The sequence below is a fragment of the Opisthocomus hoazin genome, chromosome 12 (assembly GCF_030867145.1).
Source record: "Opisthocomus hoazin isolate bOpiHoa1 chromosome 12, bOpiHoa1.hap1, whole genome shotgun sequence".
NCBI lineage: Eukaryota > Metazoa > Chordata > Aves > Opisthocomiformes > Opisthocomidae > Opisthocomus > Opisthocomus hoazin.
In genome coordinates this window covers 4,446,278-4,585,799 of record NC_134425.1, presented here as the reverse complement: position 1 = coordinate 4,585,799, position 139,522 = coordinate 4,446,278, and the positions used below count along the sequence as shown (strand labels likewise).

At 47.2% G+C, this 139,522-nt stretch overlaps 9 protein-coding genes and 1 pseudogene across 22 annotated transcripts; 3 read left to right on the top strand and 7 right to left on the bottom strand.

Moving 5' to 3' along the window:
* Nucleotides 1-28,814: 28,814 nt before the first annotated feature.
* On the bottom strand, nucleotides 28,815-33,931 carry PDP2 (pyruvate dehydrogenase phosphatase catalytic subunit 2). Of its 5 annotated transcripts, none has more exons than XM_075434048.1 (3): nucleotides 33,814-33,918; nucleotides 33,105-33,218; nucleotides 28,815-30,939 (listed from the first exon to the last, which is right to left on the bottom strand). In XM_075434048.1, exon 3 carries the CDS (start codon nucleotides 30,881-30,883, stop codon nucleotides 29,279-29,281), a length of 1,605 nt encoding a protein of 534 aa, XP_075290163.1. In that variant the 5' UTR covers nucleotides 30,884-30,939; nucleotides 33,105-33,218; nucleotides 33,814-33,918; the 3' UTR covers nucleotides 28,815-29,278. The 5 variants fall into 5 exon arrangements, with proteins under 5 accessions (XP_075290163.1, XP_075290164.1, XP_075290165.1 ...); XM_075434049.1 differs by lacking the exon at nucleotides 33,814-33,918 and adding an exon at nucleotides 33,729-33,746 and having other exon boundaries at nucleotides 33,105-33,222; XM_075434050.1 differs by lacking the exon at nucleotides 33,105-33,218 and having other exon boundaries at nucleotides 33,867-33,931.
* An 8,149-nt stretch (nucleotides 33,932-42,080) lies between these two features.
* On the bottom strand, nucleotides 42,081-53,462 carry LOC104339221 (carbohydrate sulfotransferase 6). 4 transcript variants are annotated; one of them, XM_075433740.1, is made up of 2 exons: nucleotides 53,339-53,462; nucleotides 42,081-44,548 (listed from the first exon to the last, which is right to left on the bottom strand). In XM_075433740.1, exon 2 carries the CDS (start codon nucleotides 44,518-44,520, stop codon nucleotides 43,339-43,341), a length of 1,182 nt encoding a protein of 393 aa, XP_075289855.1. In that variant the 5' UTR covers nucleotides 44,521-44,548; nucleotides 53,339-53,462; the 3' UTR covers nucleotides 42,081-43,338. The 4 variants fall into 4 exon arrangements, with proteins under 4 accessions (XP_075289855.1, XP_075289854.1, XP_075289852.1 ...); XM_075433739.1 differs by lacking the exon at nucleotides 53,339-53,462 and adding an exon at nucleotides 53,133-53,268; XM_075433737.1 differs by lacking the exon at nucleotides 53,339-53,462 and adding an exon at nucleotides 52,656-52,835.
* A 914-nt stretch (nucleotides 53,463-54,376) lies between these two features.
* Nucleotides 54,377-60,185, bottom strand: TMEM231 (transmembrane protein 231). Its single transcript, XM_075433741.1, has 7 exons — nucleotides 59,993-60,185; nucleotides 59,731-59,900; nucleotides 58,350-58,478; nucleotides 56,847-56,990; nucleotides 56,477-56,558; nucleotides 55,542-55,647; nucleotides 54,377-54,657 (listed from the first exon to the last, which is right to left on the bottom strand). Exons 1-7 carry the CDS (start codon nucleotides 60,132-60,134, stop codon nucleotides 54,468-54,470), a joined length of 963 nt encoding a protein of 320 aa, XP_075289856.1. The 5' UTR covers nucleotides 60,135-60,185; the 3' UTR covers nucleotides 54,377-54,467.
* A 215-nt stretch (nucleotides 60,186-60,400) lies between these two features.
* On the top strand, nucleotides 60,401-68,706 carry GABARAPL2 (GABA type A receptor associated protein like 2). Its single transcript, XM_075434249.1, has 4 exons — nucleotides 60,401-60,524; nucleotides 60,751-60,806; nucleotides 65,914-66,086; nucleotides 68,129-68,706. Exons 1-4 carry the CDS (start codon nucleotides 60,491-60,493, stop codon nucleotides 68,217-68,219), a joined length of 354 nt encoding a protein of 117 aa, XP_075290364.1. The 5' UTR covers nucleotides 60,401-60,490; the 3' UTR covers nucleotides 68,220-68,706.
* A 3,587-nt stretch (nucleotides 68,707-72,293) lies between these two features.
* Nucleotides 72,294-74,401, top strand: LOC142362802 (saccharopine dehydrogenase-like oxidoreductase pseudogene; annotated as a pseudogene).
* A 68-nt stretch (nucleotides 74,402-74,469) lies between these two features.
* On the bottom strand, nucleotides 74,470-97,667 carry ADAT1 (adenosine deaminase tRNA specific 1). Of its 4 annotated transcripts, none has more exons than XM_075434246.1 (10): nucleotides 97,583-97,667; nucleotides 96,564-96,755; nucleotides 95,711-95,779; nucleotides 93,942-93,996; nucleotides 92,392-92,522; nucleotides 90,290-90,908; nucleotides 88,910-89,055; nucleotides 86,436-86,535; nucleotides 83,675-83,761; nucleotides 74,470-76,028 (listed from the first exon to the last, which is right to left on the bottom strand). In XM_075434246.1, exons 2-10 carry the CDS (start codon nucleotides 96,730-96,732, stop codon nucleotides 75,896-75,898), a joined length of 1,509 nt encoding a protein of 502 aa, XP_075290361.1. In that variant the 5' UTR covers nucleotides 96,733-96,755; nucleotides 97,583-97,667; the 3' UTR covers nucleotides 74,470-75,895. The 4 variants fall into 4 exon arrangements, with proteins under 4 accessions (XP_075290361.1, XP_075290362.1, XP_075290363.1 ...); XM_075434247.1 differs by lacking the exon at nucleotides 97,583-97,667 and adding an exon at nucleotides 97,203-97,464; XM_075434248.1 differs by lacking the exon at nucleotides 97,583-97,667 and adding an exon at nucleotides 97,203-97,464 and having other exon boundaries at nucleotides 96,564-96,685.
* A 112-nt stretch (nucleotides 97,668-97,779) lies between these two features.
* KARS1 (lysyl-tRNA synthetase 1) lies at nucleotides 97,780-106,123 on the bottom strand. 2 transcript variants are annotated; one of them, XM_075433690.1, is made up of 14 exons: nucleotides 106,017-106,123; nucleotides 105,377-105,533; nucleotides 105,009-105,174; nucleotides 104,518-104,611; nucleotides 104,061-104,247; nucleotides 103,761-103,886; nucleotides 102,163-102,282; nucleotides 101,759-101,921; nucleotides 101,486-101,659; nucleotides 100,685-100,770; nucleotides 100,291-100,376; nucleotides 99,838-99,964; nucleotides 98,054-98,197; nucleotides 97,780-97,911 (listed from the first exon to the last, which is right to left on the bottom strand). In XM_075433690.1, the coding sequence occupies exons 1-14, from the start codon at nucleotides 106,082-106,084 to the stop codon at nucleotides 97,834-97,836; spliced, it is 1,776 nt and encodes a 591-aa protein (XP_075289805.1). In that variant the 5' UTR covers nucleotides 106,085-106,123; the 3' UTR covers nucleotides 97,780-97,833. The 2 variants fall into 2 exon arrangements, with proteins under 2 accessions (XP_075289805.1, XP_075289804.1); XM_075433689.1 differs by lacking the exon at nucleotides 106,017-106,123 and adding an exon at nucleotides 105,830-105,999.
* TERF2IP (TERF2 interacting protein) lies at nucleotides 106,118-108,480 on the top strand. Of its 2 annotated transcripts, XM_075433692.1 has the most exons (3): nucleotides 106,120-106,642; nucleotides 106,757-106,833; nucleotides 107,568-108,480. In XM_075433692.1, exons 1-3 carry the CDS (start codon nucleotides 106,144-106,146, stop codon nucleotides 108,003-108,005), a joined length of 1,014 nt encoding a protein of 337 aa, XP_075289807.1. In that variant the 5' UTR covers nucleotides 106,120-106,143; the 3' UTR covers nucleotides 108,006-108,480. The 2 variants fall into 2 exon arrangements, with proteins under 2 accessions (XP_075289806.1, XP_075289807.1); XM_075433691.1 differs by having other exon boundaries at nucleotides 106,118-106,833.
* Nucleotides 108,481-114,845: 6,365 nt separating this feature from the next.
* Nucleotides 114,846-116,051, bottom strand: CHST4 (carbohydrate sulfotransferase 4). Its single transcript, XM_009945366.2, has one exon. It carries the CDS (start codon nucleotides 116,043-116,045, stop codon nucleotides 114,909-114,911), a length of 1,137 nt encoding a protein of 378 aa, XP_009943668.1. The 5' UTR covers nucleotides 116,046-116,051; the 3' UTR covers nucleotides 114,846-114,908.
* A 12,067-nt stretch (nucleotides 116,052-128,118) lies between these two features.
* On the bottom strand, nucleotides 128,119-138,192 carry TAT (tyrosine aminotransferase). 2 transcript variants are annotated; one of them, XM_075433488.1, is made up of 12 exons: nucleotides 138,095-138,192; nucleotides 135,595-135,830; nucleotides 135,312-135,416; nucleotides 134,410-134,477; nucleotides 133,714-133,872; nucleotides 133,395-133,533; nucleotides 133,065-133,117; nucleotides 132,557-132,709; nucleotides 131,519-131,647; nucleotides 131,024-131,107; nucleotides 129,478-129,576; nucleotides 128,119-128,747 (listed from the first exon to the last, which is right to left on the bottom strand). In XM_075433488.1, exons 2-12 carry the CDS (start codon nucleotides 135,827-135,829, stop codon nucleotides 128,604-128,606), a joined length of 1,368 nt encoding a protein of 455 aa, XP_075289603.1. In that variant the 5' UTR covers nucleotide 135,830; nucleotides 138,095-138,192; the 3' UTR covers nucleotides 128,119-128,603. The 2 variants fall into 2 exon arrangements, with proteins under 2 accessions (XP_075289603.1, XP_075289602.1); XM_075433487.1 differs by having other exon boundaries at nucleotides 135,595-135,837; nucleotides 138,095-138,189.
* Nucleotides 138,193-139,522: the final 1,330 nt, after the last annotated feature.

Here is a 139,522-nt window from a genome sequence, read left to right as displayed (position 1 = left end):
TGTGGGCAGAGAGTGCAGGAAGAAGGCAAAGGGAGTAGTTCTCACCATTTTAGTTAGTTGGTTATTGGGTATTTGATTATGGAGATTATATTCTCAGTGGACCAAATTTGCTGTGATTATAGCTTCTCCGAGTTCAGTGGGGTTCTCCTAGGAGTTCATCTGATTCCTCCTTCTATCAGAAGGCAAATCTGAGAGAGGATCGATAGCCTCGCTTCTTTCCTAGCCTGAGAATATCCTGTGACTGAAGTCACTGCCCTCAAAAGACAGCATTTTTGCCATCTTGTCTAACAAATTCCAGAGACAGTGACCTCCAGAGTGGAAGGTGCTTCTGCTGTCTGTGGGTTTTCCAGAGGCACTGACAATAGACAGATGGAAGGGAAAATTTCAGTGTGTGACGTGGAAAGGCATGGTGAAGATTTTCTGGATCCAGGTCATGTTCTCTTTTTACTTTTTTACCTTCCCTGGATATTTGTGGAAAACAGATTAAAAGTCACCAGAAAATGTGTGGTTAGATATAAACACTGAATAGTGCCTGACACTAGCAAGTCTCAAACAAGCGCGTGCCTGTTGTCTGCTGGTTTTACTGGACTCCTCAGAAATGCTTCTTACACTTAGCATTTGTGTCCTACCTAGTAACTTACTTTTATAAATTGAGACAGACTTTGCTATTATCCCTCCTCAGAGTTTACCAGCTTTATGGCACGTTTTTACTAATCCCCTGAATGCCCCAAACTGCAGATGATAGTCACATTTCTTCCTCCTCAGCCTCACAGCAATTCATTTTCCCTGTGTGATTTAACGTGGCAGGCAGTATGCCAGGAGCTCTCTCAAGCCTTTCCAATCTTGTTTCAGATACATCTTGTAGGCAGAATGGAAGCCTGGGCAGCTGAGGTTTGCTGTTAGACACATTCAGCACACGACCAGTGCAGTTCCTTTCTCAGTACCTCGTCCTGCCCTTTCTGGGCTGTGGAAAATATTTTCCTCCCTCTCAAAGGGGCTGTGAGACTTCTGCAAGTGCATGAGCTCACCGGGGAAGATACGCTGCATGAAGCGCTGTGCCTGTATATGAGGTGTCCGAAATGCCAAGGGAACCGAAAATGTTAGAGCCCCTCAGCAATTTAGGTATTTCTCTTTTCAAAGTTGATCTGGATCCACAAATTCTGTTTTAATACACCTCACATTTTTCTTCCTTGTTACTTTGGATAAAAGTCCAAGCATTATACCAATGAATCATGAACAGGGTAGCCTTCCCACAAACTGGGGTAATGCGGCATTGCCAGGGTTTTCTGACCTGAACAGACTAGATCTAAAGAACAGGCTGACAGTTCAAACTGCAGGGCTCAGCACATTTGGCCAGTGCTAATAATGGCTCTACAAATGTTTCCTGGGGCCCCCAAGCCTTCGAAGTAGTGAAGCATTTCTTTGGTTTATTTTTAAAAATTGTAAATCCTACTCTCTTAAGAGGCAAACTTTTGCATCTCTTTTACTCTAATGACTCTTTTCTAGGAGCTTAGAATTGTGCTTCCCATACAAGCTCTCCTGCTAGAGGTGGGATTTTTACAGGACTCATTTGGAGTCGGTGGCTGATTCTCCTTGCATGTGATCAAAGCAACACTGAGCTGTGAAAAATACCAACGTTGCTCCCAGTTGCAACCATGTGTCTGGGAACTGTTTCCAAACGTGTCTTTGGAGTTTACAGGGATCTCATAACGCTCTTCCAGCGTGCACTGTAGTCTAGCTCACACCCCAGCAGTGTGGCAGGAGAGGTCTTCTGTTCCCTCTCAAGTTGGACATGCGCCCAACGGCACCCAAGAATAGGGTGCAGTAGCATAAGGTCTGCTTTCAGTAATACCAACTGCCAGTAAACTCAAGAGGCCTATCAAAAATAGAAATAGTTAAGACAAGTGGTGCAGCCACACAAAATTTTCCTGGCAGGAAAGAAAAGGGATGCACTGGAGCACACAGATTTCAGGCTCACCAGGATTCCCTCTGCTGTGGTGATCCCACCGTCACTTCTTCAGGCATCAAGAGGGGCTGCTTTGTAGTAAAGGTTTAGCTACAAACCTTTTACCTCAGGCAGTGGATATCAGAAACCCAAAATGACCACCTTCTGCTCTTTTCTTAGTTTCAAAATTCAGCCATTTGAGTGACACATTCCAAAAGTCAGGCTACGGGAACGAGTTTCTGTTTGTCTGTCTCCCTATCATCGTCCAGTTTGATTTATACGTCAGCAATATTTAAAATTAGCTCTTTTGATACATTGAAGTTTGGGAGAAATTAAATAAGAAAGACTGCTTTTTTCATTTCAGCTTATTGGGAACGAAGATGTTGCAACTATTTGATGTCCTGACTGAGGAGCATTCACAGAAGAGAATGAGAAGAAAGAATCAGCTTTCACAGACAGAGTGAGCAGAAAGACACATAATATATTTGTATTTCAGAGCTTTCCATGGTGACAGCAAAAGCAGGTTGTTTGCATGGATTCAGAAAAATTCAGAAGAACCAACCTAAGGAGGACACAGAACATGATGAGATCACAGATCCAAAGGAGCGAAAAGGAGCCACCTTCTTCCTCCAAAGGCCCTTCAAACATTGGCACATCACCAAAAAAGTAAACAAGTAAGCAATCAAACAGACAGAAACCTGGACTCGGACACTGGTTCTCACATTGCTGCTGCGTCCTCTCCCTGCTCCTGCCACCAGGTCTGGCAAGACAGGGATGAGAAGCCTGGAGAGGAACGGAGCTGCACCTCCCCTTGGGAGCTGGTGGCTAAGAGGGCTGCAGTGGCCTCCCCATGGCTCCTTCCCGTGGAGGACCGAACCACCCCTCCTGCCACATCGGCAGCTGTGAATGGCGCACAGAAGGAGGGTGAAGGTACGACTGTTCACATATGATGTCCTTGTTACTCTGTGTGCTGCAAAGGTCCAGCTCCTCTCAGTGCTATTGCTGCTGGTACCCACAGGGACCCAATGGACACTACGGCTCAGGACCTCACAGACCCACGCGGGCAGCCTGATCTCACTGCGGGAGAGTATCCCAAGCTGCAGACGCAAACTGCCGAGTAAATGGACTGAAACCGGTTACTCAGCAGAAGGGAAACCTCCTTCCTCCCCCACTCCCCTTAGTCTGAAAAGTCACCTTGCGCGTCCCAAGAGCTTTCTCTTTCTCTGCCTAACCGACAGCTTGGCAGCCCTGACAAGCGCGATTTGACTTTGGAAGGGAGCTGGATCTGTGGCAAGCATATAGTTACAAAATAAGTCACGCTTTCCTTCCATTGAGTGCACGTTCTATTTATAGCGCATTCCAGATTATGCAAGGATTCCCAGAACACTGCAGACTCCAGTTGAAAATTATATCTGCGTAGCATGGAGTGTGTCAAGCAATATTTTAAAAATCCCATTGCTAGCAGAACGAGCATCTTGCAGTTATATCTACAGAGAAGCTGAGGTAAATTTGGAAAGGTATTGTATGGTAATGAAGAGTAGTTACAGTTCATTTTAGTTTGTTTACCAAATCATTTTGATAAATTGTATCTTTTAAAAAAGCAAAACTGCACTAAAAAAACCCTGAAAAGCCAAGGTAAATAGTTCATTTGATTGAAAAATGAGATTTTTTGGATGTTTGAGAGACTATGTATTTTAGAAAATATGTGGCAGTTTTAGAATATGAATCATTTAGGATAAGAATATCTGAATTCTAACACTTTAATGTCACTTTCCTCTCAAAGTTGTGACAAAGCACAGTGTCTTGCTATCCATTCAGCTACGGGATAGGAACTTGCCATAAAAGCTTGTTTAGTGATGCAAACATTAGAAATTTCTTAAATTTTCATACTGAGAATACCAAATAATAAATCTGGGATGTAAAATTCTTCAGTGACATTAAGAGCTTCTAAATCCTCAAGTAAAGCAGCGTAGCTTGAGAGCCACGCAGATACAAAAGCAAAACAGATGTATCACTGAATATCCCTGTTTTCAGTGCAAATACACTGTAAACACCTGAATCCAGCTCTTTTCCTCCAACGCTTATGTCATGTAAACTCAGAGTACTTTTATGCTTTGAAATACACCAGCTGGCAAAGCTTATTCTGAATTTTCAAATGACTTCTCACCCCTAAAGTGTGAAGCAGGAATTTCCGAAAGTCAGACCCCATTTGAAAATTTGGCTGAGATTTGTCAAAACCCAAGACGAGTCCTAATTCTGTTACAAAGCCTATTATCATTGAGTCACCACAGGTGCTCACTGACACATCAAACACAGACACAGATTTGGGTCAAGACTCCTCAAAAACACAACCAACCACCATTGTCATGCCAGTGCATTTTGTCAGACTTCACACTATTGACAAATTTTTTAAAATGGATGCATTGATTGGATGTCCCAGTCTATTTTAGACAGCAGATTCACTCAAAACTCTGTTAACTGGTTTGCTGGCTAGCTAATCAATCCAAGAACAAATTGTACTCTTTCAATATATTTTTGTTTACTACACAACTGCCAAGCCCTGTTACAAAGTGAATTTTGCAGTCTAACAATGAACTACACCTACAGAGAAAGTCTGCGAAGTAATCTTCAGTAACAGGTTAAATTAGCAATATACCTGGTCTTAACTGTTTCATAAAGTGTCTTTAATGTGTCACAAAGCTGAGTTTACACAACTTGATTTAGAAACTGGGGGTCAAGGAAGTTTCTTAACAAACTAATAATGCTGTTGCCATCATTAACACAGTATTTGGGCCTCTGTACCAGATTCTGCAGTGTTTCAGTCCATTAAAAACATCAAATAAATGGGAAGGGAGGGGAGAAGAAAGGGGGGCATTTCTAGACCCCAACAATGTGGAAGGGCATTTTTGTGGTATTTTTATTTAGTGATATCTCCTACACTTTTTGAGTTACTTGACTTAATCTCTGAAGTGCTATTTTTCCATCAACAAACTGGAAAGAAGGTGATGTGAGCTCCTCAGTTGTCTATCCAATTATTCATCATTAATGGGCTGAGTGGCAATGTAAACCTCCATGCGTAACTTTAGAGTCAGAAAGGAGCCAGATTAAACAGCTTTAATTACCCAAGAGTCATCATTTGAGCTCCCTCTTCTTATCCCCCTTCATTTTTAAATCAAACCCCCGGTCTCGCACGTCAGTTTTCGCACATCATCCACTAGATACTGGAATAATTTCCACAAGGTGTGAAGTAGTCTGTTTTTAGCTATCTGTTACAAAGTTAGCAATGTTACTATTCTTACTGAGCACAGTGTGTAAGATGTATTCCCACACTAGAAGAGTATTTAGTAAGGTCACAAGGATGCCCAGTCCTTATCAAACACATTCTCTGGAAACTTGGCAGGGGTTTCGTTTTACAAGAATTCAGGGACAAATTAATGGTATTGGGTTTAGACTTGTTTAAATTTTTCAGTGTTTGTGCAGAAAGAGATTTGCGTTACCAACTTGTAACAGAAATTTTGCCGTCAGCAGTATTCAAAGTCTAATTTTGCTTTGAGTGAACTGATTTTTAATTCATCCAATTCACTGATTTCAGTAGAGTTGCTTCACATTTGCACTAGAAGCAGAATGTATTCACACTACTAAGATTTATTTAGTCTATTCAATCATTTCATAAGGAAAAAACCTGAGCTTTTTACATGCTAACATCAAGGCTGGAGGCAAACACAGAGTAATGTATGCAAGGACTGGATGCAAATATTTTCACTGTTTAAAGAGGATTTTATGTAACCCAGAGAACTAGAAGCAACAGCAGGGTGGCTCTGAATGGAAACAGAACTCTGCAGAAGGGATGTCCTTGCTCAGAGAGCGATGTCTCTACTTTAATAATCTGTGGGAGAGAGGGAAGTCCCCCCCACGCTTTGTTTCTTGTCATTTTTCTGACATTTTGCTTAGTCTCTATCCTGTGCAAAGTGCCTGTGTGTGGGAGGAACGTTGCCAGAAACGGCGAGGTGGAAACTGAGCAGAACCAACCCTGGAAGATCCTCGCAGAACTCCCTGGCTGTCCACGTAACAGCAGGAGGCCCTCCAAACCCTGCTGCTGAGCCAGACTGAGCTGTAGAACCTGAAAAGATGTATTAAATAACACACCACAATGCATCCAGTGGAAAAAGATGTGATCTGCTGCGCTTGGGAAGATCAGAAAAGAACAGTGAGCAGGGAAAGCCTTCTTTTAGGGAAGAGTTTTTTTTAAAAAAAACCTCATTAAGAAGAAAAAAAGAAGAGCAGAAACAGTTAGAGATTAGAATCTGCAAAAGCTGAACATAGCCTCAATAAATGAATGAGGGGACTCAGATTCCCACTGAGAATCCAAAAATGTGTATAAAACTAAGTTATGAAACTTAGCAAATATTCTGTTCCACTATGGATCCTGAAAGCAGAATATGTACAGACAATATGCAATACAAAATATTTGCTGTGACATTATCAGCTGGTTTTTGCCTGATTGCTGTGCACCGAGGCCTCCTCAACTTTTTTCGCCTCAGTAAGAAACAGGAATTTGAAGCTGGATAATTCATTAGCTCTGATTAATAGGAAAAGGACTAGGGCCTAGATCCTACCTTGTACTATGCCCGTGCAAATGAGAGGCGAGGGGTGAGCACGAGCCCTTTCCTGGCCAGGCATGCACCGCTCTCAGTGCTCTGTCGTCCTCCCCAGCACGCTGCGGTAGCATCTTGCCATCTGCAGCACGCTCTGGCCAGAAGACAGCATTTGGGAGCGACTGCACTCCAGAAGTCCAGCAAAATGAAGTGACTCAGTATCTATCTGCTGGAATTAAGTCTTCTACCAAAAGACAGCCTTTGTCAGAGGTCGCAGTCCTGCAGAGGACAGCCATGCTTAGGAAACTTCCTTTCACATCCTGCTCCATCACAGATTTCTTCTGCGACTTTGAACAAGTCATTGGCTCATTTACGCCTCCCTTTGCTGCCTGGAAATATTTGAAGGGGTTCCTGCAGGTAAGATTGCAAAGCCCTGAAATACAATGGTATTGAGCACCAGAAAAGTGGGCAGCTACAAAGTTTTTTTTGGAAACACAGTTTTCTACTTCAACTATCAAAAAACCCCAACTATACCAGGGTTCAAGTACAGGGGTCAAAAAATGCTGTGATAGCAGAGAGCCTTCAAACTCTGCTCTTGGGTAACAAACATATCTTCTGACACTTAAACAACCACTGCTGACTGATAAACAATGCAGCGTCTTGCCCTTCTGGCCTACACAAAGGGTCACCTCATGAACAGCCTTTGAGTTGTTCTGGGAAACGCAGATCTTGGAAGACTTCACCAAGAATGATATAGTTCTGCATTACATAATTATCACTGCTTCTCTAAGATACAAAGCTCTCGGACAGTAACGTTCCCCGGCGCTCCTCACGTGAGAGTCACAGTGCTCTTTGTGCAACATCGCTCCTGGAGCTCACGGCTCAGTAACTTTCTATCTGCCTTGATTGTAAGTGGCAGTGTCAACGCTCATGCCAAAAATAAATCCTCCTGACGAATGACATGGATACTCCACAGGCTTAGAGGTATCTTTTTATAGCAACCCTTTGATTTCAGATACCAAACATCTGCTATTTTTGGCACAGAGGCTTGGAGAAACTTTCACAATGGCCTACATGACCACTTTTGCGCACAGCTCAGGTGCTGGCAGAGTACTTGTGGCTTTTCTTAAAGACAGGGAAATACGCTTATTCTACTGGTGACTTGTACTCACCAGAGACCCAGCTGACCTAGAGAATGGAGAATGTGCTGTCACATGAGGTTTTCCAAACTGTTACTCGGGTATTCAGGACTCGTCACTTCAAGAAGTTCATAGAATCATAGGACGGTCTGGGTTGGAAGGGATCTTACAGACCATCCAGTTCCACCTCCTGTGCCATGGGCAGGGACCCCTTCCACCAGCCCAGGGTGCTCCCAGCCCCGTCCAACCTGGCCTTGAGCACTGCCAGGGAGGGGGCAGCCACAGCTTCTCTGGGCAGCCTGGGCCAGGGCCTCACCACCCTCAGAGTGAAGAATTCCTTCCTTATATCTCACCTAAATCTGCCCTCTTTTAGTTTAAAGCCATTACCCGTTGTCCTAAGTTCCAAGATGTCTGATGGCTTGATACTCAACGTAACTGAAAAGAATAATTTTGACCGACTTGAAGTGAAATGTAGCCATGGGATGACTTGGATGTATTTCCTTATTTAATGACCTGGAGAGAATATATATATTTCTGTTTCATAAGAGAATGAGGTACTAATGGCAGATGCCAAATTCACCCTCTGGCAGACAGAAGTTCACTATTTATTCATAGTGCAGATGGAAGATGTCCTTACCCAAATTTTAAGTCATAATTCACCTCTAATACAACTCCACCAGCCATAAACAGCACTGGAAGCTACTGTGTAGGCAGAGCTCTTGTTATTTCACCTCACATTGGTTCCGTAAAACTGGATAAAAGAATAGCAAAATTTTGGCAGCAGCACCACCTGCTTTAGTCATCGCTATCAACATTCCAGTGAATAATACTTCTGTTCTTTACTATCGTAGTCAGAGCCAAATCTCAAGAAAAGATGTTGTCTTCTGCTCCCTAAAGGTGGGGCTTATAGAGAGGACAGCAACAGACTGTTCTCAAAGGGACACCATAAAAGAACAGAGAGCAGTAACCACAAGTTGCAACAAGGGAAAGGCATAAGAAAAATATTCTTTGTAACAAGGGTGGTCATAAGAAAAGTAACAGATTACCAAAGAGGTCCAAAAATCTACATGGCCAGAGGCCATGAATTCAGCTGGCAAAGACCCCCACATCAGCCTCCACAGTTACAGCAGCTCCCGGATGACTGAAAGCTGCTGGTTGCCTAACTTCATGATTTCCAACAAATACTTCTTTAAATTGTGGCAGAAATTACTAGTTGGAGGAGGTTTCATTTCAGCGGGACTGGAGATTTGCTTTCAACTTGCCTTCAGACTCAGTAGCTGTAATGCTGTTTACTGGTATGGTTTACTATTCTTCAACGCCCACGGTTCAGAAAGTCTCCAGTCCTTGCACTTGGCTTCATACAGGCACGGGACAGAGCCAGCAGTCCCTACACGCTGCTCAGGACAGACAGACAGTGGGAAGGTAAAGAAGTACAGTAGCAACAGCTCCATGGCTCACCACCAGAAGAACTGGAACAGATCCCCAGCTCTCAGCTTAATGCTTTTTTCATTGAAGTGTCTTGCTCATGTTCCCTTTCTGAGCGGTGCAATTTAACAGCCAATATATGTAGTAACAGTACAGAGGGGAAAAACACAGTGTTATGGACACTTTACCAGTATTTGGAACAATTTTAAAACTTTCTTTCACAAGAAGTCTGTGAATAGGACCTTCTTTCTGCTATAAATAAATATGGGCCTAAATACCAGCGCTCTAAGACTGCTTAAGGCAGACAGCACAATGATTCCAGCTTGTCCTATTTTAGCAGGGTATGCTCAAGGTATACTTTGTAAGACTACTGAATGCAATTCATTTCAGAATTACTTTGAAAGGATAGCAAATCTGACCAGATTAGATTCAGAGCCAGTGCAGCAATTGCTGCAGCTGAATACAGAGCTTCATACCCCTGTTCCTTTGAGCTGTTCACAAACATTAATATCCACTGGTCATTAAGCAAAAATTCCATCCTTTAGACTTCCTCCCCCCTTCAGGCATGCTAACAAATTTATTCATGGATGTTAATCCAACTAGCAAATTGTTCCTCTCCCTCTGCACATAATCTCCCTCGCCTTTTAGCATCTGACCATTCCAAATGCTGAGAGAGAGACCACAGCCTCCTAGGGAAAGCTTTTCCTGTGAACAGTAAAATGAAAAGAAGAAACGAAAATAAAAGGATCAAAAAGTTAGCGTGCTTTTTGGATAAGGTAAGTGAGAACAGTGAGTTTTATTTCTAAAAGCTAGTAGGCAATGTATATGCGTACATCAGTGTACTCACATGCCTGTACTTTAGCAGATCTCTTTGCCTTTTTCAGGTCTCCACAGTCAGGTGTGACTCCAGGGAACAGCCCAAGGGAGATTATGTATCTTGTTATACTGTATCCACCAGAACTGATTTATTTGGGAAAACCACAGAAAACAGGTTCAACTACAATCAACAGAGTCGTAACATACACTGTCAACCAGAATATGGGCAACAAAAATAGACAGTAAAACAATGAGCTGGTTTGGGTAGGAGAAAGTTCCCATCCTTTATCTTAGAAATTCATCAGTAATTTTTAATTCTGACACTTGTCAGAAAAAAACCACTAAAACGCTGCTAAGTATCAAAGCTCGAGAGAGATGCATTAGAGAGGAGCTGCATTGTCATACCCTGGATTTCTCTCATTTTTACCAATTTTGTAAAATCTGAAAGCTAGAAAACTACAGTGGAAGAAACCTTTTTTGCTAAACTGTTCTGGGCAGACAATCATGGCTGAGGAGCAACTAAGAGGCTTGTCTACAGCGTGACCACTAAGCCAGGGTGAGGAAATACTGTTTATGATCTGTTTTGCACTATCTCCTGTGTGCAAACCGTGCAAAAAGAAAACTCAGTCCAGAAGCACGAAGCTGCTCCGAGCTGAGGGCGTGCCCACCCCTAGAACGAAAGGTTGTGCAGACCTCCACAGCACGCTGCGACCAGAACGGAAGCGAAGCAGCCACACCAGCACAGCACCGTGCAAAGGGTCCCACCATCAGTTTTTTTGATGCAGGAACAGCATTGCACCCCAGCAACCCTTTGCTGTCTTTGGAGTCAAAGCTGGTCGCTCTCCAGTGCCACGCAGTAGCTAGCTCTACGTACACATTGCTCAGCGGATGGCATTGCACTCCACCATGCACTGGTTTTTGTTAACAAACTGTCTTAAGAGGACACATAGAGCTACCGCAGAACAGCTAGCAGACTAAATTCATACCACTGATGTGTAGTAACTCACTTGGTAAACAACCTCTGATCCAGACTACTACTCATCCTACAATTGATTTACCAGCTTACACACCCACTTTGAAGGATGATGGTCATAACCTGCTGCGGAGAACTTTCCGATACATCAGAAATACCCAGGCTAAGTCTCTGAGTACATTACACTCGTGTGCATTCAGTGACTCCAATGGGGAAAGCATTTCTCCCAACTGACCCCCAAACAACAGTGCAAAACCTTGGTTCTTTTCTTCTTCTACTGGCTTCATTGTCTGTTTTTTAACTGGAAACACTATTTATATATCTTAAACACATAAGGTTTCTGATTACTCAGACTGAGTCAGACAAGCAATAAGAATACTTGGAACAATGCACACAACCTGCAGCCGACAGCAGACTGCCAGGTAGAGGGGAGTAATTCCGAACTGTCTTCATTTCAGCCTGAAATAAAACCACAAAAGGTGAACGCCATTATGCAAGCTACAGACAACTCATAATTAATGTCTGAAATCCCCTTGTAATTCAGCCTTTAAAGAGGAAGAATCAAAACAACTATCAGTTAAAGACCATAGCGCAATATTAGACTGTTGTTTTCACACATGAATGTTAACAGTTTATTTCCAAGATTTTTTTAAAACCTTGGTGTCAAAAGCGAGCAGCATTGTTTGAGTACAGCCCATGCAAATCGTCAAGCACGTAATCTTTCGGGAGGCTTTTCTCATCCCCAGTTTGATGTGCTAGGTGGAAATGAGGAGTCTGCTGACAGCAGGCCAGACGACTGATAAAGCACACATCTAGCACCGAGTCCAAGGCTCCGCAGTCCCAGCGCGCACACTTGACGGAGACAGACATTTGTGTAATTAACATTTGGCACGCAAGAGGCAGATAAGGAGTCAGTGGGCGGTTTACCGAGAACGGAATAGTTCTAGTCATCCGGGTGATCTGTGCTCCGGCTGTCTGTCAGAGCTGGAGGGGTCTCTCCAGACTAGCAGTCAGGAGCATTCCCTTTTCCTTCGCTGACAGAGGAAGAACCCTCCTGTGCCAGAAACAGACACAAATCGACTTCTCAGCAGACGTGAATGCAGTGTAGATTAGCAAATTTCTAAACTCCCAGGGTAAGGGTTGGAATCACAGTAAACTCACCAAGTTTAAAGTATTTCCATAGTCAGAGCTACAAAAGTGTACAGAATCTGTACTAAAAAATGGATGTGCTGGAAGCATTTTTGGTAGAAGTTCTCATTAAGGTGCCTTCAGTGTTTTCCCTAGCTGGAAATGAAGTCCTGCAGGTGAAGCCCTATCCACTCACAGTAACAGGTGCAAAACCAGAACATTTTCACCTTTTCTTGAAGACAAGTATCTCCGAATACAGCACCTCTGCTCCTCTTACCCCCAGATTTCAACAGTTCCTTGCTGGAAGAGCTGTGATATTTTTACCGTAAAGCAGGCAATGCTCAGCATCAGATTTCAAACATGGTCCCTTGCCCACATGCTCCAAGCTGAAAGGCGTCACCAAAACAACCTGTTTGTTTCCCAGAGCAAAAATCTGGAAAGACGCCTGTGTTCCCAGACAGTGAGACTGTTTACACAACCGCCTCTTCCTCCCCTGGTTAACACACAGAGTCCAAAAATTCTACCCACAGTTGACATGGTTCCTTCATGTATTTAGTTCAACTCTTCTGCTTCCTACATGTACTTGGGGAAAAAAAAAGCATAAGGTGACCGATGAGGATCTTTTGCCGAAGTGGAACTGTAAAAAAGAATACATTCTTGCTGCTAAAACACATTTGTTGAAACCTGGGCTGTCAGCCTATGAAATGCAGAACAGGCACAAAAAGTTAGCCAAAGCAGATAAATAAACGATGATACTGCGTATCATTTAGATTGCGGTGAAATGAGCTACCCACTTTGCTTTCACACGCAGTCACATCACTAAAACAGAGTTGTTCTGTTTCTCTTTCGATCAGTTGCTTGAGCATTCTAGCCAAGTTTTAAAAGCCTAATTAAATTTGAACAGCTACTACTTCTACTCTTTTTCTATGCCCGTGTTTGGGTTATGGCTTGGCTCTGCTCTTGCAGAGGGCCACGGAGATGGCCCAAGGGGACACAGCTGAACACTGCTGCTGTGCCTTGTTCTTCACCACCGGAACAAACTGCTTGTGTGCTTTCATACCTCCGGTTCCAACACTGCGCTCTCTGTGGATCAGTCTCATTAATACCCCATTTCCATGCCTAGAAGTAATTGCAACGCTTGTTCTTTGCCAGACAAATTTTGGGTATGGTTAGCGATAAACGTGCCTCTGTATTACAACACCACAACACGGCGGTGTAACGCAAGACATAGCTCTGCTGCTACTGCAGAGACAGCGCAACTCGCTGGGCATAAACCAGCTCCGGAACCAGAATCCTGTTTGGACGCATCCCACAGCCCATGTATCAACCACCCCAACACCTGGTACAACCAGTGCCATTTCATGCGGTGCATACAACTTCATCTCTTTGAGACTTAAAAAACTCTTTGGGAAGCTTGGTTAATAGTTTCAGCAGGGCACTGAAGCACTACTATTTTTATACTCAGAGGGAGACAATTTTAGAATATCCATAGACAAAAAAAACCCCTTTAGTCTTTGAGACTGAATGCTGAAAAAGATCTGTTTTTCAAAAACACTGGAAACTTTTACTGCGAAAAGAGTTAAAAAAAGAATAGTCTACATTAGCCACAGAGTCTATTCAAGTCATCCTTGTTTTCAGTGGGCCAGGTGCCTTTCTACAAGATGGTTTATAGACCTGACCAGAATTTCAGGCATTGATGGTAGCAGAGAATTTGGTTCTTCTCTTCAAAAGGTGAAGTCAATGCAAATATGGGTAAGAGGAAATTCACGCTGAAATGAAAGCATGCGTGCTGCTCAGAGTCATTCTCGGTTTTATACTATCTCAGTGTTTTTCAGTTACAATTTTGAAAACATACACAAGAAAAGCTGTATGAAAATTATTCCGTGACAAGATTCTCTTTCCACTATTGCCTGAAGTGGATAGAACTTTAGCCTATGCTTTTCTGTGCAAAGAGTCCCCCCACTTCCAGAACGCAAATACGGAGACACAGCTACAGTAAAGACAAATTCCAGGTGACACGGCTGCGCAGTCATTAGCAATAGACACATCTGAAGCGTCAAAACACGTCATCATTGGTCTTTTCAGAAAGATGCACAAGTTAACTCAAAATAGCAGCCAGAGATAACATTGCCCCTTTCACCAGTAAAACCGAAGCAATCTCCAGTACCATACAGCAGCCCTCATTAGCAAGTAGGTCAAACGCTTTAATCTGTGTCCTTGGCTGAGACTGGATCCCTGTTCCCCGGGCAGACCCACAGCACCCAGTGTAACTGCTCAGGCAGAGCAACCAGGACCACGTAGTTATTTGACAACTCTGTATTAATATGAATTCCTATGCAGCCAGCTGTGTTTTTAACTGAAAATACGCCTTCTGAACTGTAAGCAAATTACGTTCTATTTGTTCCACATCCCTGTCTTTTTCTGGACAACTGTTGGCTTGAAACTGGTTTTAAGTACAATGAGAACAAAACAAAACCTGTCACAGAATTAAGGTTTAAAATCCTTTGTATATCAGGTTGAAGGCAGTATTAGTACATCTTAATTTCCAATGTCTTGTAAAAGATAAGATTATGTCATTAATCCTGTTGTGCTCCCTCTAAGGAGGTGAAACACTACAAAAAAGAACACAGAAATAAAGCAGTTGATAAGTGGTGTCCGATACTAGAGTATCAGAGCAAAGCTATGCATACTGCCAAAGCAGTAAAATAAAAAATTAAAAAATAATAATTAGATTGTTTATTTCCCTGCAATATTTTTTTTATTACCTCCAAACATTTCAATTTTTATCCTGTGGAAATCAGAGCATATCAGACTGCGAAATGTCCGACTATGAAACATTTCAATTGAGCTAAACCAACAGAAAATTATTGCACATTTCATTTTTAAATGAAAATCAGAGTTCTATATGCTACTGAAAAGGCTGTGAATGCTTTGAAACTCCTTTTTTTTTTTTAAAGAAAAACCTTTTCATAAATTAAAAATGACCACTTTAAATCACTTCCAGATATAGATTGCTCTAATGCTGTAGCTTGGCAGGTTATAGGTTTTACAGACAAGCTATAAATCCTCTAAATAGACATCAATAATAAAAATAATTGCAGTCTTTATAAAGCAGTATGAACAATTATAATGCAATATAAAATCTATTTCCAGTATAACCAGCGATGAATCAGATGCCCATTAATGAATAAAGGTTGCGAGTCATCTTTACAAGATTTAAGACTATGAAAAGTAACAGCTTCTTCAAACCAGCTCCCTAGCTTGCCTATGTTAGCAGTTGCATCACCAGGGATGGTTCAGAAATAGCTGGAGTTTTGGTCCGATGACCTAATCTTGCTATCTGTCTGATATGCACCAAAGTTGGATTTGTACGGCTTTGAAACCCAGACTTTTGAAATCAGCCAACTCCCACGGCCACGGTCCTTCTCGGTGTACGCTGGGGAAGTGCCGTGCTCTCACCTAGACTATACGATGTCATCCGCTTTGACACGGCATTGTCACAACACAAAAAGGCCCAGCTCAACACACCGACATTTGTAAGCAGTTTCTTAATTTATCTGGACCAATTCACCCATCCATCAGCACCCAACTAAACGCAGTACGAGTCAGGCGGCATCACACTATATTGGCTGCTGGTGGCTAATCAGGCAGGTCAACATCTATACATAGAACTGGTTAGTGAAGTAACAGTGACTGGCACCTGTGGTTAGAGACAGTGACCCTGAGCACAGTACGTATGTTTTAAGGATGTGTACTATTCTATTTAATCCTCTAACATAAGAAGGCAAGATACACCATGAAGACTTTCATAATGAATAACCCCAATTTAGTATGGCTGTATCACATACGTTCTTTCCTCACACAACGACAAGTTCCAGCAAAACAAGTATCTAGTGCGTACGCCTAAAAAAATTCAGGCAATACGTTGTTTTTAACCTCATGCTTTCATAAGCACTGTATACGATGTAAATCAACACATCCTTTGCAAAAAGGAACATAAAGCTTACAAATTTACAGAGACCAAAGAAAAAAGATGACCATGCAAGAAATACTTCAGTAATTTTTAAATGAGCAGAGTAAATTTATTTTTCAGGTCAGTGCATGACTTTCTGTTACTTCATTTTCGTTAATCAGTCCTGGCTTACACTACCCCTGGTGTAATAAACATCAGTAATTTAATCTAAAATTGAAATAAATTTTTAAAAGTCAGTTTATGCTTTCAGCTTGGATACTATGTAGGCAGCAAGTCAGATGAATGGAAGCATGGTGGGTTTGAACTGCGCTTGCAGGTTTTTGCTGCAGTCTCGGAGTCCCCTGAGCTTCACAAACACGAAAACATTTGCTTAGACTGCCCACTCACACTTGCTTGGTTTTAAGAGGATAGCGTACGCTCTCAGGGAGTTTAGGGTTTTTGAGTTTTTGGAGAAGGGACAGAAAATTGTAATAAGGTACAAGTAAGAGGAGGCTGCAGTGATCTTGAGTTTTAGTTTTCCTTCTTCTGACTTCTGAATGCACTAGCTATCTGTTTTAATAGCTCCGATTTTGCCACAAAACGCTTAGTCAAAGAAATATATCTACACAGCTGCATCAGAAATTTTCTGTTTGAGGGAAGTGAAGGAACGATTTTTAAAACAGAAGTGTCAAAAAACAAAGCGAGGTCTGTCTTTCCTCCTATGAAGTACATGTATTACAATAGAGCTGACAAGCACAGCAATAAGAAGATAGACAGGATTAATGCATTCATTCCTCTTGTCATTTAAATCAAGATTATACAGAACAACAACATGACTTCCCAATTATTTTTTTTTTCCTTATTGCCTATTCTTGTTTACTGGAAAATAAAAAGACTTCTTACAATTATCTGTCAGTTATTCAGAACCACATGTAGAGACTTTGAACAGCACCGGCTAAGCGTTAGCCTCGCCTTTACATCTCAGAAATGGCTTCCAGCTCGACCACGGCTCCACTTTATAGTCCCATCCCCGATAGCAGTGCTATGCTATAGAGAGTTACTCCAGGGAGCAACATGCAGCTACAGCTTCGCAAGTGGAGAACGGGATGCACATACAGACACCAGAGATGGTCCAGCCACAGTCGACTACCACTATCCAAGTCCTCTTTTAATGAGTAACATTAACCCCAGCCAAGAGCCAACTTACTACTGGCTAGCTCTGGAGTTAGCACAGGTGTCGCTGCATTGTACGACACGCTTTGCAGCATCACCAAGACTGGCCATGTGTGTAATTGTGAATTCCGAGACTGATGATACTTCAGGATTCTCTAAAAAAAATAATCTGCACCGTGTAAGAAAAGGCAGCTTGTCAAGTCACAGACACAAAACCCAACTGTAATTTCAGATACTTCGCATGTCCTTCCCACAGGGTTTGTATGAGTGAGTCTACAAAAACATTTGCAGTCCTTCCTGTAAGTCCAGGGATCACCCTGATCACCTGAAAGATGTGAAAAAAAACACAGCTGGGAAAATTAACCACCTGTCTTGCCATTACCTCTGCTTCTTTTCTAAATTCAGTATTGTAAACACAGCAGTCGTGTTCATCTTTCAGATAGAAGTGTTAGATGTTGGTTTATCTCAAAAGTAGATTTGTAGTCAACACAATTTTTTCAAAGTTAGAAGTATCACTTCAAACGGGCCTCTCAGAAGATCAAACGCTCAGTATAACTAGATTAATTTTGCAGTTCTGGGTACTAACAAGAAAATCGGAGATGTCAGAGGCATTTCATTATCCCGTACTCGGGAAGAGGAAGCGGAACTTCGTAGGGCCTGTCTCTGCCATGGGTCCGAACAAAGAGCTGTGAACCAGCACACTATCAGGATTCCCAGATTTTATCTGCTCCTGTTGATCTTATCTCAGCTAATTTTTACACTTCTTCATTTACAGTATATGTACTTTCTTGTTCGCTGAGTACAGGGAACAGCAGGACAAACGCTGCGAGGGTCTCCAAGCTGCACACTTCCCTAACAGCCACAAACGGTTCGTAACAGCTGGTTTTCCCTGACTTTTGAATTACCAAAGCTACACAGTCTGCTGCCACTCAAAGCCCCCATCCCACACTGCATGTGTTTTATCTCACTCGTTCACAGGCCCCTTATATATTTTAAATTATTGTGCTTTATATAAGCCATAAACACTAGCACATCATCAGTGTCTCCTGCAAACTCTCGGTTCTAGTGACAACAGATGGACTCACCTGGTTTCAGTACGCAGTAAAAGAGCTGAAGTTAAGATGTCCTAGGAGGACGGTAGAAAACAGTGAGATAATGTAACTCTTAAACAGCAAATAAACATGTCCTAGACAACTGGCCTGCAGCTCCTCCTTGGTTACTTACCGTGCCTCAAGACTCAACAGCATGCTTTCTTTCTCCACAAGGAAAGAGAAGCAGAGACATTAGTTAGGCTACTATTTTATGATAATAAAACTAACTGACTTCCCCTGGCATCCAGCCGTGTTTGAAGCCTGCTGGCAGGGGAAGAACGAGGACAAAGCCCTCACGCATGCCCCAGCACTGGAGCTTCAACTTCTGGAAGGCACTGTGTGCCAGGCGCTTCTTCAGAGCGATTCGCCATGTTCCCAGAGGACGTACGTCTGGGCTGAGGCAGGAAGCCTTTGCTCTTCCATAAGACTAGACAGTTTCGAGGATTTGTGCGTTTTCAGTTAGTAATTCTACTTGAGACACTGGAACAAAATCACATATCCATACATTTACTTCACCACTTCAGCACCAAGTATTGATAAAGGAGACATATCTGCCTCTTCCGTATAGGGTGGAGAGGCAGAGGTAATGAGATCTTGATTTTATGCAAGCCTCACCTGAAGGAGATAGCTCAGAATACCAGAAGTCATTTGTTTATTCCACTTCATACACTTCATATTTTTTTCCTTAACATTAACTTCCTTAGTTTTTTCTCCTTTCTGTCCTTCCAATATACACTGCCTTAAATCTCTTTTCCAGATGGTTTCTATCACCCTTAACAGCAATACAAAAATAGCCCATTCGTAATTTAAAGGTTTAGAACCAATTAGCAAAGTCTTTGCTTTCATTTCATCAGCTTAAAACTTCTGTATATCAGATCACATTGTTCCAGCTGAGATCCTAACGAGCTAGAATTTCTCATTTTGGTGGCCCCTAAATTCTATAAATAGACTCCTTTCCAACAATGAATTCATCTGTTCAGAAAACAAGGTCTGACTGTGCTCAAAAATAAGTTATAATGAGCCACGTCAGCAAATACCAGATAAAGGTAGTGCTGAAAGAGGGAAACAAATACTTCAAGCTCATTTATGATTTATGAGCTCAGGGTTGAAATAGAAGTGGCACATAATAATGAACAATGGAAATACCTCTTGTTTGGAGAGAGGGCAAACAGAACTTTGGGCTTGAATAGGTTATTGATCTAAACTATTTCTGCTACAAAAAAACAGCAAAGTTCAAAAACTGGTCAGCAATAAACAAAACTACACTCCGTCAGCCAATAGCCAAAATACTCCTGCACGGCCATAGGAACACAGTCTTGCACTCTTCTGAGCCATGGGCACTGCCTGTGCCAGCAGCATGTCTTCTGCAGGTAGAGCCTACGCACCCCGGAGCTGCACACTCCCACTCCTCCCACGTTCTCCAAGGGGAGGTCAACTGGCTCCCGACCGAGTCCCGGGATGTCACAGCAGTGAAATCTTCTGTGATCTCAAGGGAGAGCACAGCTGTGCATTTTCTACTCCAGGCCAGGGAATCACAGATCCCGTGGTTTTTCAGAGGCGGACATTTGCTGACTTCCTGCTCTACTGGTTTCACCCACTGCCACAGCTTGGAGGATGATGATCCCAGTGACCAGTGCCTCAGGAGATCTGACTTCAGAGGCAACGTCTGCATCATTGGCATGTTTTGTTTTAATTCAACACTATCCTGAAAATAGGAGCCAGACTTTGACATGTTCCTGAGCAACATATCGGAAATGGGCAGCCACGCCTCTAATGAAGTTCATGGGAAAGCTCTTGAAGCAGCTAAGATTTCATCTAGCCAAGTACAGAAAAACCTTTACATACAAACAAAAGTTCAAATGGATGCACATTCACACCTCTCCTTTCTTTTCACTGAGGATAAAAATCTGTTTCATATTATAAACATACATTTGAAGTCACAAGATCCTTGTACTTATGACTGTAAGATACCAGCTTGCCTACAGTTCTTGCTTCTCAGCTGTAGACCAAATGATGGTTTTTTAGATACATGCATAAATAATACATAAAGCTGCAGAAATCTGTTGGTCTGGTGAATACTACAGCCTGTTTCAAATGTATTTAGTTACATTTTTATCTAGATGTGTAGGCTCCTGCAACAATCCACAGTTTTTACAAAACATATTTGCAAAATACAGCTTGAGGAAAGCTGTTTGATTGCAGCCAAGTTATTTGCTAGCTTTTAATAAAGAGGTATCGGCAATTAAACTGAGATCACGCTATCAACAGCTTGCATGAATTAGCGATTTCCACTCAAGTAAGAAAAAAGCATTACCACTTCGCTGGATTTCATGCAGCGGTGTCTCCCCAGCCTCCTGCATAAGCACACTCTGCCCTAGGTGGGAAGAAGGGAGTCAGCTTTGTGGGCACTTCCTTTCTCCACCAATGCACATTGCCAAGTAATTTATCCCCAAGACACAAAACAAAACTTCACAAGCAGCCACTCTGCCGCAGGTTTGGTACCACCGCCGTAATGCAAGCGCACCAGAGTTTGAGCAAGGACTTGAGGTACAGCCACACCAGTCCACTCCTCTGGGCCTTCAAGGAAACGCAAGCACAGCCAGTTTTTATGGTGGTACAACACCGGCATTTGCAATGCGAACATAAACCAAGTGCAGGTTCCCCTGTTGCTGCCTTTACAGGATTACGTTCTTCCTGCTGCTCTAACTGGACATCAGGACTTTGCAATTCCTTTCTTCACAAACGTGTAACAAAGTAATAGAAAATTCTTACACTAAGCTGAAAAGGGATCCATTACATCCATAACTGGAAAGTTTTTGAACTCCTTCAGCAACAGAAGTTTCACAGGAGATTGTTTTCATCAGCAGGATGAATAAAAGATGAGTTGGCAGGTGAATAAGGTAGAAATATTTATTACTAGCATTCACTGAAAATGACACTACAATGCCCTTCAGACCCTAACTGATACAAGGAAAAAAAAACATTTAAAAAATTCACCAGCACTCCAGAAAAGGAAATGAAGATAACCGAGTACACCTGCTTTTATGTCAGGTGGTTGGATGACCATGCAGAAATTGAAGTCAAAATGAAATTGATACCCCTTTTTCTTTTTGTAACATAGCTGTAAAAGGGCAGCAACGTCGCACTGTTTTTACAGAGGGTTCTACACTCTCTTCTGCATAATGTCACCAGAGAAACTTTCCGACTATTGACTAATGCGATCTCTTCTACTGTAGCCAAAGACCTCAAAGACACAGGACTTACCATAAACAAAATCATAATAAAATAACTAGCTGACCTTTTCAGCAGTGTCAGGAGCTTTTTTTGAAAAAGGATCAGAGTTGTTGGGGAATTTATTCTTTACTGTTATTATAGTTTAAGAAATGCAACAATTCTCTCTTACTCACAAACACAGCTCTGCAAATGAGAGCAAGGTCCTGCGTACATGCCTCAGGAACTGACGGGATGTCGCGGTGAAGCAAGGCACGGGCAGTCAGTCCTTTCATGCACAGCAACATCAGAATTCGGGATGGATGCACAGCTTTTATTTGGCTTACACCTACTTGCAAACAGTAAGGGATAACGGCTCTGTTTTGTTTGAAATAAGATGATGCAACATGAGCCCCAACACTGGAAGATTTTAATCATCACCAAGTTTCTCTGAAAATCCAGCCAAATGACCAGATTTCACTTTTAATAGAGAGTGAGCACAGCAAAGATCTGATTAGCAAACCTATCAGACGGGGTTGAGATGAGAACGTGAGCCCAGTCCACGTGTGGAGCAGGTCTGTGGAGGATCAACTCCGTACCCTACACATGGCAGCTTTGCTCCCCCTCGCTGCCACCCACCATTTTAATCTTTCAGCGGAGCTGCCAGAATTGACTGGTTGTTTTACTTTCACGGTAAGCCACTGGAAACAGACACGCAAGTGTATCTCGGGCTGAAGTTCGGGGTTAAACAGCAGGCAAAGTTGGTCTGCGAGGAGGATGCATTACTTTTGTCTGCGAAAACAAAGGGGACAAAGCAATCACTGTTCGTCACCCAGCACTTCAGATCTTTGTTATTTGCTGTGCTACACGCATCGCTGTAACAGCAAATGGTTGAAAAAGTAGCTGTAACAGCAGCAAACGTTTCTAAAATGCATTTCTGTAAGATTATAGGATCATCCACTTATGCACCTGCCTGAAAGCCCGTCCTGTCACACTCTATAGTTCCCTCACCTGCTGTGTGTGGCAGAAAGTCACATCGCCCTTCCCATATTGCTCTAAAAAATGCAATGTTGCCCCATTTCCTAGAAGTATTTTCCCAGAACAATAAATAGAAAATGAAAAATCACGGAGTAATGGGAAGGGAAGAAAGAGAGAGGTGGGGGCTGAAAAAAGCAACAGCAAGAATACAGAAGAGATGCAAGTTATAATAAGCTGCATCCAGTGCAGGCAACTATGTCCAAAAGAAAGAACTGCAGATAAATGAAAAGAAAAAAAAAAGAGGGGATCAAAACCCCACTACCACTAAACAAACCAAACACTGATTTATTTCTTAAACCTTCATCTTACTCAGAAGTCCCAGCTGACAACGAGGTTGAACCAAGGTATCTCTGCAAACACCTGGACTGAACAGCAGATCTCCATCTCCTCCCTGCAGCCAGCTCCTCCGGCAGCATTTCTATGGAATTTCCAGGCTGGAAGTTGGTCCAAACAGGAACGGCTTCCCCAAAGCCAGAGCAGCCATAGCCACCTGTGGCTTCCTGAGCTGCACGGCAGCAGGAGCTGGGCACTCAGGTAACTGTTGAGCAAAGATTTCCTCGGAGTAGGAAGCATCTGTTCATCTTGTGCAACTGACAGTTCCCTTGGCCTTGTACCCAGCAGTGCCAGGACAAGGAGACTGCTGTCCAGCAAGCTTAACCGCTTAGTGTGCTTGGGCCATTAAAACTTGGTTCTGGCAAAGAATTAAATTTGATCAAGCTCTTGCTCAGAATACCCAGTTCATAATTTGGAAGTACTAATAAACCACATAGAACTTTTAAGCTGTGTGTAGGGTGGTGGTGGTGGTAATGGGGTTTCTGCATATTTCAACAGCATCTGAAATTCATGTTATGAACACGTACATACTAGTGAAGAGAGACTGGAGGCATAACGCAGCCCTCCTTTTGCAAAACTCAGGTGACATCTCCTGGCCAACCTCGGTTCTGCAGGTACCAAATGGAAGATCTATTCAGTGACGGACTGAAACTCGAACCCTTTCTGTTAAGCAAGACACCACAGAGCCGTGGAGCATGAGGCAGCGATGTAAGAGCCACCTCAGCGCAGCAAAGCCCACTGCAGAGAGCAGGAAGCAAAGCACACTGAGGAACACCAGAAACAAGGAGGCCAAAGGCTCCACTGTGGGAGCTCGGAACCCCCGGCGCTCAGGGCGAGCTGCTGGCCTCCAACACGCTACCGCCGCCCACAGCCAGGAAGCACTACGTCCAGAGCTGGCATCTTCCACCTGATTCAAGAGAAGGACGAAGTCAACCAACCCACTCTGGAACAAGTCGCTAGAGGATCGGCTCCGAAATTTCATCAGGGAGGCTTTACGATCCACGTCTCTGCCACCTAAGGTTCCAGCACCCCTTCAAGCATGGCTTGTTGACCACATTTTTCCCCTCTGCATTGTTTCCAATTCAAAAAAGCTCACCAGAATGCAAAAACCATGCTTTTTTTCTCTTTAAGCAAAGAGAAGTGTCCAGTTAAGTTTGCTTAACCCAAACAGAAATCATAATTATGCTTCCTTTCCACAGTGGCTTGGCACAGGGTCATCTTTTCCCTGCCAGCTGTTAAAAAGTCAAAGCACTCGGAGAGTCTCCAGCAGCACAGGCTTGACAAACCAAACTCAAGCAGCCACCCCATGGCTTGTCAGCACAGTGCTGCAGTAACTAACTCGTACCCGACTGACAGCCAGAGAGACCCGACAGCAGCACTTTGAACCGGTTCTTCAGGATAAAGACAGAGATTTAGTAAAACCTCCAGAGTTTCACGTGACAATAATACTTCTTCGGAGATTAACCTCTCTGCAACAGACATAAAGAAGGAAGAACTTCCCTCCCCCCATCTCACACCAAGCATTATAACCCCAAGTGAAACGCACATCTTGGAGTCTTACTTTTTGACTTTCTACTGAAGCATTAAGCCTGCAGGTGTAACGAGCACACCCCACCAGCATGACCAATCCACACCTGACTCAACCGCAAAGAGTGTGTGTGGTTCTACCTTCAGACCTCAAGACCACTACAGCTCTGAACAGAAAGCTCATCTAAAACACCTCCAAAAAACTCTTCCTCAAAGTTCAGGCAAATATCGTATTTTGGAAGGGAAAGAAGAAACCAGCAGAAAGAGAAAAAAAAATCCTTCCCAAATAATTTTCTTTTCTTTTTACCTCCTTTCCCCACCCCCCATAACCTGTAATCAACAGAAACAGTCAAGCCTCAGGACTAAGTACGTGAACACTTGCCTTGCTACTGGTCTGTGGTAATTCAAGGATTTAATCACTGTTTCTATAGATGTAGTATTTGTAGGGTTTTTTGCATTATTTTTAAGACTATTTCAACACACACTGGATGTGAATGTTGCAATGATATTTTAACTGCTGATGAACACGTACATACACGTGAGCCTTTCAAAGCTAAATATTTTTTGTGTAGGTTGTCAAATTACCTAAAGCACCACTTGGGTATTGTGGCCAGCGAACTCGTGGTCCCTCTGTTGACCTGTTAATTCCATGGAACATACATGGTACCAAGATGTCCTTATTTTTACATATAAACAAGTGTATCCACTGTGGGGAAAACCACACAGCTATAAACACTTGAGCAAACTCGCAGAGCCTACTCAAAATATTTACTTTTACACCAACTTGCACATTTATGCTCTCTGACCCGGAATCTGGCATTTTTGCATACGAGCATTCAGCAGAAAGAACGCCAGATTCCTGTATGGCAACCAAACCATTAAGTCTTCCATCCATTTAATAAAGATTAGGTTTGAGTGTGAAATGAATGTTTTCACTTATGAGAACCGTGATCTCCCTCACTATTTACACAGAAGTAACCAAAAAAAAAAAACCTCATAAATCCCCCCAAAACTCTAAATACATTATGGAGCCTGAATACTTAAATATAAATAAGATCATAATTTAGGAACATGGAATAAGAGTTCCAGAGAAAAAACAAAGTTACAAAGTTATATTTCAACCCCAGGTTTAAGCTTTAGGGCAGCCAATCATATTTTTTCTAGCACTTGCATCGGTGCTTAACCTCAGATGTTTTACTTCGGAGTCGTAGCGCCCATAGTACCGCGTTCTGAGACACAGAATTTGTGTGACTCTTTTTGACTACTGCTTCTCCAGAATGCTATGGAAATAAAGAGAACAAATGCCAAGCTGCACTAACCCGACCCAAACGGACTGCCTGTAAAGCTGTTTGTTCCAGCGTATGCTGTCTTGCAGGACCTGCAGCTAGATGTGCTATCAAATCGTCACATCAGTGTGCTCGCAGGAGAAGACTAATGCATTTAGCTCGCTCACTTAAACACCGTTGTCTCTCCAATTCACAAAATACTACTTCTAGTAATGCCCATTAGCTGTGTTTGCAGTTAGAGGTGAAAACGCCTATGATCCAGCTCAAATGGGTAGAATCATTATTTTCCTTACCATAAGTACAGAGAGGTTGCTTTCATCGGCCTGCAACAAGTTCTGGGGAGCACGCCGTTAAATCCGTCATTCGCATTTAAAAACAAACAAACCAACCTCTAACTAGTTTAATGTCATCCTTTTCCACTGTCAGATAATTATAGCTTTGCATGTTAAACTGAGCAAAACTAACACGAAATTAGACATAGTACCTTGCTTACTTTCAGACGCGTTCCCCAAAAAAATCATCATCAATTTGCAGTCGCAGTTACAACCACCTACACACAGTAACGCATCCAGGAGTAAGGCTTAGATGACACCATGCCGCAGGGACTCTTTCAAAAGACGGCCTAGATTTCACCACTGGGAGGTGAAAAAAACAAAATAGCTTATTTTTATTTTGTGACCACATAGCAGCTGGTTTGCCACACTACTTTCGCAGTTGCAGGTTTACTCTATGTGGAAAGTTTTCTAGATTATCTTCATCAAAAGTGTATCAGTTCATATCAGCTCCGAGACGGTTTAGCCCCTTCATTCCTCTAGCTACACTGTTAACTAATGTCTCTATAAAGACGTAGTCTAGAAACACAGCCTTCTGCTGCTTCGTGTCTAAGTGTCAAGCAGCAAAGTGATACCCGTAAACGTAAAATTTCCACTTACTAGATTGTAATTAAGCTAAAGTAGATCCTTGCTGTTTTGAGAAGACAGGAAAGCTCTAAGATAAAGAGGCTCCTCAATAACGCTACTTAGACAAACTTGACTTGCTGTTTTGGTGAGGGATAAGAAAGGTCTAAGATAGAGAGGCTCCTAAATAACGTTATTTGGACAGCTCAGCCTTGGGAGGGCAGATGCACCAAGCTACAGAGATAAAGAGGCACCAGGAGGGCAACAAGACCGGAGCAAAACAACCTGGAAGGACAGGGTAAACTGATCTTAGAACTGAGTTTGCGCAGAAACAAAGGTCAACCAGCGGACACTGTGATGAGGAGTATAAGCCTTCATCTTAAGACCCCCAAAGACCACCCGAGGACACTAATAGACATGTGTGAAAGACATTAACATATGCTAATTAGTCCTTGGAAAAGTAATTAATACGCTAAGTAGTTCTTAGAAATATAATGAATATTTAGATGTGTGATTGTATTTAACCTGAAGTGACAGGGTGTTTGGCACGCACGTTTGGAGGAGAGATCCCCCGTGTGCCCGGTGCCATAATAAAGAATACCTGCTTAACAGCCTGCCGACTATCTAGTCTTCAATTCCGGCTTTTCACAGCATCAGAAGCGTGCAACTTCTCACACAAAAGGAGCGAGGGAGCGAAGGGGAAGAGCCCACTCCAAGCCAAAAGGGTTCAGGGGTGCTGCTGCAGGGCTCTCCCCGCTCACAGTGCCTCGCAGGCAGACCGGACCCTGCGGACCTTCCCCTGCATCTGCCTGTGGCAGAGCAGGCCCGGGTCTCCACCGTACCGGCCGCGAGGACAAGGGCACACCCTGAAGTAAGCTGGACCCAAGCAACAAGGATTTCAGCAACCTCCATCGTATCTCGCACGTACCTAAAGTCTTCCTGCAGTCCCTGCCACCATGATCCATGGGTCAGACTTCTTGAGGCAATCCCAGTTTGTTGTTATCAGTGGGAGCAGACCTACTCGTTTTATCAGAAAAAAGGTCCAATTGTTGGATGCACACCAATAGATACTAGACAAAAAAAAACTTAAATTAGTTTTCCAGAACAGGGTTGGGTATTTTTAAAGACTCATTCAGTGATTGCGACTGTAGCACTGAATTACAGTTCAACCCTGAATGTCAAAAGCATGAATATTTTTTTAACCAGCTTTAGTTTCCTTCTGATCAATCTTCAAAACAGATCATTTAAATGCCTGAGAAAGCATTGAGAGTTTTAATCGGGAGGAAAAGTATACAAATCCACAATTGCTACCAGTTTACACCCCGAGATCTCACCTACTTCAGATCTCAAGAGAAGTTTAAGTACTTTTTCATCTTTTCCATCTTTTCACACTTTTTCATGTTTTCATCAAACTGCAGGATAACACTTCTATTTTAAGTGAAATTCAGGAAAAAAACAAGCAATATTTTTATCTGCTCTGCTGCACCCACAGTCCTTACTCAGTACCAACAGCAGTAAACAGCCCTGTATTCCCAGTACGCACATTCTTGCTGGCAACCGTTACCGCTGTGCGCAAACAATGAAGAGAGTCACTAGGGAACACCATATGTGAAATTTAAGAAAATACAGCTAATTTGCAAGCTTGGATTGGCACTCTAGAAAGCACAGTATAAAAGAAAACCATTGTAGAACACACAGAAGTATGCGTTCGGAGATCAGAACAAACATTCATTAGAGAAAATAACTCTGCAACTGTAAGGAAAAGCTGACGTCCAAAGGCAAGAATAAGAGTAAAATAAAGATTAAACGTATTCTGGTGAAATATCAACACTTACTTCTCTTTTCTACCTTAAATCTGAAGCGAAAGTTGCTCTCTCTTTTGTTGCATTTACATTTACATGAATTTTTGAACTTCTGGATGCGTCAAACTTCATTTCATTTACAGCTGGTGGATTTGATGCACAGCACTTCATAGATCAATACGTAATAAAAGGTTATATTCTTCAGTCAAGTTAAACACCTAAATGCTAAAGTCTAGTACTGTTAACCCCTAAACAGGGAATGGTGAAATCCCTCACGTGTGTTCTAGCTGTAAGCTGTCACACCAGTCCACACACAGAGTTAAGAGAATATGCATTCACAATTCAAAATAATTGTGGAAGAATTTATGATTGTTTCCTAGCTTCAAAGAAGAATTAGGAAAAAATGTCTGACTATTCCAGGGCGCTCTGAACAGCCTTCACATATAGAAGGCAATTTGTTACAGTATCTGACACTTTACATCAAATAAAGATTTGTTAGTTCATTTATTTAATTCAATTACAGTGCTTCAAGAGGATGCTACTCTTTTTCCACGAGAGCGGAGCCTTTCTGACACTCCATGCAGCTACAGGTATTGTCCATCTCTATTAAATTATACCAGTCTCAGTGAAATTTGTCTCATTTGTTCATCTGGAAAGTTTTACCAGTGGAAATTCACATGGAATCAGAACTGGGTCAGCAGTCTTTAGTTCAGGTACATTCCAGTCAACTTTTATCAAAACATTTTTCTTCAGTGTGTACAGACCTGGAAACCCAGGGAACTGTCACCAAACTCACTTCTAGAAAGTTATTTTCAAGACTAGTAAGTAACAAAAAGACTTAGGAACTTCCAGACCATAACACTGGTAACAGCTTGACTGTCAGAGAACACCAGTAATGCTTTCAGTATCGGCGTTGGCTAGTGGTACAGAACGGCAGCAGTGCAAGTCTCTAGTCATTGTTTCTGTAGTAATTTTCAATTATTTCTGAATTAAAATACACCACAGTAACCGTGATGTCATCCCTGTACATTCTCGCAAGGTCTTCAGGCAGTGTCAGCATTGCAGCAAGTTTCTCTTGGTCCACCTCCCCGTACTCGTTACTTCCAATTGCGTGCCTTATCAAATGAGTCGCTACGTTCCGGTCAAGCGAGGCAGTGCCTCTGTTTTTCCTCTGAAGTAACAAGCTGTGCATATAACCCAAATTAACTGGTTTCTCAAAAGCCAGTTGTGGTTTCTGCACATTAAGCTCTGTAAGGTGTCCAGCAACAAGTTTTACAACCTTCTCATTACTCAGCATCTCCCATAGTCCATCTGAAGCAATAACTAGAAATTTATCCTTGCTTCTCAATTTGTGGTACGTGACTTCAGGCTCTGCAGTTAAATAAGGGGGTGTATGGTAGTTTGGAGGAACATACTGATAAATATTTAAAGCCTCAACATCACAGCTGTTCTCAAGAATGCTGTGTTGCAATTCTTTACTCCATTTCAGCTGCACATCTCCAAAAGCTCTGGAGGGCATGAGAATCCCCAGTAATCTGTCATTCACAAACAGGGTTTTCTCCTCAGATCTAGGATGCTCTCTCTTCAGCCTTCTAATTTCAAACTCATCGCAGGCATTGTGGTCTCGGGTTAGAGGGAGGGTAGACCATGTTCCATCTTCTTCATGAACCCCTAAAACTGCTCTGCAGTCACCAGTATTTGCAACATGTAGGTGAACACCATCAACATGAGCTACACAGGCTGTTGCACCAGAAAAAGCTACTTGAAGGGCAATATTTCTCATCAACTCATTCTCCTGGGGAGCCTGAACTTCCAGCGATATGTCCGAGTCTAATCTTTTGAATGCACATGTCATGGCTTCTTCTAAACTAAATCCCAGCTCGGTGTCCAGGTCCAGTAAATGTTGCCAGTAAACCCGGAGGTTTTCAAAATATTGCGAAGTTATTTCTTGATACTCGACATCGTTTGGATGCTTGTGCCACTGCAGAATAGGCAGAATTGGTTTCATGCACTCCACAGCAAGCTCGATCTCCTCCAAGGTGTGCCGCGGCATGAGAGAAACTGCTATGTAATGAAGCAGTCTCTCACTCACCGCCTGGGCACACGCAGAGCCTGCGTGACCGTCAAAGACTCCGAACATCATCCCTTTGGTCTGCAAGCAACTGGCTGCACTTCTGCGGTCCTCGATAGGGGTGTTGGATGCCAGCTGGTTACTTTCAAACCTCAACACAGAACTTGCGTTCTTACCATTCAAATGCAGTGTTTTATGGGATAATTCACCCGCTCGGAGTATATCATTGATTTGTGATGGAGACAACTGGAAAGAGAAATGCTCTTCTTCAGTGGAAGTGTGTCGGAAAGCCTTTTTTAAGGAGAAAGTATTGTCTAAGCTGCAGCTCCCAGCAGGGCAGAGATGAGTTTTGGAGAAAACAAGCTTCCATTTTATCTTGTTCCTATTTGGGATACAGATGGAGTACCAACGTCCTTTTCCTTGTAAAACAACGCTGTTTCTTGCCAAGCTTAAGATCCAGGATGATGCAGTTCTTGACATCATAAATCACTCCGCAAATAGGATTGCCTTCCTTCAGCAACACAGAATGTCCTTACAGCCTGGAATATAAGAATAGGAGAGGTGTAAAATTTAGAAGGTTCACAAGAAACTTTCTATATAGCAATGCAAATGCAAGTCTAGAGCTCACAGAAATATTCAGAACTTTTTTCCAAAAAAGACCACTATAGATAGAGGCTTCTTAAAAGTGATAATTTCCATCACTTCATTATAGCCTTAGGATATGACTGCCCCTCTCCAGTTCACTCCTCAGAAAAAAATAGTTTTTATCTTCCAGGCACGTTTTCCTCATTGTGGCAAGGCTAAGAAGAAATTCCAACATTACAAGAAATGTAATCATAAACTGCCTAGGGAAAAGCCTCGTCTAACACAATACAGAACAAACAGATCCAATGAGTTAGAAAATAGGAACTTAAGTGACAATTAATGCACAACTTTAAAAAAAGCCTGCTAGAGTACAGCTCTATTAATACACCCTGAATATCAATACCAAGAGAAGATCAGTACTCAAACCCTATGGAAAAACTGAAAGATGTGCTAAATTCATGATTTATACGAATTGCCATAATCCTCACATGATCCTACCTTCCCAATTCTGTTCTAGCTCATGAGCACAACTGTTTTGGGTGGTTTTGTTTGTTTGTTTTTAACCTTCAAGGTCTTAACCAACCTTCACACAGGCAGGATTTTTTGCACAGCTGAAGGCAGATTCTACTGCTTGTTAATTAACACATTTATCACAGCACTGTGCACTTTGATGCAGTGATAGTTATAGCACAGTCACATTGACAACTTTTACAGGTTACAATTTGGCTTGTTCATTTGGAGTGCAATTAGCACAAGCAGCTGTGAAGAGCTCTGCTGCCAACAGCTCTAAAACCCAGGGCACCTGAACAGCTAAAGTTCTTCAGTTGCCACTGGGGAGGTGCATCATATTGTCTCCTACTCTAAATAAAGTCTTCACGCTGTGGGAAATTGCCAAGTACAACCAGATGTTTACTCCACAACAGAATTTTGCACCATGGATTTCAAAAGCTAACTGTATAGTAGCACTGCAAGTACAACTACTCCTGAAAGATCATGCTATCAGCTGATCAGAACAACACAGTTTTCTGTGAGCTCTGAACTGCTTTCAGGTGGCCTGTAGCACCATGTGCTCTAGGTCTCCGGCTAGAGCTGCCACATGCTACTGCAATTTTGTTGTTTTAGCGGGGCACTTCATGAGAAATAACAAGAAGCTAGCCTGGATAGTTGCATGAAAACATTCCTAAGAAATCAGCAGGAGATAAAACCAAATCTGAACTATTGTAAACAAAAGGCCACTGATACAACCCAAGAACTTCACTGAAATCCCATTCAGAAAACAAAAGCAACACATCACAAAACATTTCTGAAGCGTACCACCCATGCTTAGCAACAGAGCAGAGCAGACAAGCCATTCCAACAAGGTCCCCAGCACCATAATTCTGGGGACTCTACGAGGACAGGCAAAGACACAGCATCATTTTGCTGCTGCTGTCAGGAGAGCAGATGGAAAAGGCAATGCCAGTTCATTGCTCGAGCCTTGCCTGCAGTCTCCTCTGACACCAGCGTCTCCCCATACAAGCGAGAACACCACCAAGATAAAGCTAATAGGAAGACAGCTGCTGCTGCCAACTCCAGTATCAGCTAAACCCAAAAAGCACCAGCAGTGCAAGACAAGCCTTCTTGTTTGCCAATCCTTCCCAGGCCATTCCCCATCCTGTTTTCTCTTCTTTCTCTTCCTGCCCTTCTGAGCCACATGAGATAGAAACAATGATGACCTTCATGTTCTCAACTCAAAAAGCCGATAGAAATAGCATTTTGAACAAACTTTCCCTGTTCACATCAGCTGGCTGGCAGACGCAGCAAGGCAGGGGGTTTTTCTCCTAGCAGCAGAGCCGCCTAATACCGTTCATACATGTGTTTGCCTAAGGTCAGGTAGCACTGATCAGTCCTGAAGCACATTTCTGAACCACCCCTTGCTCACTCAATTTTCACATCCTCAGGTTCCTACCCAGCCGCAGCGTGCAGACTCCAGTGCCGAGGACACCCACCCGCATCCATCAGCCACTCCGGTACAAGCCACATTAAATCACGGTAGCAGTGCTAATAAAAGCAATGTGCTGAAGACCATTATGTAAGAGCCAATTACCGCAGGCTCACGCTCCCTGCGCGGCACACCTACCACTTCAGCTCCAGACACGGCACTTCCTCATCAGGTGAGTTACTGAATCATTGAAACCCAGACTGCCCCCACAACACGGCCCACTCACTGCTGGGAAGTCAGAGCCCACGCCCTCTTTCTCCAATAAAATAACAGATACCCATTACATTTAGTTTTACAGCCCCCACAAGACCCCCCACGTTCCCCTCACATATGCTCCTGATACTGCCCACACACCCCCTATGCACGCCACCCTCCGCCACCAATGCCCTACACTGCCACCTCCCCAGCCCCCACCCTGCATCACCCCTGAGGCCACACACACCCCCCACACACCCCATCTCACACACACAGAGAGCCCCTACCCCTCACACACAGCCCCTACTCCTCACACCCCCCCCCAGCCCCTACCCCTCACACACAGCCCCTACTCCTCACAACCCCCCCAGGCCCTACCCCTCACACACAGCCCCTACTCCTCACAACCCCCCCAGGCCCTACCCCTCACACACAGCCCCTACTCCTCACAACCCCCCCAGCCCCTACCCCTCACACACAGCCCCTACCCCTGCCGCAGCCCCCCACGCAGCCCCTACCCCTCACACCCAGCCCCCACCGCTGCCGCACCCCCCACACAGCCCCTACCCCTCCCGCACACGCCCGCGGGCCTTTCCCTCAGGCGGCCTCCGGCCCGGCCCCGCTCCCTCGGCCCCGCGCCATCGCCCCTCACCCGACAGGCGGCACCGCCTCCTTCCCGCCCTCGGCGCGCGCGCGCGCACCCACCGGCCGCAACAGCCGCCACGCGCCCCCCGCCGTCGCCTGCGGGTTCCGGGCGCGGTCGGCGCGGCGCTGGAGGTGGGCGATGACTGACAGCCCCGCCGCCCAACCCGCGCCTCCGACGCCGGAGCCGCCCCCTGGGCGCCCCGCCCCGAGCAGCTGCCGGGCGGCGGGGGCGGCGCGCGGGTTCCTGTCAGGACACGGCGGGACGGGCGAAGCGACCGCGGCCTCCCACCGCCATGTTCCCCTCAGCGCCTGCTCCGCCGCGCCACCGAGCACAGCTGCGGGGGGACCAGGCAGAGCTGAGCTCCCTCGGCCGGGCCCCGGGGGGAGGATAGCACGCCGGGGGCGCGGTCCCGGAGCCTCCCGTCACCTCAGCTGCCCCGCGCTCGGCCGGCGGAGCCGCGCCCTCGGCCACCTCGCAGCGCGGGCGAGGTGCGGGGGGGGGGGGGGCTAGCAGCCTCCGCCCTGCGCTCCCCGCTTTCCTGCCCACCTTTAGGCGGGGTAACAACGTGAGCGAGGAAAGCAAGCTGGTGCGATGCGTTAGAAAATGAAGCATCAGCAAGATTTCCCCCCCGCCCCCCCCCCCATTAGTAAAGTTCAAAAAACGTTACTTTCCTGAGGGAGGGTCATCAGGATTTTTGTTTGTTAGTTGTGGGGTTTTTAACTACAATTCCACGCCCTCCAGTGCTGAGGCCACCAGCTGATGAGGCTCAAAATCAACAAAGCCCTTTTGAGCAACTACAGGCCACGTAAATTACAGAGAACAAAACCCGAGGGCTCATTTGGCTGGCTCCCCATTTTTTTGGCTTCACGTGTCTGCTTGTCTTGGTTAAAATCTCTATGGTCTGGCTTTATACTATGTAACACGACAAGGAATGTGCTGGTTAATGAGTAGTCCTCGCTTTAATCTGTAATGGTGATTTTTCAAAAACAGAAGCTCACAAGAGGCTCTGATATTACCAGTGCATTTTTTTATTCTCCTTGCTTCTTGTATGGAAGCATTTTTCATTCAAATAATGTGTCACAGGTATCCTAGGTGAAATGTTTGTTCCCAGATTATCTCAAGTGGAAGGATGTGCGATTGTCTTTGTGAGTCTGAGCTTTCATTTATTTCTTGTTTTTATTAATACAATGAAAGATAGTTTCACATCAAATGGAAGTCCAAACCAAGAAAAAAAAAATAGGTCCCTGTAAAGAAAAATTTCAGGACACTATTTTCACACTCATGGAAACATTTATCTGAAGTTTAGCATAATTATGTGTCTGACAAATCTGCTGAACTGGAAGAATCACCGACAGCAGCCCTTACCTGCACCTCTGCTTTGCTCCACTGCTCAGGTACACCAACGGTAGTTTCTGAGTCTCTTCATTCTGACCTACCGATTTTTTTCAGCTTTTGTACCATTTACAATAATAAAACCTCATACAGCAGCCTGAAAACCAACTTGAGTGCTCGAGGTTTCCTGGGCTCCCGGCATGCTTAAATGCTTCTCTCCAGCTGAAAGCCATTGCTTATTTCTCACAGGTTCATGCAGTAATTTCATAAACTCATATGGTAAGCTGAAGTGACTTAGGAAATGTGTAAATAAAGGTAAAACAATTAACAGCCCTGCAGAAGAAGGTGTTGCTTTCCTTCCATATTTTCTAAGCACAAGAAGGAATATCATATTGAAGGTTTCCAAGAAATTTAATGGGTTTCAGTGTTAATATTGTACTTGACAGGACTGGGTATTAAGTTGAATTGAGATTTAGATTCTGCTTTGGAGTGTTTGGTTATGTTGATGAACCAGAGTGGTATATAACTAAATTTTAAAAAAAGTAGAAATGCTACTCTCAGATATGATTTGAGGAAAGAAACAGTATTGCTCAGGCTTACAGTATTTTTGCCTTCAGGAATATCTAATTAAAATGGTAAATTTCTGTGGCAACAATGAATTGGTTGCCATAGTGCTCTATCTTGTTACTTTGCATTTTAAAAATTATAACTCAAGTTTCTTTAAACAAAACTAAGATTTGGTTTTGACTTCCCTGTTTATAGGTGAGACACAGTTCAGCATCAAATACCCTGTGCCAGGTGAAAGTTCTTACCATAATTTATAAGCAAAGGGTGTAATTTCAGGAGCATTGTATTAAGGTGGAGTGGCAGGTTAAAATGTAGAAAATGCTATATTTGGATTTTTTTAAGGTATAATTTTATCTGTTGACTTGCACAGTCAGCAGCTCTGATTTTCTTTGCAAATGCATTTTTGTGCTCATTTCTCTGTTGCTTGTTTCAGCTTGTTGTTAGCTTCTGTTAAAGTCAATGACACTTTCAGCAGACTTCAACGAATTTCCAATAAAGTGAAACATTTATTTGAGCCTAAAAGGTCAGTTTGAGAAAGTCCATTGCAGAAAACAGGTTGCAATCAGGTTACTCAAGCACACGGTGTCTTTACTTCAGACCTTCGGGGATTACCAAAATATTAACAAATTGCTTTATTTCTCCTTATATTGTGTACCTCCCATTGCACACAGTGACTTGAAGTAAGCTTGGGTTTACTGTTTTGTGATCTTTTATGCCTTGATTTAATTTTAGATTCTGTCATGACCTTAAGGCAAAATGACTTACTATTCATTATCTTAGCTGTATCAGGTTTCTTAGCAAAGCATTAAGAACGATCTGAGGAGGATAACTAGCTCAATATAGTTATTATAGTTTTATTATATTTATATTATAGTTATAGCTCAATACTGAAGACACTGACACCATCACAGAAACAATTGCATTTGTTCTACTTCATTTCCCAAAATCCATTTACAACAGCAACAATAAATGACTTTGTGCAGCCTTTGCAAAGCAGACATATTTCAGCAGTCTGGTCTGAATCCTAAACATCTGTTCCAAAAAATCGATGAAGTAGAATAGAAGATGCACAATCCCATATACCTGGATTAATTCAAGCAAGTTAATACGGAAGTGCCTGAATTACTCAGTGGTAACAGAGAGTATCTGCACAATGAGGATTTTCCCACACAGAACTGGAGGTAGATGTCTGCAAAGCTGAGAAGAAAAAATTACTTCTTGGGAGGGAGCGCGGGAATGTGTCCACAGACCGCAAACTTCACTTGAGGGTTTTAGCACCTAGTACTCTGCTTTGAGAAGAGCAGCAGCCAGCTCAGCTCTGGGAGCATCAGAAGGAATTCAGGGAGGAAAACAGCTGATCTGAGGTATAAGAGAACATCTCAATTTTCAGGCTTCTCTCTGGTTTTTTTCCTGAAATGCTCCCTTTTTTTATCTCTCTGACCTTTGAACACCACCAAAAGCACCACCTGGTGTCAAGGTACCTTGCAACACTTTTCCCCTGATGCTTATATTGTGTTAATTGACACTCATCACGAAATTTATCATTACAAATCACTGCTAGATCCTATCACCCACATCACTGAAACTACCTAAAAATCCTTCTATTTGCAGGGGATGGGAAAAGAAAATCTGAGTTGAAGTTTAACTATAGCTAAACTTAAAAAGTTAAAATTCAACCTAGTGTGCAGTTTACCAGGCAGAGGGTATCTCCACTCTATCAGTGAAAAGAGGAACAAAAAACTGTAACTGATTTGTTTATTTTGTAAGATTGATTTTTATCTGATAAAGGACTTTCAAGGACTGCATACGTAGAGCCCGCACAGAGATTTCAGTTACACTCACCTATACCTTTAAACATAATTATTGTCACGTTCTCTCGCCTGTTGTATTTTGACGGAATTGACCTTAAAAATCGCTTTCAGCGCTGTCTAAGTGTTGCCTTGCTGCAGGCGCTGCGGTGAGGCACGGAAGGAGCCAGCCACCAGATGGCAATTGCAGCCCGGCCCTCCCTCACTCCCAAACGCCGGGCCGGGCCAGCCAGGGCACTGTCAGGAGTTCAGACACGCAAACCGGTGACGGTGCCTGGATTCCTATTGTCTCACAACGTGTAGCCCGTCTGTAAATTAACGGCCACGTCTGTATTCGCAAGCACCGAAACGTAGCGCAGATCAGAAGTGGAATTATTAAATAGTAGAGGTTTGTATTGTTGTATTTCGTACCTTCTGAGGGTCTCAAAGCATATTACAAATACAGCACACAGAACTCGGGTTTCCTGATCCTCACCTCATGGGTAACAAGATAAAACAATGTTGGTAAAAGAAATAAAGGAGTTCTCGCTGTAAGGCTTTCACACTAAGTATTTTACAACCAATATATTAACAAGTCAAGGAACACAAATGAATATGGTCCCTCGTACCCCAGAACATTATTACTAGGAGAACTTTGCTACACAAGAAAGAGTCATCAGTGAAGCTCTTCATGCTGCCCCTTCTGAAAAATAACTTAGGTTGATGATTTAAAGTCTTTTGGTGGAGAACGATCAGTTTTATTGTTACTACTTTTGCTGTGTTTTCCTGCTGCACTGTATTTTCAGTTACAGGGAGAAGACAGTACAGCAAGGCTTAACCTAACTGAATGCTGTACCCTTATCGTACTGATTGCATTATTCGATAAGTATACAGTAAAATTCACTATTTACCATAGAATCACAGAATGCTCGGAGCTGAAGGGACCTTTGGAGGCCGTCTAGCCCAACCCTCTGCAGCGAGCAGGGACAGCTTCAACCAGACCAGGTTGCTCAGAGCCCCATATATTTCGTATATTTGATATTTCTTCTTGCAGTTTGCAATATCAAAATAAATGAAGTGCATTAAATTGTAGAATGTAGTTATAGCTTTAAAACCACAGAAAAATTAAGTATTTGTGCTTTTTTTATTGGATGACCAGGGTTTCAGGAAACATCCAAGAGTAAAAACGGCTTGCTTTTATATTTTGCTTCACCATGTTAAAAATAGATCACGTTCTTTAACCCAACAACTAAAAAAAACCTCTAAATAAGGTAAACTTTATTTCTGAAGGAAGGTGTCATTCCGTTTCTCCCAGAAACTGAACACCTTGGGGCACTCAGCATGTAAAGCTCTTTACAATAGCTAAGCTTTTACGGTCACCTTGTGACCTAAACATTATCCATCTGTTATTCACGAGTAAACCACCCTTAAGATTACATAGTGCTTTCATGGTCACAGAATGGACATATTCTGTGGAAAATGAGATTTTAATTTTATTAGACCGAGTGGCTGTAGCTGGGGAAAAAAGAGGACAAAGTTTTGGTATATGAGCCTTTTTTACCTTTGTGAGAGACTGAGCAGAAACCTACTTACATGCCTAGAATGGGAGAAAACACTGAAAATAGGGACCAGTGACCTTCTCTGTGAAGGTGTGTGCCAACAGTAATGCAGCAGTGCTTCGGCAGCTTCACTAAGCTCTATATAGTAAGTAACATTGGTTAAATTTTAGTCAGGAAAGTGTTTCAATTTACTCCTAATAAAAATATATTTGGGCTATCAAATTTAAAAGGTTCATTGAAGACTTTTTACATTTTAAAATGAATCTCTTCGTGTAGGTTTTAATTTTAACAGGGACATAAGATTGATGACAACAATAATTTAACTCTGACTGGGCAAGACGTCATTCAAGATGCACAAAGTATGTCAGAATTTCTTGAGTGAAAGGATTAAGCAGAAGTAGAAACTGTTCATCCCAAAAGGTGGGAAGAATTATGGTATAGACTAAAAATCGCTTTTAATCACAGGCAGGCTTTCTAGAACTTTAAAAAAAAAAGAAAGCCCAGAAACTGCAGAGGGCTAACTCTTACCTGTATTTAGATTACCCTACTATAGCACAACCCAGGTTTCTCTGGAACTGAAAGTAAACAATCAAATCATCCCAGCACAAATCCAAAATCCCCAGTCCTGCTCACCTTCACTGCGGCCACAGCCCTGGTCCCAGCAGGCGACGCTTGGCAGTGGCCCCCTTGTCCCAGACAGACCCCGGCGCAGCCCCCCGCGCTGCGCAGCCCCTGCCCAACCGCAGCGCGTCGGATGTGGAGGGGCCGTTGCCAGTTCCGTCCCCGGCCTCCCAACCCATGGCTGCTCAGGCAGGAACCATCACCATCAGCCCCACCAGCGACTGCTGGGGCTCCCAGGGCACCCCGGTGTGGCCCTGCTCTCAAGAGCGGCTTGCTGAAGAAAAAGGGAGACGCTGTGGGGTGCACAAAAAGGAAAAGAAGATGAGTTTTAAGGGGAAAAGAACAAATTGAGAGCTATGGGGCGCGATGAAAAGAAGGACACCACCAGAGGATGACGGCAGACTGCTGACTCTGGGGGCACAGGCAGCTAAAAGCAGATGGCCCCTCTCCCAGCCCCCTGCCTCATACACTCCAGGGACATCTCAGGGTGCTGCAGGCAAAGTCAGCAGCAGTCTGGGGACCTCATGCAGCCCTGGCTGCCACCAGGATAACGGGAAATGCCACCAATGGCCCCGAGCGTCCACAGATCCCCATTTCTACTCCAAGCCAGCTAACTGCTCCGGCACCTGGCTGCCTTCAGCCCTTGGCAGATGGTCCTCCTCGGGGGAACTGCAGCGCAGACAGACTCTGCAACCTAAGGAGTGTTTGTTTGCCTTCCTCGGCACGAAGACATGTAACACCGAAAGGGGAGCAGGCGGCCCTCTCACCTGTCCATTTTCTCACTCAACATGGGCAAGAGAAGGAAAGCCGAGAGCTCTCTGCCTCCCAAGCAAGTGCTGTCTGCCATGCCCAAGAGCCCCGCAGAGCACAAGGGATCCAGCCCCTACCCCAGCCTGCTGCCTCCCACCCCCCCATGCCTCGTCCGCAGCCCTGCCCTAGCCCTTCTCCCACAGAAACACCAGGCACGCAACACCCGTTGTGCCCAGATTTTCTGGTCTCCTCCAGACCATTCAGAAAGAAGCCTCCACAACTCCAAGCCCTAGAGAGACTAAGCTCATAGGAGACAGATGGTAGCCGGGACAACGAGAGCAGCGAGGCTTTGCTCCACTCCCATCAGCTGCTCAAGTCAAGCAGCCGCTGCCACAAAGCCCTGCGACCCAGCAGAGTGCCTGAAGGCGGAGCCAAGTTTGCTTTGCTTGGCATGAAGAAACACGTAACACAGGCAGGGGGAACAGGCAGCCCTCTCTCCTGTCCACTTTCTCGTTCAACACGGAAAAGAGAAGCACCTCGCGGGTACCGCAGAGAGAGGGAAGAGGAGCAGCAAGAGGCTGACACGAGGAAGATACCTGTTTACACAACGATGGATCCAACAGGAGGTCAGGCTCCATGCCAGCACCATGTTTGTGTCACACCACGTTCGTGTCAAGCTGTGCCCCGTGACAGCCCCACCCGGGCACAGGCGAGCAAGAGGCAGCAACAGCCGGTAACTGGCAACTGCAGACCACCCTCCCGCGGGCGCCTGCCCCCACACCCCAGCACTCGGGGACTCTGGTCTCTGTCTTCCCGACGCCTTCCCCACACGCCACTCGGCTACCAGCCGTGCCCTCCTCACCGCATCTCGGCCCAGGGGTGCTCCCGCAGCGCACAGCCCCAGCCCCGTGCCCCGGCAACAGGAATCTCTGGAGAGGTGATGGACTCGGTCTGAATGAGGCAGATCAACAGCACCTTCCGCGTGCTGCCCATCAGCTCCGCTCAGCACCACCAGCCCTCAGCACCGCGGGGGCCTGACAAAACACAACGGAATGCCAGACCTCCAGCTCGACAGGGGAACAGGGATCCAGGAAGGGGATGGGAAGAAGAGAAGAGGGATGGGGAGATAGAGGAATGAAAAGATGGATTTAGGGGGTCTTTGAGGAGCGAGGGGGGGTCAGGAGGAGCTTTGAGGAAGGGTTTGGGAGAGTTTGGGGGCTGCTGGCAGCTTTGGGGCAGCATCTGGAGGGTCTGGGGCAGACTTTAGGGACATTTAGGATCTGTAAGGCCACTACAGATCCACTGCAAGCAGCAGGGAAAACAACAGCCCAGCACGAGGCCTGTGCTCATCATCATCATCAGCGTCCCGTGGTGCTGACGGCTGCAGGCCCTGCTGCAGGACAGCTTCGTCAGCCAGAGCCTTCTGGGGAGGCACAGCAAAGCCCAGCACCCCACGGCTCTCGCAATGCCAACAGCACCCACAGCAGCCAAGGCACCAGCACCCTCATGCACAGAGCACCCCAACGAGGGCAGTCGTCCCCCCCCCCCCCCCGCCAACTCCAACCCCCTCCATCCTGCCCCACTCCGCCCTGCAAGGGCATTTCAGACACCCTCCCCAACTGACCCTCCAAAGCCCGCCCCAACATGACCACTGAGCACTAAAAAACCAAAACACAGCTCCGCAGGCCCCACGATAGCTCTGCGAATGCAGGAAAATCCCCAGAAGCAACGGGTGCGGCCCCAGAGAAGCCCCCCGGGAGACAGAGCACCGAGGGGCCCACCGCCCAGCACCCGGAGCGACGGAAACACCCATCTCCCACAGCAGATCACAGCAGTGGCACGAAGGAGCCTTTGAGCTCATCCTAAACGCGCTGCAGAACAACATTCTTCAGTTAGCCCCAACAGGATTGTCCGGTATCGATCAAACAGGTACTGTCCATCCTGAGATGTGCTGTACTGAGAACAACAAAACCAAAGAAAAACCCCGTACACAAGTTTCTGCCTCTGATCACGTCCACGCAGCAGCACAAGCAACACGCGGGTCTCCACGGCACCTCAAACTTCTCAGTGATCTTCACCACCAAAACTTGCGGTTCCGAAGAGAGAGGATGATGGTGTGAATCGCGCTGCAGGAGCAAGCGTGTGCCCCCTCTGCCTCGCAGCGTTAGAACGCACGACTGAGGCAGCATTAACAAGCCATTTCCACAGCAATTCTGCTCAGTTTCTTCACCTCTTTGCTTTTTGCACTCCATGCCAACATCACCTTCAGGCAGCTGACTGCAAACTTCGCCACTCCAGGGAAAGCACTAACAAATCTGTCAATAAACAAAGTTCCTGCTTAAGCCTTTTACAACAGAACTGCTGCAGTTGCTCCAGCTCTTGGAGAACTTTTATGTTAAAACTGAAAACATCAAGAGAAGTCTAAAAAAAAAAATACACATCTGCACAACAACTTTAAAGCAAAATAAGAAAGTCAAGCGATTCTCGAATAAAGTGAAGGAATTTCGTTTCTATTTTCTTCCATTTACACAAATTAAGAACTGAGATTCTTAAATATTTAAAGCAAGGAAAGAGAAGTGAACTATTATCAATGAACAAAGACGTCTTTGACAATTCATCTTTTAATACAAAGTACTTAAATTATATCTTTAAAACACTGCTGAGAACAGCACAGCTCAGCTGTAAATTTGCAATCTGACCAGTACCTCGCGGAATTTCTCATGCTGGTTTTTGTTTTTGCTGTGTAACAAACTCAGAAAAGAACCTCCTTCCATTACGGAAAAACAGCAGACAGGAAGACAGCTAAACTCATCAGCCAAGGATTTTCAAATCACCTATATGCTGCACAGTGGGCAAATACTCAGCCACCTACACCACACCCCCCCACCACATCCCGACCTCCCAGAACTGATGTCTCAGTGCTTTGGATTAAACGACGACCAACTGAATTGATTTTGTCGTCTTGGCAACACTAAATCAAACGACAGATCTCTTTGTTCTTTTTCTGAATCCACCAGCTGATAGCCAAGCATGTTTATAGCACCTTTGCAAACCTCCTGTATTTTCTTAATTTTCTGGAAGGAAAGAACATTTCTCCAGGCCTGTGAAACATTAACTGCATCTCGAGATGTGATTTTGAAGGCTTCTTTTTTCTTTCCTGGTCCCTGTCCATGTGTGATATTATAGATCCAGTTTTTGAGCGTGGGGGTCAAAGTAAGATCTGCAAACTTATACATTTCTGAGATTTCTGACAATGGATCTCTGACCAGATCTTCAAAACGGATCATTAAATAGCGGTCTTTAAGGAAATTAGGTGGTTTTAGAGTAGCCGTTTCATAAATCTGAACATGACTTCTGCAAATCTCCTGCATGACTTTGTACTTGCTGTCTTCCACTTTCGTGCCATTGGTACTCAGAACAATTCCATTGTCACGGGCTAACGCTTTGACCGACTGTTCCCGTGACTTGACGACTGCCCTGGGGTCACGCACCAAGTGAATAATTTTGAGATTCAGGGATGGATCATTGAGAAGGGGGTAGAGGACCTTCAAGTCAAAGAACCGAACCTCCTTGATGACAACATGGCTATACGTCTTACAGGCTTCCTCCACCTTGCTGAATGGGTATCGTCCGCAAAGAGTCTTGCACGCCATCTCACTGGTGATGTCAGTACGCTGAAAGGAGTCACAAGCGGGAGCTGAACACAGAGCCCGACTCACTGCCCACTGGAAAAGATCAGACAAGTTTCTCTTCCAAGGCATGTAAGCATCAAACACAGACATGTCACACAGAAAGACCGACCTGACCAGGTCCCGCACTGCCATGTGCAAGACCTGGGCACTGTTCTGGTACATCGTAACCCACACGTGCCACGCGGGCTCCATCAGGTAGAAGACATTGGGGTGCTGGCTGAACAGCTGACCGACAAAAGAAGATCCTGATCGCCAGGAGGAGAGAATGAGGATGTGGACTTGCGATGGTTTCTCCTCAGACTGAGGCATGAAGCTACTGTAGCGGGCATACATGAAGAGTAAGAATCCAGTCTGAACCGTAACAAAAAGTATAACGATTGTGCTAGGAATCCGAATCCTTGCCATTCTCACCGAGGAAAAGCAATTTAAAAAGCTGAAAAAGAGAAGGAAAATGCTGGTGAACCATTGCTCCTGTGGCACAACAACGATAATAAAACTTACACAGCACAAACTCTCGCATTAGTAAAACCTTTCTGCAAATATGCATGTATGTATTTGGCACTATTTGCTTCCTTCACCAGTGGCACTGGGAGACGATCACCTGCAGGTGACAGGCACCAGACACTGAGAGCAAGCAATGTGTGACAGCAAGATCACAGCAGAACTAAGTCTGGAGCAGACGTCGTATGCTGAAGGAAACCTTGGGTTGCTGCAGGTCAACTGCTGCAGAAAAAAAATCTACAAAATACACAAAGTCCTCAACTTGTATTCTGGTAAATACTGCCAAGGCAAAAAAGCCTTTCTGAATCGCTCCACTGTGTTTCCATTTCAGTCTATTATTGTAAGAGCTTCTATCCCTTAAAGGCAGTAGACGGGAACATCAGCAACTGTGGCTACTGCAGCAAAAATCATCTCCTCCTCTAACGCGAGCGCTGTACCCTGTGCTGACAGCAGGGTGCTACACTGACTGATTGCCTGCGCACAACCCGCTGTTTCCCAAGTTGCAGGAGATGGGTGAAAACTCGAAACCTGCAGCCACATCTGGCCACAGATGTTAAAGTGAAAGAGCAGCTGACGTGTATCTTTGGGCTGGAGTGCATAGACCCCATGACTGAATACGCTGAGCTTGCATTTAAGGAATTACCCATTTGTGAACCAGTCTGCATGCAATTCCAGAAAATTTTAGGCACGTTGACCCCAGGTGGACTTCTGTTTTACTCTGAAGTCCAAGTCTGAGCTACATAAACTCCTCACAACCTCTTCCTAGAGGCTTCCAGCAGCTTCCCCGCTGTGCTCTCACATCTGCAGATTCCACCTGTAAGCAGTCAGTATGTGTTAGCAGGTACGGTATTAGGAAAAGAATCCTCATGTATGAAGATCATCCTAGGAGTTTTACATATAAGCATTTGATATCTAGCTGCATTTAGACAATTTTTTTCTTGTTACAGTTAGCCCAATGAAACATGGAAAAGCCTATTAATTAGTACCAAAAGCTGAAACAAATGGTTAAACGAAAGAGACAGTAGAAATGGGCAGTTTCGTCTCCTTCTACTGCCTAAGTGTCTCTTCCCAATACAAAGAAATGCATTCTATCTTAAAGGAACACAATTTTGCTACTAAACTTTTGCTTGTAAGCCAAGAAAAACAGCAGAAATAGGAGCTAAGTAGGAAAAACGAGTCAAAAAACACACTCACCTTTGGTACCATACAGTACCTTGTAAGGAGAGTAAGGCAAATCAGTAAGGTACTAACTTGCTTGCAGAAGGTTTTCTCCCAAAAGTACCATCTCTCGCTTCTAAGATATAGAATCATAGAATCATTTAGGCTGGAAAAGACCTTTAACATCATCAAGCCCAATCGCTAAATCTAACACTGCCAAGTCCAGCACTAAACCATGGCCCCAGGCGCCACGTCTACACGCCTTTCACACACCTCCACAGATGGTGACTCGGCTGCTTCCCTGGGCAGCCTGCTCCAGTGCTCGACAACCATTCTGATGAAGAAATTTTTCCTAATCTCAAACCTAAACCTCCCCTGGCGCACCTTGAGGCCATTTGCTCTCATCCTATCATTTGTTACTTGTGAAGAGATCAACACCCACATCACTGCACCCTCCTTTCAGCTAGCTGGAGAGTGGTAAGGTCTCTCCTGACCCTCCTTGTCTCCAGGCTAAACAACACCAGCTCCCTCAGCTGCTCCTCACAGGACTTGTTCTCTAGACCCTTCACCAGCTTCGTTGCTCTTCTTTGGACACAAAGTTCTGTATACTCTTTACATACGCTCTAGTTCATACCCACTCAGCTAAAACGGCCTTTTCATGGTTTAATTACGCTCCCTACTTCACCGTACAATCTGTTCCTGCAGCTTAGCCACAGCATCTATTTCTCTCTAAACCCACGGTTATCCCAGAGTTCTTCATGGCTGTGTTGCCCACTGAGGCAAGGCCCTTTTCTCCAGGGGTTCCACGTTCTCACTGACCCTGCGCAAACATCCATGACGCATGGCTGCAATAGCATCTCCCAGGACGAAGCCCATGGCCCCCCAAGCCCACCCTGCATAGTCCCAACACTATCAGAAGCTCTGCCAAGCCATGTCACTCTGCTGGCCTAGAAGAAAACCACCCACCCGTTCTTCTTCACCTAGTTCTTCAGCACTGAAACAACTCGGCACAGCACAGACCAGCACTGGAGCTGGAAGAAGGTGGAGAACAAAAAGGCAGAGAAGGGAAAGAGAGCGGGGGAGCCCCAGGCCACGGTTGCCAACAGCAGGCAGCTTGAGCCACGCACACAGGTCTTCAAATTAATTGGTATTACACCTTTCAACCATCTCCTGCATAATAGTATCGCAAAATCCTTTACATGGATTTTTCAGGTGGAGTCATGCTAAGCCTCCCCTATGACCAGTCCCTCAAGCCGAAGAGGCACTTCATTACAGAAGCATGTAGCTCACTCCAAGCTTACAAAAGACAAACGAACAGTGAAAGGGGTAAGCCCACACAGCTTCTGTGAAACAAACTTAAAAAGAAACCCACAACTTTCTCAGCAAGCTGCTACAATTCTTTTGTCATTTCATAAACAGTCATTAATGGACCCTGTCTTGTCCCACACAATCGCAGCACGGTTGAGGTTGGCAGGTACCTCGTGTAGGTCCCTGGTCCAACCCCTCCCCGCTCAGGCAGGGCCACCCACAGCCGGCTGCCCAGGACCATGTCTTCCAAGTGTCTCCAAGGATGGAGGCTCCACAGCATCCCTGGGCAACGTCTGCCAGCGCTCCATCACCCACACAGCGACAAAGTGTTTCCTGATGTTCAGAGGGGACCTCCCGTGCTCCCGTTGGTGCCCATCACCTCTGGTCCCGTCACTGGGCACCACTGCGCACAGCCTGGCTCCATCTTCTTTGCACCTTCCCTTTGCGTATTTATAAACATTGGTAAGATCTCCCAGTATTAGCCGCTCCTCCCAGTTTCCTATCACCAGCAAACTTGCTGAGGGTACACTCCTCCCCATCCCACAGACGGCTGATGAAGCAGTTGACCAGAACTGGGTCCTGTGCTGAGCCCTGGGCACACTGCTAGCTACCAGGCTTCGCTCCACTGACCATCGGCCTGGGGCCTGGCTTTCAGCCAGTTCTCAACCCACCCCACCATCCACTCCTCCAGCCCACACTTCACCAGCTTCTCTATACAGCAGCCTTCACCGTCCGCATTTCAAGATGCCTTTTTTTTTTTTAATAGCAAAATGGGACATAAAAATATATAGGTATACTTCCATATTCTTATCTGAGAGGATAGTAAGAAAGTAACAAGTACAAGAGAATGCTCATAAATAACCTTATTTTTCAGGGCCAGGTTTATAAGCAGATTCAAAGCCACAAAAAGAGCATACCTTTTCATGAGACCCAGATATCAATATATTCAATCAAATCACTAATAACGTATCCAGGCAGACAAGCATGGAAAAACTGGCCCAGTCTCCTCTCTCTGCTCTGGCAACGGTGCCTGGACAGCAAACAAACACGCCGCCAATTTTTAGCGGTGGGTGGGGCGTGAGGTGTCTGTAGAGCAAACACCCTGCGAGCTGGCTTTTGTATTCTGCTGCACAACCAACACAACAGCCGCACTCTAGAGGGAACCAAAGAACGACAGGTATAGCCTGGTCTGTGAACTGACACCCTGACGCCGCACTAAACCGTGAAATGTTAACCATGGAATTACTGGGCCCTTGGCGTTGCTCCAAGATCTCCTGACCAGGATCCCCACGACTCCTGACTCTAAACAGGACCAATGACTCTTTTTCAGAGCACTGTATTTTGCGTGCTAATTTGCCCACAATAATTCTTGAAGACAACACAGCAGAACACAGTAAGGCATGAAGATCAAGTCAGTGACTTCTGTAAAAGGAATACTGAAGTGACTGTCACTCCTCAGCCTGGCGAGAGGCTCCCTGCAGAGGGAAACCACAGCTGCCCTGGAGGGAGCAACTGCAAAGACAATCTCGTGACTGCTTGGAACAGGAGAATCAGGAGAATTCGATTAAATAATCAGTCACGACAAAATGTTTTTGTACGCTGCATCATAAAAATGTGAAACTCTGCCTCAAAATGAGCATACAAGAGTTCAACAAATGATTACATCAACTGAAAGTAATTACTGAAAGAAGAGCCTCTCAAGCACTGTTAGAGGCACAGATGAGGCTACAGCCAAGTGGCTTAGCGATTCCCTGAACTGTAGATGGTCCAAGGTATCTGCCTGTGTCTGGAGGCACACCAGGAGAAATCACGTTCCCTGTATTATTTAATTTACTTCCTAGCAATCCACTACTTGCTGCTGTCAGGAACAAGAGCAGATAGATCAGCCTTCGGTTTAATTCATCGTGGCCATTCTTCATCAACAAAACTTGCCGCATTCAAATACTGAATTTTTGCATGTCTGTGTCCCCAGAAGCATGTACGCGTTTCTCTGTGCTGTGAGGATTACCAACAACCCCACAGCCTGCACTCACACCTCGCCAAACAGAGGGGATGAAGGAATCCAAGCGAAAATGGACAAGCTAGTTGAAGATTTGCTAGTTGAAGGACTTCTCCTGAAACAGATCCTGTGCCAGAGAGCCAGCCAGCCCTAACTACCTCACATCTTTCTCTTGTCTGCAAAGCGTTAGCCATTCTCTACACTAAGACTGCATGGTGCAGCTCCTTCCAGTCTAACAATTACAATTAGAGACCCACTGATGCTTTTTAAAAAGTTTAAATGTTTCTGCTCTAGCTACAGAGAACTGCTGCTCCACTCTAATCAAGACCACTCTGCAGAAACACAAACACTAACTGTTCTTTATTGGTGAGGGGTGGGGGAGTGAGGAATCAAAACATGTAGATGTCAGCCCAAAAGCCAGTTTTTTAAAATCACATCTGGCGTGACCGCCTCTTGGACCTCTCCTTGCTCTGATTTCCCTCCCCAAGTACTGTTGCAGACAATACTGTGCCAAGGAAAAACCAGCTAACATGAGTATTAGTCCACAATTTGTGTTTGAACTAGTCTGCTTACCATCAGCACTACAGATAGTACATAAAATGACTGCAGGTGAAGTATTTCCCTACTCTTCAGTACGATATAAACTGCAAGAAGTAGTGTGATATCAAAGTAAAGTGCTAAGTCCGTACCCATTTTCAGTATTTAAATTCATCTTCTACCCTTTTGGGAAAGCTGGGATGTGTCTGAGGACTCCGCACGCACGCAGACACCACAGCGACATGAGTAACGACACAACAAAACGCAGCATCTGCAGAGTATCTCTCGGGACGTTTCCAGTGCGTGAGGCCAAACACCCACCCAGCTCAGTGGATTTTCGCTGTGAGCAGTGCCTTTTATTCCTGCATTTCTCACACTGGGCACGTGTAATTCCATCTGCATGTAAACAGTCTTTTACCATTTGCAGTCACACTCCGCAGTTACGGTGCTTTCAGCCCGGGTTAAACTTACACCCCTTTAACGTGCGACTTTATAACCCGCCAGGCTCTGTCATGATTTTTGACAAGCGTTAGCTGAGGCAGAAAGCAGCTCTTGAATACCACAAAGAATCACCTTCTCATAAAGCTGCTGAAACGTATATATGCATACATATAGATACATATCTGCATATAAAATACATACACAGCAGTGCTCGCTTGCGGCTGCACCCGCCTGCACGACCGACAACACGGGGAAAGGGAGCAGCAGCAGCAGGGCCAGGCGTCCCAGCATTGCTGCCGCCTCGGCTGCCATCGCGGGGACACAGCCCTCCAGCAGGCACCGACTCGTGAAATCAGACGGACCCGAAGCGGCGAGGGAGCTGCAAGAGGCAGAAAAACAGCCCGTGAGGGACGTCGAGCTGCAGCACAGAGCACTCCAACGCCTCTCACATCGCTCAGCTGAGACGCCTGAAGTACTGCCGTACCTGGCGGTATCACAACACATGCTTTTCTACATAATGAATGCTGCTTAGCATAAATTATTTTAATAACTGTTACAACGTTATTCCTTTCCTGTGACAGTAGTATTACTTCTTTTGTGATACTGTTTCTTCAGGGAGAGCTCTGACAAACAGCAGAATAATCAAAAGTCTAATTCTAACAAATTCTTGCGGCAGAATCATCTCTTCAACAAGCCAACGCAAATGTTCGAAGTGTGATCTGAAAAGCATCTGCATGCGTGGTCCTGAGCCAAGCTCTGACACGGGCCGTGTCTGCTAACAGCTACTAATGGAAACGAGATCCTGGACTAGAGGAGCCCTGGGTCTGCCCCAGAATAACTGCTCCTACCCACGGCACAAACGAAATTCATCATACAAACTGGCCAACGGAACAGTGATTTTCTTCATCACTTGCACTGGCTCTGACAGAACGCTGAGCTGCAGGGCCGCCAGCTTCTGCCACGGCTTGCCGGGAGACTAGACGCTTTACAGCAAGCTGCGGTTTCACCAGGCAGGGTAAAAACACAGCGAGAGGTAGTGCTGATCCCAGGAAGCTCGTTCTCTAAACAGAGCACTTCTCAGACCCAGAAGGGTAGAAAAGAATGGAGGAGGCAAGAAATAAATCATGCAGTGCATGATCATTTAGCTCTTGCTGCAGGGACTTTTATCTGTTTGTCACTTCAGTAACGTTGGAATCGAGTAATCGGATCTTTGCAGGTCAACACGGAAAGGAGCACAAAGGCTCAGTGAGCTTCCTTTCCCTACACAATTCAGCCTGAAGAGACCTAGTAAATTAACAAAGATTAACTTCATAGCTAAAAAACACAAACCAACCAAAAAAGCGCCTCCTATTATGCTGCTCTCTTTCTTTCTGGGATACTAAAAAGGCTGTAGAAAGAAAGAGAGTCCCTCACATTACAGCTGTAAAGAAACACGGGCTCTCTGAGCTTGGGACAAAAGGCTGGGATGAAAGACTCCCTCAGAACAAACAGGTCCGGGTCTGCTGCAGGAAGGCTGAAAAAGCTGGCTGGAATAAAGCAAAACAACTGAGCGCAGAATGACAAGTACCTGCTCCCCTAAAATGACTTCTGAGCAACTGACTCTCAGCTGTCTTTGTCAAAGTCTTCCCGGCCATTTTGTGTCTGAGAAAATTTCCAGCACTCTCTCCTTTAAAACAGCTCGTGCAGCACTCTTAAAGCCAAAGCCTTTATAGATTACACAGAAGTTACTTCAACTTCCACAAAACTAAAAAAATACACATTCAATTAATTTCCCAGATCGATCTCTTCCACCGACACATGAATACCTAACGCTATATTAAGTGCTCAACCTTTTGCTAGCCAAAAATTATTTTGTCCTGTATGCCTGTCACACACTAAACGCTGACCTTCAGAGCAATTGTATGAGCTGAATGTAAGTACCGCTTATGTACTTACAGTTCACCACAGCACCTCAGTACTGACCATGAAAAGAATGGTAATGGTAAATGTCATCATGCATTTTACAGAATTAACAGGAAAATGTTTGTGCACGGCTCAATAAACCGAGCAAAGCCACCTAAAGGTCTACTGTTCCTTACTGAGACGTTTACTCACTAGGTACTTCACCTGTGAGACATCACACCAATGCAGCCACCACCAGAACACCTTCTACGAGCTCACATCAGAAACAGTGTTTGCTGCTCGAAAAAGAGAAAGGCAGGAATGAGACAAAGCTGGTCCATATAAAAAGCACATATCACTATCGGTTCTCGCTATAAATCACCCAGCTGACACAACGCCACTCTCCAGCGTTCTCCCACAGCTAGAACTGACACATCTTCACAAAGCGAGAGCTCAGGGTGTCAGCAGTCTGCAGCCTGCTCTTGGCAGGGGGAAAAGCCAGTCTGGAAGGTGCCTTCCATACCCACTGCCAATTCAGCAAGAGTTAAAAGTCTTTCCAACATCTGATCATTGCTACACAGTTGAAAGAATTAATAAACCTGCTTATTTGTTTAAATACAACAGTGAAACTGCAACAGAAATACTAAGAATACAGTAAATGTAACCAGAGGTTTTGAATTCTGGCATTATGTCGGCATTACAGCGTTAACGTCACCTTTGGAAATGTACATCCTGCCCCAGTCCGCTGGAAACGGAGGTCGGCGGAGTCACTGCAGGTAACCACCGGGCTTAAATACTTTACAATAGAAGGAAACACACCATGGATTTCATGATGCGACCATAAACATTATTTTTTAAAAAAAAAAAGGCACTGGGTTTGGTTTTTCCCCTCACATCTCGGGGCCGGAGCCGGCCGTCCGGCCCGCAGCCCCCCGCCTCTCCCGGCAGCGCGGCTCCGGCCCCGCCGGTGCCCCAGAGACGAGCTCGGCTGGGCGGCAGCCGCTGCCGGGACCCCCGGCTACTTCCGAGGACGGCGGAGGGGGGGCAAGGAGCCACCCGCAGCCCCCGCCCGCGGCCTGGGGCCTCTGCCCGCAGCGCGGCCACCGCGTCCCGGGGCGGGCAGGGGGTGAGGGGGCCGCGGGGATCCCCCCCCTCCCCATCCCCATCCCCGGCCGCGTCCACCTGGTTCCACCTCAGCGGGCCCGAACCGGTCCTGTTCCCGGGGGGTGGCCGGGGGGCAGGAAGGGCCGAAAGAAGGATAAAAAAGCCGGTTTCGAGCAGCTTCACCTCCGCCGGCAGCGGCCGCGCCCCGAGGGACGCCCGGCCGGGGCCCGCGCGCCTCGCCTCAGCCGCGCCGGGGCCACCCCCGCGGCCCCCCGCCCCCCCCCCCGGCCGTACCTCCCGGCACCGCCGCGGCTCCCGCCTGCCCGCAGGGACAATGAGCCGCTTTCAGACGTGGCCGAGGCGCCCAGGCGGCGGGAGGAGCCCGGCCGGGAGCCGATCCGCCCCGCTCCCGGAGCATCCCCGGGCACAGCCGCAGCCTGCCAGAGGCCGCCCGCCGCGCCCCGCCCCGCGTCCCCCCCCACCTCACCGCAGCCGCCCCGCTGCATCGCCCGGCGGCCTCTCCGCCTCACCCCTGCCGGGTCCGCAGCCCCCGGCCCCGGGAGGAGAGCGGGAAGCTCCCCCCGGCAGCACACCCCAGCCCCCCCACCATGGCGACCGGCCTTTCCCAGCCCACCGGGTGCTCACAACGGATTTAATTTTTACCTGAGTTACCATTTAAGTTCTGAAAGTAACGACTCGCTCGCCCCGGAGCGCCGAAGCTGCTCTGGTAGGGGTTTTTTTTTTGTTAGTTTTCTTCCAATGAATAGCAGGCTGCACTGGTTTCCCAGTTGAGCGTTACTGGTCCGGTGCTGCCGTCGCGGTGCCGATGGCAGGCGGCTGTGCGAGCCATCACCCCGCTCCTCGCGCCAGCCTTGGATCTATCCGACACCCCACCCAGTAACGAAACCGGTGAGCACCTAACCTGAACTGACCTTCACTCGTCCACACATCTTTCCCACGTTCCTTACACTTTTTTCCTTTCGTGCACACAAATGCTGTACAAACTGCTGTTGACAGAACTCTAACTCCGCAGGGAACTGATTTACAAGACAGTAAAAATGGCTTTTATTGTTACTGTTAGCATATCATTTTCAGTCTTTGAGGTTTAGCAAAATTAAGATCATGCAAAAGCAGTCTCATTGCCTTCCACTGGTTTTTGAAATGTGTCCCGGTTGCAAAAGAAAAAAAAAATAAAATAACTGGGTTCTTCTTTAACTGTCAAAAATATTAAAATTTTCAGTGCCAAAGCAGTGTTCCCAGAGAAACAGATGGATGAACGTGTATTTGAAAATGGAAGCATGAACAGAACACACTTGGAACATACTTACAAAGTTCTGAATTTCCACAGTAAAAAGTGCATAGCGAATAAAAGCAGGTATCTGGTTTTGACCTGCATTTCTCTGAAGCGTTCTCGGGCGTCTCCTCAGGACTGGTGGTGTTTGTAGGACAGTACTGGAGACACAGGCAGAACTGGTGATATCGGAGTGGTAGTCAACACCTGATTCTGGAACAGAAACATTTTAATCCTACCAAACACCCAAAGAAAGATAAGGAGAATGCTGACATACTGGATCCAGGCAAATTTAATCACTTCCCAAAATCCTGGTTGATATTTAAAAAAAAGTCAAGGAGCGTTAACGAAGAAGCTTCTGGTACTACCACTGCAATAAGCAGAGGAGCGCAGAGGCAGAAAGGCACAGAGACATCACTTTGTGTGGCAAACGCGAAGCCTTTGAGCCGCGGAAACCCTGTCAGCCTTCTGCCGCAGCAGGTAACCAAAGCTGCAGGCAACGTCTGTCCCAGAAGACATTTAAGCCAATTCTGCGGAAAGTGCCGGTTTCATCCCTGACTCACCAGAAAGCAGTTACTGGTAACACGCAGGCAGGTAAACAAACCTTGTGAGAAATTTGTTCCACATGGATTATTTTAAACACAGGCTTGTCCTTGTCTGAGAAAATGAGTAAAGAACGTAATGAACAAAGACTGGTTTTGTAGGGGGGGGGAAAAAAAATCAGGTCTGTCTGCAGACATAACAGATTTGCCACATCCACTGCGGCGGTTATCATCTGGTGAGCTCACCTTGCATACAGGTTCAATGATTTGCTTTAGGTCACAGAATACAGTATCCTGCTTTGCTGGCGGCGTCCACGACAGACTGGGACAGCAGGTGCCGCAGGAGCAAAGCACGGCTTACTAAGGGTGCGCACTGCGAACAGCTAAGGAGCTGCCTCACGGGCCGGTTTCATAAGGCTGAAAAGCAGCACAGGTTGCCATGGGAGAAAGGAAAGAAGTCGCTACACAACAGAACCATCTGGAACAACGGGCAGCTGGGTATTCGGTCAACTCCGCTAACTCCAGAACTACAGCACCGGCTTAGCTAGCAAAGGAGAAGTTTAGCAACAAGTCTAGGAGGAGACAGTTTTCATTTGGTCTGTATGTGAAGGCCCAAATAATGCAACCCACTCCTGCCACAGTTTATGCAGTTTTCAAAGGATATAAGATAACTTCCACTGGATAACGAATAGTGGCATTAATGATAAATGGTGTATCTGGTGCTCTTCCAGTCATCCAAACAGGGCTGGGGTCTGAAAAGACTGTTGTCACTAAAATGGGGAAAGGAAACACCCAGGTTAAGGGGCCTTCCAGTCTTAAAACAGAACCCAAACCCTCACAGAACAGCTGCCAACACCACAGAATCACAGACTGGTGTGGATTGGAAGGGACCTTCAGAGGCCACCCAGTCCAGCCCCCTGCCACGGGCAGGGACAGCTTCAACCAGACCGGGTTGCTCAGAGCCCTGTCCAACCTGGCCTGGAATGTTCCCAGGGACGGGGCATCGACCACCTCCCTGGGCAACCTGGGCCAGGGTTTCACCACCCTTATTGTAAAAAATTGTTTCCTTATATGCAGTCTAAATCTCCTCTCTTTTACTTTAAAGCCATCACCCCTTGTCCTATCGCAACAGGCCCTGCTAAAAAGTCTGTCCCCATCTTTCTCATAAGCCCCTTTTAAGTACTGAAAAGCCACAGTAAGGCCTCCCTGCAGCCTTCTCTTCCCCAGGCTGAACAGCCCCAGCTCCCCCAGCCTCTCCTCCCAGCAGAGGGGTTCCAGCCCTCGGATCATTGCTGGGGCCTCCTCTGGCCCCGCTCCCACAGCTCCAGGTCTGTCCTGTGCTGAGGGCTCCAGAGCTGGACGCAGGACTCCCAGGGGGTCTCAGCAGAGCGGGGCAGAGGGGCAGAATCCCCTCCCTCGCCCTGTGCCCACGCTGCTGGGGATGCAGCCCAGGGCACGTTGGCCTTCGGGGCTGCCAGCGCACACTGCTGGGTTGTGTCCAGCCTTTCACCCACCAGTACCCCCAAGTCCTCTTGGGCAGGGCTGCTCTCCATCCCAAATACGCAAACTACTGCTGTCCTGTAACACATTCAGGCTTACCATTCCTATCCCGGTATGCTGCAATGATGTTTGTTAGATCATAGTCGCTCGCAAAAGGACTTGTGCCATTGACCACAGACACCTGACACAACAAGGAGACACGCGCATTATTTGTCCACTCTTCAAGAAGATAATTCTACTGAATTTCTTACACAAAGTAACCATGCTCTTGAAGGAATCCACATAAACATCAGGTAGAACATCTTGGCAGAATGACCTCCTCCACCTTTCAGCCTTACAAGAAAACACCAGTTCCAAAGCTCTAGGGCCCACTCTGTGCAGGAACACAAATACTTAGGGTGTCACCTATGGTACTAGAAGGATAAAGAGGGGGGGAAATCCATGGAGAAGGAAAAAAAAGTTTCCTCACATTATATCTGGTATCCAGTCCACAGCTGTGAAGCAATTGCCTCTGGTTCAGTTTCAGGTCTCCATTCATATAGAGCTGAGACCCTGGCACAGGAGAAAAAAACTGAAGAAAAGCCATACTCTGCATCACAAGCGTTGACATTCTCTGAAACGGTGAACACGAGAAAAGAGAATTTAGGTGGGGAGGGGGGAAACACAACACACTTTTCTACCTCTTTGTATCTACAGATTTTCTGCATGGATTTGATTTCTTTCTGACTCCTACATTTCAGATCGCCACATTAGTATAAACAAGGGAATGCCAAGTAAGAAATAGGAATTACTTTCTTTTTAAGTGAACTACCTTAGTTGTTAGTTAACTCACTTTATAAACCAAACAAAGCTCCACAGGAAATTCAGTGAAGTCCAACGGTCTGTGGCTAACGACAGGAAGATTTGACTGCCGTAACATGTGAAAAGCAGCAAGATGACTAAACACGTTCGTGGGAGACACATTTTAAAATACTCGGCAGTCAGAGCCAGCGAAGGACTCCTGCTCTGCAAGAAGGACCAGACAAGGAAGTTCCTTAGCCCTTATCAACCACTCCAGCCGAAGGAACAATGTCACATTTGCTGTCAAACAAAGATGTTGTGAATATCGGAGCTCTCTGTGACACCGCTCACTGACCTCACACTTCAGCACGAATGTAGGACTGTCGGGCCTCCACTCCGGGCCTCAGAGGTTTACGAGTGTTTGCTGTACCACACAGCTACGCTTGCTAAGCTTGCCCAGCTGCAATCGGCCCAAGTCCCTCGGGGAAACAAAGCTTAATCTCCCTTGTAAAACATCTTCTTGCGTGTGTGGCCGCACCCAACACAGCTCTATACTATTGCTCCTTCCAGATGCATCCATGGGCTCTCTGTGTACTAGTGCTTTACTCACTGCTTTAGCTATTAGTTGCCCTGCCACCTGAGATACAGTGGCAGCAGAATGTTATTTTCCCATCTCCCTGTAACACCTTCCCGCTCCCAGTTACAAGACGCAGCAGATCCTGGCAGGTGATTCCCATTGCTTGAAGAGCTGTTAAGCAAAATCTCTGGAGTTTCAGGCTGCTGCTGCAGCCTGCCCCTCCACCTCGCAAAAACACCAGGTGATCTCACGACACGGCAGTGTGTGAGAACGCACAAATGCACATCCTCCTGCCAACTGCAAGGCTCCGGGTTACCTCCCGACGCCACCCACGCCGCTACCCACCGCTGTGCATTTCTGCCCTCTGTGCTGCGCAACAGCCATGAGAACATACACAGCTCCAAAAATAAAAAAAATATCTAACAAAACACATCAAAATATGCAGCAGAGTGAGGCTAGGAATGACCCAGCAGTGGAGCAGAAAAGTAAATATTGGTTAGTAAGGTAAGTCTTGTAGGAATTTAAAACGTGGAAAGGTTCTTTCATCCTTCGCATAACCACTGCTGGCACATTACACTGGGTCTGTACGTCACAAGCGAAATTAAAAATGCTCACGTAAAGCTGGTAGGAAAAGAGTAGAATCAGCTGGACACCAACTACATGCTCTGTAGGCTGTAGCGGAAGTTCCAGTTTAAAATGCAACTGATCCATTTTGCCATCTTGATTTTTGTCTTCTTCTCTAGTCTGGAAGAATCAATAAGACTTTCTTTTAAAGACGGGGATTTCTGCTAGAAAGAAAAACAAAAAAGGTGAAACCCCGAGGGACCTCCACAACCGCAGCACGCACATACTGCGGAAGCAAATAAACTGCATTGTTAGGAAAGCAATAAAAAGCTGCTTGGCTTCCCAGGCACAGGACTAGAGCCAAGCAAGCAGCCTGCAATTTTGTCTGTTGCACAACACCTCGTACGCCCCGCGGGGAGGGAAAGCTCATCGACCTCTTCACGGCCCCTTCTGCCCTGCGCCGCTCCTCCGCACGCCACCAAGCACGCCTCAGCGCTGGATCCTCGTTGCACCCCACACAAACGTGCGAGTGATGGTCAGGCTTTCATCTCTCCCCATCGCAGCCAGCCCCTCAGCAGCCTCTGCACGCCCGCCGCTGGGCACGAGCCCAGGCCTGCTGCCCTGCTGTGCCACAGCCGCCCAGGACTTCAGCTCTCTGCAAGCATAACAGGGCTCACAACAGAGGGAACGCAGAGAAACAACCGCCCGTTTTGAACCCCAGCAGGATCAACGGCCGCAGGGCCGAGGCTCTGTGCTGTAGAAAGCTCACATGTGCTGTCAGAGCCGGGGCGACCCACCAAGCCCTGCAAACTCCAGTTCCTGAGAAGCCTCAAGCTGCATCAGGGGAGGTTCAGATTGGATATTAGGAAAAATTTCTGTACTGAAAGAGCGGCCAGGCATTGGGACAGGCTGCCCAGGGCAGTGGTGGGTTCCCCATCCTTGGAGGGGTTCAAAAACCACGTAGACAGGGCACTTTGGGACATGGCTTGGCAGGCGTGGTGGTGATGGGGTGATGGTTGGACTTGATGATCTCAGAGGTCTTCTCCAACCTTAACAACTCTGCGATTAGCCATACGGCAGGGCACAACTGACTTGGGGAAAGCGAACCGACGTGTGCGTGCAAACCACCGGCGGCCCATAGGGACGGGGTTCAGCGCTGCCGCGGCAGCGTGAGGCTCATGAAGGGACGTGACCATCTCCAGGGCCTCTTCCAACCTGACCGGCTCCGTAGCACCGAGCGGGAGCAGAACCGGGCTGGCTGACAACCGCTCGCCCCACGTGAATTCTGCTGTGTGGCGTGAGGTAACGCACGGAGCCACGGCCGTCACCGGCAGGCAGCCACCTGCTCCTGGCCCCACCAGCACCCACCCCCGGGCCCACCCCGCAGCCCCGCTCCCCGCCAGCGCTGCCGGGCCGCCCGGGCAGGCCCTACCGAGAGCAGCGGGACCCGCAGCCGCTCCTCCTGCAGCCGGTTGAACGCCGGGAACGTGCTCCACGCCAGGAAACCGCCGGGGCTGGACCCGGTGGTGGCCACGAAGAGCACCTCGTGTCGGAACCGCACGGCGGGCTGCTCCCGGTACGAGCTTTGCCTCAGCCAGAGACCTGCGGGGGGAGACGGGACGGGCCTCAGGGCTGAGGGCCGGGGCGCAGGGCCGGACCGTGAGTCAGGGCCAGGACTCAGGGCCGGGGCTCACCGTGGCTCCGGTAGGCCAGCAGCAGCGGCGGGACGTAGGTGAGGGCCGTGAGAAGCAGCAGCGCGAACGCCGCGCCCGAGCACAGCCCGGCCCGGTAGCGCGTGAGGAGTGCCGGGTGCGAGAACAGCTCCACGCCCGCCATCGCCCGCGCGCCCTCACCGGGGCAACGGCGCGCGCCGGGATGATGGGCGGGACGCCGCGCCTATCAGCGCCCCGCGGGGGTTGGGACGGGGCACGAGGACGGGCCGCGCCAGCCAATGAGCGCGTAACCGCCAGACGCCGGGAGCGGCGGCTGCGGCCAGGCGGGAGCTCCGCCCCCTCCCGGTGCCCCGGCCGGAAGCGCTGCCTGCCGAGTGGTTGTCAGGGAACGGGCCAGCCGGAAGTCCCGCCTGCCGCGCCCGCTGTTGTTGTTGTTGTGACAGGGCCCGCCACCGCGCCAGGCCCGGCCGCCCGGCACCAGCCCCCGCCGCCCGCCCCCGGGCCCCGCCCGCCCCCGCCATGAAGTGGATGTTCAAGGAGGACCACGCGCTGGGTAAGGGTGGGCCCCGCCGCCCGCCGTCTCTGGGGCCGCCGGCCGCCCTGGGGCCTGTCGGCCCTGCCAGCCCCGGTCGGCCTCGCCCCCCCCCCCCCCCGTCCCCGGCCGAAAGGTGGAGCGGCGGGGCGGCCCCCCCCCGGGCAGCGGGAGGCCCCCGGCGCGGCGGCGGGCCCGGCGGGCGGCCGCTGCGCGGTGCCGGGCTGACGGCGGGTTCTGTTCGCAGAGCACCGATGTGTGGAGTCGGCAAAAATCCGAGCCAAATACCCGGACCGCGTCCCGGTGAGTAACCCCGCCGGCGCCGCCCCAGCGCGTTCCCACCCCGCCGCTCGCCTTCGGCCGGATCCCACCACGTAAACTCGTCTTCCCTCCCGTCTCCTCCCGCGTCTGAAGGAGGCCCCAACACATCGAGCTGGTCCAGCGTTCCCCCCGCTGGCAAATAAGCGAGAGGGCCTGGCTCTGTAAACGCTTCCCAGGCACGTTTGTGCTTTACCGGGGCCCTGGTCGCTTCTAACGCCAGATCTCTGCCCGCAAATACCGTCAGCGTCCTGAAGGTTCGTTCTGTGCCTGGTCCCAAGAAATACCATAAATTCTTTAAACCTCGGTCATCTCCCATCCCGGCTGTATGAGGGAGGTGATTTTCCCTCACGTTTTCCACGCAGATAATGAGTCTTATCGTGGTGAATCTTCCCGTGCAAACCCCATTGTCTGAAGAGCCAGTGCAAGCGGTGACCCCTCCATTCTGTGATAATACCTGCCTGCCTGCCAGAAGGCGAATGCGTGCCCTCTCTTCCTCCCTCTGCAATCCCCATTACTGTGTCTCCATCAGGGACTTGACCACCCTTCCTGTCCTTGGGTAACAGGTAGCAACACGTCCCCATTCTCGCCTTCCCTGCTAGTGAGTAAAGTTTCTCACAGCCCATCTGACTGCACGCTGCTGCCTGACTTCTTGGTAGCACAGCTCGGAGAAAAACCTCTGCTCCCACTGACTTCCTCAGCTGCTGAGTGGCACCTGCTCACAGCATCATCTCCAGCTGCAGCCTGGCTCCCATCCTTGCCACTCGGCGTGGGTAGCTGCCCCCACATATAGAGCCTGTAGCATGCCAGTGACCATACTTCTCCACAGACACCCTTTTGTCCATTCCAATAGTATCTTTCATAACCCTAGGGGAAAAAGAGAGGTTGAAACTCACCGTGTGAGTCGGAACTATGTGACGCTGTATCAGGAAGGTGCAGAGGGATACAGGAATTAAATCTCAAATCGCAGTGTGATGCTTTGCCTGGGCCGGTGCGTGTTTTCTGCTTGAGGATTCAGACTGAGCCACGTCCCTTCCACAAAATATTTTTTTTCGACAGTCAACAGTGTTTTTCAGACTTAATGCGTGTTTCCTGCTTCCCAGGTTGTAGCCTGCATCCGGAGCGACACAGCTCAAAGTGACTTCAGTTCTCAGCTGCTGTGTCTGTCTGCCTGGATTTAGAGATGCTGCAGTGGTTCAGACCTATTAGGATAATCCACGAACAGCCTGCCTCTGACCTAGGCTAGGCCTTTTAGGGATAAAACAGGAGGTGAAAGAAATTCATGTTTGCTAAGCACTGCAATTTTAAAGTTGCCTGGGGAATTGAGTGTTCTCGGGGTTAAAGGTTAATCTCTAAGTTTTATAGAAGCAGTTCACCAACAGCCTTGACTTCCAGGTGTGACAGTTTCTGCATTATGAAGCTAAAATGCTAGTGTGTTATTGTGATCTTTAAAAAACAAAAAAAGTATCAGTTGTTAAGGCTTCGATACTCCTTTCAGGCTGTTCTTGGTCTTGTCCGCAGTTCCCTCATACTAAACTGCAAGGGGCAGCTACTACGCCCTCCTCCCGTTCCTGTAGGCACAGCTGAAGAAAGTATAAGGAAAACCGTCTCCAGATCATAAGGTAGCATAGGTTGTAGATTTACTTGCACATTACCTGCACACTGTAGCGATGGGGAATGCAGAGCTACGCAATGGAGATGCTGGAACCTCTCGTAAGCTGTATTTCCCCACATGCTGCCTCTTTCCTTCAAGAACTAGCCTCTGTGGAACAAGCAGCGTCAGATCCTTTGCACAAGTACCACTTCGTTCTCCTTCCTCCTGTAGCTGTTGCTTTTTGTTTGGTTTTGTTTGTGGCCATCTCTCCTTCCTGTGGTCAGTGTCTGATTTCCTGAGGTATGAAGTAAGGTACTCTAATGTCAGTTCAAAATCATGCGAAGCAGAGATGAGCACCCGGGAGCCGTACCTTGACAACGGTGGAACAAACAATCTGCTGTGGAGTGCAGTCATACTCAGAATAACACGTTAAAAAAAGAAAGTTGTGGTTTCCAGTGATGAAATCGGTATGTTACTGCAGAACTGAGTCTACAGACATCCTAAACTAGCGATTAACACAGGCAGTCTTTTTTCAGAGTTGCAAACAAAAGGCTGTTGGTGCTGCAGACACCATCTTACCTAGGCTTCCCTGCCTGGGGGTGCCTCCCCGCTTGCTGTCACCGAGCGCTCCCGGGTAGGCAGAGAACGGCCGTGTTCCCGTGGTGGCCTCGCAGCATGGGCATGGGTTGTGATCGCTTGGTTTATTTTTTTATTTTATCTTTTTTCTTACAGCCTATGTATCTCTTCTGGCTCTCATTCATATACGGCTAAAACCTACACTTTGTTCGTACGGCTTCACTGCCATCTGGTAACTTCACCCGGTCAGCTGACGCTGTAACCCCACAGTTTTTAACACCAGGTGCGCCCGTTGCTGGGTTACCTGGCAGTGCAGCCGGCTGCAGCAGCGGCGCACAGGCAGGATCGCATCACAGTGCCTTTCCCGGGATGCTGGGGAGTGCGCAGCCGGCATCCTCGGCTGGCCAGCTGGTATTCCAGCGCGTGCTGCAGCCACGCTCCACTCCTCTTCCTTGAGGGGTCGTTGGGCCTGGCTGACGTGCTCGGTGGCTAGCTGTGGGACATCAGTAGTGATTGCCGGATTAATTATAGAAGTGCAGAAAGCATGGATATCAAATCAAAAGCAGCGCTGTGAAGCACTGTAAAAGCAATGAACACGTGGTCTGTGGCCTTGCATGATACCGCAGCTGACACTGCAGCTCTGTCGGAGTTCTGACCTCGTCCAGGTACACCACGGCTGCTTCGCTCTGCGCTGCATTACCTGCAGTGCGCCTGGGCCTCCGCTTAGCGTGGCCGCGGCTGCCGTACTGGTACGGTGTGCTGCACGGGTGAATACAAGAGACTTCAGGGAGAAAAAAAAATATTACTGAATACTCGAATGCTCTAGATGGAAGCCTGAGAGCCACTCTGGCGTCTCCGGCTCGTGCACAGCAGGTGAAATGGCAGATTAGATGCCAGACTAGGCTGGGAGATCTCCCTCCTATTTACGTAAATACTGATTTTTAGCTTCAGTGTTACTGAAATTTATTAATTTATTTCTAATATTTCTTCCTTTTTTTTTTTTCCTTCTGCTATACGGCATATTGAAGCAGTTGGTTCTGTCATTTGTTAGCAGCAACATGGGACATTGTTCAAAGAACAGAGTTAGGTTGGAAGGGTGGAGGTTGTGTCTTAAATCTGTATTTCTTCATATTCTGGGATTTTATTTAGTCGTATGACAATTTACAAGAGGATAGGGCATGCTTGTTGCAAACTAGATTTCTGTGTAACACAAGATTTCAAGCAATGATGGTCATGCTTGCACATCCTGTGAGGAGCCTCTGGAGCTCATCCAACCCCTCCCAGCTCAGGCAGGGCCCCCCACCGCCAGCTGCCCAGGACCGTGTCTTCTGAGCATCTCCAAGGATGGAGACTCCACAGACTCCCTGGGCAACCTCTGCCAGTGCTCCGTCACCCACACAGCGACAAAAGTGTTTCCTGATGTTCACAGGGGACCCCTCGTGCTCCCGCTGGTGCCCATCACCTCCGGTCCCGTCACTGGGCGCCACTGAGCACAGCCTGGCTCTGTCTTCTTTTCCCCCCTCCCGTCAGGTAGTCACACACATTGATAAGATTCCACTGAGCCCTCTCTTCTCCAGGCTGAACAGTCCAAGCTCTCCCAGCCTTTCCTCACAGGAGAAATGCTCCAGTCCCTTAAAAGCATTTGAGGCCCTTTGCTGGACTCTCTCCAGTATGTCCATGTCTGTCTCATACCAAGGAGCCTAGCACTGGACCCAGCACTCCAGGGGTGGCCTCGCCAGTGCCAGGAGAGGGGCAGGATCCCCTCCTCGGACCTGCTGGCAACATGTTGCCTGATGCAACCCAGGACACCGTCAGCCACCTTTGCTGCCAGGGCACACTGCTGCCTCGTATTCAGCTTGGGGTCCACACTCCCGTAATTTCATATCAGCATACAGAAGTTAACAGATGCATATGCTTTCCTGTCACAGGTTTCTTTTAAGCGTATGGAGTCTCTTTACCCTGCGACTGTCAGCCTTGGGCATGAGGAGTCTTCAGCCATTGTGTGTAGAGGAGTGTAGGTGTCCTGCTGGAGAGCAGCTCTGTGGAGAGGGACCTGGGTGTCCTGGTGGACGACAGGTTAACCATGAGCCAGCAGTGTGCCCTGGCTGCCAAGAAGGCCAATGGGATCCTGGGGTGCATCAAGAAGAGTGTGGCCAGCAGGTCGAGGGAGGTTCTCCTTCCCCTCTACACTGCCCTGGTGAGGCCTCATCTGGAGTAGTCTGTCCAGTTGTGGGCTCCCCAGTTCAAGAAAGATGAAGAGCTACTGGAGAGAGTCCAGCGGAGGGCTACAAGGATGGTGAGGGGACTGGAACATCTCTCCTACGAGGAGAAGCTGAGGGAGCTGGGCTTGTTCAGCCTGAAGAAGAGAAGGCTGCGAGGGGACCTAATATATACTTACAAATATCTGAAGGGTGGGTGTCAGGAGGATGGGGCCAAGCTCTTTTCAGTGGTGCCCAGTGACAGGACAAGGGGCAATGGGCACAAACTGAGGCACAGGAAGTTCCGTCTGAACATGAGGAAGAACTTCCTACCTCTGAGGGTAACAGAGCACTGGAACAGGCTGCCCAGGGAGGTTGTGGAGTCTCCTTCTCTGGAGATATTCAAGACCAGCCTGGACAAGGTACTGTGCAGCCTGCTGTAGGTGACCCTGCTTCGGCAGGAGGGTTGGACTAGATGACCACAGAGGTCCCTTCCAACCCCTACCATTCTGTGAAAAAAAAAATAAATATTCTGTGTCAGTGCAGTTGTGAAACCGGGTTTTACAGTGCTGAGCCAGTCCTACCTCTCATTTGGTTGTGGTCAAGAAACCTTTTTGTTCCTTCCCTCTGCTCACGGTTCTAAGTGTGTACCAGCACGCGACTTTGCAAAGCCATCTGTTCATCCTCACCCTGACAGCCTGCCCTTCACCCCCACCCCTCACAGGTCATCGTGGAGAAGGTCTCAGGGTCTCAGATTGTTGATATTGACAAGCGGAAGTACTTAGTTCCGTCGGACATCACCGTGGCGCAGTTCATGTGGATCATCAGGAAGAGGATTCAGCTGCCGTCTGAGAAAGCAATATTCCTCTTTGTAGACAAGACCGTCCCGCAGTCCAGGTGAGAGGCTATTCACTTGGGACTCGGAACCGTTCCAGCAAGCCTGGGCGTAGCAGAGGGATGGTACCTCCCCTCTTTGAGGCTTAGCTGGTGATTTCAGGAGGTGTCTGGTTATATCTTAATCTCACCGTGATAGATTTTTTTTCCATGAGTCTGACGGACATCTTATTTCTTGAGCTAGGCTGAAAGGTGACTGAAAAACATATTATGATTTACTTCCATGGCAAGAAGGTGAGCTCTGGCGCTATTATCATATCTTTGGTCGAGTGCAAGAACATTTACATAATCAGTGCCAAAAAAAAATAATTCTCAATGTAACAAAAAAGTTGCATGTTAAATACTCAAAAGCAAACGCCATAAATTATTCTGAAAAAACATTAACCTGTCAGCTCACAAAGAAATTTTGATGTTGCAGACTAGTTGCTGTTACTTGTTTTAAAAATCACTTATTCTATAAACACAAAATGCAAAATGACTATATAAAGGTTCTTCACATTGTTTTTTTATAGGAGTGTGTTTCATTGTTCTCTGCTATGTACAGAGTAACGTATAGCAGAAACAGCTACTACAGCTGCCTTCTATATGAGATACTCTAATACTATTTGAGGAAACAGTACGTCATGATATTCCGTGGCTTAGGTATAGAGTTACTTGTATTAATCCTTACCCGTGTAACAGCCACAGTCCCTCCAGGTAACCTGTCCAGACTCAGGAATAGTTCTGGTTCCTTTGTGGTACACAGCAGGGCCCTGTGAGCACCACCTTCTGCTTGCTGTCTTCCAAGAGTATTGGGAGTGCCTGTGTCACCTGCCGGGCAGTGCTGTAGAACGGCGAGGAGCAGGGAAGGAACAGACAGGGCTGCACTGTCTCATGTGTTCGTGGTGAGATGTCACGTCGCTGCTGGAGAAACAGGGCCTTGAACCTTCAGCGTTAATGCAGAGGTGGTAACTTGTTAGCAGAGAAACAAAAATCCAGCCTGTTACTGGCTCTGCGCCTCTCGTAGGCAGAGTTTGACACAGCCCCCTAACTTGACATCCTCCTCTCCTCACCCAGAAGTTTTATCTGCTGCTCACCAGTCCCTTTCCAGGTGCTGCCTGCAATGCTTTGCAGCTCCTCCCTTGGGTAAAAAGCCACACTCGTGTCCCCTCTCGCTGGCATCCAGTGCGCGCCTTCCAGCTCTCTGTAGGCTCTCCTCCGCCCTGGGGAGCCGGGGAAGGGCGAGGTCGGTTGTGTGAGTGACAGCTGCCAGTTCCCTCTGCAGACAGTTGGCTGGAGCGGCTGCGCTGGCCACGCAAGGGCTCGGGCTTCTTTGTGTCGCCCTGAAGTCCGTGACTGCTTGGACTGTGAAGGGCCACGTGCCTCTTCACATTAAGAAAATTTTCGTTTGATCAAAGCCATCTCAAAACCACTCAAAAATGTCTCAAAAATGAGAAAGCATTAGTTTCTGGCAAACTTGGAATTTACTGCCCACGCATTTTGGTACTAGCACTACTTTAAGTCATCACTTTTTAACAATATAGAAAACACAGCTTTTACTCCCCAAAACAACCTGGAGCTCAGGAAAACAGTCCAAAACGCACAAGTCAGATAGACTTGAGACCGGCTGAACATTCCCAGCTGCACCAGGCGGAGGGAGGCATGGGGTCGCTCGCGCAAGCAGCTCGACACGATTGCAGCTGCGCTCAGGGACGGGGCTGTTGGGCGACTGATCCTGCTTGTGTCAGGGCAGCAGCAGTGGATGGTTCAGAACCTGAAATGCAGTCAGTGGCTGATTTCCAGTAAAACATGGAAGCATTCTGACAAACGTGTTTGTGAGGCAGTAACCAAACCCCAGACACTCTGCAGAGAGCCCAGGAGCATTTTGCGACCTCGGGAGTCAGCTGCTTTTCATACGTCCTCATTTTTGTGTTTTAATTCACACGCAGCCTTACCAGTTTTAGCTTTTATTAATCTGTGTTTATGTGAGGTTCTAACTGTTACCATCTGCAACTGTCATCATCTAAGCAAACCCTTTCTCTTTTTTTTCTTTTTTCCCCTTCAAGCTTAACTATGGGACAGCTTTATGAGAAGGAAAAGGATGAGGATGGGTTCTTGTACGTTGCCTACAGTGGAGAGAATACATTTGGTTTCTGAATGGTGGGTCTGGGCTACTACACCGTCCTGCTGTGTATCTTGTAAATAGCTGATCATTTTCTGTTCTGACATCGCAATAGTTCCTTCTATATACATGCATTTGTAACTGGATTTATTTCTTAATATATTGATAGGTTTTGTTTTATTAGACTTAAATTATCAAAAAAATGTTTTGTTGTTTTTGTGCATTTTTTTTTTCCTCATGGCTATGAATTCCCAGAGCCTCACTCCTCTGTGGGATACATTTGATGACATTGATTAAATAATAAAGCAAAGTAGTTGGGCTACTAAAACATGAAAAGAACACGCATTTATTCTGTTTTGAGCTGTTAGTTTAAGAAAAATAAAAACATTAAATTAGTTATTGGGAACACTGGATTTGCTAGCTTATCCTAAGCAGGAGCAAGACACTGATCATGTTGAACTGAGATAACATGTTCCTCTTTCTCAATTAACAAACAAGTACAATAAAAATTCCTGTCACAAACAGGTAGTGCTGTCATTTCTTTACCTTCATTTTGGCCAGAAAGTTACAAATCACATTTACGAGACACTGTACAGCTGCTTGTCTTATTTACTGGACACTGCAGCCTCTCAGCCTTTAGTGTGTGGATGATGATAGAAGGAAGGAACAAGGAGCGATGTGGAGCTTCCAGAACCCGTGGCTGTGGAGCTACAGGATCTCCCGGGGAGAGCCCCCAGGCTGTGAGCAGAGCAGCGAATGCCACGGGCTTTGGCAAGCAGGAGCTTGGTGACCAAAGCAGAGCATGGCATGAAGGGGTGCCTAGGAGAAGGAACAGTCCGAACAGGAGAGCAGAGAGTGGAGAACTGGAAGGCGTGACTTTGTGCAGGAGTTATTGCAGAGAGAGAAATAGTTGGTAAGGAGCTCAGATTAGAACGATCGCATGAGCAGCTCTTAAAAAAACAAACAAAAAAAGGCAATAGTGCTACAGGTAGTCATACAAATGTGTATGTCCTTTCCAGAGGAGGGCACAGCAGTGATCCGAGGGCTGGAACCCCTCTGCTGGGAGAAAAGGCTGGGAGAGCTGGGGCTGGTCAACCCGGGGAAGGGAAGGCTGCTGGGAGGCCTTAGAGCAGCCTTTCAGCAGCTTATGAGAAAGATGGGGACAGACTTTATAGCAGGGCCTGTTGCGACAGGACAAGGGGTGATGGCTTTAAACTAAAAGAGAGGAGATTTAGACTGCATATATGGAAGCAATTTTTTACAATAAGGGTGGTGAAACCCTGGCCCAGGTTGCCCAGGCAGGTGGTCGATGCCCCATCCCTGGGAACATTCCAGGCCAGGTTGGACGGGGCTCTGAGCAACCCGGTCTGGTTGAAGCTGTCCCTGCCCATGGCAGGGGGCTGGACTGGGTGGCCTCTGAAGATCCCTTCCAACCCACACCAGTCTGTGGTTCTATGAAAACCTCCTAACTGAGCTAACTGCACAGTACTGGAGTTCACGCTTTGGTATTGAATGGTGACACTGTGTTGGAAAAGTAACATCGCTTTCAGCTTTGTAAGCCAACAAGGAAACATTAATTACAGTTTAGACTCCTAATAAAAGTTTTACTTCATTTTCACACTACATGGTGCGGAAGAGTTTAGTTTTTAAAACGTTTCCAAGTCACGGTGGAGATTTATCACTTTCCAAGCTTAAATCAAATTCCTACTAACTCAAACTCCCACAAAGTCACCTTGTGCCTAGAACGACGCTTGGCTTTACCCTGCTTCGCAGGTCCTGGCAGAAGGGCCCCCAAACAAGCAGGCAGACGTCCGTGAGGGGCCGACGCTCGCCCCAGCAGCACGTGTGGGTCCTGCAGCTGCGCCGCTCTCAGTGAGCCCACCGTTACTCAGACAGCGCTGCTGCCGTAAACGTGCTGGCACTGCTTCCACTGGGAATTCCTTCCACCACCCCATTCTCCATGCATTTAGTGTTAATGTTTACTCTTAACAGAAATTTTGATTCAGAATGAAAAAAAAGTGGTTTCATCTGTGATTTTTTTATTACCCTTTATTAGTGGAAAATGTTGTGTTTCCTTTAAGGTGAAACTTCACAGTTTGTCTAAGGTTATCAAGCAATATTTTTTGCTGTTAACAAGATGATTAAGAAATGTAACTTAAAACTGCTAGATAAAGCTGATTACATGTGAGGGCATAGATATATCGAAATAAAACAAGGGAAGATGAAGCTTTATTCCCAGTGTTATGATCGAGGTGACTTTTGGAATACCCTTCATAAGCTTCTCAAAAAACCACTTAACTACCCTCCTTAATGTCTCTGTAATTACCAGTTTAGATTTGGGAGCCCAGGTGCAGAAGTCATTCCAGAGAATGCAAGGATAAATGTTCTGCAGCAGTAACTTCACTTTTGTCTGCAGATGCACCTGAAATGGCACTGAAGCACAAAGAGGTTTCCTTTTGAGATGCACGGGTGAAAGGCATCACTTCAAACAGCACAGTCACTCCTGTACCACTGTAAAAAGCGCCTGGGTCCCGCAGGATGGCCACTGGCTGGTCACCCCTGGGGAGCGGGAAGGCATGCCAGTCCTACGCTGAACAAACACCTCACCGTTCCCACGTTCCCACAGCAACACTTCTACATCGCTTATCTTTAAGCAAACTTGAAATGTCATCTCTGATACAACTAAACCAGCACTAGGTGAATTTAGATGGCCTTTCCTCAGAGATCTTACTTCCAGTGGCAAACCACGGCGGCAACGCTCCTGTGATGACATCATCAGATTGTCAGGATGGCTGTGCTTTGAGAGAGAGAACTGCTAGGCCCCTCAACTGTGTCTGGCTTCCAGTCTTACTCCACCACCTTTCCTTCCTCCTTACCAGCAGCAGCTTCCTAAGGAATCGCACTTCGTTTGCATGCTCACGCCTCGAGCACCTTCTCCAGGAGTGGCTTCATAACCAGCTCACAGTCTGTAAGGAGGGAGGGGAAGCTGCCTCCAGCTCCTCCTGCCCGCAGCAGCACAGCCCTAGCTCTTCCTCTCTAGTGCTTCCTGGGCTCACTGCAAAGCTGATTAAGCTCCCAGTGAAAAGCTACACCTTGTTTTTGGGCTCATGGCTTGTTTTTCTACAAAGACAGTAATTTGAATAGTCTTCAATTTGCTCTGAACGCACCGAGATCGGTAAGCGCTCCAGCCTGTGTAAGGTGCGCGGTGGAAGCACGCGGCAAAGAGCAAAGCCTTGCTTTTTCACAGGTCGTGGGATGCTAGCACGTTGTCTCATAGAACTGCAGCCTCCAGCTTCACCTAGACAAAACCACTCATTTCTACGCTCTGGTTCCGACTCCCTTAAAGATAAGCAGGCAGCCTGCCCTGCTCCTTACTGTGACTGAAAACAGAAGGATTTCTCCAATAGTGAAGCTGTTAAAAACATTCCACTCAAAATAAGGATTACGGTTTCTTTGTCCTGGCAAATAGGAACCATCAGCCCCCGCATCAGTTTGGGAAAGTCGAGGACCTAGCTGGGTAACACAAATACACCCTGTAGAGCATTTTCCACACGCCTGGGGACTCTCGGTGCCCTCGCAGCCTCTGCTGTTCCCACCACCAATTGTTGGGTTGTCCTCATTAACCATGAATGGTGGGCACTTCACTCCCCCCTCAACTCTGCTCCCCTGTGGCAGAGTCTCTGCAGCCTGCTGTCCTCCCTGTGCCCTGCCTGTCACCGGTTGGCACTGTGTCACCTACTCCAGCGCCAAGGAGCGACAGAAGCTTGGAACATGCCAACTGCTACCTGCTAGGAGCACTTCTTCCAACGAGCTGCTGATGACGATGAAAATTTAGTTTGCTACCTCTTCCAAAAGCAGAGGTTGTGTTATCTCTGCTCCCTGCATTTTTCCCTTCTGATTTTTAGAGCGGTTTCTTGGTACTGCCTACAGCATTTCCTGACATTTTGGAACTAAACAGATGCAGAATTTAAACGCTTATTTTCAATCCCAGAAATGCCATGAGTCAAGTAAAAGATCCTGCAGGCTTAGCCCCTCAGCTTTTTAAATGCTGGTTTGTGTTAGCTCCTTCCCCCTCTTCACTTATTCATTGACGCACTCGAGGCTCAAATATGTCCTCAGCTCCATCCAAAAAGTGAGGTTAGTACCAGTGTTCAGCACCTCTGAAACTGCTTTTAAACCTGACAAGTAGCAGAAAGCAGCAGTCTACAGTTCACAACTGTTTGTCAAATGCACAGGAAAACCTTACCAGGAACAATCTCTCCTAACAGCCACACTCAAATTTTAGGAAAGAGTTAAAAGAATTCACATCTTGCAACTGCTCATCTGAAACCTTGTCTGATGCCAATACAGAACAACTAGCCTTATGTAACCCATTTTGATATCGCAGCTGGATAGGAAATGGGAACATTCCAGTCTGGTCAGCAGGTTCGCTACAGGCCTTGTTGATTAACAAAGGGAGAGGAGGTACGTCAAGGCACAGCTTCTGCCCGATTGCAGATTTCAGGATCCTGGAATGTACTGGTTGCCTCTGTAGGTACACTGCAGGACGCTGCCCTTGGGACGCCGTTTGCTCAGTTACAGTAACAGCTACCATTTCTCTCCAGCAGTTCACCCTGCAGCCCATCTGCAATGGCATCTGGCCACTTTTCATCCTCTGATGACTAATGCAAGCCACCATTATCCATAATTGCCCGTCCTCTACAAACGCATACAATGACCCCCCCTCACCAATACAACTGGTCTTTCTGCATGTTAGTGCTGGATTTGAGAGGACAGGCTTATACACACAGAATTCCAAGTTCTCTGTAATTTCTTCAATAAGAGAGCTATTCTTACTTGACAAGTCAACCCAAGTGTGAAGTAAAAGAATCCCTTTAGGTTGGAAAAGACCTCCAAGATCATCCAGTCCAACCGTCACCCCAACACCACCATGCCTACTAAACCAGGTCCCGAAGTGCCACGTCTACACGTTTTTTGAACCCCTCCAGAGATGGGGACTTCACCACTGCCCTGGGCACCCTGTTCCAGTGCTTTACAACTCTTTCAGTACAGAAATTTTTCCTAATATCCAATCTAAACCTCCGCTGACGCAATGTGAGGCCATTGCCTCTCGTCCTATCACTAGTTACTTGGGAGAAGAGACCAACGCCCACCTCACTACACCTTCCTTTCAGGTAGTTGTAGAGAGCGATAAGGTCCCCCCTCATCCTCCTCTTCTCCAGACTAAACAACCTCAGCTACTCTTTGGAGAGCCTGTGGTAGAAGCTTGTATTGAAAATAGTGCAAGCTGCACTGACATCAGCAGAGAACCCCAGTTTCTGGAAGGAATGCACCTGAAATACAATGAAAAAGCTGCCAAAAAGGGAGCATATGTCATTGGAAGCTGTGGCTTTGACTCTATACCAGCCAATATGGGAGTACTGTACACCAGAGAGAAGTCAAAAGGTACCTTAACTGTTTTCTGAAGGTGAAAACTGGGCCTGAGGGTTCTTGTACACATGATGGGACCTGGAAGTCAGCTCTTTCTGACCTTGCAGATCAAGACAACCTGAGGAAGCTTCGAAAAAAGACAGGATATGCCCCTGTTCCAGCAGTTGGTGCAAAACTTAAAAGAAGAGGACTTGTGTTTTACAATCAGGAATTCAAGGAGTACCCTATTCCATTCATGAGATCTGATGTTTCTGTTGTGAAACGGTCTCAGCGTTATTTCCACATAAACTTGCAGGAAACCCCTGTGCAGTGTGGTGCTCATGTGAATACAAGTGGTCTTGGCTCTGTTATCGAGCTGATGTTTGCTGGCATTTTATTTTTTCTTCCTGTGAAGTTTAGCTTCGGTAGAAAATTTCTGATGAAATACCTGGAATTTTTCTCTGCTGGACGCTTCACAAAGAAAGGATCAATCCAGAAACAGATGGATGGAACTACTTTTACAATGACTTTTTTTGGTGAGGGTTACAGTGAGGGACAACATCCCCAGAATGGCAAACCAAGTGTAAAGATCCGCAACGAAGTGAAAGGACCAGAGCCTGGCTATGTTGCTACACCAATTGCAATGGTTCAAGCAGCTGCATCTCTTCCGGAAGATGAAGCTTGTCTGCCTAAAGAGGGTGGTGTGTATTCTCCAGGAGCTGCCTTCTCCAAAACAAAACTGATTGATCACCTCAACAAACGTGGCGTTGAGTTCTCTGTTATTAGCAAGCCTGAAGTCAGAACATAACTGTATAAGCTGACACCTTCCCTAGGTCTAACTCCAATAAAATTAATTTGGCTGTAAAGGCCTAATCATTCTGAACAAAAAAAAAAAAACGATTTGCTCTAATCAGCTCTCAGCCGGTAATGTGGCCTGTACTGCTCAGCCCCACAGGTAGCTCAGTGGGTCTACTGTACAGGGTGTTTGGAGAGGTGCCGTGCCCATTCCTCAAATCCAGAACTACAGTAAGATACCAAAGAACAGGAAACTCAAACCACTGAAGAATTCTTAAGTTCTAAATTATCCACTTACTTTATCCAGTCATTGCCTTGCCCAGATATTTTATGAACTGTAGTTTACAACAGAAAAAGTACAGAACAGGAGTGTGCTCAGTAGCAGCTACATAGTCCTGAACTTGCTCACAGTAGGCAATAATCGTGACAGAAAGTTCAAGGAGGATTACCCGCTGCTTCCCCCCAGCTCGCAATCTTGACTGTTTTGCCATGCAGATGTGATTTGGTAATAAAGCATAAAGGCAAAGACCGCCAGAGACTCCTTCCAGTTTCCCCCGAAGCATCTCCACCTTTGCCGGGCTATTAATGAACACTTGCCAGGAAACAGTGACATAAACGGCTAAGGCATCCATGCTTTTAATTAACCATGCATGTATCACGGGGGGACTGGGGGGATGGACAGTGCTTCAAACACTGAAAATTAGGTAAATGTTTGCCTGGAATTACACAGGATTGACAGGTCTGAACCAGGTAACTCAGGAGGTTTCCTTCCTGCCCACAAAAGCAAAGCAGTTGAAGGAGTGTCTGGCAAAGTCCTGAAATTAAGAGAGATGCACAGGATATCGTAAGTAGCAGTATTTGACACAGCCTTCCCCCCAGCACTCTTTTACTTCTGCTTTGGCTATATTCAGTAAATAGAACCTTGTATGAGGGACTTCCAGAAAACAGACCCTTTAACAGAAACAGTATTTCCAGTTAGAAGCAACGAGGATGGGGGACATGGAAAATTCTTTCAGGCACCAGACACAGAAAGCCAAGAGTTATAAAAATATTACTTACTATACATTAGGGTTGTCCCAGCAACACAAAACCAACCATAACATTATGAAGAGTGGAAGAAAAAAAGCTGCGCTAGAGTTTTACAATTACAGCCTTTCTTCCACAGCACGGCTTCAATTTCCGTTGACGTTACTTCACTGCAACGGACTATGGCTGACAGACCAGACTGTCACACAACAGTGGACAGCAGAGCCCTGCTGCCTTTCTTCTGGAGGCGTATTGTTTCATGCAGCTCACAACTTCAAGTCTGCAATGATCGTTTTCTATATTTCAATAAAAAGAGGGCTTCAACTCAACCAGAATAAAGACTTCTCTAAATTGCTTTCTTTTTCACTCCTGTCTCCACACAGCACACGAACTAGAGGACATCTTTTCCTGGCTCTTCAACTGCAGAGCTATCTTCTGTGCACCAGGGCTTACTGCTGAAGGTACATAGCTGCATGTATTCTCATGTGAAGTGCAGGTACTCCTTGGCATTCTTGACCCAACCCAACAGCGCTTGGCTACGCAGCACTTTCCAGGCTTCTTGGTAATTTAACGAGGCTTCCTTGTAGTCCCAGTAGGTTTCTAGAGTCTTCATCCTGACAGAAAATGCACAACAACGAAAACACTTCAATTAACCTTTTGGATGTAATGTCACAAAATGAAAAAAGCAGTCAAGCATCTAAAACATGATGATGCCCTATGAGCTCTTTCATGCTACTGAGTGAAATTCTCTTGTGCTCCTGGGGAGACTTGGAGAGGCCCAGGCCCTGAAGCGAGGGTATCTGGATGTTGTCAGCAGTCTCACAAAAGGAAGGAAAACAACTCTGCCACCATGCTTCACACACACTCTTCAGCAACAGAAGTGTCAGCGTTTGACTGTGCGACAATAGGTTACAGAAACTTCCATGACAGCAAAAAACTCTGAAGCAAAGCAGAAAAGGTGGCTAGAGAGAGGGGCTTTGAACTGGGTGGCAGTAGCTTTGTTTTGCTAGGAGAATGGATACGATTGTTGGTTGGAGGGGAAGCAGACAAGGACGAACAGGCCAGTTTTGCTTCTCCAACACAAAATAACGGGGAAGAGTGAGACAAAGAAGAAAATATTTTTTCATCTTCTCCCTAAAGCAAATGAGATTCAGCAGTTTTGGTGCTCTGTTCCCCTTCCTCATGTAGCACCTGCTCCCCACAATCTCAGCAGAACCACTGGTCACTCTGCTGAGTGCATTACACCACTGATTTTCAAAGCAGGGAAATTCAAGTCTAGAGTATCTGAACACAAGTGCCTCTAAGACAATTTAATCCAGACATTTTTCCTTTCCTTGCATTCCTTTCCCAGCCTCTTTCATCTCCCTTTGCCAAACAGTCTGTCAGCCACATGTAGCACATAATGTTTACACGTTCAACCCAATACGAAAGGAAGATCGTAGGCAACGTGAATTTCATCAAGAGACAGGAAGATCCAGACTGCTACAGGAACCCTCATCTAAAAAGTCTGAGAACCACGCACTAACTTCCAGAACTTCCACCACCAACCCTCCCCCCAAAAAACCCCAACAAACCCAAAACAACGTAAGAGCAGACCATCAGAAGCTGTATTTCAGGCATTCGGCATTCTGCTATAAATGTATTTCTACAATACTGTGACATGCATAGCAAGCCACGAGATATTACCTACCCTGCAGACCTTGGGTTCAGAAAGTGCAAGAGCGGAGAACCTGTCTATGCCACTGCTGCATGTGGAAGATGTATACTCTCATACCAACCCGCCTGCACTCTTGTCACAGCTAATCCGTTTCCCTTTCTTTACCTCTTTCACTTTAACCAAACTCTGTGAAACTAACCTCCGAGCTGTTCTGGGAAGTTCCATGGAAGGGCCCACTGCAACTCTCCTCCACCGGGCCAGTGGACCGGTCACAGAACACCATTATCGTGGTGGATCATGGTTTAGGGGCATCACTGAACAGGGAAAAGACCAGCAACTATCTGCATAAGCAGCACTCAGGAAACGACACAGGTCCAAGAAGGGCCCAGGTGAACCCACCACAAGCAGCTCCAAATCCCTAGCACAGGCAAGCTGCTCCTCTCCCAGGTACTCCAACGTGTAGCTCAGACATGGTACAAACCACCTGCACCTTCTTCTCCACCTCAAAATCATTCTCTGGGGATCAATATGCATGCTCACACTCAAGGACAATGACCGAGTCATTCTTTGGGAAGAAACGCTCTTATTCTAGCATGCTTCTTGCACTTAAAGTACGTCTGACACATTTGCTTAAGACTTTGATCCTGCCGTTCTTCACTATAAATGCATCTAATGACTTGTATTTGTCCTTTATCATAGAACAGCTAATATCAGATGCTGTTTACATATTCAAAACACAGGTACTCGTACTCATAAGGTCACCTTTAGGATGGTCAAAGATCAAAAAAGAAATCTACAGCACAGATTTTTGGACTTGCTCAATCTTGTTAAAGGTGAAACAGCTGTTTTCCTTGCATTTGCTGTGGGTGCACATCTAGAGATACAGATCCAGATAGATAGATTCATTCCACCTGCCACTAAGCCAAGAGAATGACTCCAGTGCCTAACTGTTCTTCGTTTCTTCCTTGCTAAATGTTGCTCTTTTTCCTGAGTCTGCTGGCAAACCAGTGCCCCTTCAACTCATATCCGGCAGCCTGATTCAATTTAACTAAAACACATATGGGATTTTTCCAACCTAGATTATTCCAACAGACCTTTGGAAACTGTTACAGCGGACAGCAAGCGAAAACACAGCTAGCACAAAAGCAGGACAGATGGTAAAGAGCAGCTCGGTATTTTCACCACACTGTAGCAGCTACAAGAGTACATGTGACCGCAGCCTCTTGGGGTCTCATTCTCCAAGCAAATAACATCACTACAGGATTTAACAGTGGATGCAACAGAAAGCTGCATTTTGATTTTGGCAGCTCTTTGCAGTAGCTGTTTAAACAGATTCATTTAATTCATGTTAAACTTCTGTATTAAGCTTCTAAGAAATTTTCAACATGCACACAGGAAAAATGTTTTCAAATTAAAAGTACATTACATCTGCCTAAAAACCTCACTGTATCTCCGCTTTGCTTGGGCCACTAAGGCTCTGAGCATTTGTAATGAAGAACCTGCAACATTTTTTTGGCAGAAGTGAACACTAGTTTGCTGCCCCAGGCAAAGTCCAGTACAATCATACGATCTCCAGCCTATCCAGGTCTGCCTGACTACATTCCTTTTGTTTCCCTGTATTATTTCCATCTTGCCTCTATACTGCTCTGTTAGAGAGACAGAGCGATTCCGATGGCCATGTGCCAGAGACACGAGAGGTGATCCACAGATTTCATTCTGTAAGGTACCACACTCTTGGAAAAAGCCTTACACAAGTCACCCGTTATGCTTGAAAACATTCACGTGCTCAGCCTCATGCAAAGCTGAGCATAAATGGCCTCACAAGCAAGGCAGCCTGCAAAGAAAAGAAACACATTGCTGCAATACTTTCTTCTCAGCTACAAACCCTACCTTAATCCCATATTCAAACATTTACATTCAACCCATAATGCACTTTTCAGATTACAGACATACCGCACCTGAAAAATGCTCACGTAACTACAAGGCATCAACCAAAACACTACTCTTACATAAAAATTCATGAATTGCATCTAAGAGGGCAAAAGTTCACAGATCTTCAATATATAAAAATCTGTTGTGAATCCATAATGACAGGGGGCCAGGAAACCATACTTGGCCTGATTCTATTAGTGTCTTCTTCAATGCTTCAGCTAAAATGCAGGCATTGCAGGCAAAGCCCATAATTGACATCAATTGTTCAGAAGATACAGAACAAAGTCACAGAGTGAGCTAACTAAATGAGCGAGTTCCACTCAAACACAACAAGTTTTACCAGTAACGTAAGGTTTTGCAGCATTTGGAATACCGTTACCGCATTTCTGTGTCTAGCTTAGGAGACCAGACTTTCAAAACATGATTGAAAAATTGGAAAACGAGCTTTGTGGATTTTTCCAATGTCATCTCAGATGTGGAAAAAATGAATCACACAGAGGGAAAGATGTATTAGCTCAATAAAGTAATTTAAAATAATCAAATCTTGAGATAATTATGATGGATAAGTATTTGCATGGGGCAGAAAATACTACTTAATAAAAGGCTCTTCAATCTGCAAAGACCTAACAAGTACCTGTGACGTGGAGTATAGAAAAGACTTTTCTTACTTATATCTGAGGACCCAACTGTCCCGCAGACCTCTATGCAGTGGTACAACCATCACAGGGAATGTTCAACGTACAAACTTCCAAAAGAAAACAGAAAAGGGACTAGAAAATTGCAACAAAATTCTCACCAAATGCGGTTGGGTTTTTTTTTAACTGGAGAAAGTGGTAAGCGTGAAACTGCACTCCTTCTGTGACAGTTACTTTCATTAGGCTGACAATTCCTCACAATCATCCTCTGTCACACCAGAAGGAAACATTTAGCAGTCACCTGGTGGCATCCTTTTGCTTTTCCTAGATGAGCACTGGCAAAAAAACCTTAAATATGAAGCCCAAGCAAAGGTACCATACTTCAGCCTAGATATTTAAATCTTAAAGCCACCTGAAAGTCCCTGCACTCCTCTGTACAATAGCCCATGCCCTCCAACTAGGTATCACTGGAGCTGGAATCATCCATACTGCAAACTGGATGGGAAGGAGGAAGAAAGCACAATCTTAACTGTGACGACTCCCAACCACAATTTAAGAGAAAATAGGATCAGTCATCCATTTAACAAGCCCAGGAAGAAACTCAGGGAGGGTTTATGTTACAAAGCCTCCCTTAGATTCAAAGTGTTGCAGAGCCAACCACACCTTGCACAAACAGCAGTGTCTGGTGACTTTGTGTGGTGGATGCCACTGCATGACTAAAGGCAGCTTTCACTTCCTCAGGTGATGAACAAGCATGCATTTTTCCACCAGCGGGGAGGAAAAAACCCAACAATGCAAAAAAACTCATTTGCCATATTACCACCAAGTGATCTGCAAACAACAATAATACTGCAGAGGTTCTTATATAATAATTCAGGTTAGCAATGACACAACGCTGCGTGACAGTGTATCGTCTTTCCTTTGACGGTGAGCAGGGAAAACATGAAAAGAAACGAGGAGGAAAAAAAAAAGAAAAGATGGGTTTATGTAGCAGTATTTCAAAACATTAGCACGAAACAACATGTGAGAGGGAGTCAACAGAAGAGAATGAAGTATGGCAGGTGGAGGTAAGAGGTTATAAAGAAACAAATAACATTTTAGATAGTCTAGCTAGAGAGATGAGTGAGAATTTAAGTAAGGCACAGAAGATAGATCATAGAAATTATCAGAAAGGAAGAAAGAAAATGGGACAGTACAATACAGCACTATCTGGTTCTTGGTGAAGAAGCAGCTAATGCCAGTCAAACACCACCTCTTTCTTACAGTCTCAGTTGAAAGCAAATAAACTAAGTTCTGAAAAAAGCAATTGCTGGATGTTATGTTTAGCATCTTAACTAAACTACACCACTACAAATTCCTAAACGTGTCTTTTAGGAGAACCAGCAAAGTTCTGCCCCCAGTAGGCTCTCTACCTGTTTCAATTTAACACTGCCCACAGTGGTCCTCCGGAGAGAAGTGAAGATATGAAAGAGAAAGGAAGGCACAAAAAGCAGGAGAAGCAGCTTTAGACAAAGGAAAGAAGAAAACAAAAGAACTGCAGAATCAGTATGCTAGTTCCATGCAAAGCTTGCACTGCCCCAGTACCCTATGTCCGGCAGTGGACAACAGCAGATGAAGGAAGGGTTACGTAAAGAATGATCCCTGTCCCAATATACCCTGCAGGTAAAGAATGATCCTTGTCCCAGGATACCCTACAACTACCAAGGCAAGCTGTTCAGCAAATTTCAAAGGACTACAAAATGAGATTCCCTTGATGGAGCAGAAAGGATGGGAGTCAAGAGACCAAAAAGTGGACTAGAAAAGGCAGAGCAGGAACTTAGGGTCAAAGTGGGATAAGGAAATTGGGTGACAGCACAGCACTCGAGCCAACCATTTGTGGAAGGAAATAACAAGATATAATTGAATGGGAAGAAAACACAAAACTGGGTTTACAGTTAAATACACAGGAGTTTAGACGAAACAATTGGTGAGTGTGGGATTTCTTGTCTGAAGTCCACTCAAATTCAGACTACAAGAAGGAAAGGAAGAAAAACGAAGAAAACACATCAGAATATTGCGTACAAAGGGAAAGGGTAGAAGGAGGAAACAGCAATACAAAGACATTTTTTATTTTGCTTTTTAAGTGACAAGTAGGAAAAACAAAGACTTCAAAAGGAAAGTAACTGGACACGCTGACTGGTGAGCTAGCACCTCTACTGTATCAATAGAGTTTGTGCAGCCTAGAAGTGATGCCACATCTGCGAATCAGATGGACTTTATCAGAAGCCCAGCCAGAAAAATGGTAGAGGACAAAAAAGTCAAAGGAAATTACAAAGCCACCGGAGCCTAGAAAAGCCCTGAGGTGAAGTGACTTTACGTAAGCAGCACACAATCAGCACAATGAATCATCAACCCAATAATGCACCAGCTCACACTCTACTCTGAGGAAAATATGACAGCTAAACAAGTGAGGACAAACTCCCACCCAAAAAAGGCTAGTAATTTTATATTTAAAACGGAATTAAGGAGAAAGTGTGTCTCTGCTTATACAATCAGTTGAAACCATTTCAGCAACAGCATGGCTCATGTCGACATTAGAACTTTAAAATAGTTACGAGGCACTTCTACAGACACAGAAGGTAACTGCAATCTTATATTCACAAAACTACAAAGCAAGCAATATCTAATAATTAAAGATCCAGGGTGCACTTGCTTTGGCTAAGTTCATCTCATCTAATGTCTTGGTACCATGAAAGGCAGCAATGGCCTACCTCCCCTGTTGCCAGCCACACATACCTCCTACTTCCTTTTCACAGGTTTTATTGTCTGTTCTGGCTTTCCACAAGCCCATTCAGCTCATTAGTCCAATAGGAAACACAGAAGACAAGGCAGCTGTTTTGTGCCACATTAGCTAGTTGAACTGGCTCACCACGAGGCTGATGAAGTGCTACTGATACAAGGGAGAAAACAGGAATCTACAGGCAGCAGCAGCAGAGACTGCTGGAGGACCATCCCCATCGACAGCTACAAGCAGTTAAATTAACTCAACAACTGGTATAAGTGCAGCGCAGAGCTGGTGAAATCATACTTGGAAATAAGCCTAAAATAAAATAAACCTTCCAAGGCAATGGATTTGGAACCTTCTACATCTCTCAGAATCCCTAAGCCAAAGTGAGAGGTAAGTTTCTATATATATGAAAATATGCCCTGCTCTGTGGTAGCTCTGTGGGCTGGAACACCACCAAATACATAATGCAATGCCAGACCAGATGATTACTGCAAGAAACTCCAGTCTTAACAATAATGTAAAAAGATTTTAGCCTAGACTTTTCTAAAAAAAAATAAATAAATTTTTTTTTTTTTACTCACACTTTTTCTTCTTGTGAAACAAAGAAGTGGCATTTGATAGAACTACTAAACAGCAATCGGATATCAATAACCCTACGACAGTTTTGGGATGGGGGGTTTGAACGCTGCCAAGGGTATAGTGCTGCAGGCAGCTGATCTAACAGCTCACGTTTTCAAAAAAGATCCTACTTCCTCTCCCTCTTCACTCCTTCCCCAGCTGTCCACTGCCACTTGCAGACAAGACCACTTTCACTCAGAAAAAAACCCCAAAATGTAGAGTTTTCTGCCAAGACAGCAAGTTGAGGAGGCATACAGAGGTGTCCAACAGACACCAGATATAGTGCAAGAGCAGGACAAGGCTCCACTGATCAGGAACAGCGTTTACCCTTTTGAAAAGTAGTAAGCCTTTGGAAGAGATCAGCTGCCCCAGATTCTCACCTAACCTCCAAAGAAACAAACCAACCCCCTGCAATTTCTTCTGTCTGTCATTAATACATGAGATGTGATAGCTATTTCTCCAAGGAGGTGATTAAACAGACCAAAAAGAGTCTCCCTAACCCATTGAGCACATGCCATACTTTTTAAGTACCAAATTTTAACGATGAACTTATTGAAAGTGAGATTTATGAGCAGATTCTGGTATCATCACAGTATTCTTGAGTTTCGTTAAGATAAATTCACTCTTCTAAATGTAATGAAAATGTCTTACCGGAGAGTGTCCGGTAGATCCTCTTGTGAAATACTTGTCACCAGCTTTTGGAATGTATGGAAGAGTTCCACTTTACAGATCTTAGATCTGATATGAAAAAAAAAAAAGAAATTAGTAATTCTGATAAAAAAAAAATCAGAAACGCACTTCCTTTTACAGCTCACAGTAGTACATCCCAGCTGAACATTTTTGATAAAAAAAATTACATTCACTTCTCAAAGAATGCAAAAAGTTGTTCACAATTTCTCTTTTCCTACCCCACCCAAGCTGCCCACCTGCCTTTTCCCTTCATTTTAAATGTTACATTGACAAAGAGCTGCATTGCCCCCACTGTCCCAGCCAGCACTCTGTCAGTTTGCTGAGAGAACATTGTAATATCCCCACACTGTTATCCATACAAGACTGCACTGTCATCAGCTCACACCAACAGCGACGCTGAGCCAGAAGGACTAGTCCCAGAACGGATCAAACAACACAGAAGGCTTCCACAGCAGGCCTCCAAAGGCTTGTTCAAAGCAGCAAACTTTGTGTTAATCAGAACAAATAAAAGAACCAGCAGAAATATCTAGAACAACGCTGTCCTCTTCACAATGGTGACGAGGACCCATTCAGCAACAGCTGCAGGGCAGTTAAATATGAAAAGGCTAATCAAAAAATAAAGTGAGTCAAAGTTTGAAAGGTCTTTTGAAGACACTGTATGCATCTCTGTTAGCTTTAAGTCCTTCTCTTCCTCCAGAGGAGCTGTTTGTAAAGCACGGTTTGTTTTTGAAAGCCCCAGCTATTTTCTGTATTTAATTAAATTCTCTTTATGCACTTGTCTTTTCAAGGACTGGTTCAGTTCTCCAACATGTACAAGCTGATTCTCCAGAAGCACTGGAAAAAAACACCAATCAAAAAAACCTTCCTATTTTGCTAGCATGTTCTTTAGGAACCCCAAAATTGGCATGCAAAGATGCTCTAAACTTTCATCATCATGTTAATCTGTCAAAGGTTCATATTGTAGTTTTTGGTGTTTTAGTTGATTAAGCATTAACAAAAGCACATACCAGACATCTACCTACAAATTCCTTTTAGTCAGTCAGCTTCACCTTCCTTGATATTTAGTGTTCTCTAGCATATTGGAGAGGGGGGGTGGGATCCAAACCACATCCCCCACCAACCACCCTGAGAATCCTTGAGGGGAAAAAAACTAGGGTAAAAATACAAGTCTGGTTTATTATTAAACACACATCCTCAATAAGGCTAGAAGTTCCTTATTTTCATGATAAAAATTCCTTTTGTGACCATTTATCACATAAGCGTAAACAGTTTACTTACTCCTTGATACTGTTTTTAATCCTGATTTCCTAAGGAGATGAGACTTTTGCAATCACACAGTCTTGTAGGCCCTCTCTAATAACTTTTAAATGTTTTAGTAAATTTCGAGCACATGTAAAAAGGAGAGGAGGATCGCTCAACAACAATTAAGTTCCTACAGTTTTGTGCAAAGTGGCAGCTAGCAGATGGCTCTAAAGTTTTAGAGTTGACACACGAATGCTATTTAAACTTAAGCCTACTGAGAAAAAAGGGTTGGTTGGTTGGTCTGATCTTTCACACCTCTTCTGGAATACACTGCGCACCACACACTGATAACCAAAATTCTACAGTGCACATAAAGCCTGTCTCAAAAGACACACTAAGTCACCCAGGTCACTTGTGCTAATAGACACCAATACCGGTCACAAACCACAAAGTTCCTGGTCCCCTTCTTTCTGTGGAAAACTGGAAATACTGGGATATGCCAGGATAAATTTCAGTCAAGCCAGGCCTAACTTCGAGCAGCTCAAAATGTGCAACTCACAGGCATGTGAATGAATGCTCCACAAGGACTGTCTACACTCTACTTATCGTTTTATTCACTACTGTCAGGATTATCTTCTTTCTCCCAAAAAGCCTGGTAAACGTGAACAATATGACCATTGATGAATTGGTAGTATAAACAGCTAACAACCAAAACATGACCCTAACTCTCAAGCTGAACTTCCACAGACCAATGATAATCTTGGTCACCTCATCTAAAGTGAGGAAAGTGTAGAGCGATGGAGAAGTCTGCAGATGTTTGCAAGTAATTCCTCTCAATCACAAGAAAAATATGTAACTGTTTCTTTAAACATTAATAGTTGATAGAACATTACAATGTTTCTTAGAGAGAGAGCACAGTGTCAAGATGACAATTGGAAAGGTGACATGTTTTGTGTTAGGAATCTGCTGCAAACATTTCATAACATTTTCAAACTTTAGGGCAGAAAGTCACATTTCAAAGCAACACTTTTAACAATCCTACATCCAGGTCAGCTGGCCTGACACTTACAGAAAAAGAAATCTGTAAAAAGAGGACCTGCAACGCACACCTTTCCTTCACAATTATCAACCCAAAAGATACAAAGAAAAAAATTCCACTAACTTCACTAATAAATAAGCTGTCTTTTAAAGAAAATTGATCATAGTCCCCCCCCACCATTATCTACAATACTCTCTTTAATCAACACTGACAAAGAAGAAATAGCAGACTTGTTAACCCGCATTCAACTTTTGTCATCCCAACTCCCTCCTCCCCCTAACACAGCAATTCTTCCTCTTCCCTCGCTCCCTACCTTTCCCCTTTTTCCCCACTCTAGATTTCTTTCTCCTCTGACAACGGAGGACACATCACATGAGCTGACAGAGGCATGCATGCCAACAAATAAGATATTCGTATCCAGATATCACAACATTCTCCCACCTGCTCTGATGGCTCCCAATCCCTTTCTTTGTTGTTCCCTGCCGGAAGCCATCTGCGGTGACATCCAGGGGTTGCTCAGGGACAGCACTCCAACTGATAGCTGTAGAAGAAAGGATTATGAACAAGGGAGATATTTTCATCACAAAAGCAGAAGTAGAATGAAAGGAACTGTTAACATGTTCACGTGACACCATGCTGCTTCCCAAAACAATTCAGACTAGAAAGTGGACCACGGTTCTCTAGGGCCAGGATTCCAGGACCTAAAAGAACAGGTAAATTCTGTTCAACTGATAAATACATATATATATACACATACACAGAGAGCTTTCACCTTAATGAGGTCCTTCAAGAATCCATGCCTCTATATATTTGGCCTCCAGCTTTGTAATTCTCCCGTTTTTAGGGGGATTCTACTTTCTTTTGCACATCCTGCCCAGACAAAGCATGAAGAAATTTCGAAGTCAGATGGCTTAGTTTCGTATCAGGCTGTAAAATACTCCCCCAAGCTACCTGTACCAGTCACTTTACGTTTTCCTTATTAATTTATTGTGTGCTACTATTTTATTGTGTATTGTACACTCTAAATAGTTCTATGTTTGAAAACTGACACACATCAAATATCTGTAGACTTTACTTGAAAAATTGTATTAGCTAGCAGTCAAATAAAAATACTTTGTTGGAAGAGACAGCAAGTGCAAACAACCTTTTCCTTTATACCCATCCAGGTAACCCTAATACCATCTTAGACCGTAAACTTCTTAATGCAGAAACTCTGCATGCCATACCTTACAGATTTATAAGTAACCAGCAAAGCAGCAGTAACATATTAACAGAAACAAAACTGACTGACGTGCCCAACCTGTCTCTCCATAGCCTAACGACAGTTCCTTTAACTTCTACTGCCTCGAGACAACTTTTGTTCCCCAAGTTCTGCCATTTCTCTGGGTTCCTAACAGGCAACAGCTGCACGTACATTAACTCTAAAGACCATCTTCACAGCTTCTCTCCTTCATGATACCACCTTGCCGTTCAAGATGCTCAAAAACTACACACCATAAAGCATAATATGGAGATTGGTTATGTTAATCACACTTGTATTACGATTCAGCTGTATGCTGCAATCACCATACTCTGTTAAGTGTGAATTGTACTTGCACTGTAATTTAGGTACAACGGTGTATCACTCAACTAAATTAAAATCATGTGTAGTGTCAAGTAACACTAAATACATACAACTGGTATTAAACATTTAACCCTCCACGTGTGGAGGATCTAAAGCCACCTGGTCAGAGAAGCTCAGGTTCTGATAAGCAAATAAAAATTTACTTAAAATTTAAAATGTTTTCTGTTCTTTCTTCATAGTTATCACAAACTTCAAAATATTAAACAGAACACATTTTTCTTTTTAAAAATACCAGCTAAAATGTTCCTATCAAGCATATTTCAATACTCAGTGTAACAGCCCTGAATTTAGCTTATTCTGATTTTCACCCCTTCAAGGAAAAAAAAAATCAACCTGGCATAATTCATAGATGCAAAAAAGTGTGATAAAGCATCATTCATCTTTATTTAACAGAATTACCTGAGTAACGGTACAGAAAGACACACATAGGAATTTAGTCACAGTTTGCTTCAAATCTCTTTTGCTAAGTGAACTTGCACCATTTTTCAATGATCAATTTTGTTTCCTACCTCACAGAATCAAAATCTCTTCCTTCCTGGCACCTGTAAATAACTCCAATTTAATGAATCTGAATTCTATTAAGGAACTCTTGGTTTCCAGTCTATTTTGTCATCGCTCTATCATAATAGAGTAACTTCCAGTTAAGCCAGAAAAGTATACACCGGCAGATGGTAGGCATGTCCAAGTTTAAAGAAACTGCTTAACCATATACATACACTGGCAGTTCCACTGGTTTTTTTTTTCCCCAAATAAGATCACGTTCCTAAATCAGAATGTGACTTGCATATTCATTCATCACCATGACAAAAAATGCAATGTCCAAAACCTCTGTCAATTAAACCTTTACACTGTACTACTCTGTATTCTTTCTACGTTCACAGATTTCTGGAGCAACTACAAGCATAACTCAGCATGGCAAGTCTTCTGTTCATTACCAAGAAGAATGCAAAACTAACCAAAACAAGAAGTCTTCTGATGTTTTTGTGTTCTTACTGCCCTCAGAACTTTTGCTTCCACTGATTGTTTTGTCTTTGTTTAGATTATAAATTCTAATGGCATCAACCAAGTGTTTATTCAGTTTGAAAACCCCCTACAGGGAACTAAAGGCTGAGCTGAATACTATTAATTATTAACAATTAAGTTCTGGCCTGAAATTAATTTCTTGCTTTAAGTCACACTTTGCCCCTAGCACTGGCAATGAATGACGTCCCATTTTAGGAAACCACCAAACTCACCTAACTTCTATTTAGGCTTTTGCACACAGTTATGAAGCCAGCTCAAGTTAACTCACCTGCACTACAAGGAACAAGTTTTGTGTTGCTGTTAGTCTGAACTTCCTGAATTGCCTGACGGCTATGTTCAAATCGAAGACCTGATTGCAGCAGCTGAACCTCCTGAGCAAGAAAACCATCCGGTAAAAGAGAGATGTGCTGACACCTAATGTAAACATGGAAAAATGCAAGTGATTTCAAGTCTGGTCTTCCCAGCCAAGCCAGTTTTGTGCAATTTCCCTTCATAATCTAAAACATGTTGCTTTTACATTAAAACTGAATTCAGCATGAGTTATAGAAGAGGAGACAAGGAGGTTTGGGGGCATTTTCAAGTATTTGTTGAAAAAACAAAGCCACATAGCTTATTAAGACCTTGTCCATCCTGGAAAAATTACAGTGAATTCATTTTAAAAAAGGACTAGTTAAAAGCTAGTATAATCAACAGATAAAGTATGCAGGATAAAAACTGCAATATACTTCTGCAATCACAACGAAAAACAATAAAGTATTTACATAGTCAACCATACTACACTGACAACCGTTTTATGAACCTAAAGGTTCACAATCAACTACTAGAAAGATACAAAGTATACTTACAGTTCCATGCATAATCTCATCTTTGTTTCCTTAAATTACTGGTACGCACTGAATAGGATTAGGATCACATGAGGAAAAAACTTGTGTTTCATCATCACAATATTAACATAAAGCAGGAATGAAATAAGACTGAGGTTCATATTGTCAGATGTAATAGCCTGAAAAAGTGCCTGACTCTGCAACCTAAGACTGATGAGGCTGGGCAAATTCTTTTCCCATGTGTTAAGAGTGAGGAAAGGGTTATCCAGTAAACTCCACTGGATAGGTAGCTAGAGTTTCCCTTTATTAATATACTATGACCTCTTTCATAACCATCCTAGAAGGATGCAAGGCAACTGAGAAAAGGAGGTTACTAAACAGTCAAACCCTTCAGATGAACTGATCTAGTAACTGCCTCTTAAAGAGAGTGGTTCAGCTCCCAGGTTTCTTCCTTGCTCTCCCCTCCACTCTGCCCAGTGCCATTTACTCTCCCCTAATGCCTGCAGATTCCTTCGTTGCACCGATTCAACCTCCTAAGCAAGAAAACAATCCACTTCCTATCCTTTTGTCGCTAGGATAGGTTTCATCAATTCAAGAATATGAGGAGCCAGAAAGCCAATGCACAGCAAACACCCCTCATTTCGCAGCATCATCAGTAGTCACCTTCTCTCTACACTACACAGGGCTACTTTCTGAAAGTGTGAATTTACAGAAATTCACATTTTCTGCAAATGACTTTGGTGCAAAGTTCTGATAATTGTGCGACACATGTTGTCTTCCATTGTCTCCACACACGCCATCTGACATTTCCAAAGAGCACTTACCTTTCAATAACTGCTCTCCGCATAGCTTCTTGGCTGTATGGACACTTCCCCACTACAACTGCTGAGAGATACACTGGATACTGCAGGAAATGCATCAAAAGAGCTCCTTGACACCCTAACACATTCCAGCGAGCCAGTTTATCACTGCAGGACATCGAGCATGTTCTGTCCCCACGACCCGGCTTCACTCGTAATAATCCCACACGGTGATACCCTAGCCCAGGCATTCCGGCATCACCCAGCTCTCCAGGTACGCATTTTGCTCCAGTTCTATAAACATCTACTACCTTTGGTCTCCCTAAGCCAGTCTCCTCGTTAACTGTTTGCATCTCGGCAGAACATTCACAGCTCTTTGGATCTGTGTCCTCATCTTGTTTCACACATACTTGCTGAACAGCCAGATCTTCAGTGATTATGGAAAAATAACCACCATCATCAGTTTTCATTCTCTTAATTATATGATTACTTGCCCTCTTCTCTGATTTCCTTTTCTCCTCTGGACCCAAATGATCGTAGTTACCGCTACACTCTGCTGATTGTCCAGCTGCATTATCTCCAGTTGCTGGCTTAGAAAGCTGGTTCTCTGGTTCACTAATTGGAATAATAGAAGCATCTCCACCTAAAACAAAAGAAGTAGCACCAAAATTGGCCAAAACAGCATCTCTCATGACTGGAACACGTCACCCCAGTAACATTCTGGCTACCACTAGCTTTCACAGATTTGTAGTCAGGAAAGATTAACTACAAGAAAAAGAAATGTTCAAACAACATTACCCTGTACTATGATGTACTCCAGCTTCGCTGAAATTTAAGCCAACGTATGTTTAATTTCCAAGTTTTGCATTCTACTTAGAAAATAACCAAAAAACCCAAAATCTAAAACAAAAATTACAGCGCAAAAGGTGTCAAAGGCATTTCACAGAAAAGCAATGCTGAAGACTGACAAGAAAACTAGCCTCATCTAACTAAACGATACAAACCTCAAAAGAATAAAGGATAACCTATCAAATAAGGATGGAAATTTCCATCTGTCACCAAAACAAGCTCAAAACCAAAATTCTGAAGATCAGTTCAAAGCAAACAAAGCCTGATGGGAATGCAAGAACAAGGCAGCCAGGAAATTATTCTTGCTATTAAATTTGAAGATGTAGATTCTATTCTCATATTGCATTAACAAAGAAAACCATCATAGCCTATTTCAGCAATGCCATCAAAATCATGAAAATGTATGAACAACTAATTCACTATGTGAAGTACTGACGAGGCATATTTTGAGAGTGCACAGACTACTTTGCTCTGGTAACAGATAAGCGGTTGAAGAACAGACCGATAAGAGTGTGCTAACATTGAGATGTCCGATAAGCACTCTTTGACCAAGAGGTTGCCTTCCTACATTCTGCCAATCGATCTTCATCTTTGTGGTGCTGGTTTCTTAAAACACACAAAGAGCGTTTTCCGTGACAAAACAAAAAGTTGCACTCCATTCTGTAAGAAGTTTTGGGTTGGGGGGGGATTTTGTTTTGGCTTGTTGTTTTTCTGTATGGTTTTTTTCCTGTCCTGTTTTAGTGTTTTGGTTTTTTGTTTGGTTTGTTCTTTGGTTTTGTTTGTTTGGTGGTTTGGGGTTTTTTGTGTGGTTGTGGGGTGGGGTTTTTTTGTTTTGGGGGGTATTTTGTTGGGTTGTGCTTTGCTGGTGGTGATTTATTTGGTTTTGTTTTATAGGAACTGTGGTAAATGTCAATGTTTTTTATTAAAATTTGAATCCAAGCAGACAAGGCTTAAAGCAAAGCAATCAGGAAATACGACAGAACCTCTGACAAGTATGTTAGTTTCTGGAAAAGAAAATAATAGCCGTTATTGTTTAAAGAGGAAGTGAACCATTCCACTACATAACAAGCAGTGTATTGGATTTACTGAGTTCTCGTGACACATCCAGTGAGATAAAATGCCAAATGTATCCGTGGAGGACCAGCCAAGTACATCTCAGGGCACACACTACTAACACGAGTTACTCCCTCACTCTCACTCGAGACCACAGAAAGGCAAGGGGCAGAAAAGATTCAACAAGTGGGAGCCCCGAAATTGGTTCACTTCAGCATACTCACATGGGGTATGACTGGAGAAGAAAACAAATACGATATTTGGGTTGAGTCTCCATTTCCCCGTTTCAGTTCCCGGAATAAAGATACTGCATTGCTGATGGGAAGCTGCCAGCCACATCTGATGGAGAAGGTATCTGTTGAGCAGAAAGTTTTCATGAAACATTTACTTCATTTTTGATGCAGGGCAAAACAACAAAAATTAGAAGCCCACTAGTGCCTGTTCTTTTCCGATGAAGCCTATGAGGAGCCCATCAGTTATGCTCCCACAGATAGATGGGATCCCACATACTCCATAAACACAAATGCATCACTAGAATCTTAATAACAGACCTGAAAGGGTTGGATTCGGTGAACTATCTCCTCAATCTGCGTATCTAAGGTCCTCTCCTCTCACTCTGTATTTTTACCAGCACTGCAACTCATCCGATTCCGTGAGAGCCAGTTTAGTGGCATCAAACCGCAAAAGAACGTATTCGTTTCTGTAGCATTACTATTCTCCTGGCTCAGTTCCTTGAACCAGCTTACCCATGAATGAGAGGACTGGTATGTGGGAAACAGCAAAAAGGTTACCCTTGGCAGCTAGTCATCAGACCAGCATTGACATCACAGAGTCACACAGAGTCACACAGAGTCACACAGAGTCACACAGAGTCACACAGAGTCACACAGAGTCACACAGAGTCACACAGAGTCACACAGAATGTTTGGGGTTGGAAGGGACCTCTGTGGGTCATCTAGTCCAACCCCCCTGCCAAAGCAGTCACCTAGAGCAGGCTGCACAGGACCGGGTCCAGGTGGACAAGGTCCTTCCTCTGCTTCAGTTTGTGCCCATTGCCCCTAGTCCTGTCACTGGGCACCACTGAAAAGAGTTTGGCCCCATCCTCCTGACACCCACCCTGCAGATATTTAGAGGCATTTATAAGGTCTCCTCTCAGCCTTCTCTTCTTCAGGCTGAACAAGCCCAGCTCCCTCAGCCTTTCCTCACAGGAGAGATGCTCCAGTCCCCTCATCATCCTCGTAGCCCTCCGCTGGACTCTCTCCAGTAGCTCCTCATCTTTCTTGAACTGGGGAGCCCAGAACTGGACACAGGATTCCAGATGGGGCCTCACTAGGGCAGAGGAGAGGGGAAGGAGAACCTCCCTCGACCTGCTGGCCACACTCTTCTTAATGCACCCCAGGAGACCACTGGCCTTCTTGGCAACCAGGGCATGCTCCCAGCTCATGGTCAACTTGTCATCCACCAGCACACCCAAGTCCCCATCACATGAAATCAGATCCTACTTCTTTGTACAGTGGCTCTACAAGAATGAGGAAGAAACAAGCTTTTGTGAAAGCGCCTTAACACCACCTAGAAATGTAAAACTCGGGTTAAACTCCTGCTAACAAAGGGGAAAAAAGCATTGCCTACACAGAATTAATAGTGTCTCTTTCACTACACTCTCACTCCCAAAGCTCCAAAATCTGGCTATTTCAGCTATAGGTCAAAACCATTTATATCACACCAACCAGCCTCAAGCTGCACCGACTAAGAGCACGTGAACTTCACACCTCACCTCTGAAAGCTCCTCTTGGCCACAACTTCAGCATGGCTGTCATTCAGAATATCTCCTAAAACAACCACCAAAACAGAACAATACACATCATTAATCAAAAGGAGACCAACAAAGCAAACAGAAATTGGCAGAAGACAGTTCTCCAGAGTTGTTACCATCTGAAGGTTTAACGTTGGTGTTAGGTTATTTCAAGATATTTAAACTTCCAATCACTACAAAAGGAGGTCAGTAGCCTACACAAATGAAGGATAAAAGTCTTCGCTTTGCAGCAAGTCAGAGACTTCTTTAAATACCAAATTTTAATTCTTCTGATATCTGAAATCCTTTGAGTTGAATAAACACTGGCTTCCTTCAAATCCTTCCTGATGTTTCTTATTAACAGTAAGTCTTAATATTCTCAGATTAAGCATAGCATCCAGATAATTTCAAGTGTTTGTTAAGCTTCTGGTTGAAGTTTCTTGTTGCACTATGGTCTACAACTGACATCACTTCTCTTGTGATATTTATCAGGTTTACACATCTTATCTTCAAACTTCCTGCAGTGTCTGCCCGTTGTGGTATCTAAGGGAACGGGATCTGTTGATCACCTTTTATTTCAGGAATAAAAGCACAGGTGATAAAAGTCCTCTATAACAGTTCTACAAGTTCAAAGTTTAAAAATTCTCGAATAGATAACCATTAACATGACCTACCGACCAAGTTAATTTCAAAATAAATGAATGTTATCACAAGAGGAAAATATTTTCTAAACTTAAGATCACTGAAGACAAATAACAGAGAGAGGAACCAGCCTTACTTTTTTCTGGTAAAATTTCTACTTTGACTCTTAATACCTAAATTGTAAGTAGTACCACAGTTTAATCACAATTTTCCTAAATCAATCAGAAAAATGTCTGTACTAATACTCTTTTAAGACAGTTAAGTTGCAAGAAACATCCACAAAAATCTAAGATACAGAATTCAGTTTCCTCTCTTCTGTTCCACTAATTCATTTCAATATGAAGGACATTACACAGAACACAAAATAGCCTAAAGCTGATGCATGCAAAACTGTTTCTCCCACCTTCCTCTACTCCTCTGAAGCCTAAAGTAGGCAGAAAACCCTGTATCTACATATTCGCAAACCCCTTTCCTCCTTAGTCACTTTTCAGCATTAATTACTAGGACTTCTCCCCTCTCCTAGGAGAGGAGACAGGCACATTATGGAAAAAAAAAAAAAAATGGACATGCAGAGCAAAGCAAGTCCTACACTAAATGGTAAGAAATGGTAGCTGTGGGAAGTCATTTATCTAGCCCATACATTTATTGTATAAACACCTAAAACTCTCTAGCTGCAGAATATACGGTAAGGGAGAAAATACCTGTCAGTACCTTTCTGGTAACAGCCCTACCCTAACTCAGCAGTGGTACCTTCTGTATCAGACCGCAATAAAACTAGACTGTAACAGGTGCCTGACACGCAATTATTTTACTTCTGTTTTGCTTTTAGTTATGAAGTCTTTGGGTATGCAGGCTCAGGGTCCAAACTACACATTCCCACACATAAAAAGTTTATCCACCCTTAAGGCAGCAAGTGCAGCAAACTTCCAGGGCAGCCATTCTGGCTGCCTACGCCCCTCTCTTCTCGACAAGGTGAGGTCTGCCTTACACTTCTGGCTTCAATCCAGAAGCCTCAGCTCAATGCCTTGGACATTTTCACTGATTCTATGACACTAGCAAGGAAGCAGGTAGCATCAGTAGTCTGTTCTTGGATTTCACACCATACTTACCAGTTTTTCTCATTTTGTTTTGGCCAATACATTTTGTCCCAGTTCCCATAGCAACAACTTCCTTTGTTACTGAAAAAAGAAACAACATCAACCTAATAAACTATCACCAGAAGCACTGCTCTCATACAGTCGTTCTGGTAAGACAACACACAGAAGGCTGGGTAGAAGGGAAACTACAGGGAGGCACGCCATGCCACACTCCCGAGGAGGAAACAGTATCAGCTGGAGAACTGAACATAGTAGGCAGAAGCACCAGTGCTAGGAAAAGTCTATGATCCCATAGCAGGAGTGCCAACACAGGCTCGATATGCTCAGCAACGCACAGTGGACACTGGCATAGGATTCTTCAGACCCGTAAGAAAGAAGCACAGGGTACAAGCTGCATGACAACATGGAAGTGCCAGTAAGGGAAAAGAAGATGACGGTGAACTAACAGAAACGCACAACGTAATAACACAGTCTGCTAAAGGAGAGCGAACTGAGACCTTTCCAGGATTCTGTCAAACAGTAGCCAAACACACTTTTGCAAGGGTTTACATTAGGAATTCAGGTCCTGCCTACAGTTTTGCCACTAACTGAGCAGCCAAATGCAGGCTTTCATCTTCTTAGTTACAGTCTGCAAAGAACAGCATTTCACTTGAACCATCTCTTTCCAGACAGAAGCTGTAAAAGCTTTTACAATCACAAAGAGCAAAGAATTTGGGTGGAGACAGAACTGGGACAGGAAAGGGTTTGTTTTTTTTTTTAAAGGTATCTTGGAAAAAAAAAAAATGCAAAAAAAAAAAAGGCCCAAGGACTGTCACCTCCTCTCCCCCTTCCCCCTCCCGCCCCAATCCCCACAGCTCATTCTTACCCTGCAGACTCCGCGGACCAGCAAGAACCCCACTTTGGGTTGCAGACTCCACTTTGACAACAGCTGCCAGTGAAGTCCACTCCCTGCTTGGATCTGGTTTCCCCTGCTTAGGGAGTCTGGTCCTATAATGCAGGTAGCACAGCTCAGCAATATCATCAGCTGACCACATGGCTCCTGGTGCAAGCGCGGGTTCTGAACAGATTGCAGTCCGTCACAACACTGATTAACGACCCCCATCCCTTCAAACCCTACTGCCTTGTTCTGCACAGCACCTTCCCACACCAGATTCCAGTCACAGAATCACAGAATGTTCGGGGTTGGAAGGGACCTCTGTGGGTCACCCAGTCCAACTCCCTGCTGAAGCAGGGTCACCTAGACTAGGCTGCACAGGACCTCATCCAGGCAGGTCTTGAATATCTCCAGAGAGGGAGACCCCACAGCCTCTCCAAACAGCCTGTTCCAGGGCTCTGTCACCCTCAGAGTGAAGTTCTTCCTCATGTTCAGATGGAGCTTCCTGTGCTTCAGTTTGTGCCCGTTGCCCCTTGTCCTGTCTCTGGGCACCAATGAAAAGAGTCTGGCCCTGTCCTCCTGACACCCACTCTTCAGATATTTAGAGGCATTTCTAAGGTCCCCTCTCACCCTTCTCTTCTTCAGGCTACACAAGCCCAGCCCCTCAGCCTTTCCTCGTAGGAGAGATGCTCCAGTCCCCTCATCATCCTTGTATCCAAGGCATAATTGCATCACCCCTTTCAGGGTTATTTATAAGAAAGATATTATATGAAATGAATTCTTTTTTCAAACTGCTAGGAATAAGACCCAACGCTGGGGCCCTCACGGGGCAGCAGCAGGCGAGGCTGCCGGGTTCCCGCAGTCCCCGCCGCGCAGTCACCGGCGCCCCTCACAGCACCTCGCGCCTGAGGCGCCCGCCAACGCCGCCCTCACCCCGCAGCCTCCGCCCTGCCCCGGCAGCAGCCGGCGCCCCGGTGAGCTGCCGCAGCGCTCCCCGCACCAGCCCCTACCCCTCCGGGTCAGCGCTGCCGTCGCTCCGAGCCCCGCCCGGCTAAGCCGTGTCGGTCGCGGTCAGCAGCGACCCCCCCTTCCCGCCCGCCTCAGCCCCTTCCCGCCCGCGCAGGCGCAGCTGCCCGCCCCGCGCGCGGGGCCCGCCGGGAGCGCGCGGCTGCCGCGCAGGCGCAGAGAGAGACACGGAGAGAGGGGCTGGAGCCAGGGCTGCCTTTATTGCGGTGCTGTGTTTACTGCGGGGCCGCGGGCTTCACACTGAGGTGCCTTCGGCGGGCTGCGCCTCCTTCTTGTTGTCCTCCGGCTTCATGGCGGGGAAGAGAAGCACCTCCTGCGGAAAGGGACAGCGTCAGCGGGCGCCAGGGCCGCCCCCAAGCAAGTGCAGCAAAGGAGAGCGTTTCTGAGGTGGGGTTCTCTGAACGACTCTCAGACGTTACTCTCATTCCCCGTTCTCTGCCTTTACTAATGTTTACCTTGATGTTACTGGAGTCTGTGAGGAGCATGGCGAAGCGATCGATTCCCATGCCCCAGCCGGCGGTAGGGGGAAGGCCGTACTCCAGGGCTGTGCAGAAGTTTTCATCGATAAACATGGCTTCATCGTCACCTGCAGCTTTTGCCTGAAGGAGAAAATTCATAGTAAAAGGTGGGCTGTGCAGGGCTAGAGGGTACTGCTGCTGCTAACCCCTACCAACAAGAAGGAATATTGGTATTTGTAGCAGCCACGTAACTGATGAAACCGAAGCCCTATACAGCTGCGTGCGTGTGTAACAGACGAAGGAGCCTCAGCACCTGGAGAACCGTGGAGGTCACTTGCACAGGCACTTCCCAAACAGCTCCAGAGCTCACCTCCGTCCTGACCTGCAAGCTTCCTTTCTAGGCAAAGGCCCCTTCACTTCAGCAAAAGCTATCTCCGGGGCCGTATAGCACAATGACAGTGGAATAAATTGCTTTCAAAGGCTTCTCAGGTTCTTTACTGTTTGCAACCCCCCCCCTTCAACATCTGCAGAAACAACTAAGAAGCATAATTATTTGAATCATTGGTAGCTGCTCCATGAAGCAAAGCTTAGGGATTGCTTTGTTCCCCTCATGTAGAAAGATTAAAAACCCCTACACTGAGATGGTAACTCACTGCACTGACCCCGACAGCCTCCAAGTGCCTGGAGTCATAATAATGCAAATGCAGACTAGCCAACCCTCTCAAATTTAGAAAATGCCAAGTGTAAGTGTTGAAACAACAACAAAAACATTCTTGCTCATGGAGTTTCAAAGAAGACTTTGCAAAAGAGCATAAAAGCAAACTTTTCTGCCCAAGTCTGAAATCCTGCAATGCAAACTGCCATCCTTCATCTCAATCTCCACTTTTAACACAGGGTTTTTCAGGAAATTTTCATTCAATACATGTATGTCTGCAAAGTCTGGCTATAATCATGAGAGATAACTGCAGCCAACATACATACAACAGACCAAAGGTGAAAGAAATCTGTAATACTGTTCATTCTAACTGGACATTTCAGAATTTGCTTATCAAGTTAGTTATCATAAGTCTGTTTTCCTGGTTTTCACAATTGTTTAATCCTCTTGGACACTGTGAAGCCCTTAGACAGAGCAGGAAGAACAGGAACTGTTTCTGCAGACCACATAATCTGACCTCAATCATGTGTGGGCACGCACCCATTCATGGACATGTATACCTAATTAATAACAAAATCAGTTTCAGTAGCTCTTTTCTGAGGCTTATCCAGAGAAACCTAGTACTATAAATTTGTAGGCCTAAAAATTTCCAGTCTGCAGCTCTATTCTGTGAGCCAATTTAAAATACTAACCACCAGGATGTTTCTCACACACCATTCAAACTCTTACCGGACATGAAAATTTATTTAAGAACCTAGAAGTATAATGTTGTATGGCTACATAAATGCTTACATGGGGAAAAACAACATTGAACCTGGCAGAGAAAACGCTTTACACATTTGCCTTTTTCCAGATTAGTACTTCAGGTAGAATAAAAGGAAAGATACTCCAAAACAAAGTCGCACTACTAAAAAACTAATCAACAGCAGTGTTTGGACTTGTAGAGCAAGGTTTAACAGGAGTTAATGACAGTTTTAATGACAGGCTTTCACTTGAGTGAGAAACACTCGAAGTAGTAACAACCCTTCTCAGCTGTAGGGACTAAGGACAGTTTTGGAATAGACACAGGAAATATTCTTTGTTCACATGCCTGTATCATTGATTCACCAGCAGCAAGACACCGTACCTTGGCCTGATCCTCAAAAAGCTGCCGCTGCCGGAAAGGATCGTTAAGTTCTGTGTACGCATTGCACACTTCTTTCTTCATTATAAAGAGCTCAAAGCGTTCTGTTAGTCCCTGATGAGAGCGATGCCTGCACGAAGAAGATAAAACAACCATACCTTAAAACAAACCTCTCTACATAAGCAAAGAGCACGTACGTTACTTCAGCAGGATTGCCCACACTTAGCAGGAGCAGCCGTCAAAACTTCAAGCTGCTAAGCACCAGCACACCTCTTCCCGGGTGACGGGTGTCACAGCTCAGGAACCAACGTCTGTGTTGGCTGGTGTCAGAATTCACAAGCTAGGATACGACATCAAAGTCTCTGTTTTCACATATGTGACACTTCCCCCCCCCTTAATAAAGTAGGAGTAGAGGGTTTAAGAGAGTTACACACTGACCGTGTCTCATACTCTTACCATTTGGCTAGAGGACTCATGATCTGTGGGTGATCACAGATGAATGTAGGGTGGATACAAGTGACTTCCAGGAATTCACCAACTAACTGGGAAAGCAAAACCGAAACAATTATGTAACCACTTTCCTATCACTGCCCTCCCCAAACATCCTACTTCCCCCCATTCCCTACTGAAGAATCCTCTAGTTCTCACATTAAGCATGGGTCAGGAAGCTGCATTTTGGTGTACACAACACAAAAAAGATTTTGACATCGCAAGTGCAATATAGAAATAGCTGAAGTGCATTTCAGTGTGTTTTCCCAGACGCAGCTAAACTTTTGTTCTGAAGAGACTTCTGTTGATACAGATAGATCCTCAAAAACATCAGGATTATAAAAACACCACCTTTACTTACTTTGTCAAGAAGCCTGGCTGTTGTCCTGGGAGGTGGACACTCAACATTTCTGTCTGCGCAAAGGTCATCAAAGAACTTGCGAGTTTCTGAAATTGTTGCAGACAAAAATTAGAAACCAAACCAAGGCAACCATGTTTTTTTAATTTCTGCATTGTTCTACGTGTCTTAGAGTGATTTATAAGATCTTAATGGTATACATACGGAAAACATGAGCTTAAATGTCAATCTACAAAAATAGTGTTTGTTTTTAAACAGTTTACACTAGATACAAGTTATTTTATATTTCAGACATTTGACAACAGTTAAACACAACCCCATACGACTGCTGGGCATTATTATTTGGGGAAAAATAAAGGGGGGGGGGATCACTAAAAAGTATATGAAATTGTTTCCTTATGGGTCTGGATTCCACGAATACAATAGCACATAAGCACATTCTGAAGAAAGCCCAAAATAATCATACTCCTAACCTATGATCACAGGCATGGAGACTCAATGGCACAAAAGACAGTAGAAATAGGAAGTACAAACCTGAGTCTCTTCAACAGATCAAGAACTCCCCCCATCATGCCACTCGAGTACACAGCATCACATACACTCAACAAAGGAGATGCAAAAGAGTCACATCCTGCCAAAGGCTGCAAGGCATGAAGGCGTCTTTCTGGATTCTTGGGTAAAGCAATCCCATGTGTTAGTACCACCTCAAAAAAGCACTTCACAGACTGCAGGCTGAGAACGCGACACCTTTTGCCCTCTTTCTGTCAGGGAAGAATTACAGGACCTTCATACTCAGCATCTAACCTTCAGTTTCAAAACACTCAGCTGGTGGAAATTTCACTCCTAAGACCTTTTCCAGGTCGTGCACCATGCTAATTCGCCGGAAGGGAGGGGTAAAATCTATCTCATAGGCCTGTCCATCTTGACCATCTGGATGGTAAGTGATCTTGTAACCTCCAGTAATATGTTTCACCATCCCTACAAAAGGAACATGAAGTTTAGAAGAAGTGTATGGCACATAACATGCAATTCTTCTGGGGATTCTTACTCTTTTTTAATTAACATGGCATACGTCACCTGAAAGCAAGTTCTCTGTAATTTCCATCAAGTCAAAGTAGTCTGCATAAGCCATATAGAATTCACAAGTTGTGAATTCAGGGTTGTGAGTCAAATCGATTCCTTCGTTCCGGAACTGACGCCCAATTTCATACACTCTGTCCATGCCTCCAACCACCAACATCTGAACGAAAGGAAATTCTAGTAAACATACCAACCTTTTCACAAGAACTAAATAGAGCTCAAACACACACAACTGCAACGCGACATTACAAATCTCCTTCAACATACATTTTGTTTCCTTCGACCCCATGAGTCCACCCTTCTTCAAGAACAATCCTCATTTTAGCCACATTTACTTTTTTAGGATAAGATCACAACAGCCTGGAGAACATAGGCTTAGCCATGAGGGGCTTGTATTTTACCTTATGGTACAGCTCTGGAGCAATTCTCATATATAAATTCATATCCAGTTCATTGTGGTGCGTGATAAAAGGTTTTGCCACAGCTCCACCTGGAATTACATTCATCATAGGAGTTTCAATCTGTAAAATCGTAACAACAACAAACAAAATTAATTTAACAGTGGCATAAATATTTCCAGGCTCCTACCTCAATGCAAATTTTGCAAAACTTAAACAATTGTAATAATAGTGCTTCTTGGGGAAAAAAATAAAGTTATTTACATTCGAAGCATTCAAAAATATTTGGTGGTGAGAATGGCTGGGAATATATGGATACATGGAAACATTCACTTTAGATAAAAAGCTGTTACTGATGTTATGTAGGCATGGGAATCCTAGAGTCTGAAAGGACAAAACTGAAGGCAACATAAAGAAAAGTCAATGTGTGGTAAGAACAGAACAAGGATGCAGCTAGAACTTAAAAAACAGGAGAAATTTTGTACGCTATGAAAAAATATAGCTCCCTAAACAAGCGTTTCATGGGATTCTCCAAAGAGACCTAGGCTACAAAACAAGCCGAGCTGCAGGAAACAGAAAGCAGTCAGCGTCCCTGCCAGTACTGCAATCAGAAATAAAGCTTAACTGATGACAACTGAACACACAAGCCCTGACAACCAGCTGCAGAGCACGATGCAATACCTAGGACAGCTTGGCTAATTCTCCTCATAATTAACTAGTATCTGTCCATGGCATTAACTGTGCCATGTGGAGTACTGATGCAACTGAGCACTGCCCGATTCACGTATGTCCAGGCTGCGCTCTATCGTGTAGGAGGCCGTTCCCTGACTTCTCTGCCTTTTATTTTATTCCCAACATTCCCGACAAGCCTAAGTTACCCCATTATTCCAACAAGTCAGAACTCATATAAAGATTCTTACGATCCTTTTCAATTAAGTTACCAGAACAGTAAAATCCGTAAGTACTAGATTAAGAATTATTTGGAAAAAAACAAATCGAAGAAAGACATTAAAGCTATTACACATACAACAGAGATGGTACAGCACAGGTTTGGATTCCCACTGCTCTCACAAACCTCCCACTGGCCGCTTTTGCGGATTCAGTTGATAATGTAGTTTTATTTACACGTGTTTAAGTTCTAATCTTTCTGCTAACTGTAAAGTACAGCCAAGAGTCTGGATGCAGCAGAGAGCAGAGCTAGCGTTATTTCTTATATGCTACTCCACAACAGATCTTAAGATAAAACAAATTTTACTCACAGGAAGTAAAACCTGCATTTACCTGCAAAGGCAAAATACCCTGTCAAAGATGTTATTTCCACCTTAATTTACTGAAATAAGGGAAGGACAGCGGGATTTTGAAGTACGACCTTGACAAGTTTCCCGAGTCATAACCTCACCAACTGAGGAATAGTCCTAACTTTAAAAAGAGAGGAAAGGAACGGCTCCCGTTACATTAAACTGATATAACACACCGTGCTGAGGTAATTATTCTCACTTCTGTAAATATTTTGCTGACGAGCCTGAACATAAAGCATCCTTGAAGCTGAGGAGCTCTGAACACATTCAGCACGCACAGAGAAATAAACACTGAAGCCTTACCTCAAGGAAGCCCAACTCATCTAGAAAGCTCCGCATGTATGTAATGATCTTTGCACGGGTTATAAATTTCTGCCTCACGTAATCATTCAGAATCAAATCCAAGTATCTCTGGCGATACCTAGTTTCCTGAAAAGAACAAATATCTTTAGAACAAGCTAGACACAATATGCTGCCAAAGGAAAAAACACCAAAACGAAACTAAAGTGCCTTTGTTGACCGATACCATCAGCAGCTACAAAAGCTCATCCCCTCAGACCTGTCTCTCCAGCTGCCTCCAAGAGCGACAGGTATGACAAGTACCTTATCTTTGAGGCCAAAGTGAAGATGCGGCAGCATGTGCAGGCATGGAGACAACAGAGTTATTTCATGAGGAATAATACTCAGTTCCCCTTTCTTTGTTTTCCCAGGATTCCCCTCCACACCAATGATGTCCCCACGACGCAGCTTGTTGTTAATACGAAAATACTCTTCCTCGGATTTGTAGAGCCTGTAATTACAAAACCAATGTCAGCAGTTCTGTTTACAATTCAATATTCCAAACTGTCCAAGTCCCTTTCCAAACCAAATCCTTTAAAAAAAAGGATTCTCCTAGCAGGAAAGCCAACCACAACATCCTAAGCAAAGCATGACCTGGCTGCCTACACCAACCCATAGATGAAGAGCCTAAGGAGATGGAGGAATAGAATGCCCAAATACAGATCTCTAGGCCCCAAAACGCAGTTCAGTTCAGAATGGTACTGGGAATACCTCTACTTACTTGGAATTTGCCATGACCTGCAACTTGACTCCTTCACCACGAAGATCATAGAAAATCAGCTTTCCTCCAGAGGCGCGCTTTGCATGGATTCGACCTGAATATCAAAGTATGCAGATCATCAGGGAAAGAGTCCCTACCAGGAAGGACACAGGGCCTAAAGCCACAGTATTATTGCTTAGACAAGAGGGCTGTCAGCTCTGAACTGATCACTAACCATAGAAGAGAAGCAGTTAAGTCTCACAATTAATACCAGTGCACAAAAGACCACATAAACTTTGGGTCCTGGAGCCCACACACTCTGATCTTGTAGTTGTAAGGTCCACTCAGTTGGAAAGGACGTGCCCTGAACAGTCTAACACTGCTACAGCCTTCACGACCGAGTAACAGGGGAAACGGTAACAACTGAAGAGACCAGCCCATCACTAAAAGCAGCTAAGACTTGGCTTAGCAAAGCATCAGACCATCTTCCTGTACCCCAGATAAGCCTTTACCTGCCACCCTTAAAGTAACGCCTGTCAGGTGGTCTCCTGGCTGCAGGTGACTGTACTTCTCTATGAAGTCTGAGAGAGACAAGTCCACATGGAACTTGTGGGGATAGGGATCTTCATTGGTGCCCTTCAGCTGCTGGATTGCATGGCTACGGATCTTGTAGTATTGCTGTCACCAGAAACAAAACCAAACCATCTTGTTAGAAACCGAAAGTATTTTACGGGTTGTAAATTAAAACACAGCTGCCCTTATGCAGGAACACGCAGGTCCCTCCCGTTTTAACCATTTACTTCCCCTTAAGCAAAGAATCAACTGTAAATCGGTAACATTTATTCTCAGAATAGCACTAAGGATGAGGCCAGACACTCACATTCGGATCCAAGCTTTCCTCATCAGCACCAACGTCAACGTTATTCTCGGAGTCGGAAGTCAAGGATGGCTTATTCGAATGCTTTTCGCTTTGCTCTCTCTGCTTTGCCTCTTTTTCAGCTATTTTCCTCTCGGCCTTTAAACGCCTCTTCAGCTCGCTGCGAAAGAGCGGGAAGCCAGATGCAGCCGCGACGCCTCGGTGGGGAAACACTCGGCAGGGCTCTGCCAAGGGCTTACTGCACGGACAGCCCCCGAGGACGCGTGCCCGAGGGCCTCCCTTCCCACGCCGAGGAGCCCAGCAGCCCCACGCAGCACCAGCCAAACCCTCCTCCGAGAAGCCGGGCGCTACTCGGGGCTCCCGAAGCCCCCCCCGCCCCGGCCCGCAGCCCCCGACCCCGCCGGCCGGCACTCCGTGAGGAAAGAGGCGGGCGCAGCCACGCCGCCAAGCACCGACCTGCTCTGGTCGTGAAGCGCCTGGCGCCAGCGGAGCGCGGCCCTCCAGACCCAGCCGCGGAGCCGCGCAGCGCCGGGGCTCAGCATGGCGGGGCTCAGCACGGCGCGCACCGCGACCAGCCGCGCGGTCACCGGGGCCTCGGGTCGGTTCGCCGCGCCTCGCCTCCCCCCTGCCCGCCCAGCCTCACTTTTTGCTGAGGCGCGACTCAGCCTCCGCCGCCTCGCACGGGCGCTCTCCCGCCGCCGCCGCCGCCATCTTCCCCGCTCCACCCGGCCCTTCCGGCGCCACCCGCGCCTGCGCGCCGCGCCGTGGCGATGGCGGAGCGAGGGGGCGCGTCGGCGGCGCGGTCGCGGTCGCTGTTCTTGTGGGACGACGGGAGCCCGATGCGGTTCTACGTGCGGCCCGGGCTGGCCAAGCTGCGCCTGGCGCCGCTGGTGCTGGCGGGCGGCGGGCGGCTGTGCCGCGTGCAGGAGCCGGGAGCCGTGCTCCTGGTGCAGCCCGGCGAGGCGGCGCCCGGCGGGGCCGTCTCCACCGAGTACGTGACGGAGTGCGTGGAGCGCAACCGGCGGCTGCCGCTGGAACCGTTCCGGCTGCCCGCCGCGCCGCCCGCGCAGCCCGCCGCCTCGCCGCGGGGCCGCCTCGCCTTCACGGAGGCGGAGGACGCGGCGCTGCTGCGGGCGGTGCGGCGGCGGGGCCAGGCGCGGGCGGGCGGGCGGACCCTCTGGAAGGAGCTGGAGCGGGCCGGCTTGACGCGGCACAGCTGGCAGGCCATGCGCGACCGCTACCTGCGGCACCTGCGGCCGCTGCTCGGGGGTGAGCTGGGGCAGGCGGCGGGGCGGGCGGCCGGCGGGGGGGGGGAGGTCAGTGGGGGCCCGCGGCCCTGGGCCTTGCTGCGGCCTGGCAGTCGATGCCCGCCTGTTCCCGCAGGGCCCCGGCAGACGGAGGAGCCTGCACGGAGCACGGGGCTGTTCGAGGCAGCTAATCGGGAGTTCGAAAGCACGGAGGTAAGCGCGGGGAGCGGCCCTGCTGCTGGCCCTGCTGCTGGCCCTGCAGCTGCTGCTGCTGGCCCTGCTGCTGGTACTGCTGCTGGCCCTGCAGCTGCTGCTGCTAGCCCTGCTGCTGCTGCTGGCCCTGCTGCTGCTGGCCCTGCTGCTGCTGGCGCTGCTGCTGCTGGCCCTGCTGCTGCTGCTGGCTGCAGGGCCGCAGCGCCAGCTGCTCGGAGCAGGCATTCCTCACTGTCACGAAGTGGCTCAAGGATGACTTATAATGAACTTCTTAAATGGCTTTGCACCATGACACATCCATTCTGTTGTGGCTAAGCGGGAGCCTCGTGCAAGCTGTGAGCTTGTGATGAACGGTGCCGTGCTGCGGCGTGTTTCCTTAGCTCGATTCCCTGCCCAAGTTAGCGTGAGGAAATTCACGTGAAAGTGTTGTCACGTTAAAAGCTGTATTGGCAGCTGGAAATCATCTTTTGACCTCAGGCATAAAATGTTCCTGCAGTTGCATTAACATCTACTTTTGCCTTTTATGCTTAGTTTCTTCAAATTCACCTGTGCTTCTCTGTGAGCTTGCGTATCCTCATTAACATAAGCTTCACTCACTGAATTTTATTATACCTTGTGATTTCTGCATTTGTCATACACTGTAGAGTCACAGTGGAAGGTGTGGTTGGGTAGCAGTGATAAAAGCAGCTTGTCAGAAAATACCGTGGCTAACTGATGACCCTTCTTACTTCTAGTCAGGAAGTGACACTTCGGACATTTCAGAAGAAATTTCTGCACAACATGGCAAGGGAAAGTCCCCAGGAGAAACAACATCTGCTTTGAAAACGGGACCGGAGGACCCTGCTCTCCCTGACACTCAAAGGGAAGAAAGACCAACAAGCACTTACTCTTCGTCCAGCGCGGTGGGAGAAGTAGTGAAGACCATGCAGCACTTCATGGAGAAGTTTGGCGTGGACCTGCTGACTGTTACACAGGCCTTGCTGAAAAACACGGGGGACGTGGAGGCTACGCGGCACTTCCTGCAGACAGGGCAGCGCCTGGATGGGTACCCGCTGTGGAGCAGAGAGGACGATTTGGAATTGCAAAAAGATGATGAACGTGTCAGAAATAAATTGATAGCAAAATTTGGAGCTGAAAATGTAGCAAAGCGGGTAGCATTTAGGAAAAGTTAGATAGCAAGGCAGCAGGAAATGACTGATCTAGGACTGTGGGGGGAACTTGAAAAAACAAAGTCATTTCAGAAATGCAAATGTGAAGGAAAATTTGTTGCAACATTCTGAAGTTTCAGAAATGCTTTAAAGTAATTTTTTTTTTATAAAAGGCCTATTTTGTATTTGATTTTTATTTGTAATACTGAGTACACTGAACATTTAAAAGTAGAAACTGATGAAGAGAAAGGTTCTGTACAACATCTTTTCACTGAAAATTTGCTTTAACGTGTGTATCTATTGTGTAAGCCAGCTGGCAGTCCTACCTGTACATTGCTGCACACAGAAGGTTTTGAGCAGGGTTGTCACCAAAACCTGGCAGTCACATTAAGCGCTCCAACCTGTAGTGCATTATCAGTGCACAGCAGCAGCCTGCTCTCTGTCATGTGTCTTACTTCAGCCTGTTGTGGATGGTCATTTAATAAACTGCTCTGCCAGTTGTCATTGCCTTTTTTGGGGGGGGGGGGAGGGGTTAACGAACCTTGATTAGCAGCAGACATTTGGAGACAATAACAATGAAAATGTAACTGTTCAAAAAGAGAAATCAAGAACACTCATGCCAGAAGATGAGGCACGTGGCCTCCTAAATGGCTGCAGAGGTGTCTCAGAGGGGCCGTGTGTACTGGGGATGGCCCGCAAGGGTCACTGTGACGTTACAGTGCTTAATCTCATCTTGCAGAGGTCTGTCAGTTGAAACCTCGAGCCAGCAGACGGTCGTCTCAATTTGTATTACCACTTTCAGCACGTGTTCTCCAGTGCTAATATTGCAGGGTTAGTTTAATAATATTAACTTCACCATCTTGCTTTGTGATTTCCTAAACAATGAATAGCTCTGCCCCAGTTTGCACCTCTGCAGATTGAACTCCCCAGGTTCTTTAACCCAGGCAACGTAATGCTTGCACCAGACCACATAGTCTAGTTGGGAAAAGACCAGCTTTCAGGGCCACGTGCAACAGTAGTTCAAGCAGGAGATACAAGTTAAGAAAGAGTACTCGGAGTTTATTTAGGTATCTGTCACCTAAGTCATGTTCAAGAGAGAGAACACCATTGCTAGTATACAGTCACAATCTGAAAAGCTCAGTACTTTAGCCTGAAACCGTGCTCTGGTCACCATTTTAATATTATTTGAAGTCAGACCTGTAAATCTGCAATTCATTCTTTTGGTGAAATAAAATGGACTAATAAAAGCAAAGACTGATTTTTTTTTTCCCCTTTGGAATTATATTTTGGTGTTTTTGCTTATTGCGCTGTGGAACTCAAAAATAAGGTGAATTAGGAAATTGCTACTTTTAAGCCAAATTCAAGTTATATTGAAAGTCATTGATAGCTTGGTATCGTGAGACTGCTACTTCAGAAAACTGCTGTCCTGAAACACTGACTGATCTATTTGGGGAGTTAACCCGTGTAACCCCATCAGTGCCAGAACTCTGGGTTAGACCATGCTGTGTTTCACTGGACAGGCCGTCCTGATGAATAAGTGCGAATTACTTTGTACATTCCTGCTGCTCAGACCGGTTACCTGAGACTTGTGTGGAAGACCAGACAAGCACCTTAACGAGCGAGTGCAAGGCAACACAGCAAAGTAGTAAGGTTTTCAAAAAGTCAGAAACTTTACCAGCTGGATTGGAAACCCAAGGGCTGCTGATGGCCGGGTTCGTGAACAGGAGACCAGTCACCTCCTGCAGCCAGAACTTCCCGTTCTAGCTTGGGCAGTGTACACGTCTCAGCAGCACCATAACCTCACATTTCAGCGGTCAGCTTGGTTAACCAAAACTGCTCTAGAATTCAAAATAGCACACATTAAATGGCTGCAACATAAGATCATCAGGTGTAAGGCTTATATCTTTTTAGAATTCTGAGTGACACTTATTTTAAGAGTGAATTTGTCTTTTTCAGGGCAATTATTCAGGCATACAGTGCTTTTACCTTTGCCAAACCATGCAACAGCAGTCTAGCACTGAGAACCTTTCCATGTGCACTTGGTGCACTCAGTAGTCGTAGGAACTGCTACACCAAGAGCACAGCTTACTCACGGGTGCCCTCTTCCATCTGTCCTGAGCTCCCGAGAGGCACTGCTGATCCACAGATACACTCGTGCTGGTGCAGGCACGTGGGTCTAGGACTTTTCAGTCCGCTTCCGCAGTAACAGGACATGGAGATGTCACTGTATCGTATGGTTCTGCTTCAGGGCATTCTGGCTCTGCCTTTTCCCATCGTAAAAATCCTTGTTTTCTCTGCCTTGTCTTGCCAAAGACAGTTGCATTCCTTCCAGTATGCTGGAGGCACTTTGGCTTTCCGTGTTCATATCGGGTCCCTCTGCTGTTGGGGAGTGTCAGGAGCGCTCTTTTTGTAGCTCAAAGAAGTCTATGAGTTCCTTCTTTGTATTATTGCCTGGAGCAGCAATATTTGTAAACCTGGAAGGGTGAGCAGAGTGGCAATGGGCATGCCAGAACTTTTAGTTAAAGACAACTCCAGAGGGAGAAATACTGGGTCTGTAAACTATTATCTGGAATTTGGGTATTTCCTATTTGTTTCCTCTTAGAGTTAGGCAGCATTCATCAAAATTGATGAATTCTGGCCTTTCATAATAAAAGTTAGCAGTGAAGAGCTGATTGCATGCACCAGGTTGAAGAGGAACACACACGAATACCAAAGAGTCGGTTCCTAAATGTCCCTTTGACTGGTGACTTCTCCACCCTACAGTTCCTTGGTATAAAAGCACCGTTTACTCTTCTGAACTTGCACAATGTAAACTTCACATTTATTTCTAAACAGACTTCCATGACCTTTATTTTATGCACGTGCCAAAGAATGTAGCCATAGCTTTAGACATCATGCTCACCCTCTTGAAAGTTTGGGGGGGGGGGGGGTGTTCTGTTTTTTAGCTCCTCCAAAAAGTATTTTAAGTCATCTTTGCTTGCATTGAGACAACCTTAAATTTTCACATGACCACACTGTGTGGCTTTGGTGCTTCCAGAAAAAAAACTTACCAATTGTTGTATTGAGGAAGCATAGCTAAAGGAGTGTGGTAAAGATACACTGAAATCAACAATCCTGCGTTTTCTCTGATTAAGCTTAGGAAGCAGAGGTTAAAGTAATTTTCAAACCAGTACATTAAGAAAATGCATCATATGTTATTTTTATGTCATTCATTTACTGGCTGACTGGAAACACTATGATGGTTTTTGTCCAGCTAAACATTTGATACATGGAATTGATTGAGTCCACTGAAAACAAGTATTCATAATAAAACTCATGCCACTCAGGCTGACATTGGTTAACGTAGAGATATAATTAGCAGTGTACTCAAAAGAGTTTGTGCTTGTTCAGAAGCGGGCTTCTCGGCACTTAAAGTAGGAAGCTCTTTACTATGACTGCACTAAGAAGAGGCTTCTGAGACTCCATGCTTTTAGCTAAGTTGAGTTAAGGTCCATTTTAAAGGGACTTTTACCAAGACACAGCAGCTGTGGGCTCCTCTGGCGCAGTACAAGCCCTGCTGCTCTGTGCCGGCCTGCTTGCTCAAAGGTTGCATAAACGCTACCTCAAGGAAGATACCTTGCTCTCAGCAGACTTACTGCCACAACGCCAGTGCTGCCTGCTGAGCAACAGGATCCCTAGGAGTGATACTACAATATCCATAACATGCAGCATCGCACCCTTTGCAGGGACTGGGTCTAGCTCTAGGAATATAGATATCCACAGTGCTATGGCAGCAGGTGATCTGTAAATGTCACTGAAGCCCACATGTTGGATACAACTTCTGATGTCTCCTTTACGAATCTAGCTTCAAACCTGTATTTACACCATTCAAGATTGAGATCTGCCTCTTCTGAATTAAGTCAGTATTATTCCAGTTTTACAGATGAAGAAATGGAAATTCAGACTGGAAAGATACAGAAATAGCACCTGAAGTCTTTCCAACCCTTAAGAGCTTTGCTTTAAACAATAGGTTTCATACTTAGAGGAACTGTATCTTAGCAGTTTCCAGAAAGAAACCATGTCCTTGAGAAGCAAACATCCTGTAATTATCCACAGCTGCTTTTGAGATGGTTTTAGTCTTGGTGATCAGGGCTGATTGCTTCATCCAAAGGAAAAGCATGACCGAAAGTGAAATTTGGATAGCGGCTGACTGTGCTGAAGGAATCACCAGCAGCTATGGGAGAAATTCAGCTTGTGTGGTGTACAGACTTAGTAGCGCATCTGAATAATTCAGCGTGCTAGGCCCTGGATAGGGGCAAGAGGTGTCTGGATGCAGTTTCAAAGGGGTCCTTCAGAAACACTGGCACTCGTCTAGGCCTGCACCCAGAAACCAGGAAAACCCAGCTAACTGGGTAAGAAGCTGAGGGCTGCCCTGGTCAGCTACCCACCCCTGGCAAGGCACGAGCATACACAGGGGACTTTAAAGAAATACAATTTCATGGAGAGAAATGCTGCAACAAAACACCAGCCTGTGAAATCTAAATAATTAACAATAATACTGAATGTAACAGAACTTGAAAGAAAGGCTTTCCCACTGCTGACCAGTTCTGCTTCTAGAGCTGCCTTGCTGGCAGCCAGCCTCACCTCCTCACCGCTCGCTGCTGCACAGCTCAGCCTGCACCTCTCTTCGTACCGCTGCAGGATGGTCTCTCAGCCCAGTGGGACACACAGGATCTGGAGCACTGGTGCCCACCCCAGTGAAGATGCCTGCGGAGCTGCCTCTGGGCTGGGAAGCTCGCCAGCTCGCCCGCTTCTCTAGGCTGCAGTCTCAGACCTGACTGTTTGCTGGGGCTGCCTTGCTGGTTCATCCCACCGGTCCGCTCTTTAGCTCGCAGCTCCTCTCTCTTGCTAACCGACCCAGCTGCGCAGCGGCTGGCTGCAAGGTTACACTCCCCACCTTCCTCAGCAGAACCAGCACAGAACGACACCCTCATCAATTCTCTGGTACAAAAAATCCCAACCAGCCCAGGTGCTGTGAATTTGCCAGAAGAGCCTTCTTCCTGCTGTCAGAGATTGCTGCTCAGCTAGGGTGAGTCCTTCTCTGTCACCCTTCAAACACACGCAATGGCTACCGGCTGGACACGGTGTCTTGCCTGTGTACCTTCCGACATCAACACAGTCACTGTATACCCTAATTTTAAAACTCAGCGCTACATGCTTCTCTTTTTAAGAAGATGTTGCAGCTTTTTAACAACCCTCAAATGAGGTCTAATCCTCCAGGTAGATATTGTCACTTTTCTGTAGCAGGCACCAAATGCCTGTCTGGCAGGTTCAGTATGAGCACGCGTCCCCAGAGCTGCAGGGGCAGGAGCAGGGCAGCTGACCCACCAAGTGAGCAGGGCCTGGGGAAGGGGCTGCAGGCAGGGCAGGCAGGAGGGGCACGGGGAGGAGAGCAGTGAGCCGGCGATGGGGGTGTGGGGGAGAGGGAAGGGGAGCACAGCTTCCCGTGGCCCTGAACACCCTGCTCCTGCCCAGAGCCTGCTCAGATCACCTCCAAGGCCCAGCCTTGCCTTGATCACCTTCTCCCAGGGATGCACATCCCCAGAATTGAGCCTCATCCCTTGTCGATGCTGGTGATCCTGCCTCAGGACAGCTGCCTCGCTGTCTGCAGGGCAGTGGAAATATTCCAGCTCTGGAGGAGTATCTGAACGCACTGCTAATCAGACGCGTGTTAGAGGGACTCTGCAAGTTACACGTGTAGGGGGGTGTTTAGAAGGAGGTGTCTGTAGGCATTTCACTCCCCAAATCTGGTAATAAGTTTTTCTCCTTGTCTTATGAGCCACTGTTAAATACAGGTAAAAATAATTCTGTTGTTCAGGTTTCGCTATGTATTCCTGTCGGAGGCAGAAGAATGGCACCTCCATTGGAGATGGTGGAGAATGGCATCGTCTGTTAAATGTAACTTTGTTGTGTCCAAAGACAGGAAATATTCTCACCAAGTAATTCAATAGGATAACTTTCCGTTCTCCTCTCACCTTCTTCAGTCCACTGCCATAAACCTATCTTCCCAGTTCCAGCATTTATACCAATGGAATCTGTGTCCTTACCCTGTCTTTACAGCCTCTACCTGAGTGTGAGTTCTTCTCAGTCACACGTGTGGACTGTGAGAACTCCCAGGGAAACAACTGTTCTTGGTTTTGAAAGCTAGAAGACAGAATTATTTAATCTGAAAAATAAATGGATTCACATAGTCCCAGAAATGGATCCCCATATGCAAACCCAGGAGTTTTTATTTTCAACTATAGCTGGTTTATTCTGTTTTCCCATGATATAGTAAGTGAACACAAACATTTCCCCGACATTGCCACCAAGGCTGGATGCCCAGGTACAGGAATGGAGCAAAAGAAAAACTGGGGTTGAAAACTCAGCCGTTCCAAAAAAAGGCTCTTTCCAGAAACCACTGTCCGGTCATCCTTACGCCTCTTCTGGCATTACGTGTCAGGGGTGGCAGCACGACAAATCGTGTTCTCTTCATTCACCTTCTGTTTAGATCTCCTCTTCCCTCGCAGAGCGACTGCTCCGCTTGGTTTCACTGGTATTTAGCTGTGTTCTGTGAGGAGTCTGAGCTCTGCTATCTGGTCCCGCTCCTTTGCATTCTGTTTGCTCCAGCCTACGTGCACTCCCTCTTTCGCGTGAACCATGGACCGAATTTGGAAAACAGACTCACATGACTTCAGCCGGCATTGTGGCTGAGCCTCGAGGGGCCTGGGAGGGTGCTGAGAAAGCTCTCACGAGTGGAGCCGGGGTTCGTGCGGGACTTGTCCTTGCACAGCACATCATGCACGCACTCCTACACGCACGAGCATGCACCTCTGTCCCCTCCTGCTCTAGTAAACAGTTCTCCACCCTGCAGCCTGCAGAGAGCAGTTTTTCTGCCTTCAGAACTCATTACTCAGAGGAGTTCTGGGCAAATAAAAGATCCAGTGACATATTTTTTTGCTCTTCTTCGGACCGAATGAGCTGGTAGCCCAGCAAGTCCATCGCGTCCTTGCACACGTCTTGCACTTTTTCTATTTTCTGGAAGGGAAGGGAGCTCCTCCAGGCCTGGGATACTCTCAGTGCATCTCTGGACCCAACATCAAAGGCCCGTGCTCCTTGCCCCTTCCCATGAGTGATGTTGTGCACCCAGTTCCGAAGCTCTGGGGTGAAATGGAGTTCTGCAAACGTGTACATCTGCGCAGCCCTGGCTAGCGGGTCTCTGACGATGTCTTCGTAGCGGACCAGTAGGTATCGGTCTTTCAGGAAGCTGGGAACGGCCTGACTGCCTGCCTTGTAAATCTCAACGTGGCTTTTGCAGATTATTCGCATTGTGTTGTAGGGGTCCATTTCTTCCTTTGTCCCCTGGGACCCCACAACAATGTTACTGTCACGTTTCAGCTCTGCCACTGTGTTCTCCCGGGACCTGAACACAGCCCGAGGATCACGGACCAAGTGAATGATTTTGAGGTTCAGGGACGGATCAGTGAGAAGAGGGTAGAGAACCTTCAAGTCAAAGAACCGAACCTCCTTGATTGCAACATGGCTGTAGGTTTTACAAGCTTCCTCCACCTTGCTGAAGGGGTACTTGCCGCAGATCGTTTTGCAGTTGCCAGCAGTGATTATGTCACTGCGACTGAAGGAGTCACAGGCAGGGGGGGAGCACAAGGCTCGGCTTGTCTCCCACTGGAATAAATCAGACTTTTTCTTCTGGCTAGACATGTAAGCATCAAACACAGACATGTCACACAGAAAGACCGACCTGACCAGGTCCCGCACTGCCATGTGCAAGACCTGGGCACTGTTCTGGTACATCTTAACCCACACGTGCCACGCGGGCTCCATCAGGTAGAAGACGTTGGGGTGCTGGCTGAAGATTTGTCCGGTGAAGGAAGATCCCGATCGCCAGGAGGAGAGAATGAGGATGTGGACTGGAGAAGGTTTTGCTTCCATGGGGACATTGTTGCTGCAGGGTACGAAGCGGAAGTGGAACAGAAGGAAGGACAGAACTGCCAGAATCAGGAGCACCGGCATCCTTCTAGTCTTCATCAGAGTTGCAAGGGACCTGCAGAGACAGAGGAAGCTCAGCATCACAGGATCATGAAGAAGGCGGGATGCGGTCGATCAGCCTCCGGCCAATCCCTCCGCAGGCTCAGAGTTTGGAACACTGCCGCGCCACCAGCGACACTGAGACAACCACAGCACAAGACGTCTTTGGAAAGAACCTAAATACTGCAGGGCTGAAGGTTTTCTGTAACAAAGCCACTGTTTGTCAGTAAGCCATTCTAACACAGTCTTGGAAGATCACTGAAAAACTTGTCTGCACTTTTATCAAAGTTTAAGAGTTAGTTTGGTGCGTTGAAACAAGTCAACACACACTAATGTGTACTTAGTGTGCACAATCCCTGCAGACATGGTCCTGGCAGTTTTTATGGAGGAACGATGGAACAAACAGTTTTTGTGGAGAACTCAACAGTTCCAGATTGTTACTTTTAAGCTCCTGCTCTGACCACCACTTACAATTATTATTATGCCAGAATGCTGTAAAAATACAATGTAGGTTTCCATTTCTTTTGTGTATGTTCTTTTTGGAATTTCAGGAACCATTTATTGTCATCACAGGCAAAACCTCACATACCAAAGGAAGTCATTTGCACTGCAATAAATCCAAGCACAGCAGCTCTTCCACAATCAGAGCATCACAGGCAATTTTGCTAGAAAGGCCTACGAGGGTTTCTCTCATCCACTTTTGTGTAGGCAGGCTTACCTGCAGCTAACCTCTTTCTTAGCCTAACTCCTTTTTAAAGACTTGTCTTCTGCTACCGCTCACTTCAATCCCACCCATCCTGTAGGTCTTTTATGAGAAGAGGTACAACACAGTGTGTTAGTCTAACTCGAAGGTGTGCCTGAAGCTGGCTCCTTGTTTCTTGCACTAAACCTCTGTTCTGCCAGTTGAGGATGATCTCATTACTGGAAAATGTCCATTGTGCTGCCTGGGGACAATTCATAGCCCGAGTACCGGCTGGCACAGGAATCCGCGGCAAGTACGCCCTCAGAGATGGCATCTGAGGCAGAAAGGATTCACTTCATTTAAAAAAAGCACAGTAAAGCGTACTCTGCCAACACGCTCTCCTCCCTGCGCTTGGCCATGCCTGGCTGTGCCCAGAGCACTGGCGGGTGCACGCAGCACCGGCCGCCCCGGGGACTGGCTCCTCGGCTAGCACCGAAGCCCACGCAGCACGACGTGCTCCCCAGTCACCACATGCCAGGCTGGCAGGTTAGCTGTGCTGCAGTGGAGACAGGCCTCTCTGCCCAGCACTACTGCTTTACATCGCCCAAGGCGAGCGAAAATTAAAATACCTTCCTGGTTCTCAGTCATGGTCAGTCCTTCAGGTGCTGCTGCAGCCGGATGGGACAGGGAGAGCCGGGGCCTTCAGGGCTACAGGGCAAGCTGGAGGTCCTCCTGGGCAGAGCAGCGCTGGAGCCCAGGTCCTCACAGCTCTGTGCACTGCTGCTGCGCAGCCCGTGATTGCACTGCATTCAGGCAGCCGTGCCCCGCAGAGCAGCTGCTTCCCTGCTGAAACCACAGAGATAGACAGTGCGTCCCAGCTGGCCGCAGTGCAGACACTGCTTCCCCGCCATGTGCTTATCACGTTGTCTTCTGGGCCCACGGTAATGCATGGACGCTCCCAGTCAAAATTTCCCTAACCTCCACCTGATGACCTGCCTCAATTTCCCTCTGCAGCAAAGCTTTCAGACTAATTTGCGTGGAGGTGCCTCCTCCCATGATTTCAGCTCCTGCAGCATCGATGTTTGGACTTCCAGGTGCAGCCACTGCTGCTAACCAGCTAGGAACAGCACTCGTCTTTCCCTCCAGCACATACGCATAAATCAGCTTGTTTATCTGAGCTCCCTGCCACGCAGTCATTTTGAGCTTAGGGTTTTACAAGGCAGCATTTGTAATTTCTCAGAGCCAGGACAACACCCAGCCCAATGGGTAATCCTCGTTATTGCCGCTAAGTGCTACCACAATATGAATTTTGTTTTAGTAAGGTCTTGCAAGGATGGGGCTGTGTGCTCAGTGAAGGACCACATGCTTCTGGTCTCCTGGATAAGAAGCCCACTGTTTTTTTTGGACTGTAGTGTTCAGATCTGATAAGAAGCTCATTCAGGTCGACATTTGGACTAAGCCTAGGAAGAGTAACAAACAAAGACTGTTATAAAAATAAGTCATATATCAGCTTCCTCCTTGCAAATGAACACAGCAGTGTTTACCAAAAGTCCTGGCTTTGAAATGTACTTTGATGATATCGCTTCCATCTGGCACCAGAATCATTGTTATTCTAACTAACTCCCGACAGAGTTCCTGAGCTACAGCCAGAAGCTCTCGATTGAGAACGGCTCTGTTGAGCAGACACGGACACTGGCATTAAGATACGCAGGCAGATTTAAAACCACAGAAATCATTATTTCTCTGCAAACGTCTGTGAATAGTCTGAGTATGAGACAGAGAAGGGATTCAGGTTTTTTGGGAAGCAAGAGTGTGCTTTTATCTTGAAGCAAACCAGGGTGGGATGGCTGGGTGTTTTAGACATTTCACGGAGTATGCAGACCATCCTCGTGACTGCTCGTGGTGTTTGTCTGAGCAGTGGCCTCATGTGAGGCTGCAGCCTCAACAGCTTCTTCAACTTTTATACAAGAAGTGGTGATGATTGTTGCCCTGACAAGTCCTTCCCACAGGGAGGGTAGAGGACTGAAATGAGTTGCATGTGGCGGGTGGAGTGGAATGGAGGAGCAGCAAAGAGCAGTAGAAGTTCTATCAGGTATTTCCTAGTACGAAATAAATACTGATGACATAACCTTATTTTTCACCCTGTACCTCTTAATCATGGCAGCTGGAATGTTTCTGAACTAAGACCCTAGGCTTAACCACATTCTCCCTACAGCAAATATCCAGAGCCACAAGTGATTCAGTTCATATCGCAAAAGTGAAATAGGAAGCCCTCACAGAGCTGCAGAGTAAATATCAGCCCAGAGTGGCTGAGAGAATATCTCAGCTGCAGAACAAAAAAACGCACAGTGCTACTGTCTGCTGGCAGAGAGGTGAGCCAGGATTTGGCTGAGAGCAGAAAGAACAGGAAGAATCTCAAGGCCCTAGGGACGAAGCACAGAAACTACTGAAAAACAAGACAACCCAGTGTCGCCATGTTAGAGTCTCCCACAGAAGATGTACGAGAACGCAAAGAACTGGGATCTGCCTGCCTGAGCAGCTAGAGCCTCCAAAAAAATGAACAGCTTTAACCTTTTCCAGAAACACGCAGAGGCCTTGGGAAAGCTCGATGCTGGCAGAGAAAGCACTACAGAAAGCAGCCCCAGGGCGACGTACCCACCAAACACACTGCGAGCCTGGGCGGCATGTCCCCAGCACACAGGGCTGTGGAACCTGCACGCATCTGACGGGGGTGACGGCGCAGCCCAGAACACCTCGTGCCGTGCAGATGGTGGCCGAGTGCTCTGCGAGCCGGGGGAAGCTCCCCAGAGCCGCACAGGTCCCTCACTGCTGTCCCGGCAGTAGGGTAGCACAGAGCATCTGCTGCCGGGGGAGCCCCAGGCACCAGGTTTTGATGGCGCTGGTGGTTGCTCATAGTTTTATCAAATCCTTCTTCAATTTGGCCTGGTCAGCTTCTGCAGAATTAGAAGTAGTATCTGCCCATTCAGAGGAGAACAGGTGGCATGACTGTCACGAGAGGGAAATGCCGAGAAGGGACACTGAGAAGACAGTCCGGAGAAGCAGGAACTACCCTCTAAGCCAGACCACCAGCTTCTGTCTGCAGAAGGAATCACGTAGCAACTTACTGGCATCCATATGTTTACAGTGTTTTACAAAAGTTATCTCCCGGTTCAGGCTGCTGAGCGTGAGCAGTGAATACAGTCCTGGGCACCAGAGCATCCACACTAGATACCAAGAAATCGTTGAAAATCTCACCTCAACAAGTTCTCCTGAAGCACCATCATCAGACCTAGTTCAAGGCAAAGTTGCCCTCACACACGCACGCTGCCGTGGTACACGCTCCTCCAGGCAGCCACGCGAACAGCTCTGCATTCGTGTACTGGCACTGCGCCTTCGTGCCGGGCTCTTATATACACCTGTACGCCGCTCTTACCTATACCTGTGCCTGCTCCCTCCCTGCATTTGTGCATGTCCCAGCTCTAAGACTGACTACCCTACAGCGCCCGCCTACTTTGACCAGCCTTGGACTAGAAAACTCCACCCTGCACGAAGCCACAAAGCATGGGCATGGCAGTTTCTTGCAGGGGCACAAATGACCAAACGCTGCTAATAAATGAGAAGGGACAGGGAACTCATGATGAAGAGTGTGAGGTGCTTTTATGTTAAGTCCCGTTGCAAGCCTCAAAAGAGACTGCTCCCCGTGAAAGGAGGAACAGGGATGTCTGTGGAGTGTCAGAGCGAAGGACAAACAGGAACCCTTCCTGCAAGGAGGACCAGTTTGCCCACCAGAAGTGTGGAGATAGATAGGGCATATTTGCTCTGGCTGCTTGCCATACTGTCAGCAGATGCAGGTTCACATAAAACCTTCTTGACTTTTTTGTCTGTGCCTTGCTTGAGCTAAGTATCTGGAGGGCTGGGAAAGAAAATTGTGTGAAAGGAGAAGCTGTGAAAGGAGCCGCTGGACTTGGCGTGTTAATGATTCACAGGGGTGCTGGAGCTGCAGGGGGGCTGCTCCGGGTAGGGCAGCGAAGCAGGGCAGCGCTGGGCTCGAGAGAAACGCACAGTGTTCTGCAGCCATGCAGAGACAATTGCTTTGGGTCTTTCCTATTCCAGGTCTCGTGGATTCCATCACACCCTCTGGAAAGATGCAGACCTTCTCTGGACGGTGTCCTCTGTCCCCAAGTATCTCACTGAGCTGCTCTGAGGGCAAGTGGAGTATAGGAGACAGCAGCAGCAAAAAATCTGGGCACGGCTGGTCCTTCCAGCAGGACAGACAACCTGAATGGGGCAGGTCACGTTCCCTTTCACCTGCTGCGTTGCAAACACAGATGGTCAAGCCCTGGTAACCCTGGGCTGGGAAACAAGGCGGGAAGCTGGCAGTGGTCCAGTCAGGGCCACGCAGAGAGAACCACACAATGTCCTGTGCCACCTGGATTTCAGCTACGTGTTCCTGTGCGCTGCACTGACACTGTCTGTGGGAAGGAGTTACCTGTATGTCATTGGGTGTTACAAAGCCGGTAAAGGTCACACCACTTGAGCGGCTCTTCCGGCAGCCTTATTCCTCTCTAACCAACAGCTGCATGAACAGAGTTTCAAAACTCCCGTTCCACCTGTACATAGCTTGCCCAAGACGTGCTGGTCCTTTGGCACCAATATTCAGGTGTCAGAGCAGCACCGAACACTGCTGCACACTCCTCTAGCCACAGGGCTGAGCGGATTTTTTTCAGCGGCACGGATCCCAAGTTCTAAGTACTTGGCTGAGCTTTCCAGAAGGCAGCCTCTGTGGCACGAGCTATTGCACAGCAAAGAATGTACTCTTCTTTGGAGCCGAGGCTTGGGAGGGCACGCTGCTCTGGCACACTGCATTTCCTGAAACCTGCACGCTGTGGGAAGCGGAGGAGGAATCCTCCGGCTCCTGGACAATGGGCATCGTTCTCCCTGGGCGTCTGACTCATAAGCTTTATGAAGCAAAGCAGAAGCACATGGCAGTCAGCCCCGTATCGCCTGGCCGTGTTACACCTTGCTTCCACCTCGCACAATGGCTGATCACATTTCTGCTTTCTACCCTCCTTCCATGATTAAATGAGTTTTCTGGGGGACGCGGAGACTGGTGAGCCCTGTGAACTGCCCATGCAGCCAGACTTTCTGTTTCTTACACCCCGAAGCGGCAAGCGATGTGTGCCGTGCTCCCCAGCACACACACGCAGAGCAGCAGCGACGGGAGCAGGCTGAGGAGTAATGTCAGAGGTACGGACTAGAGGTAACTCCTCAGTGCTGACACTGGAGAAGGCTCCCTCCCTGAGGGCACGTCGTGTATAGTCTGATGAGAGAGACAGGCACACCTAGAGCAGTGGAACCTGCTCAGCCGAAAGGTTTGGCCAACTCCATGCCCTGTCTTCTGCCACGACCAAGGGCTGATGCCCCAGGAAGAGGACAAGAAGCACGTGTCCTCCTCCGTGGTGCTCTCCTGGCCTGCAGCAGGCTCTGGAGTGCACAACTCACTTCTCTGAACATAGGTGTCCAAAATAAGCTGGTCAGCCATGCCCTGGAAGATCCTGTTTCTTGCTGTTGGTTGTGACAGCCGCGGGAGGTGATGTTCGTGAGTACACGTCTGCACTGAAGCTGTCTAAAGTCAGCTGAGAGCTGATCAGTTCTTTTGCAAAGGAGCTAAGTCACGCTTACAAGCAAGGAGCTTTTCTATTGCCATTCACCAAATGCTCTGTGAAACGCACTGGAGCAAGGAGGTTGGTAAGACCCACCGCAAAGAAGAGAGTGTGATTAATACATAAAGCCGATAGCTACAAACTGCAAATTTGCAAAATCCATTGTAGAGAAACTGGGTAACTGAATTTCCATGTGAAAACCTTTACATGTATGGAAACAAAACCTGAGGTTATGCATAGCAATAGGTTAAAAATACTCTTCAGACACAGGAGCTATTTTTTCCCCTTTCGCTGTGGGAAAGGAGGCAAAAAAATAAAGAAGAAGAAATAGCGGAGCTTAGAATATCAAAGTAAATGAAAATATTTGTTTCCTGAGTGTCCCTGCACAAAATAAAGTGGCAGAAAGATAAAAATATGGTCGCTTTCACAAAAGACAAGCAGCAGAAGTGGTAATTAATGCCTCTGTTAATGACAGCGTTTATATATCATCCTGGAGATGGTACAGCTTTCCAGATTAGAGACCTTTGTGCACACAGTGTTCAATGTCTATCAACAGCATGGGCAATAGGACAGTGTGCACTCTCTTAGAGGAGGCTGCATCTGGAACACAAGGTCCAGCAAAAGACAGACACTGAGTTAGTGGCGTGAGCCCAGAAGAGGCCACAAAACCAGCCAGGGCAGGCACACAAGATGCAGAAGGAGAGGCTGCAGAGCTGGGGTCTGTTTAGCTGGGAGAAGACAAAAGGAAGGCCTGACTGCTGCTTGACACTGCCTAACAGCAGGGTGCAGAGAGGCTGGAGCCAGACTCACAGGCACAGGATGAGAGACTCGATATAAGAATAAGATTTTTCACAATGAAGGGGTTCAAACCCTGGAACAGAGGCCAGACAGGCTGTAGGATTTCCATTCCTGGAGATACCCTTGTTGCAGACTATTATAAAGTGGAAGAGATATTATAGTCTAGGAAAAGTTACAAGCCCTATCCATATGCTAGTGTTCGTGCTCCTCACTTCACGTGACCTTTGCTTCTCTCTCGGGAATTTAAACTGATCCAGTTTGCGTTCCTGTGATTGGAGGTTATTTTCCACGGCTCTCTTCTACAAGCTGATGACTGCGTGCCAAAACAATTTTAAAGTAGCGTCACTTCTTATTAGCTCACTAATTCAGTGAACAAATCTCCCCATCACATCAGGAACAATAGATTCTTATTAGTAGTAGTAATGTTTGTTTTCCAGTCTCTACCTGAAAAGCTGAAAGTCTTCCATAATCACACAGTATTTATTATTCTAAGACCATAGAGATCTGTGTATGTAATCACACAGGGCCAGTAAGACCCCTTCCATCATGCTTTCTTCTAAATTGTCTACAAAGAAATTTTCAGACAAGGAATTGTGCTTTTTACCCCCTTCATTACTTACTTGTCACACGACTTTTACTTGTGTTTCTATCCTTCGTGAACAATGCATGTCCTTGAATACATATATTCCTTTCATGATTGCCAATCTGTGGCAGTCTGCAAGTTTCCCCTGCTCTATGGCCAGTATCAGGAGTTGTAGTTCCTCTATCTTACTGCTGATTCCTTGCATTAATAAACGTCCTGACCATACCTGTCTGAGATTAATCCGTTTCCCGCCTGATCTCCAGTATCACCTACCTTTCCATTCCTTGAGTTAATATTAGTGTTTTCTCCCTACTGCCAACCCATCTACTAACTGATTTTATTTTTGTTTATCTGCCTTTTCATTTTCTTACGGAATGGCGTACAAAGGTGTTCTACCACGGCCAGACAAGTAAGACAGCTCTGCCCTGGAGCTGTCTGTTCAATAGCAACACGTAGGAGTCCGTAACTCAGTAAGAACTTTACTGGACCATTTTCCCAGGTCTTACAAAATAATGCAATGCCACACGCATATATTGGCTTCATCGTACTATAGCACTCTAGTATTTCAAGCGGGGGGGAATGGGAAAATGGGAAAACAGGAGAGAAAGAAAGAAGCTTATGTAAATAAGGATATAAGAATGGGGTCACATAATACTTTACCAACCATTACAGAAAAGGGAAAAATAATAATAGAAGTGTTTATTCAGCTTTTGAATTCAGTTCACTGGCGAGCTTCTGCCTTGTTTATGCACACAGGCAGTCTAAAACCAGAAATCAGAACATGCACTGAAGCCTGGAGTGGAACAGCTAGTCTAGAGTTGAGCGGAACACCAGTGAGCAGAGCCGAAGCATGCACAGCCCACACAGTGCACTAGCATGCAGAAGACTGTATGCTAGCACCAACTCCTTCTGCCAGGCACCCAGGAAATAAGTCATTCAGACCTACTGACAGCACCCGTTTGCTCTGGCAAGGCTTCAGGGAACACAGACTCAAGTCAAATAAGCTGATGGCAGACCATACATGACAAAGCAAAGGGCTGGTGTGGGTCTGGGCTCCCAGCGCTGTGAGAGAGCGCATGCCAGACAGCCAAACCATGAGGAAGATCTGGGGCTTTAGCCCCTCTGAAGGCTTCCCCAGCGCTGGCATCCCAGGCTGAAGGCCAATACAGAAGATATAACCTCAACCTTGTTCTGACCGGTTGTTAAGCTTAGCTAGCCACCTTTTAGGTGCTTTCCAGCTCCTGGAAGCCTGCTGAGGCTGTGTCTTTCGTGGCTGTCCTGACAGTAGCAAGACTTTGCCCATGCTGAGCCTTCGTTCTTCTCCAGAGCTCCTCTACATTCTCACAGTCGGGTCTGCAAAATCCCTCCTGGTCACCTCAGGAAGGTGTTGTCTCCCAGCCCACTGCTGCCTCCTTCTCTTACATCCATAGCGTCTCCCTGGCCACTTCTCCTTGTGGGAACCTATCTGTACTTCCCTTTGCCACACGCCAGGTACCTCCTTCCTCCAGCCCCCACGGGTAATGCCAGCAGAGTAGGTCAGCTCAGATGGCCTCTGACAAGCCTGCACAGCCTGGGAAAATTGAGGTTATGTGCCAGCCCTCATGTGCAAAGAAGCTTTGCCTGGACACCTTCCCCTGGGGTCCTCCTCACTCTCCCACTCCCAAGCAATGCTCGAGTCTCACCTGAGCTCCCCGGTCATCCCCAGGCTGCTTCACTGCAAGCGTCCAGGGTCCGGCTCAGGGCAGACCACGTCTTCCCACTGCAGGTCTACAGGCTGGCTACATGCTGCTGCGGAGCAGGCTGGCTCTCCTCTGGCCATGGCCCCGCGGCAGGAAGACACTCAGGAATCATTCTGGGCTGCGGCCACAGCAGGAGCAGTCAGGGCTGCTGGAAGAGGGAGTGCTCAGGGCTGGGGATGGGGCAGGGGCTGGGCTGCCTCCAGGGTCCTGGGGCAGCTGGTGGCCTCCCTGCTGACTGATGCGATGCCACCCAGCCCACCCTCAGTGCCACAGCCTGCCCTCTGTGCTGGGCCCTGCTGCAGCCCCTCTGGGAGCTGGGGACTTGCACCCTTCACCTTCCTTTGCCCGTGAGCTGAGAATTTCCTTCCTTCCCCAGGGAAAGCACTAGACACAAGGTTGTCTCCCTGCCCAGGTGCCCATGTCTGGGGTAGGTCACCCTCCTCCTAAACACGGCCAGTCCAGACAGTGCAGAGAAGAGCAGAAGGACGTTGCAGGCCTGCTCCAGGGCGTACAGCTGGTGCTCCCCAGCTAAGGCAGGGAGGATGGCTGTGGATCAGCCATAACGGCACCAAGGGAGCCCTGCAGAGCACTGCAGACCTTCTGTGAGCATCTGAGGACGAGCAGCTCCAGATGTGTCTTGGCTTCTTCCTTGGTCTCAGTGCCAGAGGGGCTTTCTTCAGCACAAAGCACCTCCAAACACCATCTTAGGCTAGTTTGTACAGCTGGCAGGGCGCTCTAGGCTACACCCACACTGTGACGCAAAGCGTCAGTGAGCATAATGCCTGAGAAACAATACTAGCACATCTGTGGTTTAATGCTAGTTTTCTATTAAAATCTAGGTGAGATCAAAAGGCAGTGTTATATTTGCAAGAGATAGCAACAGGGGATGTGGCCTTGAGAAATCTAAATACCTTGAGGTTTATGAGCTATGTATATGCCTATGTCTCCGGCTCTCTCAGCGTCCCTGCCCAAATGCTGCTGGGCTAAGAAGAAACACAACGGCGTTAATCATTGCAGAATGTTTGTATGCTAACAGACGTCTCTGAGGAGACTCTGAAGGGAAAGGTGTCCATGAAGAGGCAGTGGTCTGAAAGGAGCAGCTTTCTCTAAAAACAGGAACTGCTCATTAGTTATAGGAATTAAAGCCACAAAACCCAAAATATGAAAAGAGTTCAAGGAGGCGGATGACACTTGACAGCTGTAGTAGATGCGAGAGAGCACAACAATGCAGCAATGTCATGCTGTAAAGGTCTCCTGGCCCCCCAGACCGCTCACACACCACCCTACATTTTAGTTGTCAATGTTTTGTCGTAAGCAGCTCAGGATAGCTGGCTCTATTTGGAGGTCTAATGGCATGAAATCTCTGAAGCCATCTACCTTCACCCATAGCCCGAGCTTCTCTCTCTTACTTTCTGTTCTGGGACTTCTGCCTTTGTTCTGGGCTTGCTTTCTTTGAAGGGAAAGGATGTGGCAGGGACACTCAGCTGATGTGTCGATGACATTTTCATACACTGCTTTCTGTCTCATCTCGATGCCTCCCTTCTAAGGGAGCGCTGGTACCCAGACTTGTCCCAGACAGGGTCAGGGGAGGCAATGAGATGTCTACAGAACCTGGCAGGAGGCCTGGCAGTGAGTAATCTAGAGCTAGCTCATTTGTCCCATCATTGGGGCAGCAGGATTGACCCGTGGATCCCGATTTTGCAGGCGGACAGGGCTGTAGGTGCCGGCACGAGGCACTCTGCGAGTTCCCCCCTGTCAGCCTGAGCACCAGCTCCCCCCTTACCTCCTCTTGACTGCACAGTCACTCCTCCTGTTTCCACGGGCCGAGTACACACCAGGCTGCCAGTTCCTTATGACTTTATGGAGCTGATGTGTTTGGCAGTCGGTAACCGTGGCACTGCTGGCATGTCACGAACACCCTGTACCATACGAGCCTGATCTGCTCTTGACGGCACAGGCGTTCGTCCTGTTTCCAGAGACTGAGTACACACCAAGCCACCAGTTCCTTATGACTTTATGGAGCTGATGTATCCGGCAATCAGTAACCATGGCACCGCTGACACATCACGAACACCCCAAACAGCCCGAGGGGTTCATGGGGTGCCGCCCGCCGCAGCAGGAAACGCCGGCTGCCCTGACCTTGAAAGCTGAGGCCCCAGAGCCTGGCATGGCCGGCTCCAGTGCAGCGGGCAGCAGCTCCCACAGCAGCAGGCACTAGTCCGACTGCTCTGCTGGGGGCTCTGGTCGGGTGGGCTGCAGGGGCCGACAGCCGGCAAGGACATGGCTGCTCTGTGGGGAGCCAGCTGCCCAGATTTGGATTGGATACTAGGAAAAATTTCTTCACTGAAAGAGTGGTCAGGCATTGGCACAGGCTGCCCAGTGCAGTGGTGGAGTCCCCATCCCTGGAGGGGTTCAAAACACGTGTAGACGTGGCATTTGGGGACATGGGGGTGTTGGGGTGACAGTTGGACCTGATGATCTTAGAGGCCCTTTCCACCTTTAATGATTCCGTGAGCTGCAAGGCAGAGGCTGGCCTGGGACACGCTGCAAGGGTGACGCACAGGGTGGCCAAGCCAGACCTGGCGCAGCAGGAGCACGGTGCAGAGACTGGCATGTCTGAACATTTATTAATAAAAAAAGTCACAATAACTTACTCCCTTTGTCACACAAAGGGCTCGGTATAAAGAGCTCTGGCCTCCTAAGGTAACATGGGGAAGGGAGAGGTGGGTACTTTTCTCTTCTCCTCCGAGACAGCAGCCTTCTGCTGTCCCCAGGGGCAAGGGCAGCCAGCACAGGAGCTCCTGGCCACAGGGACCCTGGCCATGGGGCCTGGCTGAGGGGCAGCCATGTGCCCCTGCCTGCAGCTGGGTCGCAGGCTGCACAGACCAACACGGGGCGTAAACGCAGAGCAGATGAAGACCCGAGGCAGTGGATTCCAGAGGGTGTGCAAGCTGCAGTGGAGGAGGACAGAGAAGTGGCTGCAGCAGGACAGGAGCTGCTCGCGGGCAGGGGCGTGTGCTGGAAGCAGCCCTGCCTGCCCTGCCGCTGCCTCACACGAGGTCTAGCCTGGCAGAGGCAGGAGGCTAGTCCTGGCTACTTGTCACACTCCAGGTCCTGGGCCCCCTCAGCACCCTGGTAGTGCATCTCACAGAACTCCTGAATGCGACTGCAGGCCTCCAAGATCATCTCCTCCGGCACGGTGATCACCACGCGGAAGAAGTTTGGGTACTCAAAGCACTGAAACGAGAAAGGACGAAGCTGGCAGATTACCTGGGGTAGTGCTGTAGTCTCCGAGCCCTGCCCTGGGGCCATGTGCTGTGTCAGCAAGTGACAGCGGCCAGCGTAGGACAGACTGGAGGACAGCAGGGCTGGGCTGTTGCTCCCTTAGACTGTTCTTCTGTTCCAGGCAAACCTCCCATCTGGGTAGACATGATGCTGTGAGGGTGACAGGCCAAAGGACTCTATGGACTACGCAGGACCCAGGGAACAGGAGAGGGCTGGCAAGTACCCAAGGCCCTGTCTATACTCAGTGCTGGAAGTGGAGCTGGCAGGAGGTGGGCACAGATGTTCTCAGCCTGTGGTCTGTCCCTGTGCCGACAGAGGTGAGGGACTGGACACAGGGTGAAGAAAGGAACATGGCTGGTAGCAGTCCTGGGCCTCTGAGGGAGCAGCTTCAGCAAGGTGTGGGGGTACACAGGGTTCAGGGATACAGCTCTAATGCAGAGCAAGCCTGGAGCTGGGAAGATGCTGGCAGCCTGACGGAGGGCTGTCAGTAAGCCAGAGACTGCCAGTCCCCATCCCTACGCGCTGCACGTGGAGCTCACAGCCAGCGTGCACACACCGTTACAGACCATGGACACTGCACACAGCCCCAGCCTGTCCCCAGAGCTCAGGGCTGCAGACCGCTGCTGCTTCACTCCCCACGTCTGGCACCACAGCTTCCCGGGGCTCTCGGTGTCAGGCTCACCGTGGCTGGCAAGCAGAACACAGACTGCTCCGAGATGAGTCGCTCGGTGAACTCCACGTCATTTTCAAACTCAGGGAAATGCTCCATCTCAATCCCAACCTGCGGCAGAGGGATACTACATGGCAACCAAGAGCACCAAAACTATCCAGTGTCCCTGCTCGCTCACACGGCCCAACACCCTCCCAGACAAGTGCAGCTGTCTGCCCTCAATTTTCGCTTGTAATTTAGGCTGACTGGAATGTAAGACACAAACAGAAACACAGACATGAAAACTGGGGCTTTTTTAAGAAGTATTCATTAGTTATCTAAAGCTGGAATTTCAGTTAAGGTCAAACTTTAGTAAAAAAACTGAGGGCAAAGATACAGTAACCAATTAGAAGTGAAAAGGAATAAATAAGATATCAAAAAAGAGCTTGGGAGAGAACTCTAGTAAATATGCATAAAGAATTCTGTCATGCAAGAAATCCATATGGTAAGAAAATGACAAACTAATGTTTTTGTTAAAAAAAACATAGTAAGGTCCAGAATGTCACAAACAAAATAAATCCCTGCAAGATGATTTCATTGGTAAACTGACACAGAAGTGCTGAAATGTTCAATAAATATTTCTGTTCTTCATTTGGAAAGAAGGAGGCTGTCCCTTTATCACTTGACAGTGATATTCTGGCCATTTGTTTATAACCAAAGATTATCTTAAACATCTCATGAAAATATTCTTAAACAAACCAGGTGAGAGATAGTTTGCGTGCAGAAGTTCTGAAAGAGCCAGTGGAAGAAAAGTTTAACCAGATGATGTAATTTGAAATATATGTTCTGATACCGCAGAAATACAATAAGTGTGAAAGCATCTTAGAGCTGTGCCTCTACACCAAGCGCAGCAGAATGACCTGTGTAGCTCTGGATAAGATTGGAAACAGGGTCAACTGATAAAGATTTATCTATAGAACATGAGCGAGACTGATATTGCAGTGTTCTCCAGTTCTGGGACCACATTTTTAAAAGCTGATGAAAAACTGGAGACACTATGAGACAAAGAATAAGATTTAAAATGTGTTAAGAGACTTCAATGTCTCAATTGAGGTTGTAGAGATGAAAAAGGAAATTTCACCATGTCATAAAAAGTTAAAAAAAACAAGTATGGAAAAAGGCAGAAAAAAAGGCACCAGCACAGGCAGAAGACAGACATGCTAGTAGGAAGGCGGCTACATCTTCAGCAGGAGGTATGACAGTCTGGCTTGTGGTGCGGGGGCTCCCCGTGGCCAACGGGCTTCAAAGCCAGGTAAAACAACACTGTCCTGCAAAGCACGCGTCCGGCGCAGGAGCGAGTGGGTGAAATGTAGCAGCCCCGGCCACGTGACAAGTGCACAACATATTCCGGCCTTCTAAGGTGACCAAGGGACGCGCCTACCATACAGAGCAACGTGAAGACGCATGGTAATGGAGACCTGGTGCCAAGCACCAAGCTGAAACCATTGACAAGCACTGGCAATGAGAGCTAGTGTGAGTGCTGGTGATCTGGAAGTGGCGTGTCACCCTCCTCGCTTACCATGAGGTACATGGCTCCGGCGGGACGGACAGGCTGGAGGCCAGGGATAGCTGATAAGGCCGCATAACAAAGGTCAGCGTTGGACTGAAAAGCAGAAAGGAGAAATTTCAGAACAGGAGAAATTCCAGGAAGCAGCTCAGCAAATGGAAGCCAGGCTCTGGACCAGGACTATAAACAGGTTTGCTCACTGCAAATAAAGGGCCAAGGAGTGCAAACAGCATGGGTGATCATGGCCTCGAGTACAGCAGAGGTGACTGACCTGAGCTCAGCAAGTCAGTGCCAAACATCCCACCCTCTGGGTCACCAGCTCCAGGGCCATATTTCAGCCCATATTTCTGCCCCAGTTACCATGTATTCTGCTGGAACTGGATTTTTTGAGGCTTTCAGACAGAACTGCACCTTGAGGCAGGGTGGGGGGGGACGATGCGCAGAGAGATCTGACCCCCTCCACACAATCCACGAACAAACCGTGCTGACCCGTCACAGCCCATTTACCTTGAGGATGCTGAGGGTGTTGTGGTAGAACTCAGGGGGTGTTCGGTGCAAGATGCGTTCCAGTGCTCCTTGGACAATTGTACAGGGTCCTAGGATCCTTTGACTCAGTCTTACAAGGCCATCTCTGATCTGAAAAACACAGTGATCTTCACAGCTCAGACTGCCCTTCGCTGAAGGACAGGCACCTCCAAGGCCCGCTCGCTGTATTTCTGGAGCTGTTCACACCCCTCTCTCCAGTGAGCTTACAGAGTACTAAAGAACATTTTCTTGTCTGTGCGCCAGGTATTTGCAGGCTATTCACAGTGTCATTCTCTGTTCCTCAGCTGTAGATCGAAATGCTAATAGAGATGACCTTTGGAGCTTCCCAATCTGACTCAAACCAGGATGGAATATAGCCAATGCAAATAAAGCCAGAGCTGCTCCAAATACCACTTCACCTTTCCCTTCGGTCTGGGCCCACAATCCACACTTTCAAAGCCGGGTAGGGACAACCAGCACTAGCTCTTCTGCTCACTCAGTTGGTCCTCTCTTCTCTCTCTTCCTCTGCAGTCAGCCCTCAGGTGGAAGGGTCACTGCAGTGGGTGGCTGTTCTCCTAGCACAGCTGGACGAACAGCTGGATACAGCACTGCAAGGTGCTTTGCACTTACTTCAAAGACAGACCATGTAAGAGCACACAGAGACCACAAACGGGGTCCAGATGCTGGATAAGCCATGCAATACCTTCAGTGCCCACTGGAGCTACTTGAGAAGAGAAGGAATTAGAAGCACAAGGCATGTATGAAGGAGCAGACAAGGAGTGTGTTGCAGTCTAGATGTGGGTAGAAGGCCATGTATGGGAGCAGATGGAGTAAGGTAGGGATGTGAAAAGCCCAGAGGTGCAGAAGAGTGTGTAAGCAGTTGGGTGACACCCTTGTGAGAGCAAAAGACCTGTACATGCATGTACCCGTTAAAGCCCTGGTGATCCACACACTGAAGACACTGCAGGTCTGTTGCTGTGACAGCAACACTCACAGAATCAGATTCTCATCTGTTCTCACCTCATTACCAAAGATGTCTCTCCTGTCATGAATCAGGATCCAGCCCATCCGCCAGCCCGGGACAAGCCACCGCTTTGCCAAGCCACCGCAGGACAAGATCGGCACGTTGGTGCTGAGCGTTGCAATGGGTTCGTATTTGCAGTCAGCAAACACCTGTGACAGGAGGCTGTGTTAGGGCTGTCCCTGCCCCTTACTGCAAGAACTGTGGGGCTGTGCATGGGGCACAAGAAGGGAGGCAGGGAAGTGATGGGAGATTGATGGTGAAAGCTGCCAGCTTCAAGGTATGAACACGGTCAGCACCCTCACACAAAAGTGAGTCGTTTGAGGAGAAAGGATCTGGGCAGAAGAGGTCCCCCTAGGACTGGGAGCTCCAGGCATGGACCCATGCACAGCACAGGGGAGCGGAGCTGTTGCCCGCCTCTGCAGACCTGGCCGCCATGGCCAAAGGGCAAGTGCATCAGAAAGGAGAGGCAGCGTGGGGGTGCTAAGGACTGCAGCTGACACTCACCATGTTTCCATAGATCTCATCAGCAAGGATGGGCACGCACTGTCTTGATGCCACTGTGGGAGAGAGGGCATTCAGCCTGGCCACCCTGCACCTCCATGGGAGCAAAGCCATGCAGAGTGTGTGTCTTGCTCTCCCTCCAACGTTGGAGGGAGAGCAAGACACACGCTCTGCATGTTCTCAACAGATAAGGCAACCCCTTCACCCTGAGCAAGCTCCCTGAGCTGGAGGCAGTCACGAGGAGGGGAGCAAAGTGCTGGGCCACGGTGCTGGGGCAATGTGGGCAGACACTGGGCTGCAGCCATGCCCCCAGACAGACAGAGGCAGGCTCACCTGCCAGGATCTTCTGGAGGTGGCTCTTGCTGAACACCGAGCCACAGGGGTTCGACGGGTTGTTCACAATCAGGCAAGCTGTCTTCTCATCCACCAGAGACTCCAAATGCTTCAGATCTATTTCCCAGGCCTTCTCTGGCTATTGAAGTGAAGAGAAGGGGAAATAACAGCCGAGGGATTGGACTTGCCATGCAGGGCGAGGCGTGATGGGGTGCCCGAGGTTGCTCAGGTCATCTTCACCCACTCCCCAGGCAGGGTCAGGTTATTTCTGAGAGGCAGAAATGCCAGGGCTGCCTCTTCCAGGCCTGCCACCACTTACCAAGAGATTGTAGAGTTTGACCTCAATCCCCATAGACAATGCCAGAGTCTTGTAGAGGGAGAAGCCAGGCCGTGGCACCAGGATGTTCTGTCCTGGGTTGGCCAGCACTGCCAGGGCGAGCTCTATGGCCTGGCTGCAGCCGCTGGTTAAAATGACGTCCTGCAAAGAGCACCCGGAGTCAGCGGCAAGCACAGCCACTCCGACGTGCCCCAGCCCCGAGGAGTGACCCAATGGCCAGGCTCTGCTGGGTGAGAGCATCTCAGCCAAAGGGAGAAGTCCAGAGCCTGGCAGAGCAGGAAACCTCCAACAACTGGAGAGCTCAGCCTCCCGCAGAGGGCGGAGGAGAGGAGCTTGGGGTGGGGAGCGAGAGGAATTATAGAATCGTTAAGGTTGGAAAAGACCTCCAAGATCAAGTCCAACCATCAACCCAATACCACCACGCCTGCTAAACCATGTCCCGAAGTGCCACGTCTACATGTGTTTTGAACCCCTCCAGGGTTGGTGACTCCACCACCTCCCTGGGTAAGCGCAGGAGCAGGAAGCCGCTGCAGGACAAGGCTGTGGGCTTAGCCTGCGGTCCCACATCTGGGCAGGGCAGGGTGGGAGCTGGGGCAGGGCCCCGTGCCGTGGGCTCTGGGCACGGCAGCGGCACCCTGCCTGCACCACAGCGGGAGAGCCATGGCAGGACGCCGGTACCTGGGCCTCCAGCGGTGCCTCCGGGCAGCTGTAGTACGCGGCCACGGCTTCCCGGCACGACTGGTAGCCTGGAGAAAGAGAAGCCAAACATGGAAGGGAGGTTTTTACAGACCGTTTCCTTTTTCATGCTAGTACAAGGCTCAGAGCTGCGGCCCAGCCAGGGGAAGCCATTTGTTAGTGGCACTGTCCCAGGGCAGCAGAGCCCGTCCCACCTCTGGCTGAGCACCGTGCAGCCCCAAGGCAGGGCCAGGAGCAGGAGGCAGGCTCCGGCCCCAGCGTGTCCCAGACACAGAAATGGCAGGAGCAGGGTCGCAGGGTAGCCAGGGAGCTGCTCTGACCCAACGGGAGGCCAAGGGCTGTTGCATGGCCTTCACTGTGTGGTGACGGCCTGGGGCAGCCCTCCCAGCCACCGCACGAGTGTCCCGTGAGGCTGGCGTGGTCCGTGTTCTGGGCATGCTTGTTGTACTAGCTGCAAGCAACGCTCGTGTTGTCCTTGAAGTCAGGGAGCCCAAGGGGAGTCCTGGTCAAGGGAAAGAGGCTCAGCTGCAGCCCGCAGCGGGGAGATGCAGCCCTGAGCTGTTGCGGGTGCCTTGCCAGCTCCACAGAATCACAGAATGTTAGGGGTTGGAAGGGACCTCTGTGGGTCATCTAGTCCAACCCCCAGTGGGGAGGGCAAACACCACTTCTGTAGGAGGCTCAGCCTCCAACAGCTCAACCACAGGGAAGGACACTTGGGTGTAGCTGAGGGATACACAGGCATGTATGTGTATGCCCATGGGACTGGTGATCAGAGCAGCTCCAGGCTGCTGCTGGAAGGATGTCCATGGGCTCCGTATACCTGCTGCGGTGTAGGAGCTGGCACCTTTCATCCCACCCTCGCAGGAATAGCTTTGCCAGCTTACCAATAGACGGAGCATAGCCGTTGTAACGTCCCGAGTCCAAAACCTCCTTCACAGCCCGTGTGACCTCATCGTTTGTGGGAAGGTTTCCAAAGACCGTCGGGTCTCCTTTTCAAAGATTGAAAAACAGTCAAGCTCTCACCGACCCGCGAGAGGCACAGCACTGCGTGGCTGTCTGGCCCACCCCGTGGTGTTCGCACAAGCTTTGTGCCTCAGAGCCCTGCGATCTGCCAGCCACGCAGCCGACCCCGCTGCCCAGAGGCTTCTGCCACAGCACTGTGCTCACCTAAGGACAAGGAGATCATGGATTTCTTCGGGTTGGGCTCCACCTTCATGCTGTCTACAATGTTTCGGACAGGATTGAAAGTCCTCTTTGACATTTCGGAAGCCCTGACAGCCCACCTTGGCTTCCGGCCCTTCACCTTCCCCAGCGGTAAGCTGTTCCCGTTGGTCTTGAGATGCACATCCAGCACAGGGGCGTGATCTCCACAGCCGTTCACTTGGATCAGGTACGAGTCCATCCTGCAAGCTGTCAGCATGAAGTGGATTTCCCAGGCTTAGTTAACGCATGCCAAACAAGGGATCTGCCCCTCTGGGGACACGGCCCATGACTCTCCGAAAGTAAAACTTCTGACAGCTGCAGGCCCTGCCTACCACCCATGGACAACTCGGTCAGCAGCAGCGAGCAGGGCTGTATGCGGGGCCAGGACAGAATGAACCCCGCACATAAATGAGAGCACAACACAGTGGGAAAGATGAAGGCACCTCTCTGTGCTAGCTGCACCGCTGCCGAGCATGGACTTGCTGTGCTGGGGAGCAGCAGCCCCCGCTAAAGCCAGCAGCCAAGAGTTAGGGACACGCTGCAGTCACCGCTTCACCACAGAGTCAGTGTTCCTCTGGCAGAAGGGCCAGGTCATCCCCCTCCTCTATCAACTTGCACACCCCAAGCTGCAGCCACAAGCATTAGCCCACTATGTGTATTCGCATCCCAAACATCCCTGCGGTCTGCAGACAGACACGCAAGCACTGTTTAAATCAAATCAGGCCAGCAGGGCGAGGGAGGTTCTCCTCCCCCTCTACTCTGCCCTAGTGAGGCCTCATCTGGAGTACTCTGTCCAGTTCTGGGCTCTCCAATTCAAGAAAGATGAGGAGCTGCTGGAGAGAGTCCAGTGGAGGGCTACGAGGATGATGAGGGGACTGGAACATCTCTCCTGTGAGGAAAGGGTGAGGGAGCTGGGCTTGTTCAGCCTGAAGAAGAGAAGGCTGCGAGGGGACCTTAGAAATGCTTACAAATATCTGAAGGGTGGGTGTCAGGAGGATGGGGCCAGACTCCAGTGGTGCCCAGTGACAGGACAAGGGGCAACAGGCACAAACTGAAGCAGAGGAAGTTCCGTCTGAACATGAGGAAGAACTTCTTCCCTCTGAGGGTGATGGAGCACTGGAACAGGTTGCCCAGAGAGGTCGTGGCTTCTCCTTCTCTGGAGATATTCAAGACCCACCTGGACAAGGTCCTGTATAGGCTGCTGTAGGTGACCCTGCTTTGGCAGGAGGGTTGGACTGAGTGACCCACAGAGGTCCCTTCCAACCCCGAACACTCTGTGATTCTGTGAAATCTCAGGTGCCAGAAAGGTAGCTCTGGTCCCAGGTGATCAGGATACCCTGGGCGGTGGCAGGGTGCAGGTTACAGACGTTTGCCTCTGTCAGCAGAGCAACAGCCCAGCCCAGAGACCCCAGATCACAAGGCAGTGCTTAGAAAACAGAGCGAGACTGGTACGGCCAAGAGGGAGATCAGGGGGGCTGCGCTGCCCCAAGCAAAAGGCCTGTAGTCCTGCCCGAGGGTGGGTAACGCGCGGGGCACAGCGGAGGAACCGCTGCCTAGGAGGCAGCTCATGTTTACGGCAGGGTTATAGCAGGAGGGTTACAGCCTAGGAGGCCCCAAAACGCACGCAAAGCTGGCTTACGCGCCCCACCACGTACACCCAGAGCACAAGCCTGACCCAGCCAGCAACAGCCTTGCGGACAAACGGCTGGTGGCTCGGGGCCTTCCCACTGCAGAAGGTCAGGGACAGGGCAGAGGGCAGGCAGAGACCTCCCGACCCACCAAGCCCATTCTTGCCGGTGCTGGCACGCTGTCTTGTAACCCTGCCGTAAACTGCTCGTGCTCTCTGTGCTGCCCTGTTTCTCTGTCCCGCTGACCGGCGAGTCAGTGAACAGCGGTGCTTTCCTGATGGTAGCTCCCTAGCCCCGTACACGCAGATATTCACAACGCAGCTACCCTCTCCTTGCTGCAGAGACTGAGCTGGAAGGGTTATGGCATTGCCTGGTCCAGGCAGGATTTGCCATGTGAACAAATTTCTCCCCAGTTCAGTGATGTTTGTGCCTAGAGATGCCCCATGCTGCTGCAGTGACTCTGCCAGCAGTGCCTCATTCCCCTGCTTATAGCGACTCAGGGTGGTCTAACAGGGTCGCGAAGCAAGACTTCAGCTTTTCTGCTGCCAGTACCTCCTGGGTCCCCTTTCTACGCGAAGAAACGCAGCTGAAGAAACATGCAGCAGGGCTGCATCAAAACTGAACAGAGAAACAAACCACATAGCTCAAGAGCAGGGCTGAGTCCCTGACGCGCAGTGCGGAGTCGGTCCCAGCAGAGCCTCCACACCACCCCAGTATGCGGCTCCCAGGTGGCAGGGAGCTGCAGGCACTGTGAGTGCCCGCAACGCAGCCGGCCGGGGAAGAGCTCCCCACTGCTCCCCCTGAAAGAAGCAAGGTACCAGAGCATAGCACTTTACCTTCTACAACGCAGAGAGGGAGACACCAACAAGCTTGGGGGTCCAGTCCCTACTTTTCATCCAGGACAAATCCCTTTGAGAAGAAGCTCCTGCCAGTTCTTGCCCATGAAATAAGCCCCAAAACTGGGCGTTGGGAGTGAACCGCTTAGCCATTGGCTCCCAGGGAGGGCTGCTCTCCCCACCCAAAAATGCCCTCTCCTCCCCAGTGCAGCTCTGCTCGCTCCAAACACCTGGACAGGCCGGCACATTAACTCTTTCTGGGGGCAGCCCACCGAGGGATCAAGCCTGGCTTCCTGGCTGCCACCCACCCTCCCCTCGGCCCTCGAAGATTGCGCGGGGCAAAGCGGCGCAGACTCCAGCCCTGGCTCCTTGTGACGCACCAGGAGCGGCTGGATGGACCCCAAAGCCTGCGGAAAGCCTCGGCCTGCCCTGACCTCAGAGGCTCCTGGCTGCGAAAGGGCAGCTTGTGGCATCGCTGCAGCCAGGAGACATCTTCCTCCATCGGCTGAGGGCAGGCAGGCACTTCCCGAGCCGGTGGCTTGGAGGCACCAGGGCCTGAAGGGTTAAAGGAAACTCAGGTTGCCACAGGTTTGGGTTTTCTTTTTGCTTTTTTCCTTTTTTCCTTTTTTCCTTTTTTCCTTTTTTCCTTTTTTCCTTTTTTCCTTTTTTCCTTTTTTCCTTTTTTCCTTTTTTTCTTTTTTCTCTTTTTTTTTTTTTTATTTTTGGATGCTGCAAGGCCCAAGCAAACTCATAATTTTGGCGGCTAACAGAAATGACGCAATTCTCCCCTCTCCGATAGCCCTGCAAAGCTCAGATGACACTGTTCCCAGCAGGCCCTTTTTTTTTGCTAAGAGAGGTGAAATCTGTGCTTTCCTGTCCCTCGCCTCCTGCGGGCCTGGGGTGAACGAGAGAGGCACCCGCAGCCTCCCTGTCCTCCAAGGGCAGCGAGCGGCCGATCAGAGTCTCTCAGGGACGAGAGGCACGCTGCTAACTTCCCTGCCAACAGACTGCCAGCGCCTTCGTTGCCGAGGCCAGCGGCCACTGTGATTTTTGCCCGTTTGCACCCGCTCCCGCGCCGAAAGGGCCGCTGGCGCCCAGCCCGTGCCCACCGCACCGCCAGCAGCGAGGCTGCACCTCGCGGGTGCAAGCGCTGGCCTCTTTCCTCCGCGCCAGGGCTGGGCGATGCTGCCGGAGACCCGCAACCCACCGCCCTGGGCGCTGCTCGGGTTGCAGCGGGGATGGGGACGCGGGGCTGGGGGCGGCGGCCAGGCGGTGGGGCGCAGCCAGCGGGTCCCCAGCCCCAGGCGGGTGGGCAGCCACCCCCGGGGGCTCCGGGCGCGGAATGGCGCCTTTCGACAGCTTCACAGAGAAATGCCTTGTGCTGGAGCTGCTTGGATGCTCTTCTGATGAGAGCTGCACAGTTCCAGA

Coding starts and splice junctions, on each gene's coding strand:
- PDP2 (XM_075434050.1), bottom strand. CDS start 30,883: ATGATGTCAAGAACTGCATCATCCTGGATCTTAAGCTTGGCAAGAAAC.
- LOC104339221 (XM_075433740.1), bottom strand. CDS start 44,520: ATGGCAAGGATTCGGATTCCTAGCACAATCGTTATACTTTTTGTTACG.
- TMEM231 (XM_075433741.1), bottom strand. CDS start 60,134: ATGGCGGGCGTGGAGCTGTTCTCGCACCCGGCACTCCTCACGCGCTAC. Junction 56,991..58,349: donor TCTTTTCCTACCAGCTTTAC/GTGAGCATTTTT, acceptor TCACCGTTTCAG/AGAATGTCAACGCTTGTGAT. Junction 56,559..56,846: donor GACTGGATACCAGATATAAT/GTGAGGAAACTT, acceptor TTGTTGTGTCAG/GTGTCTGTGGTCAATGGCAC.
- GABARAPL2 (XM_075434249.1), top strand. CDS start 60,491: ATGAAGTGGATGTTCAAGGAGGACCACGCGCTGG. Junction 60,807..65,913: donor AATACCCGGACCGCGTCCCG/GTGAGTAACCCC, acceptor CACCCCTCACAG/GTCATCGTGGAGAAGGTCTC. Junction 66,087..68,128: donor AAGACCGTCCCGCAGTCCAG/GTGAGAGGCTAT, acceptor TTCCCCTTCAAG/CTTAACTATGGGACAGCTTT.
- ADAT1 (XM_075434246.1), bottom strand. CDS start 96,732: ATGTGGTCAGCTGATGATATTGCTGAGCTGTGCTACCTGCATTATAGG. Junction 89,056..90,289: donor CGGAGAGCAGTTATTGAAAG/GTAAGTGCTCTT, acceptor TGTTTACATTAG/GTGTCAGCACATCTCTCTTT. Junction 83,762..86,435: donor ATTGGGAGCCATCAGAGCAG/GTGGGAGAATGT, acceptor TTTTCATATCAG/ATCTAAGATCTGTAAAGTGG.
- KARS1 (XM_075433689.1), bottom strand. CDS start 105,915: ATGCTGAGCCCCGGCGCTGCGCGGCTCCGCGGCTGGGTCTGGAGGGCC. Junction 105,175..105,376: donor AGGAAAGCTTGGATCCGAAT/GTGAGTGTCTGG, acceptor TTCTGGTGACAG/CAATACTACAAGATCCGTAG. Junction 97,912..98,053: donor CAGACTCCAGTAACATCAAG/GTAAACATTAGT, acceptor CCCTTTCCGCAG/GAGGTGCTTCTCTTCCCCGC.
- TERF2IP (XM_075433691.1), top strand. CDS start 106,144: ATGGCGGAGCGAGGGGGCGCGTCGGCGGCGCGGTCGCGGTCGCTGTTC. Junction 106,834..107,567: donor GGGAGTTCGAAAGCACGGAG/GTAAGCGCGGGG, acceptor TCTTACTTCTAG/TCAGGAAGTGACACTTCGGA.
- CHST4 (XM_009945366.2), bottom strand. CDS start 116,045: ATGAAGACTAGAAGGATGCCGGTGCTCCTGATTCTGGCAGTTCTGTCC.
- TAT (XM_075433488.1), bottom strand. CDS start 135,829: ATGGACTCGTACCTGATCCAAGTGAACGGCTGTGGAGATCACGCCCCT. Junction 133,118..133,394: donor CCTCCAGAAGATCCTGGCAG/GTGAGCCTGCCT, acceptor TCTCTCCCACAG/TGGCATCAAGACAGTGCGTG. Junction 132,710..133,064: donor ATGAGATCTATGGAAACATG/GTGAGTGTCAGC, acceptor CTCCTGTCACAG/GTGTTTGCTGACTGCAAATA.